Consider the following 129,054-nt stretch of genomic DNA (forward strand, 5'->3'; position numbering starts at 1 on the left):
AATGCAATAACATTTGAAGTGTTTGACAGTACAGTTTGGCTGGTCATTGGATATTGTGGAGTTGAAAAAATTCCCAAGCTTACAAAAGCAATAAAAAAGGACGAAATTATATCTTTCAAACTTTGTTATATAAAGAGGCAGTGGATTCCTAAGATCAGTGAATTTAGGTTTTATGCTGGCGTGACTATTATCAAGAAAGATAGGTGGGACAAAAATGACAACAACAATCAGTATAACAGTGACTTGTCGTTTCTATTTGAATGATAGGTTTTATAGTAATAAGGGAAACGAAAATTGGTTCGAGTTAGCGGGAGTTCGAGTTATCGAGGGTTCGGGTTACCGAGGCTAAAATTACAGTGAATGTATGACGGAAATCCAGGGGAAATCGATTTTGGTGCGAGTTAGCCCGAGGTTCGAGTTAGCGAGGGTTCGAGTTATCGGGAGTCGACTGTACTGTAAAGATCTAACTTTTGCGCATCCACTGTTTACGGCTTCGTGTTCACGCATGAATTCACCCGTCAATCAAACTAATCGTTTTTTAATGGTTTCCTTTCTGATTCTGTTGAGATCACTTCGTGTGAATATACTAAAACAATTATTCACCTCAGGCTCAGTTAATATTGTTGAATAATATTAACTTCGCCTACGGCGAATGATTGTTTTGCACGTTATCTAGGCTTCTCAACCAACCTCTCTTGGTTTTTCTTAAATTTTTTGTTTTATTTTAGGAGCGGCCTATTCTCCATCATATTGTAAACTCCAGTACGAAGAACTTTGAGCTTAAGTCTTGGTTCCTGCCCAGATTTCCTGCTCGCTATTTTTCCCGTCGGGGTTTTTTTGGAGAGGTTTTAATTTTTCTGGCCCCTCCCTCTGAGAGGTAGCTCAACTCTGCTAGTTTTCAGCTTTTTTCCGTTTCTTATCTTATGTACTTGTACAGTTATCACTGTTGTGCATCTGTTCCTTTACTTTATTTAGTTTCTATGTATGCTTTGGTTAACTGTCGCGGAACCGCTCTTTAGGTGGCGACGTAAGTCTAGTTTTACGCAGCTAGATTGGCAGTGTTACAGACCTTTAGCCAGGGTCGTTTGCCATCTGTTTACCGTAAATGTCGTGCCCTAGCCTTTTCTGGCAGCCTAACTGGCAATTGGCCTACGTGCCTTGTCGGGTACATAAGTGAAGATGATTCTCAGTGTTTCCGGCGCTTAGCCTCTGCTCCTACAGTGTTGGTCAGAGTTTTATATATTTCCCCAGCCTAACTGGCAGTAAGCCTGCGTGCATAATTGGGGATACTGGTCGAGATCGACCAGTCGTAGTAGTTTCTTTGTGAAAGCTAGTTCACGAGTGTTGTACATTAGTTATTACCTATTGCTGTATTTACGTACGTACTTTGCAGGGTTGATTCTCACCAAGCCGTCCCAAAATAAACTTATTTGCCTTTACATTTTCGAGTAGGGGAGTCAAAATCTTAGAAAACTGCCATAAAAAATCCGAAAATATCTGTTACAATCTAATGCGTTCGGCCTTACACATGTACTTTGCGCCCACAGGCAAATAATAAACGGGAACTGACCAATCACAGCGCGATTACGTTTTATAGAATCGAGAGTACGCTCACAATGTACCAAAAAAAAAAGCGGGGGGGGGGGAATGGGGATTGACGGTATCGCTAAATATGCTCAGATTTTGCCACGGATTCTCTCAAGAAATTGTGAAAATGTATGTCGAGGTGTAACGGTTGGTTCAGTGTCAGTGATTCAATTTTTCGGTGACGGAATAGTGTCTACATACAAGCTACTTATGTGTATTATAAATCGGACGACATATTAACATATTTTGCGTCAACTTTTTCACGAACAAGCGTCGGTCTTGCATTAAGCAAATTTCTTTTAAACAAAAATACAGAAAACGATGAATTCCACTTTAAATTTAAAACAACGAAAAACTATTTCACAAATACTCTTACGATAAGACTGAAATGGAATAGAGGTTTTATGCTGGAAGTCTGACTGATTAAAGTGATTTGAAACGGTTGTCTTTTTTCTAAGACCTTCTAGTCTATAACTTATGTCCTACGAGACTTTAATTAACGTCTTAGTCTAGGTACCTCGTTAAGGCGCTCTTAACACACGAGCTTGAAGTCCTGAAACTGTAAATTTATTACGTGACTTCAACTTCAAACTTTCTGGTCGTCGTCCGTTGCCAGAAGAATATTCCACTGATTTTTCTTCCAAAAAAAGAAAAAAATTATTTCTACTACTTCTTACCTTGTAGCAATGGCAGTAAATATCTTCAGAAGCCAAAATCTGGGAAAAGCGGCAAATGAAAGTTCCTACTCCTTGACAAATAAAGAGAAACTTATCGATTTGTACTGTTCATATATTTGAGAGAAAGGAACGTACTCCTTTTATTGAAAACAAACTTCTTTTATCTGTTTTTTTATCTGCTTGACCCTTAAACTGTGTTTATGACGCTTCCCGTTTTCAAACCACCTTATTTTATTTACTTTCACACCTGACAAGTGAAGTCCTTTGACAACTAATATGCAATTTTAGCGCGTCTAGCCTACAAACGACGCGGATTCTTAATTTTACCAGTCTTTTAGTTAAGAAGAAGATGTTTCAGAAAAGAAGTCAACTAAGACTTTTAGGACAGTGTACATCAAAATTACAATATTCAGCAAAATTATGTTCTCTGTTTTTTATTAGCTATTATATTACTTTGAATTCACGTTATATTCATTATGTCCGAAATTCGTCGTCCGAATTTGACACCTTTTTTGCCGCCTTGAATTAAAATTTAGGGAAAAATTTAATTGACTTCAGTCTGCATTTATACAGCTCGAAGTAAAAAAAATTAAATAGTATTACTTCTTGACTTTCAATTTTTAACGGTGAAGAATAAGTTAGATTGATAATCGCAAATTAAAACGTTTGATGTATACAACGATTAAAAGTGACAACAATGTACCTTAGCTGGTTTTTTTTAAATCTCCCAGTCCTTATGTTTGACAATGTTTTGATATTATAAGAAGAAAATCAATGCTTTGATCACAGTTGGGAACAAAATGCACCTGCTCAGTCTTCAAAATGGCAAGATGTATGTTCGAGAGCAACATTGTAGCATCTCAGTTTTAATGTCACTTAGAACCAAGGACTGAGAGTAATATTACGTAATATTTTGTTCGATTTGCTTATAAAAATGATAAAATCTAATAAAAATGTTCCAAAACTGATTTTAAAACAGAATGTTTATATCCTAAACCAGAATGTTCGCTATCAAAACGTAACTTATAAAGCGTTTTAGCTCGTATCGTGTTTGCATTTCAAGTTAGTACCGATCAAGATATTGTATTCTTGGTAAAAATAAACTATAAGGTAGCGGCAGAAAGTTTCAGTCTTAAAGATTTGGTTACGAGGATGCCGTACTTTTCTCGTTTAATCGTATCACACGGTGTAGAAAACCTTGTACGGCTCACACTTAATGGCACTGCAGCCTAAGGTTCATAGTAGCTAGAATGTTTACAGACTAACGATTTCATTGCGACAGTAGTAATTTATAAACAAGGAAATAGATTTCAGCGTTAAAACTGAACCCTTGTTTGATGGTTATCGACTGGCTAAAAGTAGAAAGATTTAAAGAACATCCCGTCCGTCGCCAAGCTCGACAAAAGCACATTAATGGTACGATCGAGCTATTTCAGTCCTCGACTAATTTTCTATTTCATGGCACGAATTTTAGACTTGCAGCTGATTTTAAGCGCTTAGGAATCGGCAACGGTATTTTTAGATAATTTCTTTAATCGGTTTAAGAATTCAAAATGTTTTTGTGCCTGTAGTCAAAAATCGGTTTTTATCAGTAGAATTTACGTTAAAACAAAAACAATGTTCCTTAATTATTTAACAGTGGCGAAGTTCAAATTTAAACTACATATTAAAAATGATTTCTTTATCGTCTCAAGTCAATTTCTACTCACCCATCACTATTTCGTCACATTTCTGCAGTTGTGAGTAAACTGTTGACTTTCCTGGTTAGAGGCAAAGCGAGCAGGTGACTAAAAGACCTGTTTCCACGAACATAAGTAAACTTAAACTCAATATCACTTGCTCCAAATGTAGATGAAATCTCGATACATGTTGCTCGGCAGCTTTGGAATATATTAATTAAAAATGGCCAATGGCGCCGAGTTCCCAAAGCGCAGAGAGGTGACGTGGAATCCCAAAAAGGCGTACTTTTCTCTCCTATTAAAACTCGCTGCAAATCACTATGAATACGACACTGAACATTATCGATGATATTATAGGTTTTCTTTTAAATGAACAAGCAGGAAGTTTTGATCAAATGCTAAATTCACCTACTGATGGCAAAGTATTAAGGATGAGAGGGGGTAAAGCTTTTCAAGCATAAAGAAAACTCAGTAGCCCTTCTTTTTAATTAAAAATTCTCGCAGATCAAACGCTTTCTTAAAAAAAAAGTTTCTTTCAAGTCTATTTGTGTTTTATTTGACGAGACAAGATTAGATGCTGAGTAATTTGTTTTATTGGTTTTTTTTAATGGATTACTAGAGCTTTCCTGTTATTAAAAGATTTTCAGACCTGCCTTAATTACTTTTGAAGACAATTGACTTGCATTCACTTATTGAGAGCCAAATAACAACTGACGGCTCTTTTCCTTGATGAAAAAGGCTGTGTGAAATAAATCTGTTTTTATTTAATTTAGACTGAACGTGCGCGACCTATCAACGAGTTTGTGTCTACTAGTTCCCCAGTGTTTAATACCACCTTTTACAGGGTATCGTGACGTATTTAGTCTTCTTTTGCTCAATCGTACGAGTAAAAGCAACAAAGAACCTCAACAGTTGTTTTTCCAGTCACTGAGTCAGCTGTATTAAATATGGGATGATTTTCAAGATCTCGACATCATTTATTTTTATTTCCAGCAAACCGTTGTGGTTTGCAAATCACCTTGATTTTGCCTCTATAACGGCTATTTTCAATATTATAGAGGAGACAACCTGCCTGTTATGGCTATATTTAACCATTAGACGGAAAATTTGAGCATAATTTTAATTGAAAAGTCTAGCATTCTTTAATAATTTACAATTGGACGAGATACGGCTGGGGGCTCCATAGCAAAAGTCATCTTAAAATTCCAGACTTGTTGCCTATATAATATTCAGTACTTTTTCCCGGTTTATTTTTACATGATAAGTCCTTTATAAACCGTAAAATTTGATAACAAATTTTAAGTTACTCGGGTTCAGATTCGATGTAAATAAGAGCATCTCAGATTCAGAATTGATGAAAAAGTAGAGATGTTTTACATAAAACGAAATGAATATTGGGTTTTCTCAGATTACAATGTGCTTTTTGGGGGCATTTCAAAGTAATACCAAAAATCATGACCGTGGTCTTTTATATGCCATTGCCAGGAATTAACCCACGACGTCGGGATAACACGTGTTGCAAGTACGTAGCTAGTCATGGAATGTTATATCAGCCAAGGAAACGCAACGCACACTATTTCATATAATTGTCCTCAAAAAAAACTTAGTCGAAATGGTGCGCAATGAGATATAGTTAACGAGCAAGCCGAGCTTCCACTTTCAACATTTTTCTTATCTTGATAAGCACACAGAAATGAAGAAAAGAATTAAGGTTTTCCCACGTTCAGTGCACATGCGTTCCCTGCGGATTTCGCGATCGATCGCCAAGTTCGAGACGCCGTCATATGGCGTCACCAAGTCTCTTAATAGGTTGGGGGTATGGGGCTGAAAAATGTGATATTGCACTATTTTCATTTTTATTTTTGATCGTTTTCTTTAATATCTATTTATTGTTATTTCGATTGCCATGCGAAATAACAATGGCAGAGTCCGCGACGATTTAGCTACTTATCTGCACGGGAAGTGACAGGGAATTGGAAGATCATTTTCTAAATCGAGACAAAAAAATTGTCACAAAGCAAGAAAGAATGAGCTAGGGGTACAAAGTTCTGAATGAATGACTGAAATAATGAAAATGTTAATTCTTAAAAATATAGGGGGCATCAGTCAATTAGGAAGTTTCAAGTCAACGGGGGAGGGTGAAGCGGGGTCAGAAATGTTGTCATACAATTGATTAACTTTAGTGTCGATGCCTTTTTAAAGTCAGTGATTAAAAGGATTCCTGGTATGTTTTTGATATCCGTATATTCCAATATGTCGTCTGAACGGAAGCATACAAAGCAACTGAGATCCAGGCAATCGGTTCTTTAAAAGACACTTATCGCCATTTCGCAAGTATTTTAAAAAATCGACGGTGTCAATAAACTGGATAACAAAAGCCTCGGAGTACGACTCGTTCGTTAACTGTGTTTAAATTGACAGCTTGGTCATGTTTTGCCGGTCGGTCTACTGCCACTTGGGAGTCGTCTGTACATGTTATTATTAATTTGCAATGTTTGTTTTCCCGCCATGTTAGGGTGCCTAGTGTGGTGCTCGCCCACTGTCATTTATCAATGACTAATGAGTAGGGGTGCCATTTTCAATTAAAATTGATGTGTACGTTATGTTTTCGCAGGCTAGGTTATTGTACGTGTTTGCGACCTCTGGGAGTGTAAGGCAAAACTGTCTGCTTTTACACTCACAGCTACAAGCCCACTAAAAACGAGCATGTGGAGTTGTTCCCTGCTGTACCTCAGTCACTGCATTTGACTCTTCATGAGCTTACGTGCGGCGGATAGTACCACTAATCAGTAATAAATAGTCTGTCGGCCATTATAATATTCCACTTCAAAAATGTGTTACGGCTTTACTAGTACTCTAACTTCATGCGCATATACATACTAAGCTAAGCAATTCACTTCAGTGAATCAGGGCATGGCAGCCCTTAGTAGAAAGGTCGGCACCACTGTCTTTGTCCTATCATTCCTATGAAGACTACATTTTGCAAACATGTCTTCCTGTAACTTTTCGTCTCGGATTACAACGACAAGGTCTCCTTCACTAGTTCAGGGAGTTTACGGTGTCTCAGTTACTGACACGAAATTGGTCTAAAGTGATAGGTGCTAGCACCAAAGAAATATACACTCTTACAGACTAAGATGAAGAAAGGACAAATTTGACGCAGGCCCGCACATAAAAGCATCAGCCTCTTCCTTTGTAACCTCGGAATTCCAGCCCACAACAAGAGTGCCCTTGATATAAATAAACAGTACTGAGTCGAGAATAAGGTGATGTAGCTAGTATAAAAGCGTCTGTTTGTTCGCCTTCCTCGCGGTTTCCTCAGATTTTAACACTGTCAGTACATTTTTAAGGAAGACAAATAATAAAGCGAATCTTGACGCGAATTTTTAGGTTCATTCTGTCTAGTGAAACAAATGTCGATTTTTTTTATCAGTGCGCCGAAGGCTAATTCAACCGTCCAAGAATGCGGCGGTAAGGCTTTGGTCAGTCCAAAGACCTAAAGAGCTTGTATCCGGCCCTACTCTATTGGCTTTTCCTTTTCTCGACCAGTTGGTTATAATGACGATCGAATTTAATGATTCCATGATGAACAAAAGTGGCTATCATATACTTAGTTCTCAACATGAATTACTTACCGTGAAATAAGTTTCTTGTCGATGCAACCTTGGCTACCGTCTGCGCTACATCAGGGAGTAACCTGCCTAAGAAGTCCACTGTACGTGTGGGTATGTGCCAGGCAAACACAAATACTCCAGTAAATTATGAAAAATAGCTTTTCTCTAGCAAATTCTTTGTTTGTTGATAGCTGTGAGACACTGACTTACATATTGCTTTATAATTGACGATATTTATCACCCAGCAGGGATGGAATTATTGATGGGACCTTTGTCTCTTGCACCAATGATAGATTAAAAAGCTGCATTCAACCGGTGGCACACTTTATCATGAGCGGTTATGTGGTCACGATTCACGCAGTGCTTGCGAGATAAAACTGCCGACAGTTTCAAGTTCAAGTTATAGTTTGTTGTCTGTTTTTATGAGAAAAACTTTTGGATGTTTATTTGCTTGCGTGATGTTTGATCGTTTGTTAATCCATGCCTGGGGCGAGTTAATCGAGTATTTTTGTAAACTGTTCCGGCTTTTAATTCCCTGCGATGCGGACTACATATCCCTACATTTAGTGAACCAATCAGAATTTATTGCTCGCAGTGTTTTTCTACAATGATAGTGGTCTCCTTGGTGTTGTTTTCTTTTTTAAGTGAACTGGAGCATGGAATGTCTTTTCTTAGCTTGCCATTGTGTCTCTTTGACAATAACACCGAGCTCCCAAAAACCTACTACTTCAATCGATGAATCTTACTTTAGAAATTCAATTAAATTATATTTAATTAGAACTAATTGTTTTGACTTTGCGAACACAAATTTTTGACCTTTATGCTTTAATATTATATTTCATATATTAACAGATAGTCAATGCTCTTGGAAAAAAGCAGAAATTTTTTGATTGAAGTTTGAGTATACTCATTTTGACAGCATGTGAATTGCATGTGTTAGCTATTAGCTATGTCTTCCCTAGGTAAAAAAAAAAATGGCACAGGTATAAAATTTATGTCAGTTTAAAAACAGTCGATCCCTAGTCGATGAAAATTAATTATGCATAGCAACAGACGTTGCCTCCAGCTTTCTGTCGTATCTACACCTTGTTTTTTACTGTTATTAAATTTGTATATCTACGGGCTTAGTCATATTTACAGTAAGGTGAATTTATTTTTCAGGAACATTTGTCAAACTGTAGTTATCCTATAACATATTTAGAAAAGAAACATCAGAGTTAATCTAAATATAGTAAAACGGCATGAGGCTATGATTATTTAACTTAGGCATCTCCTGCAACTATTGACCAAGCAAATATATATCTCCACAGAATAGTAATTATAATGAACGCAATAACATTGACAGTATACAGGCTTAATATTTTGATTATTTTCACAGGAGCAAAAAAATTACAGTGCACAGCGAATCGCGTGAAATTAGTAGTGAACCGTGTATAATTTTCTAATTATAAACTAATTTTAAAACACAAAATGTAAATGTTCCGCCGGAAAAAGTTTCAAGGTGTTCGAGTATTCTTTGAAGGACTAATAGAAGCAGTGTTTTCGTTCTTCTTGTTCGGAAGTCTTTGCTTCGCCGGTTAACTTTTCGTTTGTTTTAAGATAGTCTGTGACAGCGCCGGTCATGTTCGCCAAAAGATCAGTTTAGGTTCTTGGTCCTTGGGTTGTTGCTATTTTTAACACCAATGTATAGCTTACGTCCAACCCTGGACGTCACGTCCTTACTGATCTAATTTACGATTTCATTTGCTGACTGAGTACGGGGTAGGAAGGGAAAGTGGGTGTGTGGATGTGTGTGCGGGTGTGCGTGTGTGTGTGTTACATAGGCTGAGGGAAGCAGCGGCCATGATCAGTGCTGAAAACCTTACTCTATGCTTGCCCTTGCTATGTTCACCTTTCTGTTTTTTAAGACTCTATTTTGTAACACTGTTGTAAACTATGACCTCGGTCAAACAACAGGAGAAAAATGTGGAAAACTTCAACTGTTTTCAGTTGCACATTATGAAGTTTGATATACGTTTCCAAGAACTTGTTAGATTTTATTACTTGGCCTTGGTCAAAACAGGAAAAGGGGACTCACCTGCGAAGTAATTGAGATCTTGTGTGCTCCGCCAGTGTGAACTGGGGTGAATTGGGAATTGGATAGTTCTCTTCACGGGGCTTACTCAGAGCTAACTCGCCTGCCAGAGGAAAGATGACGATACTGAATCAACTATTTCTATAAAGTTTATTCAAGAGAAGACTAGTATAATTCCTCTTCGGTTTTTCTCTTTGTTTGATTACAACTCTTCAGTGTTACTCCTTTTTCCCTCTGTCCGTTCTGATGTTCGTTCTGTGTTAGGTCTCCTATCACTTTGTTTTCCTCTTCCCATTCACTTTTTCAGTCTTCTATGCTTAATTACAGATTTCGTCTTTTTCATACCCTATCCTGTTTAGCTAATTTAACTTATTGAGTTTATGTTATCAGTTGGCATCCTTAAGTAATTGGACAGTTTCTAGAACCTAAATTGTATGGTGAGAGCTCACTCCCATTTCTACAGTACCCAGGTATGTACTGCCATTGCCTTCGTGCAGATGTCTCCTATTTCCTTTGTTGCACGCGGAAAAGGGACGTCTGCGTAACGTCGTCGCTAGTCGTGTTCCAGCGTCCTGCTGGGTTCCCAAGATCTTGGGAACACGCTGTGATAGGCCGACAAGGAAATAAGAGACGTCTGCACGCAGGCAAGTACTGCCATGGCTGTTATACACTTCAGTGAATGATATAGTTACAGAAAGAAAAAGGTGTAGAGAGAAAAGGCATCATTCATAAGGAAACTTGATCAAATTGGAAGGTAAAGACGGACTGATGTAATCAAGTAGGATGGAAAAAGAACCCTGTACGTCTGACGACGTCTAGTTCAGGACACTGACATCGCGGTCAAATGTCTTCACACTTAATTGAATTCGTTCACTTTCAAATGGAAAAGTGGGCAGGTATGAATTTCTCTCTAGTTAAGTGTTTCGTCCCCGAGCACCTAGCCTGCGAGCAAGCTCTCCTATTTGGGCGAGTGAAGCATGTCTCAAGCCAGGCTGATCTAAATGCATCAATTACGTATAAAATTCTTTATAAGTATAACTGAAGCGAAAAACTTGTGGATCGTCCTCACCAAACGCAAGGCAGTAGTGATCTTCACCCAAATATGGTTTCCACACCTCTGCTTCGTCTCAAGGGATCTGAAATATGCAAATGAAGTAGTAGATTTGAAACGAGGCTAGAGAATTTTGAAAGAGATTAATAATAATCGCGCAATAATTATTAATGGTTAATAATAATAATCGATATGGTAAAAATCAACTTTTTGCAGTGGGTTTGGTCTTAAAGTTACAAGGTCTGTTCGACTGTTTTAAATTCGATCCTGTGTAAGAAAGCCTTATTTCATTTAAAAGAATAAAAAAAGTCAACGGAAGTCGTAGTCTGTTAGTGGAAGACAAGGGCCATAATAATTGCTCTTGCGGAAGACTAATTTACATCGTTTATGGTGACACTTGCATTAACGCAAATCAATCAGTTTAACCGAGATCTAAGTGGGGGCGGTATTAGACTGATAAAGAGAATTCCGCGCCTTAAAATTTTCTTTTGTGGTCTAGAATGTTTCTTTTGTTACGGTCAAAAGCTTTACAGGTTGAAAGAAAGTGAGAAGTTGGGAAGGATTAGAAATTTCAAATCGTTGAATATGATATTTTAATTTTGGGTGCACGTGAACATAACGCTTTCAGCTATATTTATCATGATGAAATGCAGCCTAGGTCATTGATATTCAAGTTCAGTTTTTCTTTATCAATTGCGACAACATGTCAAGTTCACCTGCAACCACCTACATGCAGCTACCATACTAAATATAGCTACATCAAAACTACAATGTGTGTGAAAGCTTTTCCACATGTACACCCTCAGTAAAGCTATTTTTACAAGTTAGCGACTTTGACCGACTTGATGTATGCTATATCATCATTGATCGCCATTGAGTTAATTTGTATATTCTCTTTTTGGTTGCAATAGCAGTGTGGGTGGTTTCAGACAAAACAACATATTCCATAAATGCAAGTGGTGCCAACTTGAGCAACTTGCTGACCAGCAACGCAAACCAGGCATTTCCCGCTCACATTCACTAACAGTAGATTTAAATGTGGCTTCACGAAATGCTAAAATATCAGTATCCTTAAACCGACGACACGGGGGCGCGTAACTAATAGGCTGTCAATGTTTAAGAATAATGCACGACCAAAACCGAACTTGCCGCATTTATGAGAATTGTAGGACCGTAACGTCCTCATACGCACATACGCCTGTGCGCACAGCTGAAATCTTGAAAAAAAAATTTTTTTTTCCCTGAAAGCCATTTTTTTTGGTTTGCTTTAATCGGAAGGGTAAAGTCTCGCCCTTGATTTTAACCTGCCTAATGTTTTTCCCTTTTCTCCTTTAACACTGTACCTTCCCGATAACACTAGAGATAGGAAAAATTAGTAATGGTAACAGGACTGAGTGGAGTCCAATTCGGTCTGTAATCATACGAGTGATTAACAAAATCGGACGACCGCGTAGCGGGAGTCCGATTTGCTTAATCACGAGTATGATTACAGACTGAATTGGACGACACGAAGTTCTGTTACCAATTAATCATAACTTTAACAAAATTTGTGATACAATAGGCTATTTTTTAAACCAAAACACAAGAAATTCGAAATTTTGTTTTGCAGAAGTGAAAAAAAGCCATTTAAGCGCGCGCGTGATGGCGCGTACTGTCCAATTACTTAGGCATGACGCGTACTGTGCTATTAAACTGTCCAATTAAGGCTGAAATCAGGGCAGTTGAGAGCCAATCAGATTTGACAATTTTGTTATAGTTATGATTAAACGACTAACTACTGCATTTTCCTTCGTATTTATTTACGGAAAATACGGCAGGTTTTGACATTTCCGAGACCCTAATTTAAAATTTTCCGGAGGAGAATGCCCTCAGACCCTGCTGGTTTAAAGCGCCCTCGGCGCTCTTCTTGCCGAGGTGCTTACGCCTTCAAAATCTCACGCTACGCCCCTGTTTAACTAGCACCTTATCCATTATAAGGTCTGAGGTAAGATCGACCTCTCAAGGAGCTTACCTCCAGGTGAGCCAACATATTTTCCGACAAAAAAAGAATTAAAAATAGGGTACTAACCAGCAACTGTTTTTGACGTTTTATCAGGCATTACCGATAATAATTGATCTATTTTGATCGGTGAATTTGGCAGCACTCACTCATCTTCAACGAGAAGTTAAATTGGGAATAGGGAGCGTAAATTACTTTCTCAAGAACAAGTGATGTGCATAAATTTAAAAAAGTTAATCGATTCCTTCCAGCCCTTTTTTAGAAGAGAATTTTCCCAGACAAGTTTTCCTTAGTCGTGTAAGTAAAAAATGGCCATTTTTGCTACTGTGAAAGAGTGTGTAAGTACTCCTTCAAAAAATAGAAAGGATTATGTTAGATAATGAAAAAAAAAAAAAGACCAATTAACCACATGGCGCAAAATTGTTTGTGTTTGACGTTCTACTGTGGCAATTGCTTGGTAAGCTTCCAAATTTTATGGATGTATGAAAAACAGCTGCAAGATATTATCTTCCTGTGTTCTTCCTTTTTCTTTTCTTTTTAACAAATTCTTGACAGATGCACTACCCCAAGGAGGAAACAGAAAGCACTCAGGCTACGGTGTTCAGTTATTCAGTTGTAAGTCACCCTTTTTAGTACCATTTAAATAATTTAGACTTATGGTAAAATTGACGGTAGAACGCATTGCCCTGGGTAAGGCTGTTTTAAATCTATTACCAAGACAGCTTATTTCTTGTTCCAAGACAGCTTTTAGAAGTTCTCTTTTGCTAGAAGTTGTCAGAGTAACAATCGAGGAGTTGGCGTCTTTGCTCAAGTCAGTAGGGAGCTTTAACAACGACGAGTGCGACGGCAACGAGAACGCCAAAAAAGCAATGGGTTTGTTAAGCAAAACAACAACTGCACGTGCTTCACACCCTTTTTGTACATTTCTTTACCGTCACTGCGCGACTAAACGTGAAAATGCCTGATTTCACGCTTTATGGAGGACGTAAACAACGACGACGAATTTTTCTTTCTCTTTCTAAACTTGAGTGCGGTCCCCAAGAAATCAACTCTAGGGAAATTCGCCTACGTTTGACATTTTCAGCCGATTGGAATAAACGCGACAATGTTTGAAAAAACGCGAATGCCTTTTCTAGACGACGTTTTCGCTGCCGTCGCCGCCGTCAATGCTAAAGCTCCCTAATGAGTCCAAACTCGGAAAATAATTTTCAATGTCAAAATTGAGGACGCCATATAGACAGTGGCTGACTTAAAGCCATAGTTGTTCTAGCTGCTATTCTAAATAGATCGATACCGCCTTGAAACGGATAATCCCGTTTTACTTGGTTTAAAAAAACGCTATAATTTATTGATGCAAACGGTGACACTTCAAAGCATTAGATAATATCAGGGGCACACAACGATGGTTTCCTCCTAAATACATTGAAAACACTTTTGAGGCTATCCAGAGTACTTTTAGATCTCTAGAAATGCATTCTAAGCCGGGCGCTTTAAAATTTGTATTTGTTCGGTCATCCTAGGGGAACTTTGGTCTTTTCGAAATTACAAGGGCTTGAGTATTATTTTCCCGAAAATTTTAAATGAAATTTGACGCCTATTATGAAAGTGAGACATTTAATTTCTGATTCCTCTCGCCATCACATTTTTGAATCCGAAAAATTTTAGGTTTCCTTTTTTTCTACGAAAAATAGCCTAACCTGAGAAGTGAAATGTAAAAAATTAAACTTTAGAAAATTTTAGGCAATATATTAGCCTGCGAACAGCAGACGCATTTCCGGTCGTCGCTTCTCTCCCTCCGAAAAATAGCTATTTTTCGGAGGGAGAGAAGCGACGACTGGAGATGCGTCTGCTGTTCGCAGGCTAGCAATGTATTAGATAAGCTTCAAAAATTGTTTATTAATGGAACAGTCATCTAGAAATATTTAGCTTTCCTCAAGTAATAGAAAATTCTGGCAATACTTGCTTCTTCGAACAGATATTTTACAGAAAGTTGGGTGCCATTGATAATCGATATCACTTCCTAAACAAATGCACAGAGCAACAGTCCAATAAGACGTTTCTGTTTATTCAAGTCATTAACTACAGTTTAATTCACGAGCTTAGTCTAAATAATGTGAACCTATCGAGCTTTTTAGCACAAAAACCAAGCGCAGGGTTGGAATAAATTTATTGGAGTGGCCGGCTATCAACAACACACCTGGAGAAATAATGGCAAGACAAGGCAATTTTTTTTTGAAGCTGATAATACGCCAATTCTCACTTAAAGTAACAGACAAGAAGAAGCCCTGTAAGGAGTTGGTGAAAAAGAAAAGGTCTGTCATAGAAGTGAGCGCCACATCGGTCATGGACACTTTTTAGCAGAGCTTCAATACCGGCGTGACTCATACAGGGATTCAAACCAGACAGCACTGTAACTACAACACATGGAATTTGCTGATCAACTGCGCACCTCTATCGAAGCAGAACCACAGTTTATTGGGAGCTTCACCTTCAAGTCACATCAGAAAATGCTATCATCTTATTGAACTAGGACAAAAATTAGCCTCCGTTGCAGGTGTACTCAATGGCCCACGACCGCAAACGTATTTCCCGCCAAGAAAACTTTACAGGCTAAGAAAGGGGCATGAGATAAGCAAAGTGCCCCAGGGAGGAGAATACGCTTTCTTTTCCCTCGATCAACCGTTCTTAGTTTACTTCCCATGCGGCTGCTACGTTACGCAAGTGCGAGTGGTTGTAATTAGTCTTTAGGGAGATTACCCTCACAAGGCTTCGGTTATGTGCGGTTCGGTTAAGACGATATGGGCAAGCTGTCACCCAATGTCGCGCCCGGGCCAGAAGGGTGATTAACGTTCGGCAAATATTTACACCACACAATTTCGTGTGTGGCCTCGGTTAGGATGATTGAGGTTTATACCTTGCAGTTCTGTGAATATGCATTTTTTGATGAATGCATCGACCTAAAATTATGCATATGTTATGTGCGCAAAGAACAGAACAATGAGAACAGAATTTAAGGTCATTGAAACTCTGATTTATACTTTCTAATATCGTTTCAAAGAACCATTTCTTTGATCCTTTAGGGGATTTTGAGGAAGCATTGTAAACATTAAGGGATTCCAAATTGGGGGTTTCAAGATACCGGTGGTCCCAAAGCTAGGATGTTTTTTTTTTACACAGAATATGGCGTCATAATAAAATGTGACCCAGGATTATGGATGTATTATTTATTCGGCACTCCAACCTTGAAGCTCACTTTTTCATGACATTTGTCGGCCCATGAACGGTAATCCAAGATAGTCTTGGATTCCAGATTCTGCATCCCAGGTACTGGATTGCGAATTCCTTGTCAGTGAAACTTGGATTCCAGTTTCCAATCGTTAGCGGGATTCCGGATTCTCTTAGCTGAATTACGGATTCCAAAGCCCAGCATTCTAAGCTTCTAGACTACGAGTAGTCCCCATTTTTCCTCAGGGATAGTAGAGCGAGCGAAACGTGAACGCGCGTGAAAATCACCCCACGCGTCTCGCCTTTCTCGCGAGGCTTGATTTTCATGCGCGCTCGCGTTTCGTTCGCTCTACTATCCCTGAGGAAAAATGGGGACGACTCGTAGTCTACTAAGATTCTAGATTCCATGAGCAAAAATTGCCCTGATGCCGGAATCCGGACTACTTTACATGTGGCGAGACAATATAAGCTTAAATCATTAACTTTTTTTTCAGATTAGCATGACTACTCTTAAACACGGAGTCTACCAGTAACGAAGAAAGCTGGCATCAACGGCATTAACTGCAATGCATTCTATCGCTGCGGGATTGGTCATTTGCTTTCTGCTTGGATATGAACTGACTGCCGTCATAAGCAGTAAAAATTACAGCAGGTTACATCAGTCCAGACTAATTAGACATGCGCGTGACACTCGAACAAATCGAAAAGCTCGAGAATTAGAGGAGCCCGGTTCCAACGAGAAGAAATGTAATTACATCGTTGCCGTGCTGGACTTTCCACCATATGTGATGGACAAAACAAAAATCTCGGAGAGAGGATTTATGTACGACCGAATAGTTTGGTTTATAGATCTTGCATGCTTCAGCACGGGACCTGAGGAACAATTATCGTGCAATTTGCAGGCCACGTTTGTTAAGAACACCGACGAGCTAGTTGATTTAGTTAAAAGTAACAAGGTGGATTTTGCTTTTCCCATTTTTTCTGAGGCTAAGGAAGCTCTTGAAGGCATTGAAAACGTAACGGTTATCCGGGCATTTGCGTCAAAGGGCTGCTCATTGATTGTGAATACAAAACAGTGCGAGGCGGAATCACAGAATCAGTTATTTACTTCTATAAGCTCACAGTGGCCTATAATTATTTGCATCATACTTCTCTGTGGCATTGCGGGAATATTTATTTGGTTGCTGGTAAGTTAAATATTTCATAGTGATCTGCGGACTATCGATCTTGCAGTCTTTTCAAGAAGTTCATTCTGACCGAAAAACATAGTAATCCACTTATTAATAAGTACATTTCAGAGGCGCCTGTTCTATGAAGTGGGCGGGATCAAATCCCTACGCAAGGTGTTTTGAAGACTTTAACGGCTTTTTACAATAGCATGAAAGAAGCCGATAATTTCCCTGAAAATGTCGCATTCTCCTTGTCATATTTCTTCGGAATTTGTTGAGTTTGCCTCTCTCCCCCACCCGAAAAAAAGCAATCGTCTCGTCCTGGCAATGTAATTCATGTGTCTGCAATTTTCTCTGGCCAAAAATAAACTTTCAATTCAAGATGTTTGAGTTCTTTACTCTTTTTTCGTCACTCCAGTTGCTCCAATCACATGAAAAGATTAAAAACATAATTCTGTGGTCGTTTCGGCATCTGATAAAATATAGACTGGACTGGACTGGATTGGCAAAACATGGACTGGAATAGTAAAACGTCAATGCCTCCCGCCATCAATTACACAATAACCACACAATCTGTTTTTGGCCACGAGAGAAGTTTATTTCTACTAAAATGAAGACAGAACTAGAATCAAAAAACACCATTAATAAAACTTGGATAAGAAAGAATTATTAATACATGCATTAATAAAACATGAGTTGATAAAACATGGATTGTTAAACAATAGAACCTGATATTGTGCTGGTATGGTGTTTGATGTAATATATCAAACATGAGATGCAGTGTTTCATCACCAGATGAAACACCGAGAAGAGAGTTGAAAATACGACGCGCAGCGGAGTATTTTTGACGAACTTCGAGGTGTTTCATCTGGTGATGAAACACTGTGTCGAATGTTTGATATTTCTTCTCAAACAGAATCATTTTAAAGGAGAAATTAAGGATGCAAATACTAAGCAGTGTTTCATCCGATTTCCAAACACTCATTAAACATTAATTTCCTTTGTATTTTCTTAATGAATTATTAATGAGTTTGAGAAATAATTAGAAGACACTGTACAGCACTTCGTCGAGTAACATCTCGGCAGTTTCCAATTTCTTCCACGCGTTCTTTTAAACTGGTAAAAGGAAAGGCTTTTCATTTTTAAGATGCAAGCGGGTCACATGAGCAGTGGTAAAGGGATGAAGATAAGCCCCGTTGATGCCTTCCTCCGCCTTTCGTATGTTTTCCCTTTACTAATATCAGAAACTCATTTACTAATTTAGTGTCTTCCGTGTGCCTTCCTCCACACTAATAAGTGCATTCCTCCATATCTAATGAGCGTCTCTCTTATACAATAGGAACAATACAGGGGCGGGTCTAGGGGGAGGGTGCAGGGGGTGCGCACCCTCCCCCCCCCCCCCCCCCTTGAGATGACCTGCGGTTTTCTAATACAACTGGTATTCTGTAAAAAAAGAAAAAAAACTAATGGTTTATTGGTGTTGAAGTAGAGCAAGAGACGAGTGCACCTAACAAAAATCCTGGATCCGCCCCTGCAATAGAGTACTTATTCCTATTAAATAGACGGTCCGACAAACCGAGCTAAAGTTACTTAACGGCCAAGCCTATTGTTCCTATTGTATAAGAGAGACGCTCATTAGATATGGAGAAAGGCACTTATTAGTATGGAGGAAGGCACACGGAAGGCAGTAAATTAGTATGCAGGAAAGCAGTCATGCGTATGAGCAAAGGGAAAACATATGAAAGGCGGGGGAAGGCATCAACGGGGCTTTATCTTCATCCCACTACCACTACTCACGTGCAAGCCCATCAATTGACAATGTTTTGATGTTGACGATAGGAACACAAAGGCAGAAAATCGGAGTTTGCGTCTACGTTTTCAAAGGGCTTTCCCGATGCACTGTGGTGGACTGTGGTGTCATTAACTACTGTTGGGTAAGTTATTTAGAAGGAGGGAGGGTAACTCTGGTGCTGGGGTTACCCTAGAAAGCGGTTGCCCCAGCACTCACATATTTGTTAGAGGAGCCATTGCTCATTCTCCTCTTGCGGGGAGCCTCCAATCACCAGGTTCAAATCCCGCCGTCGACAGTCTCCCTTGCTCCGAGAGGTCTTTCTACGGGTACTCCGGTTTTTCCCTCTTCTCCAAACCCAACAATTCCAAATTGCAGTACGTTAGTTAGTTAAATTCACTTTGAAATACGTTAATTAAGTTTCTCTCAAAGGTTTCAGTACGTTAGTTAAGTATCTCTGGCCCTGTTATAATAGCGACTATACCGCGTACATCAGAGGCACCTCTGAAACTATCGCTCGTATACTACAACCTTACAACATACGCGTTGCACACAAGCCGATAACCACTTTACAACGACTACCAGGACTACTTACTAATGTTAAGGACAAAGACAAACCGGAAGACCCGGGAGCAGTATACAAGATCAAATGGTGAGACCGGCAGAAACCTTAGCACGCGACTGACTGAGCACAAACGAGCGACAAGAAATGTAGCCTGTTCCGCGCTTCAGATAGGCTAAGATAGTGGGAAAGACGCGAAAGGGAAAGGTACGCGAAAAGGATAGCGTGGCAGGAAAAGGAAGAGAAAAGGAAGCGAGAGAGATGTATATATGATCGACTTGTTTTCTATATTTTGGTCTGCAATATTTACAGTTATTTTTTGTCGAACGTTTTTATTTTTGCTTTTGAAGATCATAAAATTAGTTTTTTAAACATTTGATGATAATTTGTTTGCTACTAGCCAAAAAAGTTGGAAAGTTTGACGTTTTAGTCGTACAAAACAGCATTGTAGTCGTGCAAAACAACTGCAAAGAAAGACAAAAAAGCGTGCTGCACGTGCAAATTTGTCTTTTTTCTAATAAGATCTATTGATGTTGATGTCATTTTCATTGCCGACCCGTTTAGCATTACACGATTTATTTTTTTTGCTTATAAGTATTATTAAGCAGAGCTTCCCTTTTAGTCCTGGCTAAATCTGTGTATTAAAACGTTCAGCTATTTCCTTATGATCTGTAACCTCTATATCATTCTCCTTAAGTGCATTTTTTATCTTAGATACGGGGATGGTGACAAAACGCCAAAAACTTTCATCGGGCGTTTTTTTGGAATTTTATGGGTCATTGTTGGAGCAATTATGATGTCCTTTTTTACTGCCTTGATTCTAAACGCCGTGCAGGCTGCCCTAGGTGGAACAAAATGTCAAGATATTGCTTCCAAAGAGGTAAGTTATTTGAAGAATTTCTACTGTGGAGCGACTTGGGTCTCAAACGTCGAACTTTTTATGTGCCGAACCTAATGCATAAATTACTGTTATTATTCATTCAAAATATTTCCCCGATTCTGATTTTTGGCTAAAAGCACACGCATAATAGAGTACTAAAGTGATGACGTCATAAAAATGAAATTTCTGAAATTATGGGATTTGTCAAGATATTCTGAAAGAACAATGTCCAAGAGGCCTACTTGCCAAAAATGAGCATTTCGGGGCAAATTGTCTCCGAGATCGTAGCCCAGTTATACTCAGAAATCTCCATACAAACCCTTCTAATTTTTTTGGGGGTCGACCCAAAAAAAGTTTAGAAGGGTTTGTATGGAGTTTTGTAAGCATAACTGGGCTACGATCTCAGCAACAATTTGCCCCAAAAAGCTCATTTTTGGCAAGTAGGCCTCTTGGACATTGTTCTTTCACAATATCCTGACAAATCCCATAATTTCGGAAATTTCATTTTTATGACGTCACACTTTAGTACTCTATTCACCATAACCAGTTACCGATGACCAAATTTGGGAGAATTTTGTGTTTAACGAGGAAATGACGTCAAAATGCAGCCCGCCACAGGTTAATGCACCGTTACCGAGAAGACCTGGGGACGAAGTTGAGTTGTTTTGGTTGTGAAAAAAAAATGGCGGACATTTCACTCGTTTCAAGAGTAAGAACTACAGCTGGAACCAGGCGAAATAAGAGCTAAAAACATGGCAAAAACAGCAAGAAGACAACCAGAAGGGCGACATCTGCTATTTGGAGAATATTTGCGGAGCTGGACAAACCTAAACGTACACTATCGAAGATAAACTTAACAGCGATTCAGGTAAGCATGGTTTAGCTACGTTTTTAAACTAGGCCTTCGGCGTCGGTGGATAACACCCTCCTCGATCTGCTTAATTCTTCATATCCTACGAAAGCCGAATTCATTAATTGTCACTGGTTAGCATTGTAGACTTATTGTACATCGTAAGAATGAATTGAGTTCGACGAATTAAGTTCGATGTTTGAATCGGCCGTCGAACTTACATCATTTGGGTCGACCCAAATAGCTATTAAGTTCGGTACATGGAAAGTTCGACGTTTGAACTGGGCCTAATAGATTCAGAACAAAAAGTTCAGATTTCTAGTAGTTCCTGTGTCACCTCAAATCCAAATCCTCCTTATAAATTTTAGTAAAAGTTTTCGCAAGGCGACATTGTTTTCTTCATATTTCACGATGTGTAGCGTTAGCAATTTAGTAAGACTGAAAGAAGGCTGGTGGAATAATGAATGTCTCAGTATGTGCGTAATAAGCACAATACCACATGAAAAGTGATTTGTACGGTATTAGCGCACTCGTTTTTGTATCAGAAATCTAACTAGTGAGCGCAGCGAACGTACTTACGCGCGCACTTTCCATGAATCTGGCAAGGCAAAAGTGACCAAGCCCTAAGGTATCTACTATTTGTGCCAAATAGTTCAAAAATAAAAGAAATAAATAAAAATATCATTCCTAAATGTGTCTCCGAGTATGGTAAGAAGACAATGCAATAATGCCAGATATTTTTAGGGGAGCAGAAAACTGTTTCGGCTATATATAGTCTCGCCTCATCTCATAGGGTCTGTTTACATGCATACATACATATATACATGGAGGCGGGGGATCCTGGGTAAATGAAGTAACCCGCGGCGGGCGACCCCACCTATAATGTAAGTGTTATCAAATTAAAATGAGAAATTGTATGGACAGGCAGGTTACCCAACCTAAGCCGGGTTACCTCCTATCTGGGGTCCCCCACCTCCATGTAAACAGGCCCTTAGTCAGCAACTTCCACAGCGATATGCGCGTGAGCGGAGGACGGTTGGAAACGAAGTCAATAGTCTTAGGCTGCCCTCGACTTCCCCTCCTGCTCTCCTTCCCCCTCCCCCCCTCCCCCAGCCTGTGCACAGCCACTCCCTGTTCGAAAGTAGAGGCGGGCTGCACACAGGCTACCGCGAGACTTACCGTACCCTCCTGATTAGCTTGATGGGCGATGTCACATCCGAACTCTCAAAGAATGTCTGGTAACAAGGCTGGTGAATGAGAACAGCGAAGTTTCAAGCCAAAAGAATCAAAATCAGAATCAATGATCTTGATCAAAATGGCTGAAAACTGTGGTAGTGACGTCTATGGTGCCTTGCTCTTTTCTAGAAGATCAACTGCTATTGGAATGCGCGCACGTGTAGAAATTACGGCTCATTTTGAGGGAAAAGATTTCATAAAATAGACTGAAAATCTAACGCAGTTACTGGTGCCGCGAAGGATGCTTCAGGGTGGTTGGTTCCTGCAAGATTATAAAGTATGTGTTTTTTTAGGTGGGGGTGTCCACCAAGGAAACCGAAACACAAATTGTTGCGAGGGAATTCGAGGCAAAGATCGTGAGTAAGTACAAAGTAGAATCCAAACCTTCGCGATGCGCGATGCGATGAGACTGGATCAGTGGATACTACAATTCTAGAGTTTTGACTGGCGAGTCGTGAGTCTTATGGTGTGTATTTTTCGCTATGTAGGCAGGGGGTAAGGTTAACAATTTTTCTAAGAAGCAAGATTGAAGAAAGCATCTACAAATACATCTACTTCTCCCCCCCCCCCCTCTCCAACATACACTTTTGTTTTATCAAAAATTGTTCTTTCCCCACCCTTTTTTTGCAAATCACCGATCAGATCTACGAAAGGGGCATTGAAGATAAAGACACTTGTAGAATGCAGTCCTTTCAGTTGTCCTTTCTCGGTCAATAAGCGTTTTACAGGATTTATGCAGAATCCAGAAATCCGGCTTTCATCTTGTGCAGATTAACCTTTAACATGCTAATATCAAAGTTTTTCAATTTACAGAGTTTAATAACCTGGATGAAATACAAAAAACTCTTAGTAAAGGCGACATTGGACGAGTATTTGTGGATTGAAACACAGCGTCTCATTTGTTAGATAAATCCGGATTGAAAAAGAACAAGCAAATACGCCTGATTCGACACATTGATTATACCATGGATTACTTCATAGCTTTTATAAAGAGAGACAGCTCACCCCTTGAAATTGCAGAATGTGGTCCATACAAGAAAACCTAGTGTAAATAGAGTTCAAAGTTCAAGGACAATGACATAACTACAAAATATTAACGTCAAACTATTCAATTTATAGAGTTTGACAACCTGGAACAAATGCAAAGGAATTTGAGTGGTGGAGACGTTGGCCGAGTACTTGTGGTTCGAAACACGGCGTTTCACTTCTTGGATAAATCAGGGTTGAAAAGGAACAGGCAAATACGCCTAATTCGAAACATTGATTATCCCATGGATTACTTCCTAGCTTTTACAAAAAGAGACAGCTCACCCCTTGAAATTGCAGGATGTGGGCCTAGTTTGAAGGAGTTAACGGAAGATTTAGTGATGGTTGCCAAGTCAACAGCTCAAGAACGACTCATACCCGCCCAGATACAGGTAAATAACTTTCATAATTAGCAATTACTGAATGAGGCTGACATGGACGCGAAGAATTATGCAAATTCAGGAGGGTGTTATTCACCCGAGACTGATTGAAGCCAATCGGAAACGGCGAAGTATTTTGAATAAATAATAATTATTCTTTTTCTGTGTGAGCGTCTGGACATCGACCTAACCATCAAACCTCAGAAGAGTAACTACACTTCAAAAACGAAAAAGAAAGAATAATGTCGAGTAGTGCTTTTGATAGTCACCATGACCCTTTGTTTAAATTAAAAATTTAGGAATTTTGAATATTGAGTGTTTATGGAAACTTCAAATAGAAAATTTATGAAATTCAAGGTCAACTTAGGGTTATGTATGTTTGTTGGTAGGTAGCTATAGGTAGGTAGGTACTAGTTAAGTACGTGTACACAAGAGTATGTCCTCGGATTCACCGAATTTTCCACACAACAATTTTTCGGATTCGTAAGAGGTATTTTCTGCCCGTTTTATTCTGGATTGCTACGCCAAAACGAATTATTTGAAATAAATAACTTGAACGTTTCATTTCGTGTAAGATTAATCTTGGTTTGCCACTTTCGCGTTATCGAGAGCTATAACTAGTGAAAACTTTTAACACTGATAAGAATAGGAAAAGCAGGCATAATCAGTCGTTTTAAATGTGTATGCTTTTCCTGTTCTTATCTTATCACTGAATGTTGAACTGCAGGGGCGGATCCAGGATTTTTTTTAGGAGGGGGTGCACTCGTCTCTTGCTCTACTTCAATACGAATAAACCACATAGTTCTTTTTTTAATTTTTTTTTTTTGCAGAATACCAGTTGAATTAGAAAACCGCAGGTCATCTCAGGGTAGGGGGGGGGGGGTGCGCACCCCCTGCACCCTCCCCCTAGATCCGCCCCTGAACTGAAAGAAAATGTAATGTGTAACGAACCTAGGCTGCGTTTCTTTGGGAAAAATCCGAATCCAGATTTTAGGTTAATCAAAAATGGAACGACGTCAACGGAAGAAACAATGAATCCGAAAACGAATTTTTACCATGGCAACCATACCAAGCCATTTTTACGAAGTACGTTAATAAGAAAAATAGTGTAACTAGCTAAACTTTGGATAAAAAAATCGACCTGATCTATCATTTCATGTCTTTTTCCAAGGTTATTACAGTTTGCGGATAATAAGAATTAATTCGACCGTATTTTCTCCTTTATTATTTGGTCTCCTAAAGCAGCGTTAAATCCGGCCCGAATCTCTATTTCACAACGCTTTTAACGTTGGTCATTTTGCTAAATTGACAGAAAGCTTCTCATCCACCACCTCTTAGTTTTTGCTGCGGTTCAGTTTTCGACAATATTCGACAATGCATCTAACATTACAACTCTTGGTAATGAAAAGAAAGCTTACTGGAAGATTGTATTAAGAAAGATGTACCTCTAGTGCAATGGACAGTAATGAAAAACCTGTGCCCTTGATAGGCACTCGCAACCCATGAACTTCCGGGTTGAGCGGACAGAGGCTTTAATGAACAGACCTTATTCACGACACTCGCCATCTTTGCACGCCCCTAAGGACTGATGGGATAAAAGCAATGTCACGTGGTTTTTCAATTGGCAAACAAGTGGTAAAGGCTGCCAATCCAAGAAATCAACGTCGAATTTGCTTATTCTAGACAACAAAAAAAAGAAGAACTTTTTATAATTACGTTAAAGACGATAATGGCAATTGATGAACGAAGTGATCATTGTTTCTTTTCTGCATGCAGTAGGGACTGCAGATGTACTCGCGACAAGCAATACTGACGTAAAACTTGTCGAAACTCGAACTGAACATTTTGCAAGATTATAATCGTCGTCTCGTTTTGAGTGAATGAGCAAATCACTTGTTTGCCCCCTGAAACACCACGTGACATTACTTTTATTCCAGTTATCCTAAATAGATCACTTACTATTTTACTTCGTTTCTACGCAAGACGCTTTAAACTTCGCTTTAGTTAACCTGGCACTATAAAGGAATAAGCGTTTCGCACACACGGCTAAGCTTTACCATAGTTAATTGAGTGGAATGGTTATGAAACCCGTCAGACTCCTTTGTTATATGTTTTTGTGGACCTGAAAGTGCACAACGTTCAAAAGAATTCCTATCATTTTGATTGTATTGACCAATAAAAACGTTGCATTAATTTATTCCGTAACAATTTGCCAACAGAAAACAAAGGATTGTGCACTTTCAGCGTGCTTCCAACATAAACTGCAGCACTGTTGTTTTTATCATTGATGTTTGCCGCTTTTCATAACCAGTCTCCTCTAATAACTATGGCTTTACCTAGGAGGGCAGGTGTCTGGTTAATGAAAAGTTTACCGTAAATAACATGGGCCTGGTTCCTGAAAGACCTATTAGCGCTAATCCAGGATTAAAATTTGTTCCGTTTTTGAGTTACCTTTAAGTTACCATATCTCGGAGTAAAGGCCCAACAATATTTTGTAAGCTCGAGTTTCATGTTCTTAGAGAAAAAAATACCTTGCTTAAAATTTGGCTTAATCCTGGATTAAACCTAACCGTCTTTCGAGAAACCGGGCCCCGATAAACGACCACCCTCAGATAAACGCCTCTTTCGTAAAAAACGCCCCCTCTACGCTGTTTCAGTTTCTTGCTTGATTAACAAGGCTTTGCGTATTTCCTCTTGTTTAATGTCAAGTTCAAAGTAAGGATCAGAGACTAACGATGACAACACAATAACCCTAAGCGAGGATTCTGACATCGTTGTTGGGATTTGAAACGGCGATATGGATCTTTAGACGGCCTAGACGTATCAATTGATGGAGTGGCGGATATTCCGCTATTTTAAGACTCTCTTGATATTTTCACCGAAACCATATTAGTTTTGTGGAGCTTGTTCCAGTTATGAGAATAAACGCCTCTCTCTTTAAAACGCCTCCTATCTATTAAACGCCCCCGCATGGACCCCTCAAATTAAATTGACGCCCCTTGCGTTATTAGGTCATTTACTGTAGAGCGTTTTCACATGATGTCACGTCCGCCGTATTGGAGTCCCAAAACAATAAAAATGTATTTCTTTTAGTTTGTGATTACATTGTTTATTTCAGTTCCCATTGGGACCATTAGACCCTTCTGATCCTTTATAAACCACTCCTTGTAAATTTCACACCACTTGACGCCGACCAGTTAGTCTGCTACACAGCCGTTTTTAGTGTCGTTGAGCGTTGCGTGACGACACTAAAAACGGCTGTGTACAGACTACCGACCAGTCTACTCGTGGCTGCTTTTTTCTTTTTCTTATGTTTATAGGTTTAACTAAGTTTAATATTTACTTGTATTTTCGCATCGCGTTTTTAAAATGATTGGAAAAGAGGCTGATCGAAGGCATATTTGATTGGAAACGAGGCTGCTTGGGCACAAGTGAACTTAAAAAAAATAGCGTTCACAGCTATTCGAAGACAAAACAGGTGAATTTGTGACTAAAACGGAATAAAAGAAATGCAAGAATACGCAAAACATATTGCTCGATTTACCTTTTGAGAAGTATCTGCAAGGTAAAACATCTGTTTATATCCTACAACGGTGCCTAGGAATACTGGAAATAGGCCAAACTTTTGAAGAAGTTCAACGATTAGGTAAGCATGTTAAAAACTAGAAATATTTTGAATGAATAATTAGCAATTATTGAATTCATCTGTCGTACAAGGAGGATGTTATCCCTTGATCTGTTTAATTCTTCACATCCTACTCAGCCTCATTACTGATAAATGCACCCGGGGATGCTACTCCACAAGAGTTTTATACGCGAAGGCTCCGCCCCGAGGTCAGTCCCTTATCCTTTTGTAAACCATTATTTGAACAGAAAAGTTACCCCTTTTCTGTACCTTCTGTTGACAAACGGTAACCCTTTCTCCTACCTAGTTTGGAACGCTGCATACCTTTCAAGTGCTTTAAATGTACAGCACGCACGAAGTTTTCTTGACTTTTTCACAGCCATATAAGGCGTCTGTTATCGCGTTTAGGTTCTTTTACAGACAAAATGACAGATTATTCCTATCTTTCTATATATAATGGGAACTAGTGAAATCCCTTTATGTACCTGAAGCCTGAAAAGGTACCCCTTTCGAGTGGAGGCTCGCCGTCAAGGCAATAGGAAGTTTTAGCAACGACGACGGCGACGGCAAAAAGGACGCCAGAAAAGCAATAGCTTTATTACGCAAAACAACAACTTTGCACGCACATCGCGCTTTTTTGTACATTTCTTTTACCGTCCTTGCACGACTACGACGTGAAAATGCCTAATTACAAGTTTTATGGAGGACGTAAACAAGCGACGACGAATCTCTTTTTCTCTCTCTAAACTTGAGTGGCTCCTCAAGAAAGCAACTCCAGGGGAATTCGGCTACACAGTTCCATTTTCAGCAAATTGGAATAAACGCGACAAAGATTGAAAAAACGGGAATTCATTTTAAAACTGACGTTTCCGCTGCAGTCGCCGTCGTTGATGCTATAGTGATTTCAAATACAGTTATCTGCAGGTACTTTTTCCCATAATCGGTCAAATACACATAACGCATATGGATAATAAGTTAATTTATTATTATTATTTTATACAGTCAGTCGGAAATGGAGGTGTGTTCTCCAGTGAGTCACAAATGACCAGATTTACCTTGTTTTGTCTTCTGGGAATATTCGGAGCCTTGAGTTTTTTCGGTTTCCTCCTGGAAGTTTACACCAGGCGCAAAGCAGTGGCACACGTGCGATCTGAAGGTAAGTAATGCTTAATTTTTAATTATCTTTGCTTATGAAGTTAATTGAAAGCATAGCTCAATCAGTCTAGGGCCCGTTCCACACTAATGCGTTTTCGTTTTCATCGAAAACGCATCGATCGATTTGCGTCCACACTACCGTTTTGATGCGTGTTCGACTGCCCACGCTGAATCGTTCGAAAACGATAGAATTGCACGTTGTGACGCCAGTTGAACTCTATGTGCATGATACAAACACACACCCCCGCAATATTTTCGGTCACCGTTTTCATTTTGATGCATTTTCGACCGTTTTCGATCGTCCACATTAATACGATATGAATGCGTTTTAGTGTGGACGGAAGGTATAGACGCATCGAAATGCTTGCGTTTTCAAACGAAAACGAATTAGTGTGGACAGGGCCTAGGTTTCTTTGTATCAGAATAATAATAAAAACGATAAAGATGATGATGATAATAATAACGATAATAAAATTTTACAGAATTTTAGGCAAAAGATTGCGCTGAGACTTGATCTAAAAATAACTTATTGGATTTGCTAGTCGGATATACTCTTTTTAATTACCTTCTTTTCATATCAAGCCTCAATAGGCCTTTTGCATTAGTTAGTCACGTGATCAACTTTCTGTAAACATGGAAACAGTTCGCTTTAGGAAAATTCTGTTAGTAGAAACTGAAAGAGCATATTAAAATTAAGTAACCAGTGAACTTTCAGCCGTATATCTCCGAAGGAGGGATTGCAACAGCCGCCGAAAATTAGAAGGATTTAGATAAGAAAAACAACTCTTGCCACCCAGTCACGCTGAGTGGTTTTCCATACAAATCCTACCTATCACCCCACCTATCATGTAAACGTGATCAAATTAAAATGAGAGATTATATGGACAGGCGGGTTACCCAACCTAAGCGGGTCACCTCACCTACCTGGGGTCCCCTACCTCCATATAGATAGGCCCTAAATCGTTCCCTTATGTATTTAAGGGCTCAAATTGCCTGTTAGGAATGAAAAGGAGATTTGAGCCCCATGGAAAACTACTCAAGCGTGACTGGGTGGCAAGAGTTGTTTTTCCCATACAAATCCCTCTAATTTTCGGCGTCCGTTGCGATCACTACTTTTGAGATATACGGCTGAAAATTTACAGGTTACCGAATTGTAATATGCTCTTTCAGTTCCTGCTAACAAAATGTTTCAAATGCGAACTATTTTCGTGTTTACAGAAAATTGATCACGTGATCAACTAATGAAAAAGGCCTATTTACTTTGTACCCTACTGTTTCTTCCGTCTGAACGACAACTGATATTTTTATGCTGGAAAAAAAATCTCCACTTTATTGTATTTCACAGCTTTTCTTTTCCTATCCTTTATTTAAAACTATTAGTAAATAAATCTAAAATGTAATTAGCTTTGAGTAGATTTCTTGGCTGGTAAATCATGGTAAAACAAATCCGGGTTGCATTTCAGAAAATCGTTTTGAACTTTGGTTAGAAACGAGGGGATATACAATTGTTCTTACAGGAAATGCAACGTCAACTGATCTTCATGATGTACCCTTAAATAGAAGAAACCGCTCTGGTACCAGTAAAGAAAATTCCTTGATGCAGAATTTCTTAGAGATGGAGAAAAACCTAAATGAATTGATAGGAGAATTACAAAAGATGAAAGAGGAATATGCGAGCACTATAGCAGATGGAGGCGCATCAAAACATAACAATCAAAAGTGGAGTCAAGGTAAAATAAAAATCCCAAAGTAGTGACATTTTAGTACACAGACAAATCACGAAAGCTGGAAATGGGCGGTTCACGGAGTTTAGGGAATAGTCAGCCTTCCAGTTCGATCCAACGCCATCACTCGCTCTCACATTAGGGACGTTAAGATCCGAGGACGACGACGGCAGAGAAAACGTCGCTGAAAAAGTGAATTCGCGTTCTTTCAATCTTCATCGCGATTACTCCAAGTCACTAACTTTGTCAAATGTAGGCGAACCCCCCTTAAGTTGAATTCCTAAGAACCATATCCAAGTTCAGAAAGAGAGAGGACATTTCGTCGTCGCTTGTGTACTTCCTCTGTACACCGTGAAATTAGGCATTTTCACGTCGTAGTCGTGCAGTGACGGCAAAGAAATGTACAAATGTCTGGTATATCGGGCTCAAATAATTCGTCACGGCGGTTTATGCCATGAGGTTCAAGAGTCATGGCCTAAGCCGCCGTGACGAATTATTGTAATCCAACTCCTTAGTATTTTTCCTTTCTAGTTTTTGTGTTGTACGTCATTTCCGCCTCTCCCTTTTAAACAATTTTTATTGCGACATTCTCCATCTATATAATATTGTGATTCCTACATAAGTTCAGTAACATCTGTAAACCTGAAGAAGGCTGGTATGGCCAGCCGAAATATTGTTATGAAAAAACAATACACGTTGTTCTGAATCAGCTTTGCAGTAGTCTTTGGGCTTCTCGTTTTTGGTTCTTTTTATTCTGGCTGATTAGAGCTCTTTTCTAGCAATCCAACGTTTACAACTAGCAGGATCTTCGTCCACGGTTTTTGCAGTTAATTTAATATCCTTTGAAATTGTTATGCTTTTTCAATATTCAGAAATTTTATTGTATTAGCTTCAACAGAAAATGATAAGCCTATGCTAGTGAGAAAAAAAAATGTAAACCAAGGATTCGCCTATACCAACTGAAAAGTCATCATTCAGTAGTAGTTTCTTTTGGAATCATTTCCAAAATACTAAAATGAAGCAATTTCCGCTACAAATCGTGAAATGGCAAGAAAAATGACGTATTACACTTCTGAAACGTTTGTTCTGAAGTAATAAAAACTACTGATAAATGAAAAATTAGAGCAAAAGTCAAATTGCTGGTTTGAATTAGAAAAAAAAAGGGAAGAGGTTCTGTATGAAACCTACCTCTTTCGTTTCAGTTTAATTTGTTTGTTTTTATTGTTGTTGCTAAGACATACAAAGGTTCTCTTTTTCATTTTTCGGGATTTGCCTTTTGGTACCTTTTGCCTTTTGGTACCTTTTTACAAAAATTCGCTGCAAATGATTTCTCTTTGAATGGTTGGGACATGTTGGGAGATAAAGGTACGACAGACACCTATCGACGCCGCGGCTTCTAATTGAACAAATAATTTTTCTCACAATTGTAAACTTGACTCCTGGCCGGTCGTTGGCGGTTCCAAAACATTCCTGCTTTACGCCTCTGATTGACAAGCTCTAATTTGTTTATATTATTTAAAAAAACCCTGATTCCATGACTTTTCAGTAAGTATTATCTCAGTATGTTTATAATAAATAATAGCCTGTCATCCTTTTTTGGAGCGATATATCACTATATCCATATCAAGGTCACTTAAGAAACGAGAGAGAGAGGGAAACTGGACCCAGTCAACTTTCGCAAAGACTTCTGGGACTGTTATTAGGGACAGAGAAAAAAAATGGCCAAACGCTGATCGGTGCGGAACAAATTACGGCTCCAGTTCCCTACTCATTTCTAAATTGGCGAATTCCGAGACTCTTTCTCCTTTTCCTCCCTTGTCGTCGACAGGAGAGAAGGCCTGGGAATGAGGATGGGTCATTAGACACGTGGTACAAAACTGCCATGTTGTTGGGACGCAAACATACTGGGACAGAAAAGCAAAAGAGCTCTTATCAGTTGGCTACATTTACATATTAACTAAGGCTTGAAATGTAGCTCAACGTTGGATCAAACAAGATCGTGATAAGTCGAAAAAGATAAAAATAGAATTAAAGTCAAAAAGAATACTGCAAAGCCTGATCAAACAACGTGAAAAAGGCTGAGGTATACAACATTTCTTCATGATCTGGACTGAAGGTCTAGAAAAACTGGAGCTATTTGTCGATTATCTTAACAAATTTACACTCCACTATAAAGTTTACATGCTCACACTCATTTAACAATATCCCCTTCTTTGCTGTCATGGTTTAAGTCAACGATGGCTTCATAGAAACTGACCTTTATACTAAACCTACTGACAAACACCAGTATCTTCTCATTTCATCTTGTCATCCTCATCATACTAAACGCTCTATTCCTTACAGCCTTGCACTTCGCCTTCGCCGCATCTGTTCCAGCCATGACACAAATATAACGCGCCTCAGACGTTCCTCGTGCTGACGCACTTAAAGACAAACCTCCTACACGTGAAACCACTCCTTTTGTTATTGCGTATAACCCTACGTTACCTAATGTCGCGCACATTATTCACAAACATTCCCATGTATTATACACCTCAGAACGTTGTAGAAATGTTTTTAAAAACCTTCCAGTAGTAGCTTGCCGCCGATCTTACAATTTAAGCGATATTCTTGTAGGAGCCCAATTGCTAGAGACTGATAATTGTAACAATGCCCGGGTCACTCCCGGTTCTTTTCGGTGCAATAGCAGGAACTGCACCATATGCCCCTATATTGACCTCAGCCGGGGCTACTTTACGTGAAACCTACAAAATCAAATCTCACATTACTTGTAATACTTTCATTGTTTTCTACATGATTTAATGCCGCCTTTGTAATTTGCAATATATTGGGGAAACCAAACACCGCCTCAAGGACCGGTCGGTTACACCCAAACCGCAGTTTCAGAACACTTTCTCAGCAATAGCCTCTCTGTTTCCCATATGTTACTTATCGCAATTGATTTACTTAGATATGAACGCGATTGTCTTAGGAAAGCACGTGAGGCGCACCTCATTCATAAAGCCAAAACTATCGAGCCTCTGGGAATGAGCAAACGTAACGACAATAATCATTATGTATAATCTTTATCTTTTTTTCGGTTCACTTTTCTTAGCAGCCACACCTTACCACGTCATACCATGTAACTTCCTTTTACTATTTTACAGTAGTATATATTCTGTATATTAGTGGTTTTTCCTAATAAACCTGATGAAGACTGGTATAGGCCATTTGCATGATGGCGTCATTTTACTACTATGACCAGGATCCTTCAGGGTTTTGCTTTCTTGTTCAAATTGCGGCTTTTGTTATTTAAACCTCACTGGGGCTACCAAATTTAAATATGAAAAGAAAAACGAGCAAAGAATTCTGGTCGTAGTAGTAAAATGACGCCATCGTGCAAATGGCCTATTGGCCAGTCGAAATATTGTATACCTTAGCCTTTTTCACGTTGTTTGATCAGTATGCAGTACCTAGTCTTTTTGACTTTAATTCTATTTTTATACATATTAAATGCTTATCAAGGAAATGACGTATTTTTTATAGAAACGACTTTTTCCGATCTTCATGGTGCATTCGATACAGACAATGTGTTTGTTCTAGACGAAAAAGGAGTGCGAGATGAAGAATCTTCCAAAAACGAACAAAGGAAGGCAAGGCATGGCAAGCGAACTGCAGAAGAGAGCTACCATGTTTGAGTTAAGGAATGACTGTGCTTTTTTAGCTTTGGAATTCTTTGGCATTTTTCTTCCACTTTAAAGTACAACTTTGCTACAAGCCTACGGTAGAGTCCAGGAGACATTAAAGCAATATTAAATTTGTATAGTTTTGCCATTAGGTAAAATTCAATGTAGATACGCTTTCAAATCAGACAAACCTCAATCTATCCTTAAACATACCCATCATGCAAAGAACTTCTATACCTTACAAAAGTTAACACGTAGACCTTTATTTCTAAAAAAAAAAGATGTTAACACCATTTAGAAGTTAGTGTGAACGTCTTTAATTAGAAAAGTCTCTTTTAAAAACTTCTCAGGACGTACTTTTTCGCTCATACGCTAGCATTTTAATTGTGTTGCTCTAAAGCAAACACATCTTAAGGTAACACTCACTGATGTGAATACCATTGATACACAAACGAAAACAAAGAAGCAAGCCATCGAAACTGTGTTAGAATAAAAATCACTTACTGTGCCACCGTATTAGTGCACACGGTCCTTTTGAGACTTTTTAACTCGCTGTTAACGAATCGGTCACATGTTGTTAATGTCTCTCTGTTTATACAAATATAATCTTGTAATATAATTACATGTATCATCATGTACCGGTAAAGCTAAATGTCAGTGAATTCGAGCTTGCGGTTAAGCATAGTTCAAAATCACAGGCTCAAGAACTGACTTGTTATGTTGTATAACTTCGATTTCTCGTACCGTTGAATTCTGGGAAAAAATGCACGTGATTTTCCTCGGGTTGTTTGGGTACTCCTTGATTAAACACGGTCTCTAAATATTCACATCCGAGCTTATTCGCCCAAGAAGAAGGGAAAAAATCCTCTAAAAATCCACAGTGACCTCCCTTGTCTGTTGTAACTAGAAATAAATTGTTTGAAGTTTTGAAAAGACTGAACGGTATAGTTTCTTTTGGACAAATAGGGTCATCGAGTGCACTTACACATAGCACTGGCACTGATATGTTTGTTATGTTCCTCATAGGGTCGTTGTACCTCCAATACTCTTCCAACGAGTTATACTGGTTAAGCTTAACATAAACTCTCTCATCCAGCTCTTTAATGCTAGTGCTTTGTAGAGCAAGGTTATAATTTATCACGTTGCCTAAGCAAGGGTGCTGGCGCAAAACTGATTTCAGTTTAAACGTCCAAAGCCAGTTGTACGGCTCTGGTAAACTATTAGACTTGAAAAGCGCTTCGGCATCGAAACATGGCGAAATGCAAACCGCCGCATTGAGTTTGCTGGTCGCACCTGCTTCACCCAGATATGATAATAACAGTCCAGACCCGGTAGAAAAACTGATTGCAAAGATCTCTGCATATGGATACATATGAGTGATGAATTGAATCGCTTCTTCCAAGTCACTTGCGTCTCCAAAGCTTTGAAATCGATAAGTTGAAAGCAAGGTTCCACCATGCCCACGGCGATTGAATACCACTGGGCGAAATTTTCGCGCCAAAGCCTCGGTGCACGCAGCTGCTAAATCTGCGGCTGCACCTGTTAAGTCAGGAATCAGCAGCATTATAGGACTAACTTTTTTTATAGATTTGTCGTCATCAACCTCTAACCAGTCCAAAGCAATGACTCCTTTATCCTCCATTTGCAAATATTCGCGCTTAAATTCTAACTCGTCCTGCCACCAGATCCAAGGCAGAATCGTCTGAAGATGTCGGTTGGTCGCCCAATATGTGGGTTTGTAATCTTGATTCAATCCCTTGCATCCTTTTTTAATGACCATACTGATTCTAGACTTTTTGAAGTACAAACAAGGCTTCATTTCCTGTCTGTTGTGGAAATAACGGGCGCACAATATGCTCACCACCACGATTACTACCAGAAATAAGGCGGGTACGCACATAGCTGTGGATAGACCAGTCAATGAAGCTACGCAGTAGAACCACACCTCCGTGTACGAGAAAATCAGACAAGCAAATCCTGGAGGTTTCATTCAAAGATTTAGCAACGGGCAGTATTACCTTTTAGCGAACTATGAGCGTAAACAAACTTCTCAAAACAGCTAGCAGTGCAAACTTGCAGTGAGCTGGATCTGTCAATAAAAATAAGTCATAAAGGAGTTAGTCGATTTTTTTCCTCTAGCTGCGCGCTAGAGCCGCGCCAGCTTTTAATTATATAGAATTGTTGAAACAATGTACACCCTGCCAAAATTTTCGAAATTTTCTGTCATTCTGATATTTCTCTTGCAGAGCAAACTGAATTATTTATAGCTCTGACGACGCGATGTTTGCACCTTTAACATTTAAAAAATAGCACTTAACGATCCGCATTTGATAACTAAGGGTTAAAATAGGATAGAATTAGCTTTAAACTCAGTATTGTAATTAATATTTACGGGTGTTGCAAGCTCCGATTAAGTCCAGTACCGACTTTTAGAGTACGACTGACTCTCCGCGGTTTGTATTGTTTACTGAAACACATCACTCTATCAGTTAACTGTCAAGGTAGCTGAATGTCGTTGTGTCCTTAGTGTTTTTTCTTTCGCCAAGCCTGATGATTGGAGAAAGAAGTAAAATGATACACTCGCGATAAAAGCGAAAAGGACAACATTTTACTTTGATCTTGTAGATAAATTTGAAACCGGCTCTCCTTTGCTAAGAACCTGCACGCCATGACAAAAATTGTTTATGTTCAAGCCTTTCAGAAGCAAAATATCAACGACTGTTTTGCTTTGAAAGGACATTAATATTATCAATTTTTAGCCCAAGATGAAAGCCTCAAATTGTATAAATACCTTGAGAGTTGTAGCAAACGGATAATCTTTGATTGTTAGTTAAAAGTCAGGCGACAAACATGGTACCCGGTTCAAATCACACCGCACATACTGCCCAAAGCTGTTTAATATGCTAAAACGAAAGTATGTACTTAATATAGACAAAGGTGACGTGATTAGATCAAGGAGCCTACAAGGCTTGTTTGTTTTGGAAGACAGAATGTCCTCGTATTTTCCGTCATGTTTATTTACCAACGTGCGCACGGACAGAATTTTTCAGGGCGCTCGCCCATTTGCCCAATCACAGCTTCCATCAGCTAAAAGAAAAATCCTCTCAAACAGAAACGACCGGATATTCAATGACGCAATTACTATGGTTGTCAGAAAAATTAGGCTAGTCTCCTTGAGATGCCGAAAAAAAAATGTAGTTTGGAAATATTCTAAGGTGTTCAGAGCACCTATTTCTTATTTCGAAAGAGCTAAAGGTGAAAGACAAAACTCGTTTTTAGAGAAAACCGTCTATCAGTCTTTTATGTCGTGAATTTTATGGTATTTTTTATCGACAGTAAAATTGGCATAAATAACCTTTGGCTATTTCCAATTACGGCAGCTATACTTAGGTAGTGAAAGAAAAAAGATTTTAAAGTAGTGTATTAAATCATGACCATTCTTTAGGTTTAATTCTGTTTTTTGTCTACCAATGACCCATGTGATGTTATTTTAGCTTTTTCTACTCTACTGACACCAAAAAATTACATGCTTAAATGGAAAATAGCGTCGAAAACAATAAATCTGCAGCACAAAGGGGTCATGCATTAGCTTTTATAATAAAGACTAAGAATACATCATCTTCCGGATGGGCAGTAAAACGTGGTGAAAAAAATTATTTTGAGCAACGGGACAACAGTTTTTGTGTTTATGTTTCCTAGAATATAAATACAAGTTCGAGTTGAAGATAATGTTTCCATATTAATGCCAAATTAAATGATTTTGTAATAGCTTTCAAATGCGACAGCTCGGAACTTAGAAAATGATTGTCTCTCCGAAGTTTCCTGTTCAATTTCCTAAAATTGGAGGAGCACTTAATATCCGTTATAAACACGTGCGTTAGTTGATTCTTTTCTGATATTTTTGACCTTCAAAACAAAACGAATACCTGAATCTTGTGCAGAGACGTAATCCCTTGACTACTGCATCGCAAAGAGTATTTTAATCAGGCTGGACACTGGCATAAAGGCCCAGTCTTTTCAAATTATCTGACCTTCAAAGAGGCTCTCCGGCATGTGTGCGCATGAGTTGGGTAATGTTGGTGTCGAAATGTTATTGTAAAAACATAGACAACAACCTTTTTTCATCAAATTTTCTTACAGTAAAATGCCAAGTGCGAAAAAAAATAAAGACCATAGGTTTCCCGAAACATAGTAACAATAATACCGTGCTAGAAAGATGAGGCAGCCATACTGTGAAACGGACTACTACATAATAAGGACGGTTACTGAGATGCACCGCGCACAATTAAATAAACGCACACACAGAGAGAAAGGAACAACGAAAGCACCCTAAAACCTAATATTGGAAATACTACCGTAAAATTCCGAAACTTTTATATTTTTCAAAGACCCTTCTTGAGGGGCTTATTTTTGGAGGGGCTTATATTCCGAGGGGCTTATCTACGGAGGGAAATTTGCGTGTCAAAATCGATTGGGCTAGCCTTATAGTTGGAAGTAAATTTACCGTTTTGGCTTTGTTTTACTTTGTATTTGAGGTCAATTTTCCAAGTACAAGCCCCGGGGGGCTTATATTTGGAGGGGCGATTTAACGGAGGGTTTTTTGCGTTACCGGTTTGGGGGGCTTATATTTGGAGGGGCTTATACATGAAGGGGCTTATTTTCGGAATTTTACGGTAACTATCATTTGTCCTAGATTTTAGAAAAACGCGAGTCAGTTTTCATAGAACAGCCTATTAGTCCTGCAAAATGACACTAACAGGCAAGGTTTGGAGCAACCTTGCTAGCAACCTTGCTAGCTGCAGGCAGTGCCGGCTTCTGATATATTATCCGCTTATTAATAAAAGTTTGTTATTGTTTTTGTTAGACAACCTTGGAGAAACAGGCCGGACGCTGCATTTTGTAGTATTATTAGTCGGACTGTTTCAGCATGCCGCTTAGCAGCCGTTTGTCGTCTGTTGCGGCCCGTCACGTTATCGCATGTCTGAGGCCCCGTTGTTATGGAGAAAAGTTGTCCCGGGAATGAGGGCCACCCTTCGAGCCGAGCTTTAACGAGTGTTTATGAGTTGACCCCTTTGCCCTAACCAATAGCGCTTGCTCATCATTATTGTCGCGCCCCTTGACCGAGTTAGCCCGATGGGACGAGCCAAAGTGTTTAGTTGGCCCGGCTAGGAGGGTGACCCACCGAACTTGGTCACCCTTCTAGCCGAGCAAACATTAGGGCCATTTATACGAGGAAAAATAAGACGCGTCTTAAATAAGACGCGAACTGTACCATTTATATGAGCATGTCTTATCTAATAAGACGCGTCTTAGCTAAGCCGCGTCTTAGCTAAGCCGCGTCTTATTTTAGACGAAATGTGCCGTTTATACGGAAAGTTCGCGTCTTATTTAAGACGCGTCTTATGTAAGACGCGTCTTATTTTTCCTCGTATAAATGGCCCTATTGTATTTTTCCTGTAAACGGCTCTCCAAGTTTTTTAAGGAAATGTGGGAAAGGTTGGCTCGCCCAGGGTAACTCGGTTAGGCCGGAGAGTGACCCTTCTACCAGGGACAACTCGTCTCCGAATAAAAGGGGTCTAAACTTAGTATCCCCTTCCTCTTTCTTTGTTTTCTTTTCAAACACCTGCCGCACACTTTAGAGAACTAGCGTTATTCGAATTAATCGATGGTATCCAAAGGCCACCATTTTGAGGAGCCATTAGTCTCCCGAGAAGGTCCACAAAATTTCTGAAGATTTAGGCCGTCAAAGGCTGGAACGATTAGAGCACATCCAGCCTTCTCCTCAGGCGCTCCGTTTTTCACATGGTTTCGCATAGAGGTAAGCGCGAAACACGAGTGACTGATGACGAAGCGCAAGGGACCATGGGAAGCGTGTTTTCTCCTTAGAGAGAGAGATGACGTCTGGGTACGAGGCAGGAACAGCTCAGTGATAAGTGGCATTGAGAATGGCAGATTTTACGGATATGCTTGCCGATTTACTTGCATTAGGACCAAAAGTTGGTGAATTCTTCCTGAGAAAGCTCTATCGATGCGCGTATGACGTCACAGAGAGTCTCATACAACAAACTGCATTGCAGAATTATCACGGGCTTCAGTTTGCGAACTAAGTAGTGGCGGACGGGTTTTGGCCAGTTTTCGGCAGCTATTTTTCCAGCCTTAGTGAGCTTATATTGATGTAATTTATAGCTATTTATGCAATTATAAACTCAATGAATATATTAAAGCATGAAACGAAGGAAACTAAGGCCTCAGTAGGTGTTTTCGTTCGTCTCTAAGTTTGTTTGGTATGGACCAGCATGGTATTATATGATCTACAATCAGTGCCCGAATTAGTTGAGCCACTCATGATCAATTCCCTTGGCGAGATTTCTTACTTTTTACCGTCATTATCGGCAATTCACAGAGGAAAAGGCAACAGTCCAAATCAAGCCGTTCCATCCTCATCCTCAATCATTCCCTAATTAACGATTTGCGCTGCTCAAGTGACATTTACAAAACGACAAGCAAGTCAACATTGGTTGTGTGGGAGGAGCAGGCATCCATTGTTTTAACTTCCGAACTAAAATTACTAAGTGTTTTAGCACTTCTCCAATTACATAAGGGTGCAGTTCATGAAAGGTGTCGTCCAAATGTTAACAGTTAATGATATATTAGATTGCTTGACTACGAACAAATGAAAAAAAGGAATATAGGGGCACGGACAAGAGATTGCCCTCCTGCTAAATGAGTTCTTTCAGGAAAGAGCAACGTGACAGCTAGTGGATATAGAATTATTCAGTAGACTTTTGTAAAGTCACTTATTTTGATTGACAGACTTTCGTCCTGCTGTGTCATGTTTTCCCTCATTTTGACAATTTATTGCAAATACCGACAGCTTGGTTATTACTGCGATGTAAAGTTAATACAAGTTGCGGCAGGTATTTTTTTCCATATTACGACGGAAAATCGACGCTTGAACGGGAAAGCCTTTTTCTCGGAGCTTGTTTGCTTTTTCCCACCAGTAACTTCAGCTGTAACTTAAACTTTAAATTATTTTTCTGTTTTAATTTTTTGTTGTTCTTGTCATATCCCTCGTAATCCAATGCAAAGTTCAAACAATCCGCAACGAAAACGCGAATTTTAAGTTGTACTTGTAACTGTAACATGAAAAGTTTCCAAGACCAAGATAGGTGCGCGTTCCTTTAACCATTAAATAACGAAGATTAGAATATTATTCTTGGAATTAATATGAGCTTAGCGTTTGGACTGGTAATAACATAGCAGAAAATTGATAGAATTATCATAATTATGCTGATATACTATTTCTACTCAAAGTTCTGATCCCGTATTTCGAAATATTTACAGATACTTCCAATGTATGTGCGAGAGCCGCCGAAGAACAGCACGCATTATATCATATTCCCTATCTCCTGGACAGTTTTGATTGTGAATTATTGTATGTCAAAAGATAACTCTTAAGCTCAGGTTGAAAAGAATATGATGCATGCAATTCAAAAGCTTGGCAACAAAATTACTTTTCAAATGCAAATTTCTCTCTTTTTTGCGTAAACACGCCTTCATGCCGCGGCTGTTAAACGCAGGATAAAATTTTGAAACAACAATGGACTCTTGCAAGGGATTACTCTTGGTGTTAAATAATTCTTTGTTGGAAATGGGGATGGAAATGGGGACAAAAGTTCACAGAGCAGTTATTTTAATTTTTATTCAAATATTAAATTGAACGCTTATAGCAATCCCAGGTAATTACAAGTTCGTGTCTTCATATCACGAATGCGCTCTACATTGAGAGCCATGGTACAAGATAATTTCCCGCATGTAAGTTATCAGTGTTATCTTGAATCTTTACCATTTATATTGTCTGATGAAGAGTAAAACGAGAAGATAGCAAATGAGTTTTCTTATTTTTTCTTTAATTTTCCCTTTCTCCTGTTTTTTTTTTTATTTCTGTATTTTTTTTGTTACTGAATGGGACGCCCATTCGAAAAAAAAAAATCTCTTTTAAGTGCACCTGCAGTTCAAATGACACCCCATGAAGCTCAATCTTTTTTCTTTTTTAAAGTTACAAAGTAAATTAAAATACATGTACTTTTGAAAAACATAAATCGCTTCGCATGCAGACATCTTGATCAAAAAAATAGACTTTATTATAGTGTGTTTACCGTTTGGAAGCAAGCAAAAATCTGAAAGCTGTGTTTGACCGATGCCGCGTCGCTGCGTTACACGTAATCCGAAGTTAACAACTCTGAAGACGACACACATTTCAATTTCAAATGTCTATATGCGAACTGATGTTTTCCAAGGAGATTTTCTCTTTACTAGGAATATTTTATAATATATCATCAGTTCACTCGGCTCCTCGTCAGCGTTGCAAGAGGCTCATTTACAGTCCGTCGGATAAATCTTAAAATTAACAAATAGAGCTTTATGAGGCTCAAAAAGCGACTGAGGTAATTAAGGAATTATTCAGTATATTAATCGTACCTCTTTTCCGAAGCCGCATATTATTTTTTAGCTCGACGCGTGTCAAATAAAAGGACTTGAGGCGGTTAGTCTCGCGTAAAAAAGATAAATACTTGCTGGGTCAGATTGGCAGAAAATGGTGATAAAAACAAACCATCATTTATCGTGCGCGCTCTCTTGACTGTATCCTGCTCGTTTGATCCTCAAAACACTACTTGTATTCTTTACACATGAAGAAGTATAATAATTGCAACCTCTTTTAAATTTTTCGTTTTCCCGCTCTATCGCGCTTACGGTTTTAAGGAAACCACCGTATCGCGCCCATTATAATGACAGTTTGGAATCGAAGCCACAACGAACAATGAAAATACACAACAAACCATCAAACACCCTTACAGGGAACATTGCAGAGTAAAACAAACCGTTTTGTTTTGGTTGAAGTAATGCTAATAAAATTGTCCTTACCTTAAGCGGAGGTCTGTCCTACAGAAATACTATAATGTCCACGCCGTAAGCGTGGTTTGACATTTTTAAATCGAGCACTGGCCGAAGTAGGGACTGTGCTTGCGGTGACGATGAAATATTCGAAATTTACAGTTTCGTTTTATGATTGTTGAACCGACGAATTATACCATCGATCTTAACTTTCTCAAGAACGTCTCCCGACATCATTAATGCCAATATGCAAATACACGGCAAATTTGAATTGTTTTTTTTGATACGACTAACGGATAAGGCAAGCAAACTTGTCAATAAAGCAACCCATGACCAATAAGCATTCGATCGGGTCTGCTCCTACTGATTTATTTTTCTTGTTTTTGTTTCATTCGTTCCATACAAGATTGCAGTCGGGATTTTAAAACAAATAAATAAAGACCAGCTGAGTAAAACAGAAGTTCTTAGCTGACCAATGACCTTCTCTCGCCTGTGAGACGCTAGTCGAGCTGTTGGACAAAGGGAAGCTTAAGACCCTGTTTACATGGAGTCGGGGACCCCGGTCTAGTGGGGTAGGTTTCTTTTGTTTTGTGTCCCCCAGAGCGTGAAAGCAAAAGAAACCAACCCCACTAGACCGGGGTCCCCCCCCCCCCCCTCCATGTAAACAGGCCCTAAGAAAGCGCTTTAATCCTGTCGCCAGTCGGAAGGCCTTCAAAAGGGTAGCACCGTTCGAGGCTGTAGATCCCCAGTTTTTTCGTTTAGTTTTTGTCACAAAATTTACTCTTAAATGAAATGCTTTCATGAAAATTTAATAAAACATTCCTTTGTAACATAGAAGCCGTCAAATTCGAGTCTCTATTTGTGGTTCACTCTACACAAAAGTTATACCGGATACAGAGATGAGGACCACTCTAGCCTCTAAAACATCTTCGACGCGTGTTAGTCACAGTGTCTCGGTGTCTATTTCGAGCTTTTTGTCCGGGTAGAGGTAATAAATATCACTTTACCGGTCTATAAAAGGTTTTCGAGGTCTCAGCGTACTAGTTACAGAGGGATTAACTTTTCAGCTCGTTTGATTGAGGGATACTTTTATGAGTTTATTTAAGTTGTTGTATGTCACTCGGCAGCAGCATAGGCAATTAAGGGCCGGCAGTGTCAACAACATTAAGTGCTATTAAAAAATACAACGGAAACGTTTGTAATAATGGATATCTCTATCCTAAGAGTATCCCGCTTCTTCCTTACAGTTAATATAATGAGTACATGAAAATTGTCAAAAATTGTTGGGTTTAGCGAGCTTAAAATGGACGACGCGTCGGAGGGAAAACTAAGTCAGCTAAAACTTGAGACGCATCGCTTAAAAACCATGATAGATGCATTATGCTTGCACACTGTAGTATATGCTTGTTTTCCGTTTCTGTCTGAAAGAAATTAGTTGCACTAACTCTCAGGAGAATAAATACAACAGCGCCCGGCATGCTCTGATTGTCTCGCCTTCACCGAGTCGAACCAATCTGGACCCAAAGCTCTTCTGCGCATGTCGCGGAGAGAGATTACGCGCGCATTCCCAAACCCGAAAGCACTGGGGTCGAAAGTGCGAGTCGAACCCGCTAGGCGAGCCAAGTGTCGTATATGGAGAAAAAATGGTCCGGCTAGGAGGGTTAAGTCGCCCCGACTTTTTGTTTCTCATGTAATCGGTTCACCACGATTTGTATATATGAAAAGTCGGCTCGCAGAGGTTAGCTCGGGAAGGCGCCGGCTGACGTTTCTTCCCGGGACTGAAACTTTTCTCCTAATAAACGGGGCCTTAGAAAGAACACCTGGCTAAGTTTAATCCAAAATTAGGAAATACTAACGTAGACAAAAACGTAAAAAGTGCATGTTCAAGGAAATGACAACATTTGGTCAGTAATGAAGACAAACCTGCGCTGAACCGGACCAACTTGAAAGCAAGCGTCGTCAATAAGAAAAATTAAGTTAGACGACTGAGACAGACCGACAACTGGATTTGCATAAATTAGCTCCTTGCGAGTATGTCGCAAAATGTAGAAACTGAGGAGTAAATCTGGGGTAAAGACGGTAACGGCCACATTAACCTTCTTATTTACAACCCTGTGTTTTTTGGTATTCAAATGTGGCCATTACCGTCTTTACCCAAAAGTTACTCCCCAGTTTTCACAGTTTTGCGATATATTTGCCAGGGGCAAATTTGTGAGAATCAATTTCCTTCGTCCAGCAAGGTAGAAGTCTTTTGATAAGGTTATCTGGATAAATACATGAGCCGAACATGATTCAATAAGCCCAGGGCGGCTTCTATTCTTCTAACCGCTTATAATTTTGGACAACATCTTGAACACATTTTGAAAACCGACAATCTAGAGTACTTTGTAAAAAGTATCCCTGTTTGTCTCATTCCAATTCAGGCCTTCTTTGTTCTTCTCCTCCTTTTTCCCAGTTACGGGTTAAAGTCCAGCTCAAGAACTTTCTAGTGTGGAATGTCTTACAGATCCTCTATCCTCTTTTTCTTTCTTTAGACTTTTTTGTTCTTTGTTTCGTAACTGACATGTTATCACTCAGCCAACTATTAAACTGAATGCGTCGACCGACTTGTTTCAGAAACTTCAGTAACACTTGATTTAAAATTTGCCCATAAACAACATAGGTAGCTTCGGCTCTGGGCGAATATTGTCATTATAATTACTTTCTTTTTCTTTTCAATTTAAAGAAATAATTTAAATAAATGAAAGAATGTATAGACGCAAAACTTTGTAGTTGCGAAACGAAAGCTTGAAAAAGTTCAGGCTTCCATTGTATAGGATTCGAATCGTTGACATCTGAGTTAACGGTGCAGTGCTCTACCAATTAAGTCAACAAGCCACCTGGGAGCAGGCCATTGAGTTGGTTAAATGGGACACAAAACCATGCTTTGCATTTTGATCAGTCAGTTTCGGATATGATAAGTTAACCAATAACGTATAGAAGCTTCAAAATTTGGAAACTAATGATGCTGACAACATTTGTCACATTTTACCCTCCATGCATTTAGCTTGTTTAGAGCCGCCACTTTTTGATATTATTCACGTTGAGAAAATTGGTCTAGAAGGTCTGCATTTTTGTGGAAGTAAGAACAAAACTTCCTTTCTGCCTGCTGTCATGTATCACCAAGAAATAAAATTTCTTGTAGGATAATGGTACAAACCACAACAAATGGGACCGAGGTGCTACAGTATGAGAAATTCGCAGTCGCCTGTGTGATATAAATGTCATACTGGCAGAGAAGACCCAACAGCTACAGTAGGTCCCGTATAATGAGTAGCAAGATTTAAGATTTATAAAACCAGACACTGAATGTAAAAGGGGATTAGAAATATAGATGGAAAAAGTGGATAACACTTTATCAAGTTCAAATTGATTCAATAACGGCCTGAATAGACTCAAGCCCCTATGTGAAATTTCGCGAATATGGTAATTTGATTCTCTACTTCATATTATATTCTTCTGTACTTTTTTATCGCCAGCTTGTTACTCCCTACAGCCTTCAAAAATCAAATCAACATAAATTCGAAAACAACTGACTTGTACGGAGAAAAACTTACCTTTTGTACCGGTCGAGTCAGAGTTAAGTGAGAGCCATTCTCGCTGCCAACTTCCTATAAACAAGGTCCCGCTTAACGAAACAAGCGTTTAAAAATATTGGTTTCGGATTGTTTTCAATTATAGTTCAGTGGCGAAGAATAAATTCCTTCCCACGGGCAATCTGCGTCATGCTCCGATGCAATATCCATGAAAAGTCATAATACGTCACTAAGTCACAATGCACATAGGAAAACTTGTGTGGAAAATAATAATACGGAAAATCCATAGTCACAAACCAAACCGCTTAAACCGAACTAGAAATTAAAATACACTGTTGGAAGCCATTATGAATTAGTCCTTGCATGATTCAAACATTATTTTTATGGACTTATGACTAATTCATTTGGACAGCAAATACTATTTTGTTTGAAGATATGAAGGACGATTAAAAATTCACCTGGTTGTTTTGACTATTATCTATACTCTTGATACCTCTCGACCATGCCATTATCTTCGCTTTTTTGTTAGTTAAAAACCGATGGTTTCTAACTATTGCACTCTGACTGTCCCTCGAAACACAATCTACCGATCAGTTCCGAAATTCTCGTCGATATTGTCGGTCTAACTTTTTTTATAAATGCTCTATAAACGCTTAGTGACTAACAATAGACATTTCAAAATATCACTCTGCTTTACCAACCTCTGCAGCTAATCCATTCCTTTATATTACAGTCTGACAGGTCTTATGCTTCGGACCAGCCATATTGTGAAAATCGCCAAAATCAGTTTTAAGCTAAGAACACGGAAGTCTTGGTAAAATCAGGTTTGAATCATCGAATGTCTTAAAAATGGTTTAACGCGTGTTTTTTATATCATTCCTGATTTGAATATGAAGTGGAGAGTGGAGTTTGGAACGTGCTGGATTAACCAAAGATTCAACGCAGGTACATAGCAAAAACAAAATAAAGACGTTTCTGAATCGAAAAAATGCGTCATAAAAAACAGAATTCAATCGTAGAACACAGCGATATCAGACAATTTTTGGATTGTCCATTAATATTGACGTGGGTACATTGACTTTCCCAAAGCGCCTACAGATGTATACATGAATTGAAAGTGAAATACATAAGTCGAAAATTTTGCGATTTGCAACGAAACTCTTGAAAATTACGATTTTCGAGTAAATAAAGTTTGAAAAAATTTTCTTTAAAAAGGCAGCCATAGACAGTTAGACGTTTAAAAGCAAACCGTGACTGCAATTACAACAGTGTGCTATTTTGCAATATTTTTCTTCCTTAGTAAGTGTAGTCCAGTCATGACTAAATATGAAATGTTGTAAATGGCTGTTTAATTGAGGAAGGCAAGTTCTCATTGGTTGTAAAGAGAAAGATTTTTTGCCTTTAATGCAAATCCAGTCAACATTTCGAAGATTTAACAAGACAAAGCCATATTTTGCGTCATAATACCCACAAATTGGCGATGTATGCTTGTGTCTGGGTCGATTTAGTGCATCGACTTTTAATTCTTAGTTACGAGAAAACAACTGAGAAGATGCTCCATATTCGTCACAACCGGCAAAAAACACTCTTACTTGCATGTGCCTACACATTCTTATAGCTCATCCCAATGTTATCAAATGTTAGAGATAAGTACGTGATGAACTCACACTTCACTCACGATCAGTGAGCTATTTTTGATCCGCTGTGACGCGTGTTTTGAAGGGAGCGGGGGAACGCCGGCTTATTTAAGGTTGAAGTAGAAGCCCTAAGTAATTTATTTTATTTCATAAACGAAATTATACAGTCAATTCCCACTTTACGGAAAACCGTTAATACATACTGACAACTCGATCGATATTAAAGACAGTTTTCTTTGTCCGTGCGGGGGAAAGCTCTTAAGTCCAGGCTAACAGCGATCAAACATTTTCATCCCACATTGTTATGTACAAGTTGCAGGGGCGTAGCGTTAGATTTTGAAGGTGTGCGCAGGGGAAGAAAAGTTTGAACGCCGAATGAGCTCCAGACTATGGGGGTCTGGTGACATGCTCCCCCAGAAAATTTTTAAATTGAGGGGCTCGGAAATGCCATTTCCTTTTTTTTAAAGAAATGAAAACAAAGGAAAATACAATAGTTAGTAGATATTTTACCCGTCTCTAGGGTTATCGGTAAGGAGCAAATAGTGACGCCATCAAGGATGTTACAAGCAAAGGGCGAGTTAGGCGGCATGCCAGCTGTCTCTCCTCGTTTCTTTGTCGAAACATCCTTAGTGGCTATTCAGTGTCACCTAAAGACATTTAGTTTGATGATATGACGATGTTTTGATCCGATATTAAAGATTTATTTTTGAGTTGATTAACATCAGCTAGGATACGGAGGGCCACTCTCGGTTTTAACGGGGTTTTAATAGATTGGATTATAAAATAACTAAGATAGTACGCGCGTTCTGATTGGTTAAAAACCTATGGTTTATTGTGCCGGTAAACTCATAGAAAACTGAAACATTTTCCGTTTTATTAAAGGACCTTTCGGCTCGTGAGTTACAAGCTGTTCACGACAAGTGGGCGCAGTGGGAGGTATAAAACCGAAAAAGCCTGGGGATTATTGTTTCCTCTTCTGAAGGCGCGGTTACTGTGGAAATCAATGAAAAAAACGGAAATTAACATTTTGTCAGCACTGCAAGTCGTGTTCGTTGAAAAAATGGTAAGGTTATCGGGTACTTTACTTCCGATTTTGGTACAGCATGTATTTCTTTTTATATAGTTCTTTGAGAGATCTCAGCTATTTCTATTTTCGCCTTAGTTTGGAGGATTTGACATGTTTGGTGGCGCTATGCCGCCGAGGACTTTCAACACACAATTTCGTTGCTATCCTGTGGTGATGTTCCCTGGAAATGAGCGAGAAGACGTAGAGCGCGGTGGTAAAAGTAAGTCTTGGCTGCTACAGAACCTCAAACCAATGTATCACTTAATAAGTATAATGCAGTCACCAGGCCGGGGTTGTGAATCGACTGAAATCTAGCAATTGATACCATAATTTGTGTTAATGATCTTGGACTTGATTAAGCTTAGTCTTAACCAATAAGCTTAAAATTAGCTAAAGAAGGCACTGCCATTGTTCAATAAATAATACAGCAATAGTCTATAGTATATAAACAGAGCCCTATTATATAATAACTAAAAGGCCACATGAATCACCGTCAAAGAATAATAATATTGAATACCAAAATACCAGTCAATGTTTAGCCCCAGGGTAGGGGGGCCGGGCATACACAGGAGGATTAGACATTTTAACCTATTTTCACTTCAAATTTATTACCCATGGGGAAAACACTGATGTCAAATAGCCCTTCTCTGGGGGTAAAGTCTGTTTGATTTAAGATGATGTTAATAGACCTTTTCATGGCTTTTTCAACTTTTTATATGGACCAGTTAGGGAAAATCTGTTGACACCGCTAAAAAGAGGACGCCTTAAATTTGAAAGTGCTATGTCTTTAGCGAGTGAAGGTATAGCTCCGCAAAGTTGCGAAAATTTACAGACGTTTGTATGGTGGTGGGCAAGTTCGTGCCCCCCACGATACAAATGTCTGTGAAATTTCACGACTTTGAGGAGCTGTGTTCTCATTAGTTTTCAACAAATCACCTGTCTAATAGACACCCCACAACAATTATTGCTCCAAAATACTAGGAAAGTAGGGACAACAGAGCAAAATCATTCAATAAAGTAATATTATTTTTTCTCGCTTGTCAACGTTAATAAGAGTTTGTGCATCGCATCTTGCTCAGTGTTAGCCCAGGTTCTCAGATAGTGGGGAAGATGCAAAAGTAAAAGGCAAGCGAAAAGTTGGCGGGGCAGGAAAAAGGCCGCCCCTTCTCTCCCCAGTTTCCTCCCGTTTTATTTTCGTGTTCGCGCTTTGTCAATTCAGCGGGGCCGACTATCTTGGAGCCTGGAACACGCTAGCTCAGTGTTCAAACTTGGCAATTTTACTAATTTTAAGGTGCTCTTTCCAGTGGTGTCGACGGATTTTCTCCTTCTTGTCCCTGTCAAAAGTTGAAAAAAAAAAAAAAAAATGAATTGGTCTATTACAACACATATTCCTTGTCACTGTATATACATTAACAAACTTTATTTCAATTTAAACTCATCACCAACAGATGAGCTTGGGTGTTGGTGCCTACAAAGTCGGTGGAGCGGGGCAATGCTCTAGCATGAGGAGGAGGTATCCATGGCAACCCTGCAAGCGGCCCCCACCAGGCACCGTGACACTGAACAATTCAGTGGAATACTTACCGACCCAATACTTACCTAGCCCATACCTCAAGAGGGAGGGAGGGATGGGAAAAAACTAAAGCACAAACTGGCCTGCAAACAGCAAGCTATTGCAACAACACTTTGGGAAGAACTCCAAGCAAGCAACTGCGTATATAAGTCACAAGGTGCCCCTGCTAGAGGCATCGGGCCACCCCTACTGTAGCTGGGGAAGCAGCTGACCAGCATTGCTTCAAGGTTAACTTTGCCTAAATTGCATTTGACCACATTAAAATCTTTTGCAATGCAAAGGTGGCACTTCCTGTTCCAAGGACAACAAAAGCAGCTTTGAGAATCTCTATATTTATTAGACTGGCTACATAATCTTTTCAAAAGTAACAAGCTTGATAAAATGAAGGTTTTGCAATTGAAGCTCAAATTTGTACATTTTGCAACATTGGTGATATCTCATATTATGGCCTTAATGAGTGCCATTTTATACTATGTATAACTGAATAATGTGATCACATCTAAAACAAGTGCAGCACTATCGTCTATTTTCTCACCAAAAATCCCTGCATATAACTGGAGAGAAAACATGCGAATTCTGGGCCAGGTACATTCTGGCAAAAAATGACATGTGGCTAATCATGGTAGAGGTTACCAATTTCCTGAGACTAGGGTGCAGGCTCTTGGGAAGATCTTGTCAAACTTTCCCACCTTCAGGATCTTGTGTTACATCAAGTCTTTAATTATTCCCCATGGGAAAGGAAATACAGTCAAATTCTCTGGGGATGCCTGCCCCCCACCTTGGAGCTTAACATTGAACTGTGCATAATTCCTTCTTGTGTTGCAAATGATGCTGAGAATAGCACTTTAAGTTTCACTAAGGCTGGTTTTCATATGTTGGAAACATCCTGGACAATTAGACAGGGTTCCCACAGTCTTGAAAAGTCCTTAAATTTTTGGGGAATTCCTTGAATAGTCCTTGAATTCCCTTTTCCCTTGAAAAGTCCTTGAATTTTCAGCTTTGAATGTAGTAACCTGAAAAGTGTTTTTCAATGCTTTTTGTTTGTCCAAGACAGAATTTTTATGATAGCTCAGAGAACTTAAAGGTGATTTACCTAAAGCGTTTTTTGTTTTGTACAATAATTAACTATCAATATACAACAAGTAAACTGAAAAATGTAGAGGAATTGGTGAAGCAAACAGTTCAAGCCTTAAAGTTCTGTTAGAATGGACTAGGAATGTTTATTTTTGTACAATCTGTGAAATTATGTTCCTGATAGGTGGTCCTTGAAAATCAAATGTGGTCCTTGAAAAGTCCTTGAGAAGTCCTTAAAAAATGGTTGCAATTATTTGTATGAACTCTGTTAGAGTTTTCACTGTTTTTCACCGTGCCAGATTTTCTAATATGTCAGAAAAAAATCGCAGAGTCTTTCCCAGCTGACTCCACTTTGATTTATGATTGGAGACTAGAGCTAAGCAGGGACGTTCGTTTTTTTATCCGCACCCCCCTAAGGATGACTGGAATCCAAACCCTCAAATTTTTTTGGCACCCTTTAAAAAATGAGATAGTTCTTTGTCTGCCCTTTTGAAAAATTTTCGAAAGGGTCAAAATTTCATCTGACAGAAAAATCCAAACCGCCATATTTGGAAACCCATCATCCTCAGGGGGATGGGATGAAAATTGATCATCCCACAGGTAGAAGATTAAGTCTGAGCAAAAAATTGCTTATTGACCCCTAACAACCCCAGTAGTACAAATTTGAGTTTTCAAAGGATTGTCAACCATCACAGAAATCTGGGACTAGTTTGGAATAAGAAATGCCTCTGATTCTTCGAAATTGTCCAGAGTATCGACAAGATCTATGATTTGGGTTTTCATTAATTATGTCATCAAAATGCAGGATGGTGGGGAAACAGTAAAATTCCTGATCATCTGGGATTTTCCTAACATTTGAAAACCAGGCTTGCTAAAGGTCATATCTGGCTGGTCTGTTTGGTCATTTTGAAAATAAAAAGTGTCCCCTCATGATATCAGAGGAGCATCTACTGTGGACCATTTTTTTTAGTCAAAATTTTCTACATCTTTAGCCCATCATTGAAATGTTGAATATCTTATGTACAGGCAATATGGTCATGAACAGCAACATAAGACTAGATGAAATGGTGACAAACAACGTAGAGATGGGTTAAATGCTAATAGGGACATGACCAAATCCTCAAACTGTGAAACAACCGTATTTGAAATATATACTTATGGACATACATATTTCCCATTAAAGGGCCTCATTGCAGAGTGCCCTTACTTATACTTTTGTAAGAACTGACTGGTTATTCTAGGGAATTGATATCACAGGTGAAGTTAGGGGACCCATTTCTACTTCTCCAATAATATTACCAAAGTATACGTACTCTTAGTGTTGATTAATTGAGCAGTCTGGCCAGATATTTGTGCAGCAGATGTGAACACACTAAGAAGTATAACACTCTGTAGCTGGAATACTTTGAAACTGGTCGACTGACTTGACCCATTTGTGTTATTCCATAGTTATAATGCCTCCTTCAGCCTTGGATCAATTAAGTAAGTAATATTGTATCATTTGTTTCTTTATGTATGTAGTATATACAATATCCATCAGCATCTTTTTTCACTGTTTCTGTATTACATGTAGCTCAATCACTGTAGGCCATTTTGAATTACTTTTGAGGTGAATTTAAAAGTTTTTAGTTGATTTTGGTATTTAATAGAACCACATCCTCATCTTGTTTCAACGAAACATTGTCTTGCTAAACCTACAAGCACAAGTCTATGTGGAATGTTTCTGCTTTGTCATGGCTAGGATCATTTTCAAGTTCTTTTATAAGTGATTTGTAGTAGTTATACATTACTTTTTTTCAGCTGTCTTTTCTTTTCAGTCTTTTCTTTTTTCTTTGCAGTAGTAGCTTTAAACCTTTCTCAGCCTGCCCAATCCTCTTCTTCCTTTCCACTGTGCAGTATGAAGGGTGGCTGGCTTGATGGGATGGGGATGGAGGAAGGCCTTTCGGCCAGGAATGTGCAGGGATATGTCAGCCATGGGGGTAATATTCTATTGTGGGGCTATTAGTGGAAGTCCCATGGTACCCTAGCACTCCTGGAGGTGGTCTCTCATATGAAAGGGTCGGGAATGCTCCAATTTTACTCCATACAGCTATTGGTTAGGGCCATGTGTATTCAGAAGTAAGGAAAGCAGAAGGAAAGCAAGGAGCAAAAGTGTATTCTCTAGGATACCCCCCTTCATGTGGGAGTCACCCTCAGGCCAGGCATCCACCTTCCATTGAAGCAGCTGGTTAATGTTAACCTTTCTATCCTGGATTTAGTTACAGTCACTTAAGTTTTCTACTGTACTTTTTATGCTTATTTTCTCTCTTTTGTTGTTTTCGCTTGTAGCAAGGTTACACATTGTTTATCCAATGCTGTTCAAACTCAGTAATTCCAGGTCAGGAAGAAACACTCACTGTGGAGTGCTGGAGTTTGTTGCTGATGAGGGCAAGATATACATTCCTTACTGGGTAATAATAAACACTTATTAATGACTTGATCCAAGGGAATAAATTCATATTGTTTCCCATGAATCTTATGTGATGTTTGGAAATTAAGTGAGATTCAAGGCAAAAAGTTAAATAAACTAGAATCGTCGTCAAAATTGTTGGAAAGGGTGATACTTTTAACCTTGTTTTTTCTTGTTCCTCTCGGCCCTGGCCCAGTGTTAAACCAAACTTGAGTCTTTGTATGGGTAATTATTCTGGTATATCGCAATGTTGAATACAGGGGAAGGCAGGGTTGTCAAAATACGCTGGCAACCAGCGCTATCACCAGCTACTTTAATGTTTTTGCCGCCTGTAACCTGGGAAATACATATACCTACTGATATGCGTTCCCTTGCCTGGGAAACACATATCCCTAGTGATATGTGTTACCTACCTGGGAAACACATATCCCTAGTGATATATGCTCCCCCACCTGGGAAACATGTCTCCCTAGTAATATGTGTTCCCCACCTGGGAAACACGTATCTATAGAGATTTATGTTCCCCTACCTGGGAAACACTTATCCCTAGTAATATGTGTTCCCCCGCCAGGGAAACACGTATCCCTATTGATATGTGTTCCCCTACCTGGGAAACACATATCACTAGTGATATGTGTTTCCCCACCTGGGAAGCACATATCCCTAGTGATATGTGTTCCCGCACCTGGGAAACACATATCCCTACTGATATGTGTTCCCCCACCTGCAAAACACATATCCCTAGTGATATATGTTCCCCCACCTGGGAAACACATATCCCTAGTGATATATGTTCCCTCACCTGGGAAACACATATCCCTAGTGATATGTGTTCCCCCACCTGGGAAACACATATCCCTAGTGATTTGCATTCCCCCACCTGGGAAACACATATCCCTAGTGATATGCATTCCCCCACCGTGGAAACACATATCCCTAGTGATATGTGTTCCCCCACCTGGGAAACACATATCCCTAGTGATATGTGTTCCCCCACCTGGGAGACACATATCCCTAGTGATATGTGTTCCCCCACCTGGAAAACACATATCCCTAGTGATATGCGTTCCCCCACCTGGGAGACACCTATCCGTAGTGATATGTGTTCCCCCACCTGGGAAACAGATCTCCCTAGTGATATGTGTGCCCCCACCTGGGAACACATATCCCTAGTGTTATGCGTTTCCCCACCTGGGAAACACATATCCTTAGTTATATGTGTTCCCCCACCTGGGAAACACATATCCCTAGTGAGTTGTGTTCCCCCACCTGGGAGACACATATCCCTAGTGATATGTGTTTCTTCACCTGGGAAACACATATCCCTAGTGATATGCATTCCCCCACCTGGGAAACACATATCCCTAGTGATATGTGTTACCCCAGCTGGGAAACACATATCCCTAGTGATATGTGTTTCCCCACCTGGGAAACACATATCCCTAGTGATTTGCATTTCCCCACCTGGGAAACACATATCCCTAGTTTTATGCGTTCCCCACTTGGGAAACACATATCCCTAGTGATATGTGTTCCCCCACCTGGGAAACACATATCCCTAGTGATTTGCTTTTCTTTACCTGGGAAACACATATCCCTAGTTTTATGCGTTCCCCACCTGGGAAACACATATCCCTAGTTTTATGCGTTCCCCACTTGGGAAACACATATCCCTAGTGATATGTGTTCCCCCACCTGGGAAACACATATCCCTAGTGATTTGCTTTTCTTTACCTGGGAAACACATATCCCTAGTTTTATGCGTTCCCCACCTGGGAAACACATATCCCTAGTTTTATGCGTTCCCCACCTGGGAAACGCATATCCCTAGTGATATGTGTTCCCCCACCTGAAAAACACATATGCCTAGTGATTTGCTTTTCTTTACCTGGGAAACACATTTCCCTAGTTTTATGCGTTCCTCACCTGGGAAACACATATCCCTAGTGATATGTGTTCCCTCACCTGGGAAACACATATCCCTAGTGATTTGCTTTTCTTTACCTGGGAAACACATATCCCTAGTGATATTCGTTTCCCCACCGTGGAAATACATATCTCTAGTGATATGTGTTCCCCCACCTGGGAAACAGATATCCCTAGTCATATGTGTTCCCCCACCTGGGAAACACATATTCTTAGTGATATGTGTTCCCCCACCTGGGAAACACATATCCCTAGTGACATGCTCCGCCGTTAAACACATGGTGGCTACTTTCTCTTATTCTCCTGGTACTTAAAATTGTTTTGACAACCTTGGGACAGGGGGTATATAGCAAAAGGGAAAACCATCTTTTTTGAAAGTTAAAATGAGCTACTGATAAATTGTACAACCTTCGCAACTACTTTTGTTCGGGATTGTAGTTTCTCAGGGGGTCAGTCACAAGTGATTTGTTGTATAGTTCATCAAGAAAACCCTGTTTAATATAAATTTATGAGAGTAAATCAAGGCGAGCTGTCAATATTCTTGGGTAACAGTGCACTGTTACCCTCTGACATCATAGGTTTTGCAGTGTTGTAGACTGAAATGTCAGACTAGCAGTGTTGCCCACCCAAAGATATTTTGTGGAAACAGTTTTATTGTTACATGAAGATGTCATGTGATATTGAAGTAACCAATGACGGCGTCAGCCAAAAATGTAGGCTAAATAATAATGTTAAGACTTAATTTTTTTATTGTGAAAATGTTGGAGGCTTTAAAGCTCAGTCTTAATGATATTATAGTTCACGGGTGGTTCTGCAGGATTTTATTAAGAATTCTAGTAGTAGGAGAAAGGTGTAATGTTACAGGAGAATATTTTAAAACAGGCTCCACATCTGAATATAAAACAGTCATAGGCTACCGAACGTTTGCCGGAGAATTATGCGTAGTAAACGTAGAATTCTCCAATCTCTGGGTGCGTTCTATTGGGAAATCCGGATTTCCCAATTGAACACAAAATCCGAAAACAGATTTCACCTCCGAGAAATCTGTCCTCAGGGTGGATTTCAATTATTAAGAAATCCAAATCCGGATTTCATGGATTTCCTTTTTACTGTTCGATTGGGAAATCCAAAAAAGGATTTGCAAAACTAATCTCATGAACAGTGGTCCTCTTTTTGCTAAGTATGCGTGCGCGTGCAAGACCGCTGTTCTTAAGGACAATCAATCGAACGGTAAAAATGAAAATCCAAAAACAGATATCTCAGCGTTGAAATCCGTTTTCAGATTTCGCGTTCGATTGCAAATCCGAAATCCAGATTTTAAAATCTAAATCCAGATTTCCCAATGGAACGTACCCTCTGATGCCTAATGAACACCCTGGTTTTGCAGTTTATTTCATTCTTTGGTTACTGGTGATGAGTATGGAATAAATAAGCAGGATATAATAACTATATTCTGCTAATAATTACAGTCAAATCTTCTGCAAGTGCCCACCCAAAATGCAAAGACTTAGTGGTCGCTTACAGGTGGTAGCAACTTTCACAAATAAAACCACAGGGTGTCTATTCTGAGATGTCCAGACACATCTGCTTTATGGAAGATGATTTATGGCATGTTATTTCTAATTTACACTGTATTTCCATGTTGTTACAAAAGTTCTTCGTATAATCTAAGCAGCATTTTACACAGAGAGAGAGAGATCAGACAATGCATGAAGTGCTTGTTAAAAAGAGGTTTAAAACAATGGAACATCATTAAACCGTCAGCTTCAAATAGTGGCTGCAGTCGCTTAGGGGAGAGGGTCATTAAGAGTTTCCAACCATGGGTTTAACTGGATAAGTTTTGGTGTTATGGGAGGTGGTTGCTTAGGTAAGGTGGTCATACATGGAGGTTTGACTGTGTTATAAAACAAATTCTGTATTTGACAAGTTAACTGTCATTTGCGTTTACGTGTTACAGATGATGCGCAATCTGTTACTTGAAGAAGGTGGCCTGCTTCAGGTGGAGAGTGCTTCATTACCAGTGGCATCATATGCTAAGTTTCAGCCTCAGTCGGTTGACTTTCTCGATATAACAAACCCAAAGGCAGTGTATCCTTTAAAGTGCAAATCTTTTCCTCTTTTTCTCTTAGCTAAAGTGAATGAGTATTGGAACCTGTCATGTCAAAAATACTTTCCTTTTAACTACTGAGGGTCTGATAAATGTAGCTTGGTAGGCAGCTCATTCTCCTACAGGGTACAATATGCCAGAACACCTTCTCCCCATTCCCATTGTCAGAGGGAGACAGGAGTGTGGTACTCTTAAGACAGAACTTAATTTTCTTAAGAAATTTTCTGACTCATTTCAAGTATTCAAATCCTCCGCTGGCAGATGTTAAGTGATGAGATTAACAATATCGGTTAACAGACAGTAGAACATGAAAAAAAGTTGGTTTTATCGTGTTATGCATTTTTATTGCCAGTTCTTTACATGTATAACACAAGTTCCTAACTTGGCAGAATTAGTGAAATCACTCTTTTTTTACATGTTTTTGGCTTATCTTTATATACATTGTAGCAGTTCTGAGTATTGGTCTCTTTTTTCATGTCCTTTTTTGCTTACTTCCCTTAATAAATTCATACTTAGTTTAGAGAATGCACTCCGGTCTTTTGCCTGTTTAACAAAAGGAGATGTCATTGCAATCAAGTACAACGAAAAAGTGAGTAAATAAGATGATAGGAGATCTCATCTGTTTGTCTCTTGTCACCTTCAAATATCCTTTTTGTTCCTTGTGGCACATAAGGCCTCCTCAGAGTGTTTCTAATTTTCTTGGTTAGCTGCTGACCGGCCACAGTGTTCCGTTGATTAAGTAAATTTTCCCTGCTTCTGGTTTCTGTTATAACACGCTTTTATAGGAGAAAGTTATTAGCCCTTAGCCCTCAGCCCAACCCAAAACCTGGAGGACCAGGGGTCCACACTTAGTCTGGTCTCTACCCTTCAACCTTTTTGGCATGAGTGGCTCTACCCAGAGTCTAAGACCCCAGCTGACATAGCTCTATGGGTCCTTGAGACACACAAACCATTTTACCGTGACAGTAAGGTGGTGATTTCCTTGGAGTGGGTTAGACTCTAAGAGCTAGGTAATAGAAAATATTCATACCCTCCTAATTTTTCACAATACAATATTAAACTTATGCTACAGTGTTTCCGTGTATACTAATCATGAATCTGAAAATTCATGCAGTCTTCTCCTTATGGATTAGTCATGCACAGTCCTTAGAATTTGGGAGAGATGTCCATGAAACTATCTGGATTTTTCGGTATTTTTTTTTCTGTTTGTTTGTGTGCAGATCTATGAGTTGCTTGTTCTGGAGACAAAACCTGGGAATGCAGTATCAATCATAGAGTGCGATATGCAGGTACTAATATTGTTTTGAGAGGCAGTTTTTTTCGGTGTGGTGCATTAAGCCTTGTTTTTTCCAGTAGAAAATTATTTCAATCTCACAGAGACAACTTTAAGAGGTAAGATGCGAAGACCTGTAATGCACATCAACCTCTGAGTTGGTGGACAAAATGCTGTTGTGTGCACAATCAAATGAAACCCACTGTAGCAGTAAACTTGCAGATTGTTTTGTTTTCGCTATTTGAAATTCAGTGTTTTCCTTGAATTTGCTTTTTTCGGTTTTTGGCAGTGAAGAGCTGTTATATTTAACTTGTGGTCCATTTAATATGAAATCCACATCATTGATCCTGAGAGTGCCAGGTTGCATACATAGTGCTATAATTTTATGAACATTTGATGAATTTCTTTGAAATTTAGCCCACCTTATTATCTTGTATAGATCTGCCCATTTAAGTCATGAAATTGCCAACTATCTCATCTCTGATATATTAATTGACCACCCCTACCATCTCAGGCGTTTTTTTGTAAAAAGCATAGTTTACGATGTAAGTCACTTGAATCTGTGGACAAAGAGCTGCAAAATATTGACATATATAGTTCAGGGGTAAATTTTATCCTGTTGGTATCAGATAAACTCATTTTTCAACAAGTCAATTTTTTTTTCAATTGGTAACTCAATTTCTTGATACCACATGCAAAGAATGCTGATATGATTTCCTCAATACGGTGATCAGTAGCACTCAAATGGTATGTTATACAGAGGGTCAGAGTCATCACCAACTTGTTTGGACAATCAAACGCTGTTCAGTCTGAGAGGTTGAGGGTCTGGCCAGTCTGCCCTGTTTTGCCAAGTAATTAGATGTCTCAATTCTCCTTAGGTTGAATTTGCTCCTCCTGTGGGATATGTGGAACCACAGAGACAAGTGAAAAAGGAAACAAAGAAAGAAGAAGAGGTATATTTCAGATAAAAACTACCGCATATAAGACCCCTCCTTCCCACTTATATATCCATCTACCGATAAACAACAAACAAATAGCTCCTATTATAAGCTCCCCCGGATAAAAGTCCCCCCCCCCTACTTATATACCCATCTACTGATAAACAACAAAAAATACCTCCGATTATAAGCTCCCCCGGATATAAGTCCCCTTCAAACGTGTTGAAATGAATTCGATTTATTATGACGTTTTGAAGTTTGATTAAAAACCAGCTAATGCAAAACGTATTTTGATCAGCACTGCCATACCTTGTTTCGAAGCGGTCGGATATCAGCCCTTCAAAACCCCTTAGGAAAATGTAGAAGCCCAGGGCTGAAAAGCAGCAGATTAAGGTGATCGATGATTGAATTGATTATTAAACCAGCCAGTCAGTAAATGATTACCTTAAGAGTAGAAAAGCTGTTCAACAGATAGTTACATTTTTTTTCCCTTTAAATTGTAGCACTCTGATGTACCACAAGGAATTGTGGATCGTGGTTTCGAGGTAATGTACATTAACTCTCAACAGTCTTTTTCTTTAGTAGTTCCTACGCCATCTTCATCATCATTATCATGATTAAATTATAGAAGAGGTCAAACCGGTACTTCCATTATAACAATAAATGGAATGAACTCTAGAAAGGTAGTTGCTCTGTAACATTTACCTGAATATACAGTATAGGCTCAGATTAAAACAACTAACTTTCTAATACCTCTAAAGCCTAATAGAAAAGAAAAGTGAAAATTACTTTCTGTGTTTTCCAAGAAACAGGCTAGCAAATTAAAACTTAAATTTGTTATGTCGTTAACAAATCTAACACAGAAATATTTCTCTCCATTATGGCAGGCTTTTACTGGCTCAGGGTTTCGCTTGGATGGGAAAAAGAAAAAGTCAAATGTACCCTCAGATCCAGTCCCTATGGGGCCTCCTGTCATCAAACGGTATGCTTTTGTTAAGCGACTATTTTTTCTTTCATTAACTGTTAACTTTTTACTTGGCAATGTGTTAAAATGTTTTAGACTGCGAGCAGTCTCTTATTTTTCTTTGCAAAGTTGCTGCACGCGAAACCAAAGCACGCGAGCGAAATAATAACGTCGTGGTTTGAAATCGCGCTGGATGAGATAAGAACTAGACGGATTTTAAGAGAAAAGGCGGACTGCAAGCAGTCTAAATGTTTAAACGAAACATGACGAAAATGGAGGCAGTAAGCACTATTGAAGAGGTAGCCATTTGTTAATTTGAAACTTTTTTTTTGGCAAGAATTAGCTCTAGAAATCAATTGGCGTCCGGATTGGTTTTTGTCCGCCGCGCTTTGAAATCTGGCAATTGAAAAACATAGAAGTGATAACCTGTATAGTTATTAGCTGCAGATCGTACTGCGGAGTTGGCTTGTAGTAAATTTGATAAAATGCATACATTGTAACTGCAGATCACTGATTGTTTATTTCTGTTATTACTTTTTAATTTCATGATGGCATAATAATTGTTTTTGCTGTCTTTTTTCTTTTTCGTTTCTTTCTTTAGAGGGATTCCTAACTATAACTTCGAGAAAGGGAAGATCACTTTCAAGAGAAACTTGAACAAATCCAATAATTCACAGGTGATAAAGATAAACCTCTGAAAGACCACGTGTTTTAAATCATAGTCTACTTCTTTAGCAAGAAAATTGTCCTTTCCAATTTTCCTAGAAAGTCCGAACTTTCATTTCAAATCTGAGTGCCGCGCGAAAGTATTGACGATTCGCAAGCGAAATGTTTGTACTGCGGGAGAGGATTTCGTCTACAAGCTCATATACATCTAAAAAATTTTAAGATGAATAGTCTGGTTAATGAATTATGTCGAGAAATGAAGTACCAGCCGAGTCTATTGCCCTTAAGCTACCAGCTGTTGCTTTTCTTTCGTCGATTTGGGCTTAACTCTCTTTGTCTTCCTTTATTGCAGATAATTAACAAAGGAGAAGCAACTAAACCAGAATTTGAAGCATTTAAAGGTTCAGGAAAAACTCTACGACAGAAAAGAAAAAACTAGCGTCGAAAAATAGAAATTATTCATTTTTATAGAGTATTTATTTGTACGCAAAGCGGACTTATTTTTGGACGAAGAAACCTTTCATTCCCATCGCTGTGTTGAGAGGTCAGCTACTTTCGTTATATATGGCTGTTGTTGGACACACCGTAAGTGTTAAAAAGAATACTTTAAAAGTAAAAATAGTTGAGTCGGACTGCGACAACCGTTTTTGCTCGTCCTCACCACTGTAGTGATGGAAAGACGCAGTAGTTTTGGTCGAGGCCAAATCATACACGTGCAAATACACGTCCTTGCGGGGAAAATTTCAGCCAATAACTTTGGTGTGCGGACAACTATCGTATGGACAATGTCTTCTCCAGTACAGTCGATTCGAGGATGATAGGAACTATTCCCATCTTAGACTGCAAACCATTTGGAATCGTTTTAGCGTAGCGTCAGTCTTACACGCTCGAGTGAGTCACGCGTTTTCCCCCAGTCTCACCTTCCGTTTTCAGCCTCACTCCAGACCTCTTGTTTGACTGTTCGCACGCACTTGAATTCGCAAAAATATTCCCAATTTGGCAAGTAAATTCATGCTTGAACACTCTATAAAAAAAAACTAGTTAAAAAAGTTGCAAACTTTGGATCTCTTTCAAGATTGTTTGTTCTGCAACCTTTCCCATGATGGAGTCACTTGAAAAAATTGGAGAGAACTCGAATGCAATTCGTAGCCTGTTTCTCAGAGGCTGTTTACATGGAGGGGGTGAAGATCCTAGCACCATGAAGATCCTAGAAGGAGCAACAACTTTTCGTTGGGCTTACATGCATAAATTTCGGTCCGTGTGGTTAACAGTAGAGAAGGAATAAAAGATCATTAAAGATTACCCACTGAATGACCGCCGATATTTTTGTTCAGTTTGTCCCAAGGTCGTAGGATCTTCCTAGCGAAGGCAGATAACATGGTGCTTGGATCTTCTAGTACTAGGACCCCTCAACCTCTCAGCTAAGAGAATGATGTCCTGCGAGGACACAATGACTCTTTGCTTGGAGTAGCACAGTTGCTCTTCCAGACTGGACCTTTCATTGGCCTCTTTAAGCAGTAGCTTCTTTCGTTTTATGGCCAGAGATATTGTTTCTGTTGTATCATCTATTCTTTCATTCGTTCTTTAATCCTACACCATGCCTGGAGAGCTACTGACATTTTCTTTGCCTCTTGCTATTTCCAAATAAAGAGCTTGTTCTCAGCCTATTTCTTTTGTCCATGAAACTTTGTTTGATCAGAAACTATTTGTTTCTTAACCCACAGGGGTCTCTTCCGAGAAGAGGTCCGGACACATGTACATTTTGCAAGACAGTTTATTGCATTGAATTTTGAAGATACGATATGTGTAGTTTCATGCTGTCACTAAAAGATCTTCACTGATACAATGTTTACTTTGAGTGTAGACCTCTTTATGTTTTGTTTTCTCAATAAAGGTCTCAAGGGAATTTAGCCCTTTGTCTTGTCAAAAATTACCCGCACATATGCAGGTGAGTAAGACGAAATTTGAAAGAAACAGTTCTCTAGAGTATTATCACATGGCCTACATTGCGAAAAATAAACATACGAGCTAAAGAGGTCTATCGTAGTACATACAGCGAACGAACAGGTCAGACCATGTGTTAATTGGTCGCTTACAAGAGGTTAAAAACTATTGAAAATAAAGAAAACCTTAACCTCCCCAAAAGTGGTCCCGGTAGCTTACGAGAGGTTCTATCTACTGGAAAAATGTTTTAAGGGTTCGCTTCGTTGTGAGTACAGTCGAACCTCCATATGCGACCACCTTTTTTAACCAACTACCTCAGCCAATAACCGACCACAGATCAGAAACGCCAATATATTCCAGCCAAATCCCTATGGGTGGAACTTCTCGTAAACGACCCTGTCAGTCTTGTAAGCGACCGAGACCACTTTCCGAGATGATTTAAATTTTACAATTTCCCATTGTTTTTAACTTCTTGTATTAAAGCGATCGCTCGACACATTTTTCTTATCTCAATGTTCGTTTTATGTACTATGCTACTCAAAATATACCAAGAGCACTTAAGGACAAAATGGAAATACATACCGTAAAATTCCGAAAATAAGCCCCGGGGCTTATATTTTTCAAAGGCCCTTTTTGAGGGGCTTATTTTTGGAGGGTCTTATATTCGGAGGGGCTTATCTACGGATGGAAATTTGCGTTTCAGAATCGATTGGGCTAGCCTTATAAACAGAAGGAAATTTACCGTTTTTGCCTTGTTTTACTTTGTATTTGAGGGCAATTTCCAAGTACAAGCCCCCCGGGGGGCTTATATTTGGAGGGGCAATTTAACGGAGGGTTTTTTGCGTTACGAGTTTGGGGGGCTTATATTTGGAGGAGCTTATACATGGAGGGGCTACGGTACGGTACGGTACGGTATATCAAAACTTGCAAACTGCATGCTATAAATTCTCTTCCAGAGAGTAGATGTGGCACAAAGACCTCTTTTCACTTGCAAGAGACTCCGTGTGGCTCGATTCTCTTCAGCAACTACCTCCCGTAAGTCTTCACAGTTTGGGTGATAACTTACCAGGGAAGGGATTTGACTGTTTTAGGCCCAGTTCAGACGCCGAAAAGGATCACAATAGAAGTTGGTTTGTTTTAAAAGTGGGCGAGGTACTTGCTTCAGAGGTACTCACTTCAGATGGAATTTTGACGGATGGAATTTTTTTACCTGTGGTAAAAAAATATATAACTGCCAAAAATTTTGGCTGAAGACCTCTTGCAGGTCGACAAACTTCTTTTAAACAATTATTGTCTGAGGTGTTTTAGATATCCGGAATAATCAAGATCGAGGTAATTGTTATCAGCCTAGCCGAAGGCCGAGGCTGATAACACTCACGAAGACTTTGATTATTCGGGATACCACAAAACCCGAATCTTTATACATTGTTTTGAAGAAAATAAGGGCAAACACAGCATCACACGGAACAGTTTGACATTGTTCTTGGAAATCATGCATTGCGAGCGCAACCTACAGATTAGTCGCCGCTGCCGAGAATGACAAAACAAACCCATCAATCAGAGTGCAACTTAATTTTATTATCCTAAATAGCATTTTTTGTGTTGCATAATTCTTCCACCTACTAAAGTACATTTAAATACGAGCCACTTGGCCTTCGCTTCCTAACGAAGATAACAAATTCTCATCGGTAAAAAAAATTATCCAAGATACAATTATTTACAGAATTCTTAGTGTGGCCCAAAAATAACATAAAAGTGACGAGAGCCATTATCATTCACTCAAAAAGTAAAGGATAGGACCACAAACAATTTTTCCTATTTGCGCCCTAAAAAGTCCCTTGTGCGGAGGCAACCACCAGACGTAACGGCCACGGTGGTGTACAAAACAACAATTTTTTTTCGGGAGATATGAACGAAAAAGAGTTAAGTTCCAATGTAGCCAGCGGGGGGGGGGGGGGGGGGGGCACTTTTTGTTCCTGTCCACCAGCATGGCTGTCGTGACGTCGGTTACAAACCAGCAATTAAGGCTACATGCATCTCTAGTCTAGTAAGCAATTATTTTTACTTTCTCAAGTTGCCAATTTAAATACCTGCGAAGATAACTGATAAGCGAGGGGGGGGGGGGGGGAGGGGAGAGGATATAGAGTTTTAACCTTAAGGCAGCAAGCAAGTCACAGAGTAAACTGTTTGAAATAATACATGTAGGATCCTAACAAATACAACTCCCTGACTGTTTCAAATGTAACGAAACAAAACAGTAATATAAAAAGAATTACATATCTACAAATTTCTTGAGGACTGTTTCATCATTATCCTCCATAGGTTCTTGTTTCTTTCTTAGAAAGACATTTCTTGATTATTGTACAAGAGTTCAGGCCTTGACAAATGATCCAACACTCAATGTTCAGTTAACTGCCACATAATCAGCTGTAAACCTTTTTCTTGAAGATCATGCCTTTGGCAAAGGACAGATCAGCTCTTTTTATTGAACAGAAGTTTGTGAAGAGGAAAGGCAACCTCAGAGTCGGTATCCGGTCACCTCGCCACCAAATCATCTCACCACCAATCAAATTGTCACCAAGAAGTAGACTCGCCACCAAGACACAGTCTTTTCATCTAGGATACGAGGAGATCTCAGACGATAACACCTATTGACCATTGGATTGTTACACCCAGGGTACTTGACTTGCTCCCAATTTTCGATCTACATAGACTACACAGTTGGTGGCGAGTTGGTTGGTGGCTAGATCTTCTGGTGATGAGTCGACCGTAAACCTACAGGTCATATTCATCCCTGCCATTCACTGCTGAAAGTCCTGTGTTGCAGGCTTCATTGTGTTGTACTTCCGTTTAAATCGCCAGGAACCAGCCGAACTTCTACCTGTCTCTTTTCCATACATGTATCTTCTCTTTACGTCTTCAACTCTAGTATTTTCTTGATCCCTCAGCTCAAACAGAACTGAACGTGACAAAACGTAACATCACATTTATGACTTTTGTGTGTAAACAATGAACTCAACTTCATCCTTTGGAAAGGTTTTGACGACCAGAGCCAGACCAGAGTATGTTCAGTTCTCTTCTCACACCGCAGTGACCTTCCATGGAGTAAAGGTGGACTAGCGCTCGCATGTCACACCCACAATAACAGACTGAGGTAGTTATTAATCAGTCTTTGCTATACATCTGTAGCATGTCTGCAGTTTATTTCATACGGTGGTGGCGGCTCATTTGGTGTGAATGGAGGAGCTGCATACTGGGGTTTTCTAATACTGTATCTCCCTCTCCCAGGGGTATAGGGTGGAGGGGGCTCAATTCTTTCATTATTCTCCTCTATCATACCAGCAAGTCTGTTATTAAGAGGTCCTGTAGGTAAAGAGATTTTGTGAAAAGGTTATTTTCAGGTTGGGTGAAAAGACAAATTACTGTTCATGTAAATAATACATTGTCTTCCATCTCAACTTGTTATGTACAAGCAAATGAAAATTTTGTAGGATGTTTGTAATTATATGTTGACATACAGAGCTGGGATTTGAAGGTTTGATGACCTCAAAAGTAACACAACTAAACCAACCCTCAACAGCCAACCCATATGTTCCCGTATTAAATTTGATTTTGTTTTTTCTGCACTAAAACATAAACATTTCAAGACTGAATTGAAGCAAGTGTGGTAATAGATGAGATCTACAACAACATAAACCAAAATTAAGAACAATTCAAAACATGATGCAATGCAATGTGCATGTTAACTGCCAAAAAGATGCAATAAAGCACCAGTGTGCAAAGAAAGTAGTGTCCGATAGCCCAGGGCTAGTGGATTTTGCTATCAGGCTAGTGAATTCTGTTATTAACTTGCTCAACAGGCAAATGAAGTTTTTTGAGGAATTCAAATTACAGAAGAACTGTGAAATCAATGTGCTCATCAAAACGTTTTTGGGGCTAGTTGAAATGATGTTTGGGCTAGTAAATGTTTGTAAATGTTTTTCGAGTTAGTTGACATTATTTTTGGGCCAGTAAATGCTAGCTTCAATTGAAATGATGTTTGGGCTAGTAAATGTTAGCTTCAGCTTGCACAAATGGCAAGCTGTAAAAATGACTTCCTTTGCACCCTGAGCATTATTTTTTCTCTGCTTACTCTGAGAGGTGTCATACCCCACTTCTATTACACAGCAACAGATCTTCATTTAACCTGGTACTGTGCCTTGTCTTAAACTGCAAACAGCGTGCAAAGAAAGCAGTGTCCAATGGCCAGCGGCTGATGGATTTTGCTATCGGCTAATCAACAAGCAAGTGACGTTTTTTGGGGAATTTAAATTACAGAAGAACTGTAATCAATTCTGTTCATCAAAAGTTTTTTTTCGAGTTAGTTGACATTATTTTTGGGCCAGTACATGCTAGCTTCAACTTGACTGAAAGGCAAGATGTAAAACTGACTTTCTTTGCACCTTTCAGAATATTGACTAGTTCCACACTTACTTGGCCTTAAATTTTGTGACTGTTCCAGCACTTCATTTCTTGTCTGATTTCTTTGATTTTTCTTCCGATTTCTATCAATGACAACTATGAGGAGGATAAGCAGTAGTAAGAGTCCCACGGATAAACTGATGATAATCGCTAACTCCGCAGCCTCTGAATTTGCACCTGTTCAAAAAGAAAAGTAGAAATTTTCAAATGTACTTCACAACTCAAATAATTTAACAAGGATGTCATGACATTTTCAGTTGCCCTATTTTTTATCATTTAATTAAAGGTTGTCTTATGATTAGGAATTGCAACTTAATTAGGAAGATCATTGAAGATTCCAAGCACAATGTGACATACAGCATAGGCTCGACACAAGCCGTCCTCACAACTTTCACCACAAAAATGAAGCTCTCAAGTGAGTGGAACAAGCCACAATTTCGTCCCACAGCATATTAAAAAAATAATAGGATGATGGTGTATGAGATGTCCCTAGCTTCAGAATCACAAGGTTTGTGCAAGCAAAAATAAAAATCAACTCAATCTAACTGCAAGTTTAATAGTACCACTACTGTAACAAGGGCCACCTAGAAAAAGTTGACCAATAATTGGTCAACTTTTTCTAGGTGGTTTTTTCCTGTAATCCAATTATTGGATTACAGGAAAATAGTTAACTGATGCATTTCGAAAAAGTGACCCTGGATACAGTATAGTTTGATCTCTACATTTAGTATTTCTCTTTACCTGAAGGACATGTATAGGAACAGCATTTCCCAGGAACAGGTTTGTAATTCTTGCATGTTGGAATCGCACATTCTGCTTTAATACAATCTTCGGCCTGGCCAAAACTACAGGTGCAATGCAGACAAAAATTGTCCTCCTTTGGCTTTGGCACAAAAGAAGCTCCATTTTTGATACTGTTTCCATTTATATCAGTGCAAAATGATTCTGAAGAGAAAACAGAATAAAATAGAAGATTACCAACAGCAACGAGTTAAATGCACCAAAAACCACAAAATCTGGAAATATTTACAAGAGCTCCATGAAAGTTTCTACATTAGTGCTGAAAAACATATACTAACAAGTCTCTTTTCCAGAAGATTTTTTTCCTGACAAGAAAATTTCGAGGAAGGTTAAGATAGGTTATAGTTTTCCCACACTAGGTAAACTAGTGAATCCTTTAGTGCTACTATAGGAAAGAGCATTTTACATGGTCCTGAAGGAAGAATTGTTATGACAAAACTTCGGACTAAACCCAAATAGTCTGACAGCTGATTGCTTCAACCCTTTCTTCAACTGTGCTATTCAAACAATCCTCAGAGTACTGATGTCCAAAGTGTATCATCTCCTGAAGTCTTTCCTTATTTTTTGTAAAATTTACAAGTATTTTACCACCTTGCAATGTTACAATAATAATAATGATAATAATAATAATAAAAGCTTTCGCCCAGCCAAAGCTCCTATTTTTTACAGTAAAATGGCAAGAAAGCCGCCCCCACCCCTCCCCCCCCTAAAAAACAACCCTTATGCAAAGTGGCCTTTCTTTACAATAAAATGTTCTAATTAAAATTTGCACAGATAGGATGTTCCTGTTGCTTAACTAAAGAAATATAAAATGCACCAAGTGCACAGTATAGTTACAAAAGGAAGCAGAGATTGAACAACAAAAAGAAGGGTGAATTTAGAATTTAAAATATGAGAAAAATTCAAGAAAAGAAGGAGAGCTGAAAGAGTTGGGACATTTGTTCAGACATTTAAAGTAACAGTTTCTTTAGAGTTTGCCTAAAACCTGGAATCCAGAAACTGAGTGAATTAAGTCTCAGGTCAGCTTGCCCTCAGTCTCTCAGTGAGACTGTCTCAATTAGACATTACACTAGGTCAGTATAATGACGTTAAATGGATCCTGAATCACTCAATTTCCTAACCATAATCACTTAACTTCAGAATCATTCGGCATTCAGCGTGGGGTTTCAGGATTCCAGGTTTTAGGCAAACCCTTTAGTTAAAGGCTAAACCACAGCACAAATAACACTGAGATATGATTGCCATATATTCTAAAGAGAATGAATGATTATTGAGAGCAATTTTACTTGACCCGTGAAACAATATAATTACAACTAGTGCAAAATAGCTACAAATAAACAAAAGAAGACAACAAAAAATTGGTGCATAATAGTGCATAGTATTCTACTACCTATTTCACAGGTTACATAAAATCACTCTTATTACTACATGTAAAATAAAATTAATTTATTTATACAGAATAAATGAATGTATCTTCTGATAATTGCTACTGCAGAGAACCTGGGCCTAAACCATGGTGTAAATACCTATAAACTGTTCAAACAGAAAAGAGAGTGCTTTCCAAACTTTCCTTTGAAAAATACTTGAGTCTGGGCATGACCATATTGAAAATCATAAAATGTTCTGGTGGAGCTGATAAGCCAAGGAACAACTTCATTAACTGCCAGTGAAAACTACTCTTCTAAAAACCTACAGTATCATATAGTCTATTTTGTGTAAATAATATTGAATAAGGTTTGCTACATGTACATGCATATAAAGACATTTAACCACATCATAGTTAAGGGTGGCACTGTCTGCAAGCAAGCATGCGGTACCTAACCATCAAAAATTATCCCACAAATACTCCTTCTAATAAATACCACCATTTTTTATCATTGTTTCACTAAAGATTGGAAAGAGCATGAAACAAAAAATTATCACAATCCAAAAACTATGTGTACAAAACAATGATGTACAGTGTGTAAAGTTTGCTGCACACAAATAAAGAAATTGCTGAGGAAACAGGAATTACTAACAACTGTAAAATTCTTGGTAAAATAGGCAAAGCGTAACATACAATGTTAAGGTATTTGTGATATGCATAAGAAAGAAAACACGTATTACCAGTACTATTCATGGTGAATCTTGTAAAATGTTTAAAAAGCTTGATAAATGTATCCCATTGAAAACACTGCTGAATCCTATGTAAGTCCAGTTGAAAAATGTGCTGCCCTAGTAAAAACTGCTTGAAACCCACAGATATTTACAGATAATCTCTATTTCAGGAAGGGGTGATCCTCTTGACCTTTCATGACTCAAATCCCAATCTTTTCACTTAGAAAAATCCAGTTGACAAATGCTGCTGATAAACACTCATAAGCACGCTCTTGTCCAGCCTGGAATATTTCTACATGAAATCTGCTCCTGGATATTGCATTACGCAAATCAATATTATTAAGGCCTGCTCACTCATGCCCACATAAAATTAGAATAATAGCTGTCTTTATCCTCTTGTGAAAATTTACAAGTTATAGAATCAATAACAAAAAGTCCCCAGGGAAACAAAGGATCTATTTACTTGGCCACATATCAGGGGACAAAATAACCACTGCCAAGAATTTGATTTTTGTTGTTTGCAAATTCCAGTCTTAGAAACAAATGATCCTCTGCTTACACTTGCCTGTTGCAACTATTCAAGGGGATTCTTATTTCTTACTACAAAAAGAAGTTGAGGCTGTATTGTGTGACACGTTTGTGTGGGACAATGTTTCTACCTCAATGCACTGGTATTTTCCCACGGTGGAATGCAAATTTTATAACTTAACTGTATAAAATACTTGATAAAAAGCCATAAACTATTAATATTTTGCTGACATAGCACATTCCTTACACGTAATCCTTCCTGTTCAGATGACAGATACTGCTTCTGGTATGCACAGGCAAAAGTTAGATAAGCACTAATGCAAAAACACTGGAACTTTATCTTTAAATAAAAGGAATGTTGAGGTATAACAATTTCGAAAGTGGAGGGTGAAAGCTGATTACTTTTGCGGTAAGAGAACATAGCTCTAAAACTCATACTTATTGAACTTTTTTTGTAGCATCATCCTCCCACATAATTACCTACATATCAGTTTTCAAGCCAATAAAGCAGTAGAAAGAAAAACAAAAATTCAGTTGTCTGATGGACTTACTCATAATTTGCTTGGGTACACGTAAATGTTACAGTGTATTACATGTAGAGTACAAACTTCGACACTTAAAATATCAGAAAAACCTACAATAGTAATCATTTGGATATTTTACAAGATGAAGAATGCATCCGTGAGGGGAGGGGGCGGGGAAGAGTGGCACTTACGAGAAGTTTGGATATGGTGGGTCTCCAGGGCCAGACAAAATCCCTCCATTTCACCCCCCATTTCAGACAGAATGTTTTTGAGACCCTGAATCATTTAATTTCAATATTACAATATTTTGAGAAATTGTAGGCACTTCTCATGCATACTGTGCACCACAAAAATTCACACCACGCTAAGTTTAAAAAAAAATAAAGTCTTCCAGTCTAGGAAAGGCAACCTATTCGAGCTACCAAATAGTGGAATATATTTTAGTATGTTATGTTACAAATATTGTGAATTATTTTGTTTTATTTTTTAATGTTTTAGATCTTTACATATTTTTATTAAATGATGTTGATGTAATTACTTCGAAAAAACAGACTTGGAAAGTAATAAAGGTATTTATCATTATCATGACCATTACCATCATTACCATATCCGAGACCTAAGGACCCAGCAAACCATACTTCTCACACACAACTAGGAGCCAAGTAAAGCCAAACCACGCCATCAGACCTTAATATTACTAAACGTCAAACTAGTGCAACAGGGCAAAAAACAGGGGTAAAAGCTCCCTAAATAACATGCCACAACAAAAATTACAAACTAAACATTGGACAGCTGCCATAATGAAAACTCCTGGCCAACAAAGGCTCACAACAATGAAAGAGGCACTAAATGACCCTAAATGTAAAAATAACCTGCTACAAGAACATTGGTACATTACAAACACACATCTGACTATTAAAACCTCCCACAGACTAGCACAGAGAATCCCAAATGTGTGTGAGAAAAAATGTTTTTCACTTCTTTTGTTCCTCAACCAGTGGAAAACAACACAATAAGGGAGTGTCCTCTTACGTAAGCACACCTTTACATGTAAGTTGCTATTTATGGACTATATAAATTTCAATGAAATGCCTTTACATAAATAATTAACGGACTCACTGAACACTAATGTGTAAATTTAGGGTCATCTGATATTAGCTGTGGTGAATATGACCAATATAATGGTGTTCAGATTTGTAACAAGGTCTACCATAACTAAAACTGAGAACAAGTTGGGAATTTAAAATTAAATTCTATTTATTATGGCCCTCTATAGCTAACCTAGACAGAAGGGACCTGTTGTCTACTTTTACTATAAAAAGCAATAGAATAAGTAAAGACTTCACCTTGCAGTGTTCTTCTGAACTTTCTTTTACTAGACCTCTGCAATGAAATAATACATTCCATATTTATTATGATGTACAGATCATATACATTGAACAGAATTTAATATTATTCGTTAAAATTATTCCACCATTTCTGATTGGCTCCAATCCCCCAGCCAATTCTTCCAACTCGGACCCTCAGCCTTGGTGGATAACATTCTCCTCAACTTGTAAACACTGTAAATATTCTTCACATCATACTCAGTCTCTTCCAATAATTGCTAATTACTTCAAATGGATAAGCTACCTGAACTGTTGCGAGCTGTTGCGGTGCCCAAAGCCACATACATGATACATGTAGAGGTAATTACTGCATTCTTCATGTACTGCACCAAAAAAATAACTACATTGCACATGGAGGAAAAATTGAAATTAAAATATACTATACCTTCATAATTTAGGATAGATTTTCTAGTTCTTGACCTAGAAATAGGAAAATGCATTTGGGTTTTATTACATCTACTTTTAAACATAAACTCATGTAACTCTCATTACATTGTATGATTTATCTCAGATTTCATACTGAGGAAAGTATAGCTTTACCCTGATTCTGATGAGCTAAGGATTGGGTTTAGGTGCTCACTATAGTAGGGCTGTGCAGTAAAAATGCACCCCAGGTGACTAGCATTCACGTTGGGGCATTACTACACGTAATGCAATGTAACGTAATGTAATATTGATCAGTCTGTGAGTGCTAATGGGCTCACTGAATCTCTGTCCACACAACAGGGATGGCACAAAAGTTGGCAACCCTCCCTCTCTCCTCTCTCCCCCTCTAAACAATGTTACAAGGTAAAACTTCAGTTTTGTTAAAAGAAGGGGCTGAAAAATAATGACTTTGCATACTTCGCACTAATTAATTTGTCATCTGTAGGCAAATTTTCTGCAGTTAAATCATTAAGGACAAGTTCAAAAAGAGAGAGAAAAAATATTGTAGGGCTCCATACAAAAACAATTTTCAAATGCACAAGAAACTCATTACCAAGTAAATAATTTTGCCTGTGATTTTTTTGTGGCAATGGAACATACTGTCAACATTTTCTTTGTGATTTTCACTGAAGGCAGAAATCACATATGTAAAAAAACATCCACTTCTCGGCGGTTTTTGTTAATCTTACACATTGTGACCCTAATGTCTTGCCTTTAAAACATTGCGTTTCTTTCACCAAACAGTGAAAGTTTTAAACTAATATCTGGCCATATTTGTGGCTACCATGCATCTCAGAGCTACACTGTTGCCTAAATATTTCCTTAGGTTCTCTTCCCAACTGAAATGTTCAAACAAATTCACAACTGCTTACAAATTGACAACTAAATTTTCTCAGCACAGAGCTATGTATTGTGCGTTAATTTTACTTCGTATTTACTTATTTCACATATATGCTATGCAGTATCTCACTGCAAGCTGCAAGGTTAGTCAATTCTAGAACTCCACCACATTGTTACCTGGTCAATGGCTATAGCCACAGCACCCTCTCACCTTGTTTCAATGTGGTAGAAAATGTGCAGCTTTTTTAAGCAAAGCCTCTCAAAGCTTTAGTTCACACCTTGTTTGTTCAACATTATGTACATCATGCCAAATTATACTCCTAAAAATACACTATCCAACATCACATCTGTATAACATTTGACCTTAATCAATAACATTGACTAGGAGAGAGGGGAGGGTTACCTTTTTCATAGGAGAGAGGGAAAGAGGTCCACCATTGCTAGTCCTATTAATAATATTATTAATTTTAATTTCTGTGAAATTGCACTAAAACAATGGAGAAAATAATTGCAACAATGGTTCTGTACAAAAGAGAAAAGCTTATGCAGGCCCTCATTGGGTACAGTATTTTCAATAAGAATAACTGGCCAGAACATTGGAAAAGATCACTGAGTGACAGCTCGTGTTAATAGAGGCTAAGTATAGCATATGCAGTAAATATTTAATGGGAGAATTTTGGAGACTTAATCAAGTGACTACTCTGTAAAGGTAGGTTTTTACAGTGGATATTGGAGGGAAGAAACCAGTTATGGCAATAATAAGGACATTTATTATATGGAGGAGAGTGTTTTACTGGGAACTAAACCACTCGTAGATTCCATACGCCACTTCATCCGGGACCCGAGTGGCGTATTTTCCGTATGTCACCTTTGTGAGTGTCGTATCGTTCAATGACGTCACGATTCCCGCCTTTTGCTTTTGTTGAATTGGTTTCTCCATATAATAAAAAGAACATTACACGTTGGCTCGAAGATATGAATTTTATGTCCTCGTGGCAAGAACAATATCTCACTCGTTCGCTTCGCTCACTCGTGAGATATTGTTCTTGCCACGAGGACATAAAATTCATATCTTCGAGCCAACGTGTAATATCCTCTATATATTATCCTTCTATTTTACACGGTATATATTGTGCTGGATGTGATGATAGGGTTATCAGTTGCCTGTGTGTAATTACACTGGAAACTTGCAGTGTAGTTCGAACATTTTCTATTCTTTACTACAACAAAAATTAACATTATGAAAAAAAAAAAACTTTACACATGTAACAAGGACTTGTACATCTTGCAAATTAATGGTAAATTAAATCATAGAAGAACTTGCATGGTCCCACAAGCTGAAACTGTCAAGCACATTTTTCACAAAAATTAAAGGGCACCAGAAATATTGCACCAGTTTTAATAATGTTTTTTCAGATGCCTCATGGCAAGAATAATTATCACTGATTAATCAGGGATGCTGCTAAGAGCTGGTTTCGAGACTATTTCTCTGGCTGAAAAGGGGCTACAAACTGCTCTGAAAAACAAAGAAATGGAGAAACTTTGAAAGTTCAGATGAGTAAAAAAGCTGGCTAGGCTAATAAAAAAGCCTGCAAAGCTTTTCCTTAGCTACACCCCTGACTGACTCAACAATGATAGGTCACCGTTTATAACTACCACTGTAAGAAGGCTGATCCTTAAAAAAGTCTTGTGATGTGAAAAAGTTTAAAAACAGTATAGCAATGTATCTTGTATCAAGAATTTTATTCTACAAGTTTCTCAAGACCTGAAAAGATTTTTGTCAAGCATAAGTCCACAGATGGCTTGTAAACATAGGCTCACGCCTCTGCACATGGCAAAATACAAAGGGAACAAGGGAATGCTATTGTCTTGTACCAGTAAAATAGCCCCAGGCTTTAGATTGACAACCGAAGCAATGAACACATACTTTTGTTATGCGTTCTATGAAAGATCTAGGGGGAAGCAGCTGGCATTGTGAGAAAATAACCGACACTCAAAGATATTGATACTAGATAAAAAGAGCCAAACCACACATAAATGGTTGTTTGTTCAGATTCATTATATTATATACTTAGTTTCCTTGGTTTGAGTCTTTTCTGGATAAGCAAAGCGAACAAATACTCAACACGGTTTGCGAGGTTTCAAAAGTTAATTAAAACGTCTGATTGATGAACTGGTCGTTCGAATCACGTGCAACGAAACAAGTTCACTTACGACAAAATATTTTCAGAAATCCTTGTAATAAAATTCTGAAAGTCTATCCCATGGAAAGACGATAAATGGGTATATATGAAGCCAACCCAAGTGCTGCAAATGGAAAAATGTAAAACTTTTAAATATGTTTTTAACTGTTAAGATCAACGTAAACAACGCTTCGCAACACGCCATTCTCCGTAAGCTGAATACAATAGAGGTCATGGAATAAGACCAGCGATTCACGCCATTTACTGATAGGGAAGTGCAACGAATGTATTTTCTATGAGAAAAATTTGACAGAACAAATTAAAACTTTGTTTGTTTTGAAATGTATTTAATATGAGCTCATTTTTAAATGCCATTTATTCATTCCGGTAGTTGGGGGACCGAAAACACGACACAAAATGACATTTTCTGTGAGCGAATGTTGACATGACGAATCTCGGGTTTCAAAATAAGTCACGAACAATCGCCACTTTGCATTAACAATATAATCTTGGATTTCAGAAAAATATTTGCGACCAACCACAACAAATCGCAAAACTACGAAACGAATTCCTTCAGCGTAGATATGGACAACCTTGACAACGCGTGAATTGAATGACCAACCCGCGATTCAATAGTTATTCAAAATGCAATGACTTTCGCAAGATACCATGCAGCGATATATTTCAGACAACTTACTAGCCATTTGCACGTTGAACTAACACTTTCCTCCTTTCGGAGTAGAAAAGATTAATTACAGTGTCATGTAACAGAACGAATATATAAGAAACCAAACGCTCACAAATACTCGAATTAGCCAAGGTGAAGTGTGATGCCCTTTTAGCAAGTGCCGGCGATTTTGTAACCGTCCACTTAAAATCTAGATTTTCGGCAACCAAATATCTAAGTATCCTACTAATAATCACGCTAACAAATCTAGCAAGTGGTCTTGCAAGGAAATCTTCATCGTGGCTCTAAAATCCGATTCTTCGGAAATACCTATATCGCGCTATCAGTCGGTCACGTTAAATCCATCTCCACAGCTCTTCGCACCTCGCGCTCGTGCCGCGTAATACGGGTTTTATCTCTCACTATTTTCAACACAGTTTAACCGAGTAATACAAGCCTTTCCAAGTGTAAAATGTTCACAATATTTAAACACAATTAGGCTACTTCGACGGAAGCACCACACTAATGAGCAAACAGAAGTTAAATTGCGGTGTAATAACCGAAGCTTGTCCCACGAGTTTTAGTATCACACTAAGCAAAGAACAAACTTTCCAAGTAGGGCACAATATGCTTACCTCGTTCCCAACATAAGGTCGTCCAGTACAATTAAATACTCTCAAAATTCTCTACTACAATCCCTGCAAACGGCTACAAACATCACGACATGCACGAAAGCTGCGTAGCTCGTGTTAAATAATTCATTCTGAGTATGCTAATAAATTTGCCTTTTTTAATTTATGCGAAAAATCAGCGCCAAAACGAGGCAGACAACTGAAGTTTGCGGCGAAAGTTTATTCAGGTGGTCTCCAAAACAGGGCCACCAAAAAAATGCTGTTAGCTGCTGTTGAATACAAAAGAACTTGAAAAACCTTAAAATTGCTGTTTAAACGGAACGTATTTCTTTATAACTAACAGTCAGTGATCATGATTTACAGTTAAGGTCCTTGCCAGTTTAGCATTTATATTAAAAAATGTGCAGTGTTTACTTTGTGGCTTGTAAACTAAATAAATTTAATTTCCCTGTCAACTGGATATTTCAAAATTGATTTTTATATTCAGTTTGTTTGAATACAGCCAAACGGGACCCGCAAAGGACAAACTCTGCAAGTGGCGAAATCTTAAATGAAAAATTTTTATAACCAGGCATGCATTTAATTATCGGCACCTCAGTTACATTTTGTGAGTCAGAGGAACTCAGACCTACCAGTGAAGATAAAATAGGTCGAAAAATTAACAAAGCCACCTTTAAAATATTTTAAACTTAATTTTCATCGCCTTAATTAGTAGGTTATAGGAGAAGGAGAAAACATGATTTATGCTACAGTTCCGCTACAGTTCCGCTTCAACTGCACCCAAACCAATAAACTTCATCATTACTACAACTTCGATCAAAACGTTCCTATTGGTAGAAAAGGCAATCTTTCACGCATATAGCTTGGAAAGACGTTTATTGATCATAATTTGTTAAATAGATTAATTCCAAGAGGCATCGCCGGGCTGTATTTTCAAGACTCTAGAGGCATCAGTCTTACCTTTTTTGCACCTGTCAAGGTTGCAATTATTCTTTTTTTTTTGTTTTATGTTATTTTTTTTTTAAAAAAAAAGAGCCACACAGTTCTTGGTCCAGTTTTGCGAACGAGCGTAGACCGACTCAAAATTGTGTAATTTAGTTTATTTTAATATCCAATGGTTGCATGAATCACTCACGTAATCCTTGAACGCCGATCGAAATCTTTGTTCTCTCTTGTCTAAACCATGCTTTACGGTGTGGACAAAGTACAATGAATATTTCTTATAGGTTAACTAATTGTTTTTTTCCGTTTGATAAGATTCTAAAATCATTTAATTTATATTAAACACTCTTTTTATCCTGCTGAGTATTCTTAAATTGGCCCTATAACAATCATTGCGTTTATCGCCTAACGGCACAAAAAAGTAAATACAAGTAATTCATTCCACTATATAAAGTACCTGTTGGGAAAGACAAAATTCTGGATACGATTGTGAAAAAAGTTATAACGTCTCAGTTCTATTAGACAACGTTCAGTTTCAAGGAGTATGATTACATAAGTGGAGTGCCCTTGGATCTAGACCTTTCCGCCAACATTTTGAATTAAAATTCGTTTTCGTACGTAAAACATGAAACGCTGAAGCGGCCACTAAAACTTTCGCTTCCCTGACTAATTACGGAGGATTTACACCTGTCAAAGTTCTTATGATTGATTGTAACTTTTGATTTTAACTTTTCCGATAGAAATCCAAATCGGGAAACTTTATAAGCTCGCAGTTTGTCCATGAAATTGACTATCCCTGACTCATAAGGAGGAAAAACAAGGCTGAATTCCAGTCTCATTTCCTAGCCCTATAATTTTGAAAAAGAATGACATATGACATTGCGTGCCATCTTTAATGGTGCCACACGATGTTTCTTCAAGGGCATACCTGAGAAATTCTCTTGCCAGAAAGCTCATCAGTATAGGTTTCAGATGACTGTGCTTACATTCATGGAACAATATCTGCAGCTTTAAATCCCAAACAGCTCTCGGAAACAATAGCCCTTTCTCTATCGCCACAGATTTTTACCTGTTTTGACGCAGATGGTAACTTGCAAATTAAGCGCTAATTCCAATTTCTCGGTCAGCGACAATGGACTACGCTATGTTACATCATTCATGAAGAGCCCCTTTAAAATTCCAGGTAAATTTTCATCAGGAGTGCCTAGTTGCCATGGTTTTTAGATAAATCCAACAGTTTCTAGTGAAAAACGCTTTTGATTTCTTGCATGAAAAAAAAAATCTTTCATACCACATTGTACGGCCGCCAACAACAAAGTACGGAGAGAACAACAGAATCCCACCAGTTGGTTAGTGACTGCTTTTGAACAAGAAAAATAGCTTATTTTTCATAATAAGCCAATTAATATTAAAATTTAGGTATCAACATGTCTTAAATAGTTGTCAATGATTTTTTTCTTTCTCTGTTGCGAAATCTTTATGTAAATCCCTGTGCTTAAAGCAAGCATTTTTAAAAATCAATCTAAAACAAACATGAAAGCATTTCCTGAAAGCTCTTTCATAGCTGTTTGAGTAGTTATACAGCTCAACACGCAATCTGCTATTAAGTGTTTTAGTTAAGCTAGGATTGTCGGTTATGACGATAAATTCGTCCCATTGAATTGAGAGAAAAAAACATCATATTATAAGGCATCTTGAAGGGTTTTAGAAAAGGTACATCTGAGACTCTATTTCGACAATTGAGAAGTCAACTAGGATTTTCATGGTTGCTTAGAGCCGAATATAAAAGAAATTGTAAGTTTTCGCGGTAATTTCTACTGGCTTAATGTACCATGTTTTTCTTACAGGTTGCGCAAGACAGGTTTGATGTTACGGGTGTCACTGTCTGCCAAGTGATTCAAGCTGAATCGATCTGTGCACCTGTTGTTTTTAAGAGACGAAAATAATACCCCCTTCCCATGTAGTCCTAGAGCTGCCAACTATTTTCTTGGCAATTTTTGTCTACAGTGAACCGATACAAGTGTGGCTGGTCTTCACTAGCGACGGAGTCGGAGTCGGAGTCGAAAGCGGAGTAGTAAGAGCGCTTATGACCCAGTGAAAATCAAAAATCGGTGTCGTAAGCGGAGTCATAAGCGCGACGGAATCGGAGTCAATAGAGTCAGAACGTTTCCATTGTACGCTTCTGATTACGACCCCGACTCCGTCGCTAGTGAAAACCAGCCTTTAGGCACTGATGCTTAGTCGGCAACAACTGTAAGGGCGCTTTCCATTTGTCAGAACTGACCGGCCAGACCACTCCCGTCGTAATGAGAATTTCACTTTCAATCAAAACTATCCAGCGACATCAGTAAATAATATAAACGTAGAAGATACCTTTGGAAAAAATACCATTATATTTTCACACTGACTGGTCCGGCAATGGCCAATTCTGACAAATGGAAAGTGCTGGCAAGATATCTCAGTTGCGAGAATGTTCCTCGGAGACCCAGGTGCGGGCCTGCTTTGGACAAGATTTACGGGCAAAATCCTTGCATTGTAATGATCTTAGGCCATGTTCACACAAATGCGTTTTCGTTTGAAAACGGATACAATATGATGCGTTTAAGCCCTTGTCGACACATTAATACGCTGAGCGTTTTCAACGAAAACGCATCGATTTGAAAACGCTATTGAAAGTGGATGAAAACGAAAACGCTCACACTCGTCTGATTAGTGTGGACGGTCGAAAACGAATCAAATGAAAACGACGACCGTGCGCGTAGCATCCGTTTAGAGTTTAACTTACGTCATCGCAATGTGCAATTCCATCGTTTTCGTGTGGACAGTCGAAAACGCATCAAAACGGTAGAATGGAAGCGAATCTATCGAAGCGTTTTCAATGACAACGAAAACGCATACTTTTAAAAACGCGTTACGGTGGACAGGGCCTTATTTACTCCAATGCACAGATTAAACAAAGACGAGTGTCCCTAGGTATTTACTCTTAACGACCCAGCTCCGAAGCACCTGAATTGCCTCTTGCATCTGAATAAAAGTTAGCGGTTAGCGACTCTCCCGTTGACGGTTCGTTATTATTTTTTGCATTTTACAGTTTTCAGGGAAGAAAAACTACCACCAGAAACTTTAGGCTTTAACGGTCTTTCCATTTGTAAAGGTCGATCACAAGCAAATCAAGGGTTGCCTATCTTTAAGCTGAAAGAGTTTTCTCTCTGGACAACATTGTATAGTTGTTCTACTCTAAAACAAAAGGTCATGTTTGCGCCCTATATCTTTCCTCGTCCCCAGGCACTGGCAGAACGAGGAGAATGAAGTCGACGGCATCATGGGAAGATGCAAAATGCGCAATCAAAGCATACATCCCGAGATACAACGCGTGCAGTGTATAATGAGTGGGCTCCACAGACCATTTGTACGATGAAGTCATTTTACTACTACTACCAGAATCCTTCAGGATTTTGTTTTCTTGCGCTTATTTGGGCTTTTGTTATTTAAACCTCACTGAGATTACCAAATTAAAATATGAAAGGAAAAACGAAATGAATTCTGGTCTTAGCAGCAAAAAGACGTCATCGTGCAAATGGCGTATAGGACACCCCTAGATTCGAAGACGAGAACGACGACGAGTAGGAGATTTGACTGAAAGGTTTTTCGCGTATTCTCAAAAAATAGAAACCTCGGAAAGCTTCATTATACTTTTGATTTACCAGAAAAATTGGCACTGTTATCTTTATTGAAGGAGGTTAAGCCCTCTCCTGATCGCAAAATGAAAAAACTTTAAACATTTGAAAACTTCTTCCCGCCACTACGACATTTTCGCTAAAACTCGTGGTAAAATGGCGAAGGCTATTGCGTTTTCCCGCCAAAATGATGCTGGTTCACGCGCGAGCAGTACTTAGTATTGAGAAAATCTCGTACTCGTAGTCTAGTCATTCTCGTCTTAGAATCTAAAGCTCTTTATGACAGCGTTTGGGTAGCAGCAAAAAAGACAAGAGAAGCGGGGTGAAGCGTAGACGAGGAAATAGGCATTGTCTCTTATTTAACATGATTGCACGGGAATACTGATTTTAATTATACCTTATATACAGTACTTTCTCACGACAACTTATTATTACAGATTGTAGGCTATCTGTTTTTCCTGCTCCTGACAATAACAGGAGATTATTTATCTAGTTTCGGCTGCCGGCTATCTTCAATCTGAATCAGATCCTTCACTCATTTCTTCTTCCTCTTCTTCTGATTCCTCCTCCTCTTCAGATTCTTCGTCTGAATCCTTCTTGCTTTTACTCTTAGCCTTTTCTGCTTTTGCTTTGGGTTTCGGTTTGGATTTGGCTTTAGACTTCTGTTTTTAATGAAAGAGTTTAACAGAACATCATTTGAATGTACGAACACCGTAATTTTTAGGGAGTTATTATAACTCCAAAAATGGAGTAAAAATTTTAGGTACAGGATAACCCGTTTTTGGGGGTTACTTTAACTCCTAATTTAACTCCGAATTTGGGGTCATTTTTACTCCTGAAAAAGAGTTCTTTTTACTCCCAGTCTGGAGTTAAAATAACTCCGAAATGGGGTTAGTTTTACTCCTTACATGGGTTGTTTTCACTCTTTTTGGAGTTAATTTAACTCTGAAAGTGGAGTAAAAATTTTAGGTACAGGATAACTCCTCTTTGGGGGTTATTTTAACTCCTCAATATCTGGGGTTACTTTCACTCCTGAAAAAGAGTTCTTTAAACTCCTTTTTGGAGTTAAAATAACTCCCAAAAAAATAACTCCACTGTAAGGAGTTAAATTAGCCCCACTAGAGGAGTTATTATAACTCCTTGAAAATTACTGTGAAGAAATCATAGAATTTTATCAAAATTCTAACAGTAGGAACTGCCACTAAATTGCGTAATAAACATAAAATAAACGATTAAACATTAAAAGAAGGTATACAGCAAATACAAAAGTGGGCAAGGATGGACAAATTTGAAGATCAAAAATGGATTTTAATAGTGGTTTTTGAAAAATTGTTAGCCTAACAGTTCATCAAAGTTCATATTTCTGTTGTTTGTAACGTTTGATATAATGCTTGAGAAGTTTATTAATTTTTTTGGACAGGAAGCTACGATTTTGTCGTTGACCAGTAATTTCTTAGTTCACGTTACGTTACATAACCCATAAGGAAGTGTAATTGGTAATGTTAACAAAACGAACTAGACTGCCGTTTCAAGTTACTACCAAAACATACTCAGAGAACTCAAGGTTTCTTCTGCTAATAATGAGGAAAGCAGGAAAAAACTTCAAGGGATACAGAAGACCCATAATTATGGACCTTCCAGTTCCAACGGTACAGCAAATACAGACCGAAAATGGGCATTAAGCTCCCCCAAAAGCGCAGAAAACTCACGTTGAAGGGTAAACCATAAGGATTCTTTTGCAACAACGTAGTCGTGATCAAACTAAAAGGTAAGCCCAACCTACTCTCCGACCACAATAGGAAAAAACAACTTTGGTATTCTTTTCCTTAGCTGAATTTACAACGTACTTTTCTCCCAGTCTGTTTGGCTATAATATCATAAAAAAACTAGGCCATTTGGGTATACAGTCGACTCTCTCTTAACGGACACCTCTATAAGACGGACACCTCTGTAAAACGGACAGCTAGAGTTGGTCCCTGCCTTTGCTTATTCCCTCATTTGACTCTTTATAAGACGGGCATCTCTCTAAGACGGACACTTAGTGCCGGTCCCAAAGGTGTCCGTCTCAGAGAGAGTTGACTGTATACACACACAAAAACAACAACAACAACAAACACAAAACATAGGCACGTTCAACGTGCATGAGCTATTTTGAATGCTTCAGTGTAACTATAATACTTCGGTGTAACCTTACCAAGAGTGATGAATCTACCTTTTTCATCCTAAATGTAGATTTGGTTTTTGTGCGAAATTGGGTATTGCGCTACATAAATGAAAACGCGAAACGCTCAGCTGAGTCGATCCTCAACCTATGTATTCACTTTCCTCTGTCTTTCCCAGTTACATCTGGTGCAAGTTAAACAAATTGCTAAAGTAAAATAAATTTCTACTCACCAAACGTTGATTAGAAGGAAAACTTAAGGTTTCCTCGGAGTTTCTTAAGCCAAAATGTGACTCATCGAATACTGAATAGTTACGAAATACCAGGATTTTTATCATTGAGGTAGATGGTTGCGTCATCATAATTCACGAGGTTTTCACGTGCGATTCTACTCAGTGAAACAGTCTTTAACTCCGACAACTTATTTCTTCATGTTTTAAAAGCTATTGCTTCTTAAAAGGCAAGAGCCTTTTTTAAGGCATTGGTTACAAAACGAAACAGGTCTTCATACGTCCAAGTTACTATTTATCATTGTGAAAAGCCAATCTGCATGAGATGTACAGTCACACAGCTGGCACGTGAAAGTGTTGGACTTTGTCCCCTTTCGTGGTTCGTACGTGAGGGAATTCGAGTTATCACACAATAAACTAGTAAACAGAATTATAAAAATAACTCTTGCACACAATTTGCACGTGAAGATGTTGGTCTTTGGCCCTTTTACAATTCGTACGTTAAAAAAAGGCAAATTGTTTACTACAAAATTTTCTCAAGCGATTTTAAGAAATCACCTCGGCTTCATTACAACATCTGCAATTAAATTATGTTTCATGCAACGTCAAGGTTGATAACCTAACATTTATTAACATTTGTGAGACAGTCTTTAACTCCGACAACTTATTTCTTCATGTTTTAAAAGCTATTGCTTCTTAAAAGACAAGAGCCTTTTTTAGGGCATTGGTTACTAAACGAAACAGGTCTTTATACGTTCAAGTCACTATTACTATTGTGAAAAGCCAATCTGCATGAGATGTACAGTCACACAGATGGCACGTGAAAGTGTTGGACTTTGCCCCCTTCCGTGGGACAATTTGCATGTGAAGATGTTGGTCTTTGGCCCTTTTACAATTCGTACTTAAAAAAAACGCAAATTGTTTACTACAAAATTTTCTCAAGCGATTTTAAGAAATCACCTCGGCCTTATTACAACATCTGCAATTAAATTATGTTTCATGCAACGTCAAGGTTGATAGCCTAACATTTATTAACTTCCAAGAAAATTATCAAACTGCCGAAATATATCTCTGCTCATATCACGTTACTCCACTCAATAAAGCAGTACCTAATTATTGTGTCAACTAGCTTCTTCCAATTTTATTCCCTAACGCTACTGTTTCTACTTAAGTTTATACGCATCTTTACTAAATAAAATACGTTTCAATGACTATAATGCTTAGTATGCAGGAAGGATGTATCATGTTGTTCACTTATTATTCCTTTTTGTTGTTGTTTTGCCGGAACGAAAAAGGTCTGTTGAACTTTGTAAGCGAGAGAATAATATTTCTACAGCTTATTTACAGGATTAACAATATTCGGTACAGCTTTTAAAAAAATAAGCTGCTTTTGAAACTTCTAAAACCACATTTTATAGGCCGCATACTTTCGAATTAAAGTCCATATCTAAATATCAATTATTGCTTCACTGGAAGAGCTTTGAAAATATATGATCGTTTATACTCTACCTTGAAGCAGGTGAAACACAACTCATAAATACGTGCGTGGTACCGTTCGCGATAGCCGAATTCGGTCAGAAATGTCTTGAAGTAGCATCCACACTAAAATATGAACCCTTAAACAGCTGCATCACTGTACACAGCGTTTGAATCATGAAGATATTTAATATAATGTTTCCAAACACCTGTAGCCGTAATAAAAAACGAACAAATTGTAAAGAATCAAGACGGCGGTCTTAAAGTGCCCTTGTTCGACCTTTAGCAATGTGATTTTTAAATAGATGCCAAGATCTCATTGGTTCCTTAGCATCAACTCATAGTACCTTCAACCTTATTGGCTCTTGCAACAAACATCCGAACATACAAAGTTACAAAGATACAAAGCCACAAAGATACATACGCTCACACCACTGACATATGAGCTATTTTTTCAAAATAGCTCAAAAATGATGGGAAAAGATCATAGCTTACCTTTTCTTCTTCTTCTGAAGAGCTTTCGTCTGTATCCACAAACTCCGCACTCTTAAACTTCTGTGATTCGCCGCCACCCGATTTGCGAGGCGAGCTTTTCTTTTTGTCTTCTTTCTTTCCAAAGAACTCCTTAACTGAGCCTTTCTTCTTCTTGGGTTTGGATTCTTCAGGGCTCTCGTTCGGTTCATTCGCTTTGCTCTCCTTGTAAGCTTTCATCGCCTCGTCGTATTTCAACTTGTCTTTTTTCGCTTGCTCTTGCCATTTCTGAACAAGGCAGAAAAGAATAGATATATTGAAAAAGAAAGCGTAAACATTCAAAGCAGATCTACTGAGCAGTCCCCACATTCTGTTCGCTTACGCTCAACTGTTGTCAAATCTGCAGTACACAGTGACCTTTTAGTGGGGAACGACCTTGATTGACCTAGCTTAACAATGGAGTCCCAGTCCACTCAAATGTGTTTCCGAACACCTCCGTTTTCGAGTTAACAAAAACGCTCCCTCCTTACCATCGAAAGCTCCTTTCGTATTCGCATCGTTCTCAGTTGGACCTTTCATTCGTAAGGTAAGTTTCCGTTCCCAGGCTATTTTCGCCGGCGTGTGTTCGATAACCTCATCCATTCCAAGTAGCTATGACGTCAGCGTTCGGAAACATTCACTTGTCCAGACGAAAGCGATAGCCCTCTGCAGAAAACGATAGCCCTCCGTCTCCATTGCTTTTTATTCCTCCTGGGTATTACAGCCGCCCCAAGAGAAATTGAAGACAATAAATTATGCTATACTTTGGGGGCAAACAAGGTGTGTAATGGGAAATACGCAAGTGGCGAACATTCTCCGCTTCTCGAGCAACCTCGTCCCCAGAGTCTGCGTTACCCTTATCCAGTGATCCTTGGTGTTGAGCAAAAGAATCGCAGCCTCTGGCAACGAGATTGCTTCTCGAGAAGCGTTTACGAGAACCTTCAAGTGTAAGATTTCTATACAGCCCCATACATTTATTACGCAATACATCAATTTCATTCTATTTCACACAAATCTTACCAAACAAATAAACCTTGGACAAGGAGCACACGAAGCAATACCTATAACTTGGGACCTGAGCGCAATGTAAAGCGAAGAAACCAGCGGCGGTTAAATGAGTACAGAAGTAAATGAATGATGACTTATCGACTCACCGTTTTATCCTCCAATTTTTTCCACTTTTCCCCTGCAACCTTGGATAGCTCAGTGACCGAGATTCCAGGGTGTTCTTGCTTAATTTGTGCTCGAGCTTCGTTCAGCCACAGCATGTACGCCGTTAGCGATCGCTTAGGAGCGTTTGCATCCTTCTTGGTCTTCTTTTTCCTCTTGCCTTCGGGTTTCTCTGCCTAGGAAAGCAAACAGCCAGTAAAGTGAGAAAAAAAAAAACATAGTTACGCCTTTGAGGTGAGCTCCAGTTTAAAATACCTGTAGCCTGCGGGTGAGATATCGTGTTTGGGTTTCGCGCTGCTTAGCCTGCATGTCAGGCGTTAAAAGAAAAACTGGATAAAGGAATTCAAACGCGAGAGCGCGAGGGATGCGCGAGGAGGCCCTATTTCCCCCCTCTTTGCACGCCCGGCCTTGTGCTCTCGCGCGCCCCTTCCTCTTTCCCTTTTAATGCCAGACACGCAGCAACGCAGGCTAAGCGATGCTTTCATGGTTGGACATCGCGTTGGCTTCTGCGTTGCTCGACTAGCGGAAAGAAAAGCCAAACATGTGAACCCACTCTCGGGCTAAATTGTAAGACTGATTTAAAAAGAAACTACATGAATCACTCTATAAACAAACACGGGAGGGACGAAGCAGAGTGCATTATAGAAAATTAGGGAGCTTCACGTGCGTCACGCTTTTTAGTACATTTCCTTGATGTCCACTGCTTGACTGTGACGTGAAACCTCCTAATGCGACGTTTTACGAAGTACGTGAACATACGAGGAAGAATTTTCCTTTCTCTTTTTGAAACAGGATAAAGTCCTTAAGAATTCAACTCCACGAGAACTCACGTACATTTGACCTACTGAAAGAGTCCAAATATACGCAATAAAGTTTGAAAAAACGCAAATTAATTTTTAGCGACGTTTTCACTGCCATCGATCGTCGTTGCTCAACCTCCCTATTAAGTGCTACTTGACAGCCACTGCCCAACCTTCAGACTGTGCATTAAACGACCTGACGGAAAAGCACCTCAGTTTTAGTGAGTCGTTTTCATATAAGTAATAAATGGAATGATCCGCTGCCACAAACGTTTGAAAGCCTCGTACAGCACAGTAAACAATGAGCACTGCACAAAACAACTCGATAGCTGTAATTTGAATACAAGATATTTCCAGTTTTACACACACGGCAGTTTTTGACACCACCTAACTTTATTCGGGCAAGAATAACTATACTTGTACTTAAATATCATGATTATATACCACACCTGAGCTCTTTTTCCTGATTTTGTCATGGCCGAAATACTCTTGCAACTTCCGAAAGAGGTACAAGTAATAAAAAATGAAGAGCAATCAACGTCAAAAATGCGTTGTTCAACGTTGTAAAATGCACGCTTTTTACACATTCCTCACTCGTGCGTGAATACTTCTGATCTTGAGAACAGAGCCATTCTTAGGCCCCGTCCACACGTGTCCGGATGTTTTTGAATCCGCAACTTTTTCTTTCCGGATACGGCTTCCGTCCACACGTATCAGGTGAATCCGCATCCTCGGAGACCCAGGGGCAGATAGTGGGGACGAGGGAAAACACACGTTTTCTGGCACCAATCAGAAGCCAGAACGGCGGCGACCGTTTGAAATTGGTCTGGTAAGACATTGTTCCCAGGGGCTCTTCTCGCCGTTCTTTACTTTTCTTCGTTCCATATATATTTTTCCGCCCGTTTAGACTTTCCCTCGCCCCAATTATCTGCCCTTGGGTCTCCGAGGATGGTGAATCCGGCATACGAATCCCCAACTTTTTGAATACGCTCTCCAGAGTGGAAATTCTTGAATACGCTATGAATCCGCAATCGTGTGAACGCTTAATCCGGATATTTTTTATCCACTGACGTAACAAGGCCGAACCCAGTTCTTTACCGTGAATACTGTATTGAACGTGACAACCTCGCTCCCAAGTTCTCTCTCTCACCCGTCTTTACGACGCATGCTCTGTTGCCAAATCCCAGAGGAGTCCTGGGTACTAGAATGAATCTGGATACGTGTCGGATACGCGTGGACACGCGTGGACGGGCAAATACGATTTGAATACGGATACGTGTGGATGTGGAAATTTAGGAATCCGGAAAAAAAAAGCGCGGATTCAAAAATATCCGGATACGTGTGGATGGGGTCTGCCCTTTAATAGCTTTTCTCGTCGTGTGTATTTTGTGAGTCCGAATTCTTGAATCCAAAAGGAGAACAGCTTTTGTTTCTTTGCTAAAATTCAGCAAAACTAGATTTTGAATGCAAAACTCCTTTCAGTGGATTCATTGTCCAAGTAAAGGTGAACAACCATGATATTTGTTATGAGGCTTTTACATTGTATCTAGGCATAGGAATTAGTTCTAGACTATGCTTTGTGGAAAGGAAATTACTGTAATGAATGAGATGAGGTTCGACTGACTGATAAATTGATAATTTCTGTTGCTGTTAAGACATACCGCAACCTTGGCTTTCTTTTTTGGTGACTTGCTCGTGCTTGGTTCAGCAGCTTTTCTTTTCTTTTCAGGTGATTTCTTCTTCTTTTCCTTTTCTTTTGGCTTTGATTTGCCTTCTTCGTCGGATCCAGATCCGCTCTCAGAAGACGATGGGTTGCTCTCAAACCTGACGATAAGATGCCACCAAACATAGTCTATTAATTTACACAACAAACCTAGATCGATCTTTGAGACTCATAATTTATCTTTTTTAAAATTTACGCGCCAATCAATTCAAAACTTCAACATACCCCCCAGAGAAACCCCGGGCACGTACTATGCTCGGTGAGGAGGGAATTTGACTCTTGCTTAGGTAGGATGGGGGATTAGAACCTTAAGTGTCAACTTTAACTTCTTTTTACGATCCGGGGTCTGAGAACGTAGTTCCATACTGCGATCTTTCACATAATTAGATGAAAGTGTTTGGCTTGTTCGACCATGATTTCAAAGGTAAAGGTATGAAATTTTGTTACCATGACCCTAATTCACTCCCTTTTTTAATACAAGGTATATTATCATTGGTAGATGATATAAGCCCGACTCACTTTGCCCCCGGGGGGGGGGGGGGTTACCCAGGGTGTTGTTGGATATTCGAATTGTTTGGCGCATTAGATTTCCTTGCCTTTAATGCGACCAGGAGCCGGCTCCTGGTGCGACTCAAAGATTGAAGTCTGGGTGGCCAGGTATCAGCAACAGAATCCAGCCTGCCAATTGCAAACAGCTGCCTCTCATCGCTCCTCGTCCCTCAGACTTCCCTACAAGTCGAGCTAAATTTTTTCATGAGCGCGAAGCGCGAGCGGTAGATTTTTTATGTTTTTCATGTTTTCTGCGGCAAAAAGCGAGCGACAGAGCTGGGGCCAACTACCGGAACCGGAAATGAGAAGCGAAAGACTTCGAGAAAGTCTGCCCGTCCCTAAGAGCTACGTCCCAGCAGAATCACAGTCTTATGGAAAAAAAAAATTTATAAAATCGTTGAGCAGCTACACGCATACTATACAATACTAAGTCTGTACTAAAATTTACAGTCTGATTTAAGATTTTTCCTTGGTAAGATTGTACGCTGCTTGTTTAATGTTTCTTATAAGGAACCTTTGATATGAATCTGCGTTTTCAGGACCGTTCAAAGGGTGGATACCATTTTCCATCAGATAAATCTCCTTTGATGGTGAAGATGAAGATGACGATGATAATGATGATGATGACGATGATGTGTTGAGGGTGATGTTGTAACACAATAACAATAATAATGATTATAATGACGATAATAATAATGAAAATGAAAATGAATATGATTTATTTCATATATCATTAACACCGATAATAATAATAACAACGTCTTTATAATTGCTAACTAGATAAAATCATATATTTAATATTACAGGCCAGTTTACCATAATCCACTGCATTCCCTAATCTTTATCCACTGGATAGTGTTTTACACAGTGGATATTGTCATCCATGTTTTGAACAACTGGGAGCAGACTGATATTATTATTTCTTAACATAATCCACTGCATTCCTTAATCTTTATCCCCTAGATAGTGATTTACACAGTGGATATTGTGATCAATGTTTTGAACAACTGGGGTAGACTGATATTATTATTTCTTAACATAATCCACTGCATTCCCTAATTTTTATCCACTAGATAGTGATTTACACAATGGATATTGTCATCCATGTTTTGAACAACTGGGAGCAGACTGATATTATTACTTAAGGCACTGCAGACTTACTCTTCTCTGACATCTTGATCCTCGGCGCCGCTTTCAGGTGCAAACGAATCATCAGAATCTGATAACGTCACATTAGGAAACAAAAAGGTGAGTTTTCTTACAGCAACACTTAAGTCCCCCAAGAGACTAATACTGATTAATTTATACCCTGATTTTTGTTCACAAACTGAAATTGCTCTTTAGTAGGATAAAGAGAGTGAATAATTCGTATATGTATGTGCCTAGTTGCTCAAGTTTCATCCTGGTTGGTCCTTCGTTGCAGTTTCCATTATGCGGGTTCTTACTGTGTCACATCCTTTCTACGCTCCTCTGAATTTGCGAGCTGATAAACTGGTAATACTCATTATTTTTTTACCGAATAATGAGGAGTTCTTCTTTCATGGGACAAGCCTTGAGATATGTGCTGTTTCTAACTTTTAAATCAATGATTTTAGAATGCGAGCAGTCTCTTTTTTTTCTTTTGAGTCACAATATATCAGAGCACGCATGAGGGGTGAGAAACGAAGCCACAAGGAAGAAGCTTCCTCTGCCCCAATCTCTCCTCCTTTGTATCATTAATTTGCATATGTTTACTTTTTCGCTAACCGCGGTGGCCCTGAGGAAAGAAGGACCGCTGCTCGTGGTCTACTTAAGGTGGCTCGTACCATTTTCCCTCTTTTTTGACAGTTTTAACTTGAAAAAGACAAACAAAAAAGCAAGCAAAAGCATGGGCTTATTTTCACGCGCGCTCGCGTTTCGCTCGCTCTACTATCCCTGGGGGAAAATGGGGACTACTTGTAGTCTACGTTTACATCCTCTCATGCAAACACGCCCCTCGGCCAATCAGAGCGCGCGTGTTATCCTAGTTATTCTACACAAATGACTTTTAGACAACCACTCAGTGTTTACAATACTATTGATAAAAAAAACAAAAATAATCATAATCATAATCATAGTCATAATATCTAAAAAACTTAAGAGAAAAACCCTTTTGGTAGACAGACAGACCTCCTTCACTTGACTCTGAGTCATCGTCATCTCTTTCAGCTCCCTCTGCTTTCATCTGCTCCAGATAAGCATCATGGCTATCCTCATCTGAACCAGCCATCAATTCATCTTCATACTTTTTAGATGACACCTTTAACCACAAGAGAATATTAAAAATTAAAATGACAGGAATGGGAAATATCTGATAAGAAATTAATGGTAGCGGTTTGCTTTCACACTGGAAACACAGTAGGGCAAAAACCTGGCTCGGGCAACTAGCCTACAGATTGACTGTCTACTGCGGTGGTCATGAAATAACTACAACCTGTGTCCACCTTTCCCTTCTCTCCCCGCGCCAAAACTCAGTTTCTCAGGGGGGGCGGGGGGGTAGAGGGGCAGTGGAGGCTTTAGAATACACATCCTATATAACAATGCCTTCATGGTTGCATGAAAATCTTTGACTAAGTGTTGGGAATGCTTCCAGTAGCACTAATAGTTTAGTTTCCCAACCAGAAACGTAGTGGATCTGTGATAGCCGCGAATTTCTAACAACACATCTCGCCATGTTGCTCTGACTTGTTCAAGCGTCTGAGCCGAATGATGACGTCACGAAAATCTTGATATATTAGTTTGAATCGCAATGCATTGTGGGAAGACGTTCACTCCTCCTCTGTTTCCCAACAAAAACACAAGTCAAATGCTGAGTTTAATGCACCAGGATTTATTCACTCTCCCATCAGAATCAGAGAAGATTCCATGACCTAAAGTCACAGTCGATTGTGCTCACATGTACAATTTATCTGTCAATCAAATCTCAACTACAATCAGGCCCAGTCTCCAACAGTAGTAAAGGAAACAACAATCACACATTTTTCACAGTTTGTATTTAAACCAGTTCAACTGATATCTTGAAAACAAAACTTGAAGACACTACCAATAACATAAAAAATAATTAAGTTCAATGGAAGTGAACTTAAGGGCGCTTTCCATTTGTCAGAACTGACCAGCCAGCCCATTCCCACCTTAATGAGAATTTCACTTTTAATAAAAACTAGCCATCCAGATCAGTCAAATCCAAAATATTATACACAGAGGACCTTGTTTTTCAGCTAAACTTCGTGGGAAAAGCCTATTTCATTGCCAGAAAGTCTGGTCCAGCCATGGTCCCGCCGGCCAGTTCTGACTTTTGGAATGCGCCCTTAATTTTGCTACTGTGGCTTTCAAGGCTGGTTTACAGATTTCCTATCTGCTGCAAAAATCAAAGAGGCGAGCAGAGCACTTGAGATGTATATTGCTAAGTGGATGGTTAACTCAACGACAGTCACTAATGCTGAGCTCTAAAAAATTAAATTAAACAAAGACTTATACCTTGCCAGTGTTCTTGATTCTCAGATGCTTTCCACTAACAAAATCAAAGAGCCTCCCATATTCCTCTCTAAAAATAAGTTCAGAGCTAGTAAGCTTTTATCCACTTTAAATGTTTGCTTATTTTCACTCTTATGTACTAAACCTTTGATTGTATTTTACAAAAATATCAAGAAAAGAGCTAAGTTGTTTGATTTCACACTTGCAAACAATGTACATTTGTGAATTAATTTGAAAGAGCCTGTTTTTGAGTTGTCTTAAAAATATAGCCAAACATGGAGCTGTAATTGCCTAAACAGAAAACACTTCTCTTAAGTGGTTCATGTTTGGCTACCTTCTACAGGGGAAGTAATTTTTTTTAGTTTTTGTTAGGCTTGAGAACAAGAAACAGATCTCTCTTGTATCTTATATTATACAGGAAATTATTCATGGTTTGTGCATGACAGGGATCAATAATTCAATTTTTTCATCTCATGATAGTTACTTTTGTTTATACTTCTAACAGGGTAGTTTCATTTTATGACTAGACTTCCAGTATAAACTGCAGTGGACTTCAGTTCAGTTTTTGACCACTAGAATCTAGTGGGCAGTATTGGACGTGGATGTGTTGTTGATTGCAACATTTCATACACACACTGAATTGAGTGCTACTAACAGTCTAACACAGCCCATTAACACCAGCGCTTAATCAAGACCAGCAGTACGTGGATGGGAAAAATCATGGCGTATCACAGGCACCATTTTAACCAAATACAGTAAAAACCCACGTGTAAGAATCTGATTTTTAAGAACCTGTTAGGCTAAAATTTGCTAATTAGCCCCCTCTATACAAGAAACTTTTAAGCCTAGAATTTCAAACAGGTTCTTATTTTCTAAAATCTATAAGAAAAATCTTGTGCTTTTGGGCAAATAAGATACATGTGTGTTATTTTCCCCCAAGGAGGACTTCAAAAGTCATGTGATCTTTGCTTCAGTTCTTCTTCTTATACTACATAGATACTAATTTGGTAAACAGATTTTATCATAAGGAATAAGCTGAATACTACTAAATATTCTTAGCTACAATTAATTTTTTTTCTTCAGAAAACAAGAATTATTTAAGAACCTAAACAACCTCAATTTGTGCTGTACAGGTGTACGTTAAAGGTAGCAAGCACATTAAAATCTTATTATTATTTTTCCACATCCTTTCCAGTCTACTTACTTTTCAATGCTACTGAATACGTAAGTGGTCCCTGATTTAGTCTCCACCTCAAAGTCAAATGATCGACTGGATCCTGCCCCCCCTGCCACACGAGCAAAGTTCACAGAGGATATCTCATCAAAGCGTACATGCACAGGGGGCTTATGGACGAATATGAAGCCTCTTTCCAGTGGAAACAGCATTCCACTTCCAGCTTTGTATGAACAGGTTATACAACTGTTTCCTGTATGGCTAGAAATACAAAAGGAAAAACATTCAATAATCAAATTATCATCATCTTAGTTTTGCCCATATCTGCCCTGAGCTGAAAACTTACACTCTTTAAGTCCCAATAGTGACCAACAGCAATTTTCTCCTAACAACATCCATACATTGTCATGAGATGAGGTTATGAGAATTAATTAAATGATCATGTAAGAGAAAATACTTTGATCTTTTATCAAATTCTCTCAACTCATTCTTTAGAGATCAGTTTGGAGAATTTGTATGTGGATATTGGGGCTTAAAGGGTTAACTACGTACAACTAGTAGTGATAAAAGAGATATTAACATCAAGGTTTTTGGCATTTCCTGTGAAACCCAAACGTCAAGAAGTCATGCAACCAGTGCCTTGCCGTCAGGTTTGCAGTTTGAGGTTCACGTATGAACAGCTAGAACATGCTCTAGAGGTAAATGATACACCACAAGTTTTTTGGTTCCAGAAAATATGACGATCCCATGTTTGAGAGGAAATACTACTAGTCTTTTGAGAACTCTTTCCCTCGTTAATATCAAATTCTTTTTCATAGAAACATAATTTTGAGGACGATTTCTCAGAAAATGATAGAAGTGAGCAAAGGAACGAAAACAAACATGACAGCTGCAAACTACCACCCGCAAATCTTAAGGCGGGTAAAGTGAAACTGTTAACTGCAAACTACGGTTATAAAGCATCAAATTAATGTTGTTCGATACCTTTTAAATGTTCCAGGCACTGTAATTCTTCTTCCAATAACAGCTTTCATGAGCCTGCTCACAATCTCATAAATTGGACCAGTCATTTCTTGAGTTATCTTACCTTCATATTTTTCTAGTAACTCCTCCCTAAATAAAATCAGCAAGGGGTAAGCCATTAGATTGCTAGGAGTAGCAGTGTGGATTTTGCAATCAGGCTAAATTTTGCAAATTTTGTTTTTAACTCACCCAATGGGCAAGTGAAGTTTTTTGAGGGAATTCAAATTACCTACGCCACCTATATTAATACAATTATAAAGGAAATAAAGGGAGATGTAAAGAATCAACCATAAGAGGACACAGAAAAATTCTGAGCCCCAGATGGGATTTGAACCCACGACCCTCTGTGTTCTAGATCGGATGCTCTAACCTCTGAGCTACAGAGGACTGGTTGGCGAGCAAGGGTGATATTTGTGGGTTGGACTTGCGAACCACATCATGCAGTCACACAGTCCATCACAAGCAGCACATTACGGCTTAACTGTATTGATCACACAGTCACATTAATAGTAAGAAATGTCTCACCCATGAAGGAGCCTCCAACCAACCAACCTATGCCACAATTCAAATTACAGAACCGGAAATGTGATCAATCCTGCTCATCAAAAATTTTTTCGCGCTAGGTAAAATGGGACCAAAGAAAGAATTCATGATGAAATGAAAATGTCAAACACTTGACACTCATCTAATGCTGATCACTGACCCTGAGGGGGATAGTTGTTTTAGTATTAAATTTTACCAAATTAGGTGGATAAAAATGAAGAGAATAACTTTTGGTAGATTAAAAACATCACTTAATGGGAACTTTGTTTACAATTTACAAACATTTCAGGGATTTTGTCAAGCGATTGTTACGACTTTCGTTGCAAATTCAGCATGAAAATAATTTTCTCACTACCAATAAACACCAACAAGCCAAAGTTCGTCACTTTTCTGGTATTTCTTTGTACGACTACTTCATTTATCGCTCAAATTCCATCTTCCAAAAATGCCTTGAAATGAGATGCCATCTTGGCTCCGGTTGCAAAACAGTGAATAGCCAAGGATATTCCGAGTTACGGGAGCCAATCAAAACGGACCAAAATTGCTATTCACTGATTTGGTAAATACTACACCCAAATATTACTTACTCTGACAAGTTAAGCTTTACATCAAATTCTTCATCCTTTCCAAACTGTATAATCAAGAATGGATATCTTGTCTGGCCTTGTTTGATTGGAGGATCCATACTAACCTGTGATAATTAAGAATCACTTTACTGTCACTTATAACCTCCTTTGAGCTGTGCCAACAGCTTCAACAGGTAATACATGTAAGTGGTGCAGCAATGAATTCTATTTTAGACTCAAAAGCCGGTAGTTCAGTCCTTCCTGTGTCATTGACACATGTTGCATTATAATAATATTATTTCACAAGTAAAGACGTGAACAGTTATTACTACAAAAAGCTTAAAAACAGAATTTAAATTAGACTCATCACTGTTCACTCCTAACAGCCCCAGTGACAATTTGACCTAGTTTAATTAAGAAACTTTATTAGAATACACTTCCTTACCACAAAAAACATAAATCTTTGGTCTTTGTGTGGGAGGAGAAAAAGCCGCAACACTGACGTGTAAGGGATCTTGTAGTCATAGGTCTTGCCATGAAGTTGAAGAAAGGATGGAAACACTTTCATTGAATATCGACCCCTAGGAAAAAGGACATGACATTAGACATCTGAATGAGAAATTATTCTTTGTTCAATCTCCATGCATTTCAGTTAATGTTTAAAGTACTTAACAACGCTCATGGTAACTGCACTTGGCTTTACATAAATAAGGGAACCTAAACGTGACAAACAAACTTTGAGGGTGACAAAAAGAGAGGGAGATGGTGGGTCCATTCATAATGTGAAATAAAAAGCTGTATGCAAACAAAAAATAGCAAGTAAATAAAACCCTAGATGAACTAGATCCAAAATCTGGTCAGAAGCTTCATGGAGGTACTGAAGAGTCTCTGTGATATTATGTGTCCTTGGGATATAGCTGACTATGTGATTATGTGAGGAATCAAGAGAAAGTGGCCAAGTGGTTAGAGCACTGGACTTGTACAGTGAAATCTCTATTCAGAGGACACCCTTAGGACCAAGGCAAGTGTCCCTTGAAAAGAGGTGTCCTCTGAATAGAGGACAGGCTGGGGTTTGATAATAGTTAACCAACAAAGACAATACAAAAAAATCAAAATCATCATAAACCCATCTCTGCGACATTATAAGTTGAATTCACACCAGTGCAGTAGTGGTCAGTTACGTTTTGAGTGCTAAGGTGTCCCCTGAATGGAGGTCAAACCCAGGTTTTGGGACCCAGAAAATGTGTCCTTTTCCCTTGAATAGAAGTGTCCCTTCAACAGAGGTAACAAGATTATGAGGGCGTTTTCCAGGACCAAATTTTGTGTCCCCTGAATGGAAGAGTCTCTTGAATAGAGGTGTCTCTAAGAGGAGGTTCCACTGTAATTCTGAGGCCCCAAGTTCTAGTCCCACCCTGACCACTAGCTGGATTTGGTTTTGGTAGTATCAAGCTCAAATCGTCAGCCACACTTTTAAAATAGCTGACTGGTTCCCTTCCTATCAGTTGGGATTTTTAACCATGTTATATTCCATTTAAATTATTTGTTTCACTATCCCTGAAAAGCTCCATACAGGGAGAGGGCAATTTAAAGTTGTATTATTACTATTACTATTATTATTACCCTCTATTTCTCACACTAAACATTGGTACTGGAACTCTTGTCATAAATTGTTCTCTCTGACAAAAAACACCTTCTGCAGGATATTAGCTATAGGATTATTATTATTATTATTATGGCAGTACCAAGGTCTGGATACCCAGAGAAAAAATTAAAAGCTTTGGCTGAGCGACAAACTGTATCCAGCCACAGCATCGACTAAAATATGTAGCAACAATTACACAATATTATTATTTGCGCCCCCAAAAAAAACCATGGGTAAAAATGATTTGATAAAAGTGTCACAAAAAATAAATAAATAAATAAATAAAAATATCCTACAAGCTAAAAACCATCATTCATATAGCTGTCCATTTAATTATGGGAACGTCTATTATTATTATTATTATTATTACTATTATTATCATCATCATCATCACCATGTTAAATATAGTCTATGTTATCAGGTATGGAGGTCTGCAGTGTTGTCAAGATAACTGAACAACAGTACCTTGGTGTGAGGCAGGCCACATCAGGTAGCGTGACAATGGCATCTCCTGTTGCTTGAATGATGTCTGCTTTCTCAAGAACCCGTTCATGAAAATTCTGTATGAAAAGGGAAAATTTACCCAGAGACAAATATCAAACATTGTCAGTATCCATAAAAATAATCAGAAGTATCACAAATCCTGTACCAACTAATTAACATAAAGTATAAAAGAACTAGACTTGCCAAAAGGAGAATTCACTGGGCTGCTTACACTAGACAGGAATATTTATTAGTGTTATGGATATTCACGTCCAACATCTCGCCTCACTTTGCCGAATTTGCGGGGATGAAATTGAAGATCACAAGCGCAAGGTAGATACTAACCGCTTTGTTTCTGAAATTCACTAATCTGGAAAGATTTAATGTTGTTGGATTCTCCAAATGTTCATCCGCCGTTAAAAACAATCAAAGAAACAAGGCAAATCTCAATTGTAAATGATGTATTTCGCTACTCATTGAACATGCACTGATTATCTGGGATAAAATTAAAACGTTGCAGGTACTACAGCAAGCAAAGAAAGCACCAGATGCGTGAAGTCAACACAAAACAACACAAAAAAACAAACAAGAAAAATTGATAAATTTCAACTACTTTCTATTCTGGTTATGATGACTGGTTCTTTGATTCTTGTCCTGTAGAAGTTAATAGGTAGTACCAATGCTGTTTTGTACGATCTCAACAAATTTTCACACTCTCTCTAAGGCTATTTTTACACGGGACGAGTTTGCTTCTATCAAAAATCTTGCAAGTCATGCCAGTGAAGCCACGACCTTTGCGATCGGTCCGGAATCAGTTCGAACACCCCAATGATTCCTTGCAATGATTAATGCTCTATATTCTCTTACATGACATGTTTTCTTTGAAATATTAAATGTGCAACCTAGACGAGTACTGTAAGCTCATCTTTAATTCTGTCCGACTCCGTCCGTTGTTTTGAAAATTTTTTATCACTAGGGCGATGTTTTGATTTGTTTGTTGATAAACACAAGCGCGCCATCTCATTGGTTAAAAAGTGGCGCGTGACCAGTTGGCCCTGTCCTTAAATTTAGGGATATTCCGGACTGCTTACTGTACAATAATTGAGCCCTATTTTAATTAGAACCCTATGGTTCACTCATATTATACTGTTTTTGCCCCTTACATTAATTTTACAGTGTTGGCTCGTATCCAAAACACATTAAAAATTAGGAAAATACTGGTCATGTGTATTATGTTTTGAGATAAATTGATTATATGCTTTTTTAAGTTCTCATTTTGCAGTGGCTTTAGCTTACATCTCCATAAAAAGATAAGTATGTGCCCAGACCTTGTGTCTTCCCTCCCCTGGGTGTTCGTTTTTCTATGTAGACAACTGAAAACTGAAATTACGACTGGACCTGCCACAGGCAGCCCAGTAATAATCATTTTCATGTTGGGGTTCAATTATTTGTTTTGTATTCATCATCATCATAATATTATTATCATAAAAGCTAAAAATGAGGCAAAATAAAGTTTAAACCAATGATAAAATCATTCAATTCACATGTTAGTAACAATAGATGTAATGCTACATTACTTTAACTGGATCTTCTGAAGTGCCATCAGATGTGGCTGGAATGTAAAATCTCATCTCCATTAAACAAATTTGAGCATCATCATGTTGATGGAACTCCAGAGTAACTTCATTTTTACCTAATGGAACAAACCAAAGTGTTCACAGTTCTCAATATTTTTCTTTCTGGAGGACAAATATGCTGCACTGTTAGTAAGCCTGGATCAATTTATATCGCAAAATAACAATGAACATGCTCATCGTGAACGCAACCATAAAGAAAAGACTCACCAGTCGTTGCCTGGGAAACATCTTTTAAAGGAACAACAAATGCAGGCTTTTCATCAACTTCGAAAGAAAGAGAAGACCCTGAAATAATATCCAAGACAGGTTTGAGACGTAGTCATTTACATAAAGAACAGTTTAAAAAACATACCCTACAGGCTAAGCCATTTTAGCCATTCGTTTATAAATCACATTTTTTCACAATTCTTGAACTTTTATTGCCTACTGATGCAAACAAAATTAATAATTTCAGAGCTTCACCTTTCCCCTTTAATGTACAAATTATGTCTGTGAGCACATTTTATAAGCTTTAGTAACTTATAGTTTCTTTGCCAATTCCTTCCAACTATGACTCATAGTACACACTAAGCTGTTTACCATAAATTTGTTCATAGATGAGGAATGAGCTTTGCCCAAAAAGTATCAGTACCAGTTTATTTTACACTTTCCTCAACCTGGAAAAGATGTCTGGAAAGGACAGAGGCCATAAAGACCCTTGATGTAAAGTCAAGAAATCAGAAGATTATCAAAAGTTATTTACCCACCCGTTCAACTTACCTTTGAATTTTGCCACTCCCCAGTTCCATCCCTTCACGGACAGTTCAATTTCCTCCAGTTCCATATTGAAATACTTCCTCACAAATGCCGATAGTTGGTCATAGTCCTAAATAAAGAAAATTCAACGACAGAAACTTTAATAAGGCTGGTTTCCCTTTTAATGAAATAACAATAAGAACACCACAATTTCCAAATAACAATTATCGAGTAATACTTGACATTCTGACATATTGCAATGGCCACTCACAGACCTGCTCAATTCAGCGTTCCTGTACTGATAAGGGGTGTGTCATAATATCAATAATATAGTCGAACCCCGCTATTTCGAAGTCCCAAGGGAAATGGAAAAAAGTTTGAAATAGCAGGGTTTTGAAATAACCGGGGAAGCGTAAAATTAGTAACAATGAATCATTTTTTAATAAAATACAGTACAGTATGAAGAAAGACACTTATTAAATAAAAATACAATGCCGAATGATCAGAATAGAGACGGCAGAGTTCATACAGGAGTATTTCAGTCGGAAGAACAGTTCACTAACAGTGCGTCTTGTTTTGTAATTGAATAACACAGCTGGAATTTCTTAGCAGGACACTGCACATGAGTAAGCATTGTTAAGTCATTAATTACGCAACACGAGCTCAAATAAAATGTAATACGTTTCCAGCTGTGCTCTTATTTACGTGCTCTGTTTTTGACAAGTTCGAAATAACGATGTTGATTTAAGGTGTAGGGAAAGAACGATGAGTTCGAAATAGCGGGGAATTCGAAATAACCAAGTTCGAAATAGCTGATAGTAAATGACTGAAAACATAAGGGTAAATCCAAGGGAATTCGATCTTCCTTTGAAAAAGCAAGGACTTCGAATTAACCAAGTTCGAAATAGCGGGGTTGGACTGTATTGAGAGGTGCAGTATTTGATTCAAGGGCAAGATAGTTTCGGTGTTTAGAGGCAGGGGCAAGGTTACAATCTTATTCACAGGCATTTTATTACAGGTTAGAGCAGAAGGGCATCTGTATATGACACCCAGACATACTTAATGAAAGGTAGTATTTTTTTCTTATTTGAGATTTTAAACACATCCGCACAAATTTGTCTTGCAGCCAATCAATTTACTGGATGCCTGTCCCTTAATGGAACCTCTTAATTCAGGGAGCAATTTTTAATGTCACAGAAATGAGCTACCTAAAATAAGCATTAACAATTATAGCGCAGCACACAGATTCTAAAAATAGTTTATGCGTTTCCTGAGTGTTGAGTCAAAACAATGTTTTTTTGCATGTTTGTCGGGAAATGGTAAACAGGGACTCTAGGATACCTGAAAAAAGTGGTCTGAGTTGCTACATAAATGTGAGAAATCCGGAAAGAAAGCAAAGTACTCTGTGTTTATGGAGTGACCAGGCAGCCAGGAAATGTTTTTAACGAAGTAGTCTGAAATATTTAATCCATTTTCACAAATTCTCGAATTTAATCCTTCTAAAAACATGCTTCTTTAGAAATCTCAGAATCTCTTAGAATTCTTGAAAATCAGATCTGAATATCAGACTGTCAGGTATCTTGTTCTTTGAAAACATTTACTGGCTTCAATAGGGTATCAAGAGACAGCGTTTGAAAATCCTCTCATTTTCTGCTCTGCTTAAATATCCTTTGTGCAGCTATGTTTTGACTTGTTCTAAATAATACTCTCCTGGATCTTTCTCGAATTTCGAAACTGCAACACTCCTACAAACTAAAGTTAAAGGGGTGAACAGAACTGATCACAAACTGTGCATTTTCATACAGCCGTCTTGTGACCTTTTGCAGAAATGGCCCATGTTTGTCTGAGATTTGGTAGGGGTCACGTTTTTGCGACGTCATCTGTGCACAGCGCTATATGAAGGACCAAAAAAATTAAATAGTTTAAGACAAGAAACAATATCTTACAGACTCTTTGAAGCCTTCAAGCTTTAACTGCAGTCCACTTTTCAAAGCAACGGTTAGTTCAAATCCCCGTGCCACTCTCATCCAGTGAGTCGACTCAATGTCTGCAACTGTAGCTTGATCTACTTTTCCTGTTTTGTTTGCTTTAAAAATAACCCCACCTTTATGCAATTTTAAGCGTCCATCATTCTGCAAATCAAAGGAGTAATTCACTTGTTATGATGATGATTATGTTGAGGAGAATAACAATAAAATATTTTACTATACTGGAAACAGATACAACATGATCCAACAATAATTTCTAGAGTCAAAAAAGTCTATACCTATTTTTAGACCAAAACTGCTTAAAAACCATATCCTTTGGTGCAGCACATACCTATATGGCTTACATAAGGGAGTACCGCATGATATTCCACGTTTTATCCACAACCCCCCCCACCCCCCACCAAGGATGGCAGGCTTTTGGAGAAGGTGTTCGGAAGTTATCTTCAAAGGAGCCAACAAAATTTGGACCCTTCAGACCAATTCCGCAAGGGTGCTGACAATAAATGAACCCTTTTGAATTCATTTTTAGAAAGGCCCCGGCAAAAATTTGAGGGTCAGATTCCAGCCATCTGGGCCATCCGTGCAGGATTTTATTTTAAGTTTATTTATTGTTAATTCAAATATTTCACCATTTCTGATTGGCTCCAATCCCCTGCCTAAATCTACATAATCAACTTGTGCCTACCATATTAAGAAGATGCTAGAAATATACCGTAAAATTCCAAAAATAAGTCCCGGGACTTATATTTTTCAAAGGTTCTTTTTGAGGGGCTTATTTTTGGAGGGGCTATTTAACGGAGGGTTTTTTTGCGTTACAAGTTTGGGGGGCTTATATTTGCAGGGGCTTATACAAGGAGGGGCTTATTTTCAGAATTTTACGGTACCTTTGATTTGATGGTATAAATAAAATTATTACATATCTCGATTCCAGGTGGTAAACTAGCTGTTACTCCCGAGTGAACTTAGAAAGAAAATGGCATTCACAGCTATCCGAAGACGAAATGGCTGAATTTCTAACTAAAACTGAATGGAAGAAATACAAGAGAACCCAAAACAGAAGGATGTGAAGAATTTTTAGATCGAGGACGATGTTATCCACCGAGTTTGAAGGTCAAGAATCTCCCTCGATCTGCATAATTCTCCAAATCCTACTCTGCCTCATTCCATAATTGCTATAAAGATATGTTCTTTTTCTGAAGGAAGATTGGTTTCCTTTGAGATGGATGACTTGGAAACTTGAAGAACCTACAACATATGTTCTGAGCGAGTGACCTCGACATAACGCTAGGATATTTCTATTTTTAAGCTAAATTATGCAAGAATTGCTATAATATTATTATAAGAACATAGTTTCACGAACAGTTTCATGAAACTGTGTTCTTCCACGACCACGATCATGATCGATACACGTGCGATGATAAGCCCTAATGTAAAATGGCAAACAAAGCTACGCACCAAAGCTCCTCTCACAAGAAGATGAATATCACTGTATTCCAAAACGTCTGTGGCCATTTTCTTCAAATCTCTATGAAAGTTCAGGGAATAATCGAAGTTATAGAACTGCCTCACTTTTCGCTTCCCGCGCGTTGTCAAAATGGTGGTCCCAGTTGTTTAGAGTGAAAACTGGCACTAATTATTTGATTGGCTGAATCATGATCAATTGCTGTGCAGACTTTGCGGTAAAGGGTGGGGAGACCCAGGGGACAGCTCCCAGGGGCAGTCAGTTGGGGCGGAAGAAAAATAGTTTTGCTGAAAATGTGATAAAACTATAAACTATAATGAGCTGATTTGCTAGCCAGGACGTACACTTTTATTATTTAGTTTTTGAGGCCTGAAAAGTTACTAGGACTTTCAAGCAACAGGCTTCAGCGGGTTTCCCGGTAGCCTCCCCGCCGACGTCCTTTGGGGTTCGTTTGTCACGCATTCATTTCTCCCCCACTCCGTGGGGGAGAAATGAATGCGTGACAAACGAACCCCAAAGGACGTCTGCGGGGAGGCTAGTTTCCCGGTCGAAAAATTAAATTTCAAAGAAATGCTTTTCATTGACAGGATAACACGATTGTTTGAACACCAGAGAATTTTGAATATCTTTATGCACACAGCTAATAGCAGGGCGTAAAGTCAGGCAAGAAGAGTAAGGAACGCAAAGAAGGCGTTTCCTTGGTGGGGTAATCACGTGATCCGTTTCCTCTTTGCTAATCCACAGGCCAACCATCCTGCATTTGAACTGCGGAGGCATCGTGATGTCACGTACGCGTGACATGGTGTGACACCATACATTGATTGTACTTCGTAACGCCTGCACTCGACTTTATTCATGTGATCGGTAGAAATGCTTCATAAAACACAGAATTTTGCACCTTTTGATTCCAGTTGTTGATATAATGTAAGAAAAATGAATAAAGATAACTTATCGTATGTTTTTAGTGTCGTTTTCTGCGTTTTTGTGGTAAGTTATCTTTATTCATTTTTCTTACACTATATCAACATTTGTGATCAAAAGGTGCAAAATTCTTTGTCATATGAAGCATTTCTACCGATCACTTGAATCAAGCCTAGTACGGGCGTTACGAAATACGATGCCTCGGATGGTTGACCTGTGTCTCATCCGACAGATCCGCGACCGACTGGAACTAATATCCCAGACTTCTTTGCATGACGCACAGTAAATAACAACATCTTCTCTGAATTTTAATACAAACCCTTTACTCTTTTTGTCGTCTGCCAAAGGCCTTTAAATGCAGTAACCTAAAACCTAAACTACATTTTTTGAAGCTAAAATCCAGCAAGTGACTCTTAAGGAGGGGTAAGAATTCAGTTTCTTCAGTAAAACCATCATTTATTCAATGCCGAAGGCCCTAAAACGCATATCCGGACGTTGTTTAATTCCTTTCTTGAAGATGTCAATTTCTTGATTTTAGTTTCTGAAGACGCTTGAAGACATATACAGGAGCTTTTCTCTACGAATGATGAACATTTATTTATAAGCTCACATGGAACAAATACAAGTGGAAGCAGAACCGCAGTGGTAGGTGAAGATTTTCAAAGTTCACATATGTGTTGTCGATGCTGTTGTAAAATTTCTCCTGAGCTCCACTGAAACAATACAACAATAAGTGGTCCAGCGCCGCTTACACGTGTGTCTTGATTTTGATTCTTTTTTAGGATCTACACCTTTGCGGACAGCTCAAGAGTCTTGACCATTGTTATATCGATTTTGCTGATTATCTATGGCAGTTTCAGGTAAGATTATGTTTTTATTTTTGTGAGGTTCTGGTCAAGTGACGTTCATCCATTGTCAGCGCTATCGAATGTGCGTGACCTCAAAAGATGGACGCAGTTGTTCGAATTTAAATCAGTATGCAATCCGCCTTTTAGCTTTTGCCTATTTCTTAGAGTTACAAGTTATTTGATAATTGGGAAATATCAGGAAATCATGTTAATTTTGATACTTCAAAAATGAAATTTCAGTTTTTGTCAAAATGTACATGTAACACGTTCCGTGTAGTACAGCTGTAACTTTATCCTAGTTTATCTTTTAAGAGAATTGCATGTATGTATGTTATTTCAGCCATAAATAAAAATGGTTTTCCACTTTTTTTTCTTGATAGCTCAAAGCACATGTTATTTGTAGACGTCTTTTTGATAGCTTTTTTGTTTTAATTCAAAGCAACGTGACCTTTACTTGCACATTGTATGCTCAGACACAAAAATCCTGCCAAACCTGTACTGCTGAAAAATTATTTTCACCAGGAATTATTTTGCAAAATAATTTTATATGGACACTTACTTCTGTGTGTAAAATCTTCAGTGCTCTTGTTATGCAAGCAGTAATTTGAAGTTATTTACATAAAAGATGTATTTTTTTTTAATTATGGTATTTGTGTCCCTTAAAAGCCTTCTTCTATTATAAATCTGTCTCATGGAAATCAGGGCTAGTGTTACACATGTTACTTTTAGTGTTATTTAACCAACCCCCAATGTCCTGCCTTAGAACTCTTCCCAGTGCTAGAGCTGTACCATACTGCTACTCTCTGGTCCTCTGGTAATTTCACAAGCATCTTGACCAGTCCTATAAAAGGCACTTTGAATTATCTATTTTTCAGAGTCACAGTGACAAGAAATGCGTTATAATTTATTAATCCATCCTAATTTGAATGCCATTTATTTCATTGTTTGAAGTGGCAGCCCTTTCAATCATAATAAAAAAATCATGATTATTATTACAAAAATGTGCTTTTAAACTACTTTCTTGCTACTTTATTTTCTGATCTGAAATACATGTATATATGAAGGGATTTTGTTGGTTTGAAATCTTATCATCTACATCAATTTTTAATCAATGGGTGATTCCAGAAAATATCCATACCCTACCACGGGTGGCATGAGTATTTTAAACCCCCCTTGCCCTCGGAAATTCCAAAATGCTTATCCCCCCCTTGCCCTCCGAATTCCAAAATCGCTAACCCCCCCTCTCCTCCGGAATTTTCCACTTTTGTTTCAGACCCTTTGTAGTTCCTGTTCGTCTGCCTAAATCTTCAAACGAACGAGAAACTTGCACTTTTTCCCTCTGCAAAAGAATTCTGTTCACAATTTTTAGTCAGACGATCAAGCAACTCAAGTTTGTTAACGTTAGTACACCGTAGCTATTCCTTCTAAGCATTATCTTTAAGCTGCTTACCACCTAATAGAACTCTTTGTTTTCCATTCAATACCGTCATATTTTCCGGAGTAGATCGTACTGATACCAGTGGACGCTGACAAGAGTAAAGTTTACGATCGATATTCCGTCACCCGCCATATTGAAAATTTCCCTCATTGATTAACTGCTGACCACTAGTTATGCAGCATACGTTTTACAAGCAAAACACAACGAGTACGAACGGACCGAATGGGTACAACATGTACAACATATTTTTAAACCCATAGTTCTACAATAACCCTTAGGGGCGAAAACAATGTTTCACATGTATATGCTTACGTTGCATTTGAAACATAATTTTGTAAATTCAAGACAGAAATGAATCTTTCACTTTCTCAAAGACAACAAGACATATTCGTGAGTACTTTCATGACCGGTAAACAGTTGTTTGTATTTTGCCTTTATATTTATAAATACAATTTTGTCTTGTAATCGCATAATCTAGTCCGAATGTTGTACTTGCACAAAGCTTCAAATAATTGTCTTAATAGTGAAAATAATCTCCTTGACTATGATCAGTAGAGACACCGAGCTGACGTAGCAAATTTCGAAATTTGTGCAGAACCGCCGTAAAATGAAACAAATTTGTTGACTGTAACATTAATGAAAATCAAGTCTTCCTTCTGCTAGACACCAGCGCATCAAAAGGCACGCTGTCGGATTTTACTACCTACATGTTGGCGTGAAAATCGGCGTGAAATACAAAATCTGTCAGGCGTTCTATTTGGAAACGAGAGACTGGTGAGAGTTTTCAGCACGCAACAACACATCGTCGATCGACAATCGGCGAGAAACACCGACTTGGTTATATTTTTATTAATCAGTTGACTAATTCTTCAACTTTAAGGCCTCTTTGATGTGGAGCTTGCTGCACAACCCATTTGCTTACCCATCTGCATTAACGCATACTTCTTCCGTGGTCGGTTCGTGCTTCATTTACAAACTGGGAATGTTAACAGGTCAGCGATTTCAAGCGGAGCTTTCGCCGTCTTTCCTCTGGAAATTCACTGAATTCAGAGCTGAAACACCCCCCCATGCCTTTGGAATTCCAAACTGCGTTACCCCCCCACGTCTTCGGAATTCCAGTCCAAGAAACCCCCCCTCTCCCTCGGAATTCCAAGATGCCGCCCGTGGTATGGTATGGATATTTTCTGGAATCACCCAATAAGTGGAAATTGTGTCACTCTCTTCTTGACGATCAATGCTGATGAAAAAATATGAGAAAATAACAAACATTATTTATGTGAAGCTTATAACACAAGCTCTTCTTTGAGGCTAAATGATGCTGGAATGGTAAATGGTACTTTTCTCAGGATACTGTTGTATTAAATATGTGATCAGAGACAAATATCAGAATTAGGGATGGATCTGCAAATCCTCAGTTGTTATTGAGGGGTAACATCAAGAGTTTGTCTTATCTTGATTGTTGTTTTCTTCAAGATGTTGCCTAATCACAATGATTCTTTGTGTCACTAGCTGTCTTACTTGCTTTAGAATCTAGGGGTCAAATGTTGCTGTTGATTTAACTGAATTCTTGCATAATTATTACACAACATGTATATTATTTTCAATTTACTTTAATTGATCATTCAAAATATAGAACTGCACATCTTTCCAGTGGGAGTAGACGGACCCAAGGTTGAACTATTTCAAAACCAAGTTCAGAAATTAAGAAAACAAAGTCTTTATAAACACTAGAACCATCATCAACTTTTACGATAGTTAGCCTGTCATGCCCTTACTCCCAGCCTTAAAGTTGCTTAAAATTGCAGTGTAATTTAATTATAGTACTTTGCACATTGTGCAAACTTAGCAAATCAAAGAGACACTGTTAATTGAACAAAAGCGTTTAAACTCCAGGTTCAAATAATGCTTTAATCTGCCTCTAGACAGACTTTCCATAACCATAATTTTATGATACATCTACATGAACAGTAATTTTACTGTTAGTAACATATCCTGTTTTTTTACCATTATAATTCATTTAAACTTTGCCAAAATTGTTGTAAATTTCATTCAATTTGAGTAAGGAGTGGTCTGGTTACATGCATGTATCCATATTTATTGTCTATAGGGCCTTGGGATTGGATGCCGCATTTAACTTGCCGGAAGATGGGGAAGCCGAACAGCCAAACCCAAGTTCCTCTCCTTTTGCAAGACTTATGGATGGTGAGGGTGAAATCGTCTTTACTTTTAGGGATAGTAGCACTGATGTGATCATGTAGACTGAATGGTCATTTTTAGAAAAAAAAACCTTACAAACATTACTTTTATCTAGTAGTACTATTAGTTTTAAGTTTTTCCCTGTATTTAGGTTAGAATGTTTACATGATTTTGATCAAATTGATACCTCTTTTATTGCTTTTTAAATTTGTTAGTAAATACTGCCAAACAAATATCATTCTGTGTTAACCACAGTTGTTTACAAAACATCATTTGGTTTGTATTAGGTATCTCGCATGTACAATCTTTAGGTTGTGTTTCTAGTTTTATCCTTAGTTTGCCTATAGTTTTGTTTTACTTTGTTTCTTATTCAATATCTGCAAAAAAGTTAAAAATGTCAGGCACTGTTGACACCTTCCTTTGACATTAAATTCTAGCCTCTTGAGCGTTATCATGTCCCTTTGAAGATATTTTCAGTTGAAGAATTTTACATACAAATGTATTTCATTAAGTAGCAAACTATCACTGTATCGCTATACCATGTACTTTGTATTTTTTTAATTAGCTAATGATAGCCAATGGTATGTTGTTATGTCCATTTCCAGGGTTCCAAACGATCAACACTGCTCAAGCTGTGTTTTTGCCAGTTGGAGCTTCTTTCTCTCTTCTTGTGATGTTTTTCTTTTTTGATACCCTCCAATTTTTCTTTGCACTCTGTACTGCCGGTAAGTGAAATAAAATTAATAGAACACCTTGATAACGATCTTCTCCAAAAATGATAAGCTCTCAGTTTTGGTAGAAAACTACCTGTATACCCAGGGGGGTACTCCAGATCTCAAGTGATGGGGATGATTGAATGTTTTGTAGGGGTTTGAAACTTTTGATTCCAGGATTTTTTGAGGTAGGAAAATTTTGCAAGTATTTTTTTGGGTGGCTTGATTCAACTACAATTTGTAGGGAATTTTTTATTCAAAACAATACGAAGATTGGTGGCTGCATAGTTCTTCCAATAAAGTACAATCAAACCTGGGCTTGGAAATTTGACATGGAAATGGGATTTTTTGGGGTTTTGTTGGAAGCCCTAGAGATTTTTTTTTTAGGTTTTAATTTGTGTCCCCATTCAATCATCCCCATCTCTTGAGATCTGGAGAACCCCCCTGGGCCTGCATGTACATATGTGTGCAATTATTTAAACACAGCTGTAGGCATTTTAAGAGTACATGTTTTAAAAATTTTAAAAATATAATTTTGTTTAGTTTGTGGAGCATGACTTTAACAGCACTGTTAACTACCAGAAATAAATGTTAAAACCTACTGAAGCTGGCAATTTCTATCAGTTGGAAAGAGGAATTGAATTTCAGTGAACTGTGCTCACATCATTTTTTAAAAAGCTAGCCCTTTGGAAAAAAAGTGTTCCATTGTATAATGCAAAGTGGTTCCCTGATCTTGATTGATCTTATTTTAAAAACAAAAATTTATAATAAATAGAAAAAAACCTTGACTATTGTTGTTATTGTTTTTCTATTTAATACTATTAATAGGTTTTTTCCCTTACAGTGTGCTTTTTTTGTTTTAACATACATGTACCTTTCATATATATTAATTTATTCTTGAGATTGATGTTACATGTACATGTACACTGCACTATTCTCTGCTTTCTTTGCATGTCCTTCTTTTCACTCATTCACATTTAACTAGTAATACATGCTATAATATTATTGTTAATTAATTTGTAATGAATATAAATTATCTTTTTTTTTTCAGCTTTGGCAATGATAGCTTTCTCTTTTGTTCTTATGCCTGTCTGTCAATTTCTAACAAGACCCTGCTTTGGAAGTGGCAATCAAAAGTAAGTGGTTAGGTGATTTCCTGTCTCATTTTTTTAGGCTGCTTGCTCATGACCAGGTTCTAAGTTGTGTAAATAACTTTTACCATTGATTTCAGATATTATGTTGGCTTTTGTGGCCGTGTCACCCCAGCAGAGGCTATGTCACTTGTTTGTTCTTCTGCATTAGTTTTGGTCTGGATTGTAACAGGACATTGGGTTCTAATGGATGGTAAGTTATTTCCACTAAATAAAGGAAATAATGTATGTTTCATGCATAGGGCCAAAGCTGTGCGTTAAGAGAAAACCTGCTATAAAATCCCGGGTCCAGTTAGTGTCATTCCTAAACAAACATTTTTGTCAGTTAGGGGCAAAAGCCAAGACCACTGCATGTAGCCGGTGTAGCAGGTAGTTCGAAGTATTTTTTCAAGAAGTGTTCAGGGCATAGTATGAGTTTTTTCTGTGCTTTAGTTTTAAATTAGCCCATTTTTTTTCCAAAATGGTACGGTTTCTGCATTTTTCTCACATATTTAGTCACTGACGAAGACTATCATGTCATTTCAATGGTGAATGCAAATTTTGATAGTATGTACCTTATGTAAGACTTCATATAATGTTCTAAGCCATTCCCATGACTGTCACGACGTGGGGGCTGGGTCGATTTGTGGGTGCGGTGGGGGTTTGTTGGCATTTGGGGGAGGGAAGTAGTGCAAGAGATAGAGTCTCCAGATTATAGATCTGTGTAGAGGCTGTCATCTCTGAGATACAGGGCTTCGTGTAAAATCTGATCTGAGGTCAAATGAGAATAGGAGAAGAGAGGGAGTGAGGGGAATTTCTGCAGCTTCCTTTCCTCACCCCTCAGACTCCCTTGACTTCTCATTTTATCGTGGTCCTGAGCTTTCATGTGGCTGTTTCATCTTGAAACCTTTTTTGCTTCTTGTGAGTTACCTTCTGATAAACTTGCCGAAACCTCCCCAACTTCTCTTAGCAGGGTATAAGTCCTAATAGTTACAAAATTAAAGTAATAATAATAATAATAATGATAATAAGATAAACAAATATAATTAAAATTAGTAAAATATCACTTGTGATATTTTGATGTCCCTTTCAGCGTTAGCCATGGGATTGTGTGTTTCAATGATTGCCTACATTCGCTTGCCAAGCCTCAAAGTTTCAACTCTTCTGTTAATAGGCCTGTTAGTTTATGATGTATTTTGGGTAAGTTTTTGAGCTATCCTTTTAAGACATCCTGATATAGCTGCTATAGTTTTCTGCTTAGCCTTAGTTGCTTTTAGGTTGGTTTTACTTATAACCCTAGGTTTAAGTGTAAACTGACAATTAGATATACTTTTTACAGTCTGTTTTGGAGGCCATTTTGGGTAAACAAAATCTTAGTGGGTCTCTGAGAAGAAGCTCAACAGTATTTTATTAGCCTAGCTTCAATGCAAGTGTATTTTTTAGGTGAGCGATTAAGCTCCATGCTTATGTTCATGCAGACACTGTTAAGCTGCTAATTTGATTATATGAGGAGATTAGGGAGAGTTAAGAAAAAGCAACCTTTGAGGTAGTCACTAGGGCCATTGGAGGAAGGCAATTTTGTGGCAGTTCCAATATGTTGTTAATGCAAACAAAAAAAATCAAGCACCAAACCAAAACAACCTACAGTGCAGTGGCAGATTCTGGGGAAGGGCACGAGGGGCCCAGACCCCCCCCCCTTATTTTTAGACGAAACTGAGAAAAAAATTTTGTTTGACACATCAGGGTTTGAATGACCCCCCCCCCCACCCCCCAACCTTATCTGAAGGTCTAGATCCGCTACTGCAGTGTAGACTAGTATCATATTCCTGAGAAAATTTTGTTAAAAGTTTGGCTTAACCCTGGATTAAATTTCACCAGATTTCGAAAAGCCTGGGCCTAAAATTAATAATGAGAGCACTAAGATAGTCTATAGTTCTTTTGATTATAACAGTGTATATGATTGTGTATTTGGTCACATTCCAGGTCTTTTTTTCAAGTTATATATTCAAAGCCAATGTTATGGTGCACGTTGCAACACAGCAGGCTGATAACCCTGTAAGTACTCAATTGAAGGGAACACTAATAACTGAGCAGTACAACATCAAAGCTCATCTCATCAACTTGTTTTATTATGAGAAAGGTTAAGTGGCTGGCATTATAGCTTGCAAAGGACACAGTTAGGTCTTAAATTGCTTTGTTGCATGAATACCTTAAACTGCCACTTATAAGTAGGGGTGGCGAATGGTACCTCGTAAAACGTGGGTCTTGGAAAATTTTGTCAGGATCTCGAAGTCTCGGAAGCGTTAATGATAAGTCTCAAAGTATTGTTTTTTCATGGTTTGTTTTTACTTTTTTGAGTCCCGAAACTTTTTACCAAAGAGTCTCGGGCTCAGATTTCTAACTAGGATCTCGGAGTCTTGGCGAGTCTAGGATTTTACCTTTCGCCACCCCTATAAGTACTGGGCTTATGTACATGTACATCTTCCTAAGGGGTATTAACCCTTTCTCAAGAGTGACCAACATCAGTTTTCTTTAAACAATATCCATATATCATCAATAGAAAGGGTTGTGAGAATTTATAAAATGATCTCGAAAGGGAAATGCTTTGATCTTTCATCAAATTCTTCAACTTAATTCTTTAGGGAAATGTATGGAGATCAGTTTGGAGAATTTCTGTCTGCATACTGGGGCTTAACGGGATAAGAGGGCTTAAACAGAGGTGCTTATAATAATCTGAGTTGGCTCATAAGCGCAATAAAAGAAAGTGGTTGGAAACAAGCTTTAGCAGTTGTTGTCAAAATATGTTGCATTTACTGGTTTTTAATTTAGCTTTGAAATAACATAAATCAAATTCATTTCAATACAAGCCAGAGGAGGGTGTATATATATATTTGGTGGGAACTTATCATCAGATGTTTTTTTGTGTGTGTTTCAGGTAGATTGGCCAAAAAGCGGGGGGGGGGGCAGGGTCTTAAACATGGGGTGCTTTTAAGCAGCAGTTTACGGTAGACAAGCTAAATAAGACCTCTGTCATCATTTTGGTGGATGAAATTACAGTCAGGTTTCTGTAAGTTCTATGGCGTGTTCTGTCTAGATGAATGGTGCAGTTTTATCAAAATTGGCCCTAAAATGGTTCTTAATTAAAGAACAGGTCATCGCTTTACATTTATCTGAAAATCTTTCTTGGTTGTCTTCTTTTTGCAGGTCCAAATCATGGCAAGTAAATTAAAAATGAACTCTGTAGGAAATATATCTCCACAAATTTCCCTTCCAGGAAAGTTGGTATTTCCAAGGTTAGCCTCTGATTTTTCCTTCTAATTGATCAGTACAAGTTGTTCCCTGCTAGCAGAGCTAGGTCTCTCATTTTTGCTTTGTCATGAGAGACCTCTGCTAGCAGGGAATACAAGTCGTCAAAAGATTCATAGAAAGAAATATTAATGTTGTTGCAATTTTTTTTTCAGTATGCGTGATAGAGGCAGATTCTCTATGTTAGGATTAGGAGATATAGTAAGTTATATTTAGTGTTAACCTTTTAGCCTTAAAACTTAGCTCAATTTAACAAAAAAGTATTCCAGAACATGATACTTATCTGATCTTCACTTTCCACCTCTTACTGTCATGTACATATTAAAGAGGAAAAAGGAGACAGCCATAAATAACCTCAAATTCTAATATTTTATGTGAGTCAAGACTCATGTTGTCACAGTGGAACTTCGATATAACAAAGGGTCAAGGGACTGGCAAAATATGGTTGCTATAACGTGGTTCTTTTCCATATGTTTTACCAGGAGCCAGGTCCTGATTCTTCCTCCATCATAACATCAAAGTTGCTGGTTACAACAGTACGAACATAACCAAACAGCTTTCGCCCGCCCAAAAATATGCCTGCACTGCAGGTTATATTCTTTGCCAAGCAAGCAAGCAAGCATATATGTTTATTGATGTCTAATGTAGTTACAAATTTAGTTCATACTATAATTTCAACTATTATTTTTAGATACACGTACATGTACATACCAACAACCTCTGCTTGCATATAGCTTGGCTAATCAAGGCAGCGGAGGAAAACAAAAAGTAAATCACTAGGAAGGAATTAAGAAAAGAAAAGGAAAAGGAAGATAGATTTATATTTTAGCGATACAAGATGATGAATTGAAGTTAATACAATACAGCGTTACAAAATTACAAACTTATTTTACATTTCATATTATCTTGCGTTATTTAATCATTAAAATAGGTGTGTCAACATAAGTATCCTCCAATTCCTAAATATGTAAAAGGAGCTGATGTAAAGAAGCCTTAAATTTGTGTTTAGGGAGTACTCAGATACTTTGAGGAATACTGTCCATTATACTGAAGACTTCTTTAAATAGAGGTTTGTTATATCTAGGTTCCACTGTATTTGGGAAGTAGTTGATGTGACAGAAGGCTGATCTCTTATGGCTTTTATGGGCTTTTCAGTCAAGAACTGTTGGTTTATCTTCATTTCTGATTTTCTTTTAAGGTTATGCCAGGACTTCTCTTGTGCTTTGTTATGAGATATGATAATTATAAAAAGCAAGCGGCCGCAGCAGCTGATATGGACCAATCAAAGATAACTTATTTTCATTGCTCACTTATTGGATACATTGTAGGTAAGATACTGATAACGTCACTACATCTCTTAGCTAAGAATGTGTAAACTCTTATTATCTCCAATTACCCCTAATTTTCATTTCAAAAATAGCTAGCTGTTGTGGATCAAGTCTTCTTTGGTGGCTTGATTTCGGAAACTTTACTGGGTTCCAAAGAGTCAACGTCAAGAAATTAATGGTGTTAAATATATAACGTAAAATGTGATTTTGGATTTTTTGCAATCGACCAAACCACTTCAAAGTATGCTACTGATGTGGGTATGTATATGGGGGACTTTTTTTTGTTCTCAGCCTTCTCCCATTCCCCTATCCCACCCATTCTTCAGCAAAAACCCAACCGCTTTGTTTACAACTGTATCGTTATATCATGGGGCAAGAATAGAAAAAAGAGAAAAATAGAGATAAGAGTAGTAGTCTACATGTAATGGCCATCATGTGTCATCAGTTCTCAGAGTCTGTCATGAGTCAGCCGAGAGGGTAACCTTTTACGGCCTGAGACTGGAGGGTAGGAACGAGCTGAGAATGAACCTCACTCGGCGTCCCTGTTCGGTAGAGGCTCAATGGAGCGTTTACTTTCGGGAGAATCCGCCGAGTGAAGTTGTAGGCAGCCTTTTGGCTTTAGTGCCTGCGATCATTTTGCGAAACGGAAATCCGGTAACATCCAATCGAGGGTCTAGCCTGTTCCAGGCCTTCATATTGTGGAGACAGTGTTGTGAGATGTGAAGCAGTACTTCGTGCCACATTCCATTATTTGAACGCCTGTCCTTCAAATAATTGAGGATGTTTCTTGGGATAGAAGTATTTTCGCACTGAATGTGATGAAGTAAACTAGTTTGGACCTTATTGTTGTCTTGTTTTCCCCAGGTTTAGTTACCGCTACAGTAGCGTCTGAAGTGTATAAAGCAGCACAACCAGCATTACTGTACCTTGTACCATTTACACTATTACCTATTCTGGTCATGGCCTATCTCAAGGTAAGATCTATCTTGAACTGCTTCCCAAATCGCGTGCAACGGGCCCTTTCCTTAAATGGGAAAAAAAATTACCTCCAAAACATTCAAGGTATCCTAACAAAATTGAGCAAGATGCTCAACGCACCCAACAAGTTTAGCCTGCGTGGCAGGCGCAAAAAAGGGGAGGGGAGGGGAGATAGAGGAAAGCGTAAAATGGGAAAGGGAAAAGAGAGCATTTCCCTTTCCCCTTCTCCCCAATCCGCTCTCCCTTTTCCCTCCTTTCCCCTCCCCTCTCGACGCCTGTCACGTAGGCCAAAGAGGTTGTGCCCATACCAGGCTGGGATTTTGTTGGCCATTTTTGTTGGTAGTGTACTGTTTATACAGACACTTTGTCACTGACTACCTTCTTACTAGTGTTCGAAAATGTAAATTTTGCAAGTATTAATTTTTGTGATTCCGGGGGAAAAGTGAACAAAAGGGTTTAAAGCGTCTGGAGGCAAGACTTGGTTGGTAGAAAGCTACGTACACTTCATGAAACGAGAAGGAGCTAAAAACGTTTTACAGTATGGTATTTAAGTCCGTGTGTTTTATTTTCGCGTTTTTGTTTTCAAAACGCGAAAATGACTTGTCGACAACAACCATCAGCCTTGAAGCCCGTGTTTTCCATCTCATTTAAAGGTTGGTCGGTCTCAACATGGAGACCGTTAAAAGGTAGTTTTGGTGACCATAACTGTTCTGTAGGATTAACCGCGAGGAGTTTTATTGAAGTGACCCAGTTTTTGCTTCTGTCAACAAAAAAATAAATAAGTTGTCGCACGGTCGAATAGTACGCACGGTGACGGGCCAGCAAGAAGACTGAACTTCTAGCGTTTTTTTTTTCTTTTTCAGGGCGATCTGCGGAAAATGTGGCAGGATCCCTTTGTAGCTGCCAGTGCTAAACTCAAGTTTATGGAAGTATGACACATTGTGTAACGCGCTGAAAATCACATAGAGACATTTCATGCAATCTAGGGTCTGGTAGCGGACCTACATTGATGAATTCATTTTCGGTTTCAACAACTTGAAACAAACGAGTTTGCTTTTCTACTGAACTGAACTAAACTGAACTGAAGTGATATCAGTTGTGGGATTAAGAAAGATGGAGGTGCGGTTGCCAGCTCACAAGCAAGATTCCTACACCAAAGTACAGATGTTACTGGTCAACAAAGGCGATGGAAAGTACACCTCCTTCGCTTTAAGAGCTTTTGATTTACACAATTCACTTTTTAACCAGTTATAGAGGAGCCCAATGTTCTTAGTTATCACATATATATGTGTAACTTGATGGGTTTGGGAAGCTTTCTTTATGTAACCTGTTTCACTCCTCTCTGTTGTCTGAACGGCTATTGATTGTGTGCTGTGCTGGACGTACATTGTATAGAATTCAAAGTAACCATGGGACTTGACAAAAAGTAGAGTTCTGTTGCATCATTTTCTTTTATACAGGGGATACGTTTTCCTTTTAGAGCAGCCTTCGTAACTGTGCGAGTGGCGTTGGTTTTTTGCCGTTGCCGTTGCCGTTGCCGTCGTCCATTGCGACGAAAACGAGAATGTCCTAATTAAGGGTGAAATGGATTTGCGTTTTCTCAGACGTTGCGATCATTCCATTTCGTTTAGAATGACAAGTGTAGGTGAATTTGGAGTTGGATTCATAGGGACCAAATGGAGGTTCAAAAAGAGAAAAAAATAGTTGTCGTCTATCTGTGTCTTCCATACCTTGCGAACGCAAATTTCACGCCGTGGCCGTAGAGTTACGACTATGAAATGTGCCAAAAAGTGTGACGTGCAGAGTTGGCCGTCGCCGTCGCTGTTGTTAAAGCTCCCCATATTTGATGCCAGTACGACAGTAGCAATAAAGTAATCGCCACTTGTGCAGTGAACTAGCGTTCTTTCAAGCTTCATTGCGATTCATCCAACTTCCTCAAATTTTCATTAACCTAGGTGAATTCTCCTGATGTTGAATTCTTTCGGACCAGAAAGACCAGTAGTCGTGTGATCAGTTCCTCAATAAAACGTCGCATTAACATATTTCACGTTTTCGTCGCGTAGTGCACGTGACGGCAAGAAAATGTACCAAAACGAGCGATGCACGTGAAGATTTCTCGTTAGCACCGCTGAGATTAGCCTGTTTCAGGCTCCATGGTAGTCGGGCAGCAAAAAGTGATAAGAAAAACGCGCGGGAGCTGGGGAGAGAGAAAGGGCGCCAATGAATGCCCCTGCCCACTTCCCCAGATCGCGCGTGTGTTGATTTCGCTTGGCTTTTTTTTATTTTCACGACGTCCTAACTATCTGAGAGCCTGGCATAGGCTACGTGAGATCTTCCTGCGAAACCTGTTACGTTGGTGACTCTGCAGGCTTCTTGTCAACTTGCTCCGCTTGCTCCTCTGCACAGGCGTTTTTTTGAATATACCTTATTACGCGTGATCAGAGATGCCTGTGTATAGGGAGTTGAAACACGCCTTTTTAAATGATATTGTAAATACTTAAGCAATTTCATAATTCCTATTATTTATTTCATGGGATTTTTTCATGTAAGAATCATATACAAACGATATTCGACCTTCGGATTGTTTAACGCTGAATGATGAACGGAGGACGCCTCTAGGATTGGATTTTTAACTTTATAGCAGACTGTTTTAGTCTCTCACTTTGGGTTAACGTAACTATTATTTACATGATCGTACAAGATAAAATCTTGTTAACATTTGATTAACCCCCATACCTGAGCGTGAGATAAAATGTAAAAATTAAATCATAGGCTAAATAATTTTATTGTCACTGTTTTATTGGATATCAACCGGCAATAAAATTGTTGCTTAAAGTTGTTGTCGTCGTGAGAGTGTGTTGTGGCGGTTGAGTTATTCCGTCAACTGTTTTAACCTTGTTATAGGCTACAATTTGCTAGTAAGACTCGCTGTATACAAGAAACTATTAAGCTTAAAATTTGGAACAGGTTGATAGTTTCTAATGAATTATCAAATTTCAATCTACATCTTTAAATTCACGTGATCAAGTGCTCCCTCAGTGCTTCAATTTTTCTTGTTAAAGTCATGTTTACAGAAAACCAATTTATGTAAGAAATAGGCTGAAAACCGCTAAATTGTCTTAGCCACAAGTAATTTATTTCTTCAGAGAATACGGACCCATCCTCTCAAGAACCTAAATGGACGACAGCACTTCTTGTTTTCTGATTGGCTACCCGCGGATAAGCCAGTGGGTTAGGCCCATCTTTCCCGCTTGTCCTGTAAGAAAAAGGCATCTCTTTGGCCTGATAATAAATCCTTTATTGACCAAGCTTGTTCTGTCAACATGGCTCGATATTGGCCTCGTTCCTTTTTGGATTTCATCTGTGAAATAGAGCACTCACCCTCTCCCTACCCACCGTTGAAAAATGTTTCTTCAATTGCATGGCCAGCATCTTTGACCAAAAAATAAGGGGGGAGGGAGGATCAAGGGATCAAGGGATCAAGATTTCTGTGCCACGTTTATTATGACTCATGGGCAAGGTTTTAAACAACTACTTCGTAAACACTAACATCTTAAATTAAGACTCCCAGCATCTTGCCTAAGATCATCACTTTCTTAATTTAAGCCTAAACTAATCTTAATTTGAAAATTGTAAGAACGACGCACTTCAAAAGAGTTTTGACCGACTTTTCGGTAATGCTGCCTTCTTCAGGGTACAGGACTAAATCCGTTATAAATTTCGTTAAATTAGCTCAAGTGCCCGATTGCACACTAGCGTGCGTCATAAGTAAGAGTATCAAAGTCTCAAATTAAGGCCGCTCGGAGCCACAGTTCCATATTTGCAAATCAAAACAGTCTCCTGCCTCCTGCGGTATTCCTGGTTGGCTAGGCCTGCCTTCAACACCGCAACCTTCATGTCCTCCAGTGTATGATTGGCTTGGTTGAAATGGGCAGATACAGGAAGGTCATTTCTCCCGTTGATGACATCCCTGCGGTGCTCTCTAAAGCGGTCCGCCAACCTTCTTCCAGTCTCTCCAATGTACACTATCGATGGACATTTGGAGCACGACAGACAATAAACCACGTTATAAGTGATACAGGAAAAATGTCCCGTGATGTTAACATGCCCTTTGGGTGTTGTAATTGTGGATGATGAATTGACATGGGAACATGTGCGGCAACTTGTCCTGTTACAAGGAAAAGTACCTGGTAATTGGTCTGGAAGGTTTCGACGAATGATTTTCCCGGCAACCAGGTTCCTGGGATGGAAGGTGGTGACAAATGGTGTTCTACTGTTCTGAGATTCTTCCACCTTTTCTTGACCTTCCTCCATTGCAGAAACAGGGCATTATGAAATTTGGAGAGTCTGACCATTGCTTATATTACTTGAAAATGTGACGTCATCATCTAAAAGCTGCAGAAAAAAAGTTTAAGGGCGACTGCGATCGAAGTCGCAAGCCCAACAGGGCGGTCATGCCGTCGTTAGTGTGTCTTGCGAAGCAATCGCCGGACCAATCTGAAACTCCAGAGACAGTGAGGGATAAACATAGTCGGCGACCATTGCCCTTGCCCTTGTCCAGTCGATGGACCACCTATGATCGCTTGCGTGGCGCTAGGCGATAGCGCGTGTTTAGCTATACCAGCACCACACGCATACTTTATTGATTTCATTATCAAAAATAAGTCTACGGTAAATTTCACATGTTAACATGGTAGCTGAACACGGCGAACTGGGCCTCTCGGTAAACCGGTTGGCCCGCAGATTTCATCGGCAATCTGTACATTTCAACATGATCGGCGATTTGAATACCTTCAACATGTTGGAAGGAACATTTCATTGAGAGTAGAGAGAAGGCGATCGGTTCATTCGTTGCGCGGCAGTTAGTTCCGTCTCATTCAAGGCCATTTCATTGACTCTCTGAACAATTTCTGTAATCTCTCGCGTGGCGCCAATGCACCGTCTTTTCGCTACCTAGTTGTGACGAGAAGTACGAAGGACATCCTTCATCTTCAAAAGGAAGAATCAGGGAATCAGGGGCACCTAACGTCAATTTTCGGAAAATGTCTGTTCGGAAGACGATTTGAGATCTAGAATTTTCGGAACATTTGTTGTAAAATTTCTTGCCTTTTTGCCTCTCCTAGGATTTTCGAACATCTAAAAAGTGGTATAATTGCCCATTTTTAACGGATTTTTACTTTAAAAAGGTCACCTAGAATTTTCGGGAGCCTTTTCTCTGGCTGGAATTTTCGAAAAGGTAAGTTTTGATCTCTATAATTTTCGGCGGATCACTAGACTTTCAGCTAGGAAATCCGAACAGATGAAAACTTTTAGGGGATAAAATTATGCCTATATCTACCCTTTAAATACTAAAATACGTTCAAAAAGGCTATGTTTAAGTGGTGTTTTGAACTATATTCTCGTTGGGTGCCCCTGAAGAATGCGGATCGTGAGGACGGTTTTATTGCCCGGAGCACTTATTTACAATGACCTGGCTACTGCATGGATTACAAGTCACAGCAATGTATCTTGTGCCTTGCCACGATAATTGTGTCCATAGTAGCTTGTACATCGACAGGCAGTGAGGGAGGTACATAATCGGCCCCTAAGCAATAGATGATTATGACCTTGTTCTTCTGCATGGACTACCTGTACGTCAAACAGCATTGCGATCGAAGGCGCAAGTGTAACACTTCCTCAATGCAGCGCAAGGATGCCGTTCTTTGTAAGTCTTTCGAAGGAAACGCCGTTCCAGTTTCAAATTCGACAGGCTGTTAGGGAGGAACATAATCGGCAACCATTGAAAATATGCCCTTGTCCAGCTCGTACATCAACAGACATTGAGGGAGGTACATAATCGCCCCCTAAACCATTGATGATTATGATCTTGTCCACCTGCATGGACTACCTGTGCATCCACGAGCGTTGTGACCCGAGTCTTTTGTCGATACAGCGCGGTGATTCTGCCGTTCGCGTGTCCTCCGAGGTAATCGCCGTTTTGGTTTGCAATTCGACAGGCAGTGAGGAACAAAGTTCGGGCCCCTAGACCATTGATAAGACCTTGTCCAGTCGATCGACTACCTGTAATCGTTTAAGTGGCGCTCTGCGATGGCGAGTGTTTAGCATATCAGCATGACACGCTCACTTTACAGTGACTTTATTGATTTTATCATCAAATGCGTCTACAATAAATTTCACCTGTTAACATCATAGCTGGACACGGCGATCTTTCCATCTCAGTAAATCGGCTCGCCCGCAGATTTCATCAAAAGAAGACAAGGCAATCTCAGCACTGATCTTTAATATGTCCGAGGGCAGTGTTTATCGTGAATCGAGAAACGGAGATCGGTTCACCGGCAGTTCCGTTCCATTGACGCTCTGGACATTAGACTGTATAGACGAATATAAAACTCGGCAGTCCACAGTTATCTGCCAAATTTCCACTAAATGTCTTATGTTAACTGTCCCCGAAGATATTAAATCTACGTTCAGAAATGCCTAGCAGTTACTGTAAGAGGTTGTAATGGTGCTGCATGATAAAGATGACTTCTTTAGAGCACGTGAGACTAAAGATGACCCAGTGATGTAGGCCAAGACATTGTTATTGGATCATCCATACTGGTTGAGGTCACACTAGAGAAAGTATACTATAGTAAACTCAAGTTTACCATAGTAAACGGCGCCGTAAGTGTGACCGGCATTTTTCAGTTTACTATAGTAAACTCTATCCTGGTTAATTTCCATGACTACCGCGGAAAGAACAAAGATGACCCATCACCGATAACCATCTGGTTACCAAAAAAAATAGGTGGGTATATCTCTAGTCTATCTAAACTTTGTTTGTTTTGTTGACAGTTTGTCATGATTTTTGAGGAAAGTAGTTTCAAAAAGGGTCGCATAACAGAATAGCTTTAGAACATCGGTGATTGTTTTTTCCACAGTGCTTTAAGGTTTCTGTTTCTGTACATTTCTTCAAACCGTTCTTGGGGTCGAGGGTAAACCCACGCGTGCCTTCCCAATGCCGCTCTTTCTCTAAGAGTACGTCTTCGACGGGTAATCAATGAACCTGTCACTAAAACATCTTCACTAACTTCGTATTCGAAACCAAGGTAGGTAACAAGGGAGCGCATTCTTCTTGCTCGTCTGAGCAGCAGAATTAAAAGCAAAATGCTCACAACAGAAAACAATACTCTCTCACATTGAACCACGCTCAGGAAGTTACAGTTCAGTAATTTCAATTTAGTCAGCTCTCATAGCATGTCATCATTTGTTTTACTTTCCACTCTCACGTTACCGATCACGCGAGAAAAAACGCCTGGAAAAATTCAAATGCCTTTTTAAGTGGACCTGTCAGGTTTACTACGGTAAAGAAGACGTTACGAGACTTACCATAGTAAAGCCCTTTTTACCATAGTAAAGTCTCTAGTGTGACCTCAACCACTGTCATGATATTCCGAAACAAAACAAAGGCTTTCTTTTATTGAGGATATTGGATAGCCAACAACTGTGGCGTGATATCTATTCACGTACATTGTTTTTCTTTGCTGACAAATAGTGAAATCCTAAATGCTGCTGAACATTTTCTGCCAGGTGATTTCGATATTTCGAATGTGTGTTGTTTCAAAGGAGAGAGATCTGTCTTCTGCGGTATAGGTCCAACACTTTCCGCAATCAACTTAATAGTAGGTAGTCTAAATGAAAGTTGAAGAATCGGAGTCAATCATTAATTAACCTCTACATTTCTTCCGCAGATCGAAGAACTTTTGAAGCTGAAAAGTCACTCTCGGTCAGCGCGAATGGGTAATACACAAACAAGGAAGAATTGAAGGCAGCTCTGACTTTCATTTTTAACCGCATATTGAACCACTCTTAGTTAGTGTATGGTCTTTTATCGCATGTACTCAACACCCCGGAACATACCCGAGTATGTGCCGCTTTTTATTACTTCTTTTAAATTTATTGAAACAAGTAAGTAAGCTTAGCTTTTTTTCCCGAATACCCTGTTCTGTTTGCTAACGGTCTGCTGCGGCTATTGGTAGTGAACGAGATAAATGAGCGCTTGAAGTTCATTATGACAAATTACTTTTGACTCTGTGACATTAAATATTCTTGCTTTGTCATGTCAAGCACTAAATATCATGAGTGTGCGTGAGTAAACAAAGCTGGATGTGATGGCTTTTACGAGAGGTTTCCGTGTCAAATGCCCTTATAATTTCAGTTTGTTCGGCAAATTTTACAGGATAACAATTTTTATTTTCGCGCAAGGAAAATCTTGACAGGCCGAATTACCTAGCACCCACCCGCTGGGAGAAATTTTCACACACCTTTATACGATATATGTATATATATATAACTCTACACATGGAAGTCAAAGGAATCCTTTAATCGTGCTTGGTGGTTCTTAGTGTAGGTTATTTCGGTTATCACGAGCTTAATTTTGTCACGGTTATGATCTTAGTGGAAAGGTTCATTCCAGCTAAACGGTCGGATGGCTTTCATGCGTTATTTGACAAGCCTGAAGTTACCGTGAGGTTTCATCGACTTTGGATGAAAAACGCGAGGCTATCATCGCTTCGCAACATCGACTGGTTCCGTAAGTTCGACACTTCTCGATTTTAAGCTCATGAATGTGTAAATGTACTATGTTCGATTTAAATTGTCAAACGACTTCAAAAATACAGTGCGTGAATTTAGAAAACTTAATTTTGGGTCTCGAGCAAGGTCAGTGTAGTATGACTTCATGAGTTATGTACAAGGTCGACTCGGCTTCGACGGCCAGTTTGTAGTGCCCCCGTACTGCCCTGACTCACATGGGAGCGTTCCTATAGTTTTGAATAACTTCTACCAATCATCCTGAAAGAATTCTGTCTTCGTTTAATTCATTGTTAAGAAATGGAAAAGGTAGAGTTTTTTAGATTGAGAACAGTTTACACCCAGTAGGCAGTGTTCTTTATAACGTTTTTGTGGCTGACTCAAGGACACGCACAGTTGCCGCTTAGGATATATAGACGAATATAATACGCGACAGTCCAAAGTTATTTTTCTAATTTCCACTAAATGTCTTATGTTAACTGCTTCTGAAAATATTCCATCTATTTTCAGAAGTGCCTACTTTAGCAATGTACGGTAAGAGGTTGTAATGGTCCTGCATGATAAGGATGACTTATTTTGCTCACGTGAGACTAAAGAGCAATAGTGCGGGTTTGATTCAAAGTGGAAACATCGTAACGGGACTCCACTAACTCTAAAGAAAGCCTTCTCCAGATATATAAGCTCACCAAATCGAAATAGTGTACTTACAACCTTAATGTCCAATCTATAGAACTCTTACGGTGTATAAATCGCCCGTATCTGTTAATCAAAAGAGCGTACTGGATAATCGCTTCTACCCATAGCTTAAAATAGGCTAATGGCATCAGTGTAGTAATTGTATAATTGCATGAGTGCTTCGGTGTATAGTCAGTCAGTGTGTGCATGTATGCTATGTGATAATTACTGTAATTGTTGTAACTGTTATACTTTGGAATGAATGAAATGAAATAAAATAAAAATAAATAATCGCTTCTACCGCCTTGAACATGCAGTGTAAAGGGTCATTGGACGTTATTGTTTCGCTTCGTATTAGTACGGTTC

General features: G+C 38.7%; 8 protein-coding genes across 13 annotated transcripts in view; 4 read left to right on the forward strand and 4 right to left on the reverse strand.

Annotated features, from left to right (window-relative positions):
- The window catches only part of LOC140953273 (uncharacterized), a 1,328-nt gene extending 1,064 nt beyond the window's left edge, over window positions 1–264 (forward strand). The window contains exon 2 of the mRNA XM_073402773.1: window positions 1–264. This exon is cut by the window's left edge and continues 489 nt beyond it. Within this exon, the coding sequence (XP_073258874.1) occupies window positions 1–264 (264 nt within the window).
- Window positions 1–7,851, reverse strand: part of LOC140952185 (uncharacterized) — a 44,244-nt gene extending 36,393 nt beyond the window's left edge. Inside the window, exon 1 of the mRNA XM_073401607.1 lies at window positions 7,579–7,851. The gene's annotated coding sequence lies outside the window, so the exon portion shown is untranslated. The remainder of the gene's footprint in view (window positions 1–7,578) is intronic.
- Window positions 7,852–16,465: 8,614 nt separating this feature from the next.
- LOC140953274 (uncharacterized) lies at window positions 16,466–34,217 on the forward strand. Its single transcript, XM_073402774.1, has 8 exons — window positions 16,466–17,093; window positions 18,915–19,009; window positions 20,141–20,306; window positions 22,686–22,752; window positions 23,512–23,810; window positions 28,426–28,579; window positions 30,096–30,308; window positions 33,828–34,217. The coding sequence occupies exons 1-8, from the start codon at window positions 16,473–16,475 to the stop codon at window positions 33,977–33,979; spliced, it is 1,767 nt and encodes a 588-aa protein (XP_073258875.1). The 5' UTR covers window positions 16,466–16,472; the 3' UTR covers window positions 33,980–34,217.
- Window positions 34,218–34,260: 43 nt separating this feature from the next.
- LOC140952782 (protein ABHD15-like) lies at window positions 34,261–47,270 on the reverse strand. 3 transcript variants are annotated; one of them, XM_073402226.1, is made up of 2 exons: window positions 47,139–47,270; window positions 34,261–36,056 (listed from the first exon to the last, which is right to left on the reverse strand). In XM_073402226.1, exon 2 carries the CDS (start codon window positions 35,955–35,957, stop codon window positions 34,683–34,685), a length of 1,275 nt encoding a protein of 424 aa, XP_073258327.1. In that variant the 5' UTR covers window positions 35,958–36,056; window positions 47,139–47,270; the 3' UTR covers window positions 34,261–34,682. The 3 variants fall into 3 exon arrangements, with proteins under 3 accessions (XP_073258327.1, XP_073258329.1, XP_073258328.1); XM_073402228.1 differs by lacking the exon at window positions 47,139–47,270 and adding an exon at window positions 42,893–43,327; XM_073402227.1 differs by lacking the exon at window positions 47,139–47,270 and adding an exon at window positions 36,759–37,095.
- Window positions 47,271–49,046: 1,776 nt separating this feature from the next.
- On the forward strand, window positions 49,047–63,777 carry LOC140952234 (ubiquitin recognition factor in ER-associated degradation protein 1-like). 2 transcript variants are annotated; one of them, XM_073401663.1, is made up of 13 exons: window positions 49,047–49,137; window positions 49,237–49,360; window positions 53,237–53,269; window positions 54,116–54,237; window positions 58,120–58,250; window positions 58,786–58,858; window positions 59,490–59,558; window positions 60,421–60,495; window positions 60,984–61,025; window positions 61,368–61,462; window positions 62,046–62,121; window positions 62,463–62,631; window positions 62,793–63,777. In XM_073401663.1, exons 1-12 carry the CDS (start codon window positions 49,078–49,080, stop codon window positions 62,547–62,549), a joined length of 987 nt encoding a protein of 328 aa, XP_073257764.1. In that variant the 5' UTR covers window positions 49,047–49,077; the 3' UTR covers window positions 62,550–62,631; window positions 62,793–63,777. The 2 variants fall into 2 exon arrangements, with proteins under 2 accessions (XP_073257764.1, XP_073257765.1); XM_073401664.1 differs by lacking the exon at window positions 59,490–59,558.
- Window positions 63,778–65,611: 1,834 nt separating this feature from the next.
- On the reverse strand, window positions 65,612–78,729 carry LOC140951951 (uncharacterized). 3 transcript variants are annotated; one of them, XM_073401334.1, is made up of 6 exons: window positions 78,605–78,729; window positions 74,239–74,273; window positions 73,812–73,848; window positions 69,257–69,460; window positions 68,528–68,692; window positions 65,612–67,417 (listed from the first exon to the last, which is right to left on the reverse strand). In XM_073401334.1, exons 2-6 carry the CDS (start codon window positions 74,242–74,244, stop codon window positions 67,230–67,232), a joined length of 600 nt encoding a protein of 199 aa, XP_073257435.1. In that variant the 5' UTR covers window positions 74,245–74,273; window positions 78,605–78,729; the 3' UTR covers window positions 65,612–67,229. The 3 variants fall into 3 exon arrangements, with proteins under 3 accessions (XP_073257435.1, XP_073257438.1, XP_073257437.1); XM_073401337.1 differs by lacking the exons at window positions 73,812–73,848; window positions 74,239–74,273; window positions 78,605–78,729 and adding an exon at window positions 71,429–71,715; XM_073401336.1 differs by lacking the exons at window positions 73,812–73,848; window positions 74,239–74,273; window positions 78,605–78,729 and adding an exon at window positions 71,423–71,712.
- A 3,958-nt stretch (window positions 78,730–82,687) lies between these two features.
- On the reverse strand, window positions 82,688–106,718 carry LOC140951718 (FACT complex subunit SSRP1-like). Its single transcript, XM_073401035.1, has 17 exons — window positions 106,578–106,718; window positions 105,081–105,266; window positions 103,159–103,264; window positions 102,607–102,684; window positions 102,340–102,455; window positions 100,745–100,839; window positions 99,083–99,218; window positions 98,659–98,762; window positions 97,490–97,618; window positions 96,536–96,766; window positions 95,335–95,401; window positions 93,988–94,117; window positions 93,001–93,058; window positions 91,229–91,391; window positions 88,752–88,943; window positions 87,583–87,846; window positions 82,688–83,882 (listed from the first exon to the last, which is right to left on the reverse strand). The coding sequence occupies exons 1-17, from the start codon at window positions 106,632–106,634 to the stop codon at window positions 83,733–83,735; spliced, it is 2,262 nt and encodes a 753-aa protein (XP_073257136.1). The 5' UTR covers window positions 106,635–106,718; the 3' UTR covers window positions 82,688–83,732.
- A 1,074-nt stretch (window positions 106,719–107,792) lies between these two features.
- LOC140952074 (signal peptide peptidase-like 3) lies at window positions 107,793–121,455 on the forward strand. The gene is made up of 14 exons (XM_073401490.1): window positions 107,793–107,928; window positions 108,044–108,150; window positions 108,288–108,365; window positions 111,899–111,993; window positions 112,593–112,712; window positions 113,752–113,836; window positions 113,932–114,044; window positions 114,924–115,030; window positions 115,814–115,885; window positions 117,035–117,123; window positions 117,292–117,337; window positions 118,335–118,464; window positions 119,329–119,438; window positions 120,306–121,455. Exons 2-14 carry the CDS (start codon window positions 108,116–108,118, stop codon window positions 120,375–120,377), a joined length of 1,152 nt encoding a protein of 383 aa, XP_073257591.1. The 5' UTR covers window positions 107,793–107,928; window positions 108,044–108,115; the 3' UTR covers window positions 120,378–121,455.
- The last annotated feature ends 7,599 nt before the right edge of the window (window positions 121,456–129,054 follow it).

Source organism: Porites lutea, chromosome 11 (assembly GCF_958299795.1).
Source record: "Porites lutea chromosome 11, jaPorLute2.1, whole genome shotgun sequence".
Classification (NCBI taxonomy): Eukaryota; Metazoa; Cnidaria; class Anthozoa; order Scleractinia; family Poritidae; genus Porites; species Porites lutea.

Excerpts from the sequence above, each read along its gene's own strand:
- LOC140952782 (XM_073402226.1), bottom strand. The coding sequence starts at position 35,957 with ATGAAACCTCCAGGATTTGCTTGTCTGATTTTCTCGTACACGGAGGTG.
- LOC140952234 (XM_073401663.1), top strand. The coding sequence starts at position 49,078 with ATGAAAAAAACGGAAATTAACATTTTGTCAGCACTGCAAGTCGTGTTC. Across the intron at positions 49,361-53,236 it reads CGTAGAGCGCGGTGGTAAAA|TTATAATGCCTCCTTCAGCC; the intron begins GTAAGTCTTGGC and ends GTTATTCCATAG. Across the intron at positions 58,251-58,785 it reads ATAACAAACCCAAAGGCAGT|TTTAGAGAATGCACTCCGGT; the intron begins GTATCCTTTAAA and ends ATTCATACTTAG.
- LOC140952074 (XM_073401490.1), top strand. The coding sequence starts at position 108,116 with ATGGAACAAATACAAGTGGAAGCAGAACCGCAGTG. Across the intron at positions 108,151-108,287 it reads GTGGAAGCAGAACCGCAGTG|GATCTACACCTTTGCGGACA; the intron begins GTAGGTGAAGAT and ends ATTCTTTTTTAG. Across the intron at positions 108,366-111,898 it reads ATTATCTATGGCAGTTTCAG|GGCCTTGGGATTGGATGCCG; the intron begins GTAAGATTATGT and ends TATTGTCTATAG.
- LOC140951718 (XM_073401035.1), bottom strand. The coding sequence starts at position 106,634 with ATGGCCACAGACGTTTTGGAATACAGTGATATTCATCTTCTTGTGAGA. Across the intron at positions 91,392-93,000 it reads GATCAAGATGTCAGAGAAGA|GTTTGAGAGCAACCCATCGT; the intron begins GTAAGTCTGCAG and ends TCTTATCGTCAG. Across the intron at positions 83,883-87,582 it reads CTTCAGAAGAAGAAGAAAAG|AAGTCTAAAGCCAAATCCAA; the intron begins GTAAGCTATGAT and ends CATTAAAAACAG.
- LOC140951951 (XM_073401334.1), bottom strand. Across the intron at positions 69,461-73,811 it reads GTTCAGAAGAACACTGCAAG|AATCATTTTGCACTGATATA; the intron begins GTGAAGTCTTTA and ends TTTTCTCTTCAG. Across the intron at positions 68,693-69,256 it reads TTCCTATACATGTCCTTCAG|GTGCAAATTCAGAGGCTGCG; the intron begins GTAAAGAGAAAT and ends CTTTTTGAACAG.
- LOC140953274 (XM_073402774.1), top strand. The coding sequence starts at position 16,473 with ATGCATTCTATCGCTGCGGGATTGGTCATTTGCTTTCTGCTTGGATAT. Across the intron at positions 19,010-20,140 it reads GTGTCATTAACTACTGTTGG|ATACGGGGATGGTGACAAAA; the intron begins GTAAGTTATTTA and ends TTTTTATCTTAG. Across the intron at positions 22,753-23,511 it reads ATTCGAGGCAAAGATCGTGA|AGTTTGACAACCTGGAACAA; the intron begins GTAAGTACAAAG and ends TTCAATTTATAG.